The sequence below is a fragment of the Rousettus aegyptiacus genome, unplaced genomic scaffold, assembly GCF_014176215.1.
Source record: "Rousettus aegyptiacus isolate mRouAeg1 unplaced genomic scaffold, mRouAeg1.p scaffold_m13_p_10, whole genome shotgun sequence".
In the NCBI taxonomy this organism is placed as follows: Eukaryota; Metazoa; Chordata; class Mammalia; order Chiroptera; family Pteropodidae; genus Rousettus; species Rousettus aegyptiacus.
The window spans coordinates 56,966,691-57,110,869 of NW_023416285.1; the positions used below are offsets into that span (position 1 = coordinate 56,966,691).

Genomic DNA, 144,179 nt, shown 5'->3' on the forward strand with positions numbered 1-144,179 from the left:
GAGAAAAATATGAATCATAAGAAAATTATGAAAAGCATAAAACATTATTTTCCCCAAATTTTAATTACAATAAAAACCTATGCAGGTTTTCAAGGGACTTGCTAGCATAATCCAAAAAGTAATATGAAAGAGAAAAAAGCCAAACACAAGATATGTCTACAGAAGAACCAAGTGGGAGGGTTTGTTCTAGTTTATATAATGACTACTTATAAGGCTATAGTAATAAAAATACTATTGTAATGGTGGAGAAATGGGCAATGCACCAATTCACAGAATCAGATCACTGTTTATTTATATGGAAACTTCACATATACAGAGCTGGTACTGCAGATTAGCAGGGCAATAGTGAACTACTAAATAAATGGTGCTGGGTCTATTTGTTTCCATGTGGGAGAAATACGAGCCCTTCATTATAAGCTAAAATATCAATTTCTAATGAATTGTGGAGATATATTTGGAAAGCAAAATTTGAAAACTTTTAGAAGAAAGTTTATCAGGTCAGCAAATGAAAAATTTTCTTAAAGTTTGCAAAATAGTTGAACAAAGAAAAATAATTGATAGATTACTCTGAAATTAAGAATTTGTGTTAATTAAACACACTATCAAGAGCAAGATATGACAAGTCAAAAGACTTGTGAAAATAATAATACATACATACAATCAATAAAAGATTTAAATACAGACACTGTAAAGAGCCTCCAATAAATTATTTGAAGAAGCAAACAATTCAGTAGAAAATATAAACAAAAATTTGGAGCTGGTTTTAACAAAAAAGAAAAAACGTTTCATCAAAAAAATCTATGAAAATATGCTCAACTTTATGAATAATCTGGGAAATTAAAATTCAAGTAACAGTGAAAAATTATTTTATACAAACTATGTTGGAAAAGAATGAAATATATGAAAATATCAAGTACAGAAAAGGTTGTGTAGCACTGGAAATTTTAGACATACCTGCTGAACGTTTAAATTTATGCAACGACTTTGGAAAACAATTTTAATTTCCTATTAATTGAACACGTCTGCATTTATGACACAGCCATTGTTGTACTTCTGAGGGTTCAACAACAAAATAACTTTCATGTGTGTACCAAGAATCATGTAAACACATTTTTATTGCATGATTGTTTATAAAAGAAATAAAAAAATGAAAACAAAAACCAAAATCCTGACAAATGTTTAATGAAAATATTATGTCCAGTCAGAGTTAAATAAGTTTTACTATACATGAAAAGATGGAATGATATGATCGGACATCAAGTCTAATGATGAGTGACCGTTTTCTTTGACTGGAATTGCTGCCGACAATAGAAAATGTGGGAGAACATGCAAACCACAGAAGAATAAGAACTGTTCATATAAATATCAAAAAGTGGCCCCAAGAATTCCACACAATATATTGTTTAAGGATAAATACTGCAAAATTAAGTAAAGGTTAACTGAGGGAGAAAGCAAGTTACTTTTGTGTAGGACCACAAAGTAAACTTTAAATGATATTTTTTTAGCGTCATGTCGTGATACTTGGGTTTTTGTTTTATTAAAGCTATGTTATTTGCAGTATTTGTATTCACGAAAATAAAAATAATTTAAATCCACATGTACAACCATGTTTAAATATCTATTTTTCTCTTTACATCTACACAATACCCACTATCCCTATAAAAACAAGCACAAACACAAAGATTAGAACCTTTAAGGATTAAATTCTTAACATACATCTTTCATCATATAGGAAAATCTTTGTTTTGCTTATAAACGTTTTTTACTTCTCTGCTTATCTCTTACTAAACAAAGTTTTGAGTGCAAATACTTTTTATCAGGCAGTCAAATTTTTCCTCAGAAAACGGGCTCAGGCCCAAGTGTGCTCTCTTTATAACTTTGTCAAATTGCTTAACTACATTGTTTCAAAATATCTAATTCTATTTAATAAAGAACTTTTTACATATGGTTGTTTTAAAGAGTAACAAACATGATTACTTCTTTGAAATGTATATAAAATGGTATTACAAAAAATGTGATGATTTTATTTGCTGTTTGTTTTCGAAAATAGGGATGACTCAGCAGCATGTATACAAATCTATATGCTTTTCTGATGTACATTTTGAAATTGTATTAACATAATTTGAAGCAAAAACATAGCTATTCTCCTTCCTTCTATGTTAAAAGCAAGCATTATCTCATAGCATCTTTGTCATTTGCTAAACTAACAATGACACAATGAAAACAACCCAAAGTCTGGGAACTTTTCCACACAATGGAGCTTTCAAAGTGCAACATGAGCGGCCACAGACAGTTTAAGGTTATGATTAATGATAGTCCTGGAAAGCTTATTAAAAATGGCAGTTTATTTGTTTCATGTTGACATTGAATCTTTAATCAACACATGTAGTTGCTAAGTAGAAAATAAGAAATAATACATATTTCAGTTTTTCAAAAATATAATCAGTGAAATAGAATGTACAATTAAGTATGATAAACAGTATTTTTGAATGAGCTTAGTGTTTTTCTTAATTAAATTTGAACCAAAAGAACAAGCTATGACTTTAACAGATGTTTCCTGAAATCTCTTCAGACACATGATTTATAAATTTATGAAAAACACTATAAATAGATATTAATTGCTCTAATAATCTAAAGAGCATATCTTAAAATTAATGAGACTTTATAAAGTTAAAATGAAAAGTAGTGTAGAATAAATGGATGATTTTGAGCAGCATGCATGTGTGATAAAGATGTTGTTTTACTGATATAAAACTTTAATACTTCGAGATAACAACATAGGACCATAGGACCAATATAAGTGAGCACATAAGGGAAAGCAATTTTAAAGAGAAAACTGAATTGCAGTCTTTTGAAGCAGCCTTTGTTACTAGTTTTTACTCTGAATATATACAGCTACTCTGAAAATGTAAGCAATTTTTTTTTAGAGCTAAGGGAATAGTTTTGTGCCTCTATGTGTTCCTTATTGTGTCAGGCAATATATTTATTTTCCATTCTTTATGGATTCTAAATTGTTATGTCAATATTCTACCCATTATTATTCTTTATTCAGAGTAACTGGATTAGTAGATTATTTAATTTCACCAATCCAATAAACATCGATATAGAAAATATAAAATATTGCAGAGGCTGATTTTTATGACCAAAAAAATGAATGTTTAAAAATTTGATGAAAATACTGCTATATAATTACTAAGAGGATGAGGGGAAAATAAGAGACTGGGAGATGGTGCATTAAATATATACATAATATAATTAAAATAACTATTTCATAATTACTAAACTTTTTTTAGGAATTGTGATCCATAAGCATTTTTAAAAAATTTAAACTGTTACTTAATGCATTAACAAGTCAGTGTTCGTTTCTATTCTCAGAACCAGGATATCCTATATACGTGGTTTTCTCACTTATTTTTATGGAAAATTCAAGATATCTCTTTAGATTCATAAGCAAGAAACATTTGTTCTTCTTTATCTGTCTTGCATAATATAGTCTGCCTGAGGAACCAAAAATCTAAAAACTTTTTTTAAAAGAGTTAGGTATGAAAGAAATAGCTTTTGGTCTAAAAGGTTTTCTTGATGTAGACAGATGTATTTGTGCCTTGTTTGTCATTTTCGAATCTGATAGCAGCAAAACAACTAAATGTTAAGACTATATCCGGCCACAATGATTTATAGCTCATTTAACTATCTGCTTTGCTTCATATTGAATACATCCAAGACACATTCAATAAATATTTCCCATATACCTACTATATGCCCGGCAATTATTCTTGGTGTTAAAGATATCCTGGTAAACAAAACAGACTCTGTGCAGCTTATACTCTAGTGGAGGTGGGAGGAGAATAAAAACAGAAAAAAATTGTATATTTCAAGTGCCAAATGGTAATATGTGTTCAGAAGAAATAAAGGAGGATAAAGACCCAGACTTATGGCCAATAGAGACAGAGTGGTTACATAATGTCTTCTTCGAAATAGTAATATTTAGTAGAAACCTGAAAAAAACATTTTTAAAAGTATTCTTGCAATTATCTGAGTAACCACACACTCCAAGAAAAGTGAAGACAAATTGCAAACCTGAGGGGAGAGATGGTTGGTGTTTTCTAGAAATAACTAGGCTGGAGCAACGGAGTAGAAAGAGGAAAGAGAATGATGAAGAAAGACAGGAGTTCAGGGCTCCAACGACACAAGACTGTGCCATATGATGTCATTTTGGTGCTTACTTTTTAGAAAAATGATAAGACCATTTTGGTTTATGTGGTGATTGGCTTTTGGGAAACAAAATTAGAAAAGGATAGCAGTTTGGAAGCTATGGCCAATTCAAAATAAATGATGGTGATGTTTTGAGAGAGATGATGTCTTCATAGAGTTTTCTATGGTTATGAAAATGCTCAGACTCTAAATATTTTTAAATAGTAAAACCAATAGCGTTTGAGTATGGACTGGCAATGGGGAGTGAGAAAGAAGAGCGGTAAGTGGTATTTGAATTTTGGCCAGGAAAACAAAAATTGCCATTTACCTAAACATAAATGACTACAGAGAAAATATTTGTTGGAGAAAATCAGGTTTTAAAAGAATGTTTTGTTTTCGACATTTATTTGACATCCCTCTTAGGCTAGTTATTCAAGAAAGATATTACTAGGTAGTTAGGAATGGGAATGTGATGTTCATGCTAACGGTCAGAATTGAAGTTAAAGTTTAAGATTTATTTCCAAGTGTAGTTCGTATTTAAAATTATATGACTTCATGAGAGCCCATTGCTCACTACTTCACTTTCTTCATGCCTTTGGTCAAAAACTACCTAATGTTCAAGGTCTTCTATGTCAACTCTATTTTAATTTGCAAAATTTTTCCTGTCTCCAATTTATTTTTCTCCTTAATATTTACACCTTCTAATACAGTATATAATTTATTACTATGTATTATAGGACCTTCTGTCAAATAGAATGTGCACTGAAGAAGTCCAGATATTTGTTTAGTTTGTTTATTGTTATATCTCTACCACCCAATATAGTGCCTATTATATAATAGGTGCTAAATAAATACTTAATAAGGAAAAGCTGTAAAACAAGATTACATTATTTAGACAGTGACTGTGCTTTATTTAAAAAAAAAAGAAAGAAAGAAAGAAAAAGAAAAAGGAAGAGCTTTTGGACTAACCCAAGGGAAGAGAATAGCAGGATTTATAGTTTTAGGAAGAATTCTAGAAGTAATTCTTTAGAGACAAGGAAAGTGAAAAAAGAGAACTGGGGCAGATGGAATCCCAGAGGCCAGCTTATGAAAATGTTTTGAGAAGTAGGTTAAATATTGCAGACTGTTTTAAAAACTGAGGACTGACACTTGAAAATTTGATTTACAAAAATGGACATCAACGATGATCTTAGGAACTGGGCATGAGCAAGTGACATGTTAAAATGAGGCCAAAAGGGAATAAGAGTAAAGGAAATGGGACAAGGATCCTAGATAAAATTTGCAAGAGTTCTATATAAAAGTAACATAGAAATAAGGAGTAGCTCGCTGAAAAAAAAAAAAATAGGGGGTAAAGAGATTTTTTGAAAAATATAAGTGGTACTTGACATTCATGAGCCGCAATTAGTGATTGAGTAAAAAATTATTTATATCATGATTCACTACAAAAGAGGTTATTTGCTGGACTGACATTCAGGCAAAAAGAAATGGCATTCAGTGTACAGTTGGAGATTTTGGCCTTACGTGGGAGAAAAGTAAGTCTTGTAATATGACTGCAAAGCAGTAGGAATATAGAGGCACAAAGAAGGTTTTTTGACCAATATGGAACTTCATTGCTTATATTTTCTTATTAATATGGGAAGAAACTTCAACTGTTGAAAGAGAGGGGACTGAAGTAAAAGTGTTGGAATAACAAGAAAGTGAGAAAGTCTCAGATACTCAGATATGTTCAGCTAAATATAGATGTGCATGGAGTCAATGGCAAAATTAAGAATTAGCCTTTTCCAAACAAACAAATCTTTCCTATACATATTGGAGAGAAAAGAAACAATTTTATAATAATTTTATAAAGTGAACACAATTTATGTTAACTTTTAATTTTAAGAAATCATTTTTCTATCTAGTTTTATAGTTTGACATATATGAATATTTTTGCATATGTACATATACACATACACATTTTTCTTTTTCATTAATATTTAAACTTTAAAAAGTTTTAATTTAATTTCCGGTGTCTTATTTCAGCTTGAAAGTTTCTAAAGTCAAGAGGTATAATAAGATTTAATAACAAAAGAGTTGATAAACATCATACTTATTTGGTGGATAATTAATAAAATTAAAATCATATTAATGGAAACAAATATTTATAAAATATATTAAATTGTATTATATCAATCAAAAGTTAAAATAATAAGCACATTGATATTCATTACTTAGAAGATGACCTATGTGATATTTAGAACCAAATTTAAGGGAGTTTATAAAATCATTCTGCATATTTACTAATATTTACAGACAAAAGAAAAGAGTCATGAGAAATAAATATAAAATTAGGAAAAAACAATGATTATTTTTATGGAATTTTTTCATAGTCCCTGGTATAAGGTAGTTGGTGCAATGTGAACCTTATAGTAATTTTATAGTAATTATTAACTTCTCTAATTTAATGACTGCCATTTATGTGTAGACTGTACTAAAATATAGAAGATGCAATGTCATAACAGTGAAACTCACTGCTCTGAAGACTAGCCAGGAAGCAAAGCTACTGACATATTTATCAGAATGTTAAAAATTGCAAGACACCTTGGATTTCTGGATGAAAACTTTACAGTTTTACCAGTTTTCCTTGCATCTAATCTCACTACAGAAGAGTAATACATTTTAAAATAAAAGTTTGTATTCTTTTATACTTATCCTTCATCTTGTTTGAGGGTTATATCTCATGCCCTCTTTATTTATAACAAAAATGCTTCCTTTTAAAAAGAGTCATAACGATAAAATAATAATAATAATAATATAAAGAACACATCCAAGATTTACCATTTTTTGACTTGGATGAATATATTTTTGTAAATTATTTCAGAGTTATTTCCAGACATCATAGTCTTTCTCCCTAAATAATTTAACATTCAAACACTCATTTCCTAAGCATACTCTCTTACATGACTACAGTAATATTATCCAATTTAACACATTAGGTATTTATACAAAAATGTTATTTGATATACATTTCATTATTTCTGTAATTATCTAAAATTCATCCTTTATAGAATTGCACAAATTTCTGTCAACTCTATATCCAATTGAGAATTAAATATTTATTATTCTTCCTGTTTCTTTAGTTTTCTTCATCTGAGACAATTATTTAGGCATTTTTTTAACATTGTAACTTTTGAGGAATTTAGTTCGGTTTTATTTTTATCTAATATATCCTTAAGGTTAGAGTGAACAATTATTCTAGAAAATGATACTAAAAAATTAATATGTCCTCAGCTCATCATATCAGAAGATACAATATATCAGTTTATTACAGTTTTGTTGGTTATCATAGATCACTTATGGTGATGGCTTCGAGGTTTCTTCCATGAAATATTATCATTTGCCCTCTATAATAAATGATTGTTTCATGGGAAAACATTGGGAACTATGTGAATATTCTGTTTTGTACTTCATTAAAAATTATTGTCTAAAAAAATTAATATGATGATAGCAAAATGGTGTATTTGTGATTCTATTATTCCTTATTAGTTAGTATTCTGCAAAAAATTTTCATTCTTCACTATTATATGATTGCATAGACCAGTAAGACAGTAGATACAAAAAAGTACCTGAATTTTATATTTTCCTGCTGTATGATTCTTAATTTATCTATTGTCAGTCCATTTTACCAAGACACAGACATGGCAGAGTTTGAGTATGATTATTCTTCACTGGATCTTTCTTTCCTGATATAATTAAAGAAATATTCTGGCCCCATGAATCTTTTAGTCCAATATTGGTATTTGCTGTGCTTACTGACATAAAACTATATTTTATCCATCTTAAACATAATTATTGCCATTTATTCATTTACTTATTAAACTTTACTGAGTGCCTGCCATACTGTGCACTAGGTATTGAGCTATATTACTTCAAAAGACAGATTAAGATAAATCCTGAGATTAAAAAAAAAAAATTTCTTTATAAAAACTGCATAATATACCATTCAATACATGTTTTAAAAAATGACTATTCAGAATAGTACAGTTTAGTTTCTTTATACAGTAAACATAATGATTCCGTGGTGGCCTACTTCAGTCCTTAAGAGAATTGTGTACTTCTAGGTATCTCTATGGAAGGGATGTAGAAATGTCAAGAAAAATCACAAAGCTATAGGGCAAAGTTAGAATTAATGCAAGCCAGAGGAGCATGAGCCTATGTATCAGACAAAGAACATTGTGTTTGCTATTTCATTAAAAGTAAGCTTCCCAAAGAGCAACACCAATTGCTCTGTTATCTCACACACACACACACACACACACACACACACGTATGCACAAATATATTCATGCAGTGAAGATACTGAGTATGACGAATCCTTAGTTTTTGAAAGTTTGTCATTGAAAATGTGTGTCTATCATTTTCGGTCACTATTATATTTTGATAATATATACATATATCTGTACTGAATAATTTTAACTAAATAATAATATATAATAGATCTCTTCACATATGTTTAGCTTTGTATTATATGTGTATGACTATAAAAGGTGATGCTGAGAAGTATTAAGAACTTAGACTGCTTTTTAGCCAGTTATGCCACTTTTTAACGATATCATTTTGATCAAGTTTCTTAAACTTTCTGTGCCACTGTTTCTATATTTACAGTATAAACCACCTTATACAGTTGCTGTGTGGATAAGCACTGAGTACATTGACTAGACTATAATAAGCCTCACATGAGCATTGGCAACTATTCTGTGAATACCAAGTACTTTAATTTAAATATAATCTTAATTGGTTTCTAAATAGATTAAATGGTGTGAACTGTGGCATAAATGTATCAAAATGAAAACAACGCAATGATCCCAATCATAAAACAAGATGATATTTCAAATACTGAAATATTTAATTTCTCTGCCTCCAGGTGAAAATGTACCTCAAACCTCTCAGGTCATATTGTTCAATTTTTTAAAAAAAGTATGCATTAAAAACCTGAATAAAAATAAAATAACTGATTTTTAAATTATGAGGATGAAGAGTTAACACCCTCATTCTGTGATGTCTCAGTTTTATATCTCTGATGTGTTTTAAATTTTCTAGAAGACCTATGAAACCAAAGAAATGTATTGGCTTCAATCCCTCATTCATTAAAAAAAACAACTACATATAATAAAACCCAACAAAGTTCTTCTCAAATTGAATCTTAACTTTCTCTTTGACCATAATTTTTCCACAGCTTGTCAAAGTAGAGCAAAAACTGCATAGAAAGTGTTAATTCTGTTTCTAAATAAATAGGTCACAAATGTTGGGATTTTTTTTTTTTCAGGTTCTTTCTACAAATATAAAGGAACTCTATAGTCCACACCATTCAAGGCAAGAAATTCCTGAAAGGAGAGAAATAGGCCTGGTCTCAGTTCCCAAAATAAAGGGCAGCATGTGCCAACACATATCAGAGAACAACTGTAATCACAAGACAGACCCTGGGGAAGGGCAGGCTTCAACAATTTGGAAACTCTCCAAGGATGATTTAGAGCACACAAGACAGGATATAGATAACTTCCCTAATAAAAATAATAGTGTGCAATTAAGAAAAATGAAGCTGGCAAAACTGAGTTAAAGACTGAGATTGAATAGTCTGTGGTGAGTTTATAATTTTTATAAGTGATTCAAATAAAACATTTTGTAAATATTCAAATAGATTTTTTAAAAAATAGATGATCAAGATAAACAGAAATATGTGGTCTGTTTGAAACTGAATATAAAGAAAGTTCTGTCTCCTTTTTATTTTTTCTCTTCCAGGGGTATTTTAATTTTACAAAAAAACTTGAACATTATACACACACGACATGAGGATGTTTTGCTCAATATTTTTTTTTTTAAAAAAGATTAAATCTCAATCAAATTGATGTGCTTTTCAGGAAACCATTTAATTTCACCAGTCTTGATGAAGTACTGAGACTTTCACTCCAGTCTGTTTTACTAATTAATAATAATATCATAAGGTTTCACAGTACGTTTTCACATACATTACTTTAACTGTACAATAACCTTTTGAGGACTATTATGCAGGTTTCATTTCTATTTATTTTTTATTATGACTGATTTTAAACAGAAAAAAAGCTTTTAAATATTACTTAGAAATCATGAATAGAAGGAGCCTGAGAGATCATGTTGAGAATGTGGTTATTTCATGAATGATTTAATTAGTATTAATTAAGAGGGACTCCCAGTTTACACACTATCACACAGCACACATTGGCAGAGTTAGAAGAAGAATCTACATCTGTGACTTAAATTCCAGAGCCCTTTCCACTATATTTTAGCTATGTTGCCTTTTAACAGAACAACTATCACGTATCTATAATGTGAAATAATTTATCCACCATTTTTTTTTATTGATGATTGTTTTAGATCAATACTAATCTATTGGCCAAAAACAGAAAAGTGAAAATTTGTCCTGGTAAGAACACTTGTTTTTCTCTCCTATGTCTTTCCTGTGATTTATTTCATGTAATCAAAATAATTTTTCAATTATTATGTATAATTTTTCAATCATTATGTATTAGTTGAAATGTTAACATTGGTGATTTAAACCACTTTATAGTTTTAGGACTTTCAGAAGCTTGTGTAACAGGTCAGTATTAAAATAATTTTGAGGAAAGCTCATATACTCTAGACTTGGAAAATAATTTATTTTTGTATTGCTAAGATTCTTTCTATCTGCTTTTAGCCTGCTGATTCAGAGCTCATTTCATAGTTCATTGGTATCACTAAAATTTGGAAAATTGGAGAAAAACAAGACAACATAAACTTTATAGGGGAAGAAGATATATATACTTGTAGATATTTGGGGGAGTCAATTGAACTAGATTAGAACTGTGTCTGCTTGTCAGTTTGTTATTATGGGTTAATTTCACTTTCTGTGAACTAGTATTATAACCATGTAGGTTTAGAAAGGTAGAGAGAAGGGATGCAACCTGAATACTTAAGCAGGGTGATGGGGTGAAAAAAGGCATGATTTCATTTTGGGAAGCATAAATTGGATTTTGGAGGCTAACACTCAGGAAATACATGGTATGTATATATTGAACTCTATTTTTGAGAAACTTCTCTATTTACTTTGTATGTATTATTCTATTAGATTTCATAAAAGTTTTATGAATTTCATAGTGTTATCAAAATGTAAGAGATAATAGAAAGCTTGAGATCACATATCTATTTAATTACAACAAGAAACTTCTTGGACCCATACTATTTCCATTAAACAATGTTATTTCCTAGACATATATTACTTGCTTATATATTTGCCTAGGTCCAAATATAGTGTATCTTGATATTTATTTTGATATTCTGCTCATACTTTAACTCCCTAAACTCTAATTCTTTGTACCTAATATATAAGAATTTCTTATGAGCATTGAGAAAAAATCACCCAAGACAAATGCTTTGTTTTTGGCTTCCTATATTTTTCTCTCTGTCACTCACCTAACCCCAGGTTTAGTGTCTTTTAGGATTTCCTCCAATAACATTTAGCACAGATTAACAGCAGAGTTTTTATCATGAGGTCTTTTCTACAATTAAAGATGTTCTTAAACTCTAGCGATCACCTTATTTTGATGTCATTAATATCTAAACTTTCTGAGGAAAATTCAACCATGTGATGATTTATTCATTCAACAAATGACATTGCACACTTACTATATACCAGGATTTATATTATTCTTGAATGTAGAGTGATGGACAAATTTAGATCCAATCTCTGCCTCATAAACCTTATGGTATGATGAGTGACAAAGTCAGTGGTTACATGTTACAAACATGTATAGAAAATTACGATTGTCATCTCTTGACTAGAATATTGCTAAAACTATAAGTATAATTGAGCTACTATGTAGAGGAAGGGCCAAGAACCATTTATACAATGATAGCCCATAAAATTCTTTACATTTTTATATTTTTGCCAATAATTCAAAAGAAGATGTATCAGTTCTGGAAATTTCCAATATTATAATATTATGATAACATCTTCTGTGAACGTGCAGCTACTCGAATTTGAAATATTATGATTTAGAAAAGCTATCATGAAATTTCAAAAACAAATGGAGTATCAATGATAAAACTGAACTAACTAAGAAGCAAAAGACCCAGAATAATGCTCATGTTATTAAAGAAGAAGAAACTTGGGTGACTAACACTACCCCACACCAATACTTATGTTAGGTAGATAGAGAGACATGAGCGACAGGAGAATGAAAGCCTAACCGAGAGCCCTCCCTTAAGACCTCCCTGAAATATCCATTTTAAAATTAAAAACTACCTTTACATCTTGGAATACAAAGAAGTAAAAACCACAAATATAACTCCTGGTTTAGTCTGGCTACAAGCACTTGTGCAGTTAGTACTGATCTTTCTTAACCTTAGCCTCATTATACCATCATTATAATATTGTACATATGCCCAGAAGTTCATAAATGTAATTATGACTGAATTCTGGGTAACCGCATGTGCAGTAGGCAAAGGGTTTTATAATGGCTAAATGTCAATCAATTGATTAATATCTAAACTTTCAGAGGAAAATTCAACCATGTGATGATTTATTCATTCAACAAATGACATTGCACACTTACTATATACCAGGATTTATATTATTCTTGAATGTAGAGTGATGGACAAATTTAGATCCAATCTCTGCCTCATAAACCTTATGGTATGATGAGTGACAAAGTCAGTGGTTACATGTTACAAACATGTATAGAAAATTACGATTGTCATCTCTTGACTAGAATATTGCTAAAACTATAAGTATAATTGAGCTACTATGTAGAGGAAGGGCCAAGAACCATTTATACAATGATAGCCCATAAAATTCTTTACATTTTTATATTTTTGCCAATAATTCAAAAGAAGATGTATCAGTTCTGGAAATTTCCAATATTATAATATTATGATAACATCTTCTGTGAACGTGCAGCTACTCGAATTTGAAATATTATGATTTAGAAAAGCCATCATGAAATTTCAAAAACAAATGGAGTATCAATGATAAAACTGAACTAACTAAGAAGCAAAAGACCCAGAATAATGCTCATGTTATTAAAGAAGAAGAAACTTGGGTGACTAACACTACCCCACACCAATACTTATGTTAGGTAGATAGAGAGACATGAGCGACAGGAGAATGAAAGCCTAACCGAGAGCCCTCCCTTAAGACCTCCCTGAAATATCCATTTTAAAATTAAAAACTACCTTTACATCTTGGAATACAAAGAAGTAAAAACCACAAATATAACTCCTGGTTTAGTCTGGCTACAAGCACTTGTGCAGTTAGTACTGATCTTTCTTAACCTTAGCCTCATTATACCATCATTATAATATTGTACATATGCCCAGAAGTTCATAAATGTAATTATAACAGACTGAATTCTGGGTAACCGCATGTGCAGTAGGCAAAGGGTTTTATAATGGCTAAATGTCAATCAATTGATTAATATCTAAACTTTCAGAGGAAAATTCAACCATGTGACGATTTATTCAATCATCTAGGCCTACCTCTGTAACTACCCAACAAGGGCCAACATATAGCATACTTCTTGAATTCCGTGGGGCTATAGCATCTCTGGCTTAACGTATTTCTCTCTTGAAATATACTTTAACAAATCTTACTTTTCCTAAATTTCACTGGTCTGTAATTCTTTACTGTGTCAGCAGAAAGAACCGAGCTCTCTCAGTGCCCTCCAGAGGCAACACACATTATAAATCTAGAGTAACAAAGGCAATGTGGTGTTGGCAAAAGAATAGGAAGATCAATGGAACAGAATAAAGTCCAAAATAGACCCGAACTTTATAATCAACCAATTATAGGCAATCCAATAGAGAATGGATAACCTTTTCAACAAACAGTCCTAGAACAACTAGACACTCACATGCAAAAAGAAAACAAATCTATTCTCAGACCTTACATCTTTCACATAAATTAACTTGAAATAGAACATAGATCTAAATATAAAATGTAGAACTATAACAATTTTTAGAAGATAACATAGGCAAATATCTATGTGATCTTGGGTTTGGCAATTAGTTTTTAGATACGATACCAAGATCCATAAATAAAAAAAATAATAAATTAGAGTTTGTTAAAATTAAACTTTTTTGCTCTGTAAAAGAAACTCTTAAAGCATGAAAAGACAAGCCACAGACTGAAAGAAGGTTTTGAAAACACATATCTGATAAAGGACTTATATCAAAAATATGTGAAACTTGAAACAGCAAAAAAAAAAAAAAGATTATAAAATGGACAAAATATTGAACAGACACCTTGCCAAAGAAGATATATAGATATCAAGTAAGCATAATAAAAGATACTAAAAAAAAAAAAAAGCTGTCCCACATCATTTGTTATCAGAGAATTGCATGGTAAAATATTGAGATACCACATCACATCTATTGGAATGGCCAAAATCCAGAACAGTGGCAACACCAAATACTAGTAAGGATGTAGAGCAACAAAACTCTCACTCATTGCTGGCGGGAATGCAAAATGGTGTAGCCACTTTAAAAGGCAGTCCGACAGTTTGTTATAGAGCTAGATTATCATGCTAAGAAAAATAAGTCTACCATTCAATCTAGCAATAACACCCCTCATTATCTTCCCAATTAAAATGAAAATTATATTCACACAAATATCTGAACACAAATGTTTATAGCAGCAACCAAGGTATCCTTCAAAAGATTAATGAATAAATAAAATATGGAACATCCTATAAGGGAGTACCATTCAGCGATTAATTTAAAAAAAAAGAAGAAAAGAGCTCTCAAGCTAAAAAAGCCTGGAAGAAACTTAAATTCATATCGCTAGATGAAAGAAGCCAGTCTAAAAACACAAAATACTGTATGATTCTAACTAATGATATTCTGGAAAAGGCAAAACTATGAAGCCAATCAAAAGATCAGTAATTGCCAAAGGTTCAAGAGGAAAGGGTGGGGAGGGGCAGATAGATGGGTCACAGCACATTTTCAGATCAATGAAACTGTTTTGTGTGTATATCATGGTGGATACATGACTTTACACACTTGTCGAAACTCACAGAATTTTAAAACGCAAAGACTAAACTCTAAAATATAGACTTTTCTTAATAAATATCAGTTTTGGTTCATCTATTATAACAAATACCCCACACTAATTCAAGATACTAACATTTGGAGAAATTGTGTGTTGTGAGTGGCAGAGAAAGGGAATATTTGGGAATTCTGTATTCTTGATTACTCATTTTTTTGGTAAACTTTTCCAGGCAAAAGTTTCTCTAAAAATGTCTATTAATTATTTAAAAACGATCTAAGAAGAAGTAGCTCTTCAAATGCAGCATTATTCACAGTGGCCAAGACATGGAAACTACTAAAGTGTCCTTTGCTAGATGATTGGATAAAGAAAATGTGGTACAGGTAAAAATGGAATATTACTCAGTCATAAGAGATGAAATACTGTTGTTTGTGACAATGTGAATGGATTTCGAGATTATCATGCTAAGAAAAATAAGTCAGATAAAAAAGTTGAGAACCATGTGATTTCACTTATATGTGGGACATAAATCTAAAAGCAACAAATGAACAAGACAGAGACTCATAGACACAGACAACAGTTTAGTGATTACCAGAGGGAAGGGAGATGAGGGGAGGTAGAACAAGGTAAAGGGTGTCAAATATATGGCGATGGAAAGAAATTTAACTTTGGATAGTGTATTTTTGAATTGTACAATTGAAACTTAAGTAATTTACTTAACCAATGTTATCCCAATGCATTTAATAAAATAAAAAATGAATAAAAATAAGATATAGTAAAGCAAAAATGTTCAAATTGAAAATAAGTTGAAATGGAATGTTTTCTCTCAAAAAGTTATGAAACAAATGAGGGCCAAGAGCAATGCTATCTTAACCACCCCCTTCATATTTTACTATTAGTAAATACAATTAGAATAAAGATTCCTACTTGACACTGCATCTTTTTTTATTTTTAATAGTTTTCTATTTTAAATATACTTATATATTGCAATCCAGTTTACAAAATAGTATCCCAGTTTAGTGTTAGACAAATTATATTCAGGGTGTTATTTTCATTATGATCTATTTAGCAATAATCTTATAGAAATAGTATATATAAAATATTTTATTTTTAAAACTTCAAAAGTACATAATAAAATAATAAATAGCATAATATCCAAAATAATTTTTATTCTCCTACAAAATGGTTACCTTAGGTGATTGGTACAGACAAAAATCTGAAATTTTCCCCCTTCAAATAATGCTTTTTACTCGTTTTTTTTTTTTCTACCTTCTTTGTGTGTGTGGGAGGAGTGTTTATTTTATGGATTTTTTTTTTTTAATACAACATTGTAAAGGAAGTGCAGAGGTTTTTGTGTATTTTTAATCCAGTTTCCTTAGTTTTAATATCTCGCATAACTATGGTCATAGTTATCAAACTAATAAATTAACATTGGTATAATACTGTTAATTAAACTATGGATATTCTTGTTTTACCAATTTTCCATTAATTAATTTTTCTGTTTCAGGAAACTATCAGAGCATCGCATTGCATTTTCTCATCATGTTTCCATTTGTCTTTTTTTTTGTCACAGTCTCTCGATTTTTCCTTATATTTTATATTCTTTACAGTTTTGAAGAGTATTAGGTATATTACAGAATGTCTCTCAATTTGTATTTGTCTGATGCTTTCCTGCGGTTAGACTGAAGTAATAAACTCTTGGAAGAATACTACTACAGAGGCAAACTGTCCTCATCTCATGATATCAGTGGGTACATGACATTTCATGGTGATATTAGACTTGATCTCGGTTAAAATGCTGTCTATTTGCCAGTTTTCTCTAACTGTAAAGTTTCTATTTTCCCTTTCCACTCATTATTTCTTGTAAGTGTGTCATTGAGTGAAACCCACACTCAGGGGGAGAGTATCCACATAAGTTATTTGAAATTCTTGTGTAAGAAAATTTTAATTTTCATCCCCATTTATTTATTATTTATTTAAACACCTATTTATAACAGTATGGACCATTGTTCTTTGAGTTTATATTGTTCTTTGAGTTACAGTCTTTTATCATTAGTATTTATTTTCTTACTTGAATTTTAACTTTGGCAATGAGAAATCTTTCAGTTTGGATCCTGTGTCCTTTTGACTATTCCTTTCTTAAAAAAATAGAAACTATCTGTGATGATACATTATATGGATTGCAGTTATGTCTTTTTAATATAATGCAATAGTAGTTTACTTGAGCCATGCTATTAGCATCATATCGTCTGCTTACACCTTCGAGATACATTTATTGATTACATATTTATCAATTTAACATGTTTATTGGGCATCAACTGTGTTTCAGACACTATTCTAGGCACTGTAGGTAGTTTAGGGGATGAAAGTAGACATACAACAAGATGGTGATGAAACAGGCAGGGTCTTGTAGACATTTGCAGAAAACTTTGGCTTTTTGTTATATGAAAAAAGAAGCCCCTGCAGTGTGTTGAGCAGATTGTTGCATTAACTGCTTTAATATAGATGCTGTGCTGAAAAGAGTTTATAGATGGGTCAGTGTTGATGCAGGGAGACCAGTTTACAAAAGCAATGCGAGTGAGATTGATGTTTTGAAGGTAGCTGTGGGGATGATGAGAAAATTGTGTCCTGGATTTCTGATGGATTTTATTAAATCTGAAGTGTGAGAGAAAGGGAAATGGTAAGAATGATTTCATGTCTGAGTTCTGAAAAATTGCACAACGTGTGTATAAATATATGCACACACACATATACATATATCTGTTTTCTATGTTTTTTAAAATATTAAATATTGAGTGTAATGGTGGTAGGAGAATGAAAATGACAACTAAACAATGTGCAAGTAAATCTCCAGTTCTTAATGTGTAGTAAAACTACAAATAAATAATACATTATTTTATTTTATTGTAAAAGTAAAAATTAGGCTCATATAGATACATATATTTCCCGCTGTAATGTTAGCCATTTTCTTTTTAATACTTTTTTTGAAAATAACATCCAAGATATTTTTTGTAATATCCCTGTGAATTAGTGACAATATATTTTGGATTTTTTTTTTTTTTTAGTTGTTTCTTCACCAGATTAAAAAGTCTCATAGTACTTGGTGTCTTTTTCAGGTTGTTTATTATTTTTTATTATTTATTCTGAGATTATTTAAATTTTCCATAACTTAGTATTGTGGTGTCATACTGATTTTGTATATAAGTTTAATGATTTTCCAATGTTATATAATGTGTAGAAATGTTAAAATAGGTTTATTTCATTTTTCCTTAAGTTATAAAATTACTCTCTACATATTCTAGCTTCATATACAACTTCTCATCTTTCTGTTCTCTATGTGGAGTTAATAATCCATCCTTTTTGTATCAGATATATATTAAAAACATGCCATGAGTCTTTATCTTAGGCAACAAAATTCTATTATGTAGTAATATTTGGTGTTTTTAAATTTACCTATGAGATAGCACTAAGCTAATTTTAAATGCATTTGAATATGACGTTTATAATAATATGTGTGTTTGAAGATCAGTGAGTTCAGAATTCAGAGATAATAAAAACTGTCTATTCCTTTCTTGTTTTGGAATTTCAGATTCTAGTGGTCATATTAAGAAGCAGATATAAAAGAAGAAAGCAAGGAATAATTCAAATGCTGGTAAAGTAATCCTCTACATTGCAGCAATTCACAATGGTGTGTTATATATAGAAATAAGATCTGTCATTGTTTTCAACCCTGCTAAATAAATCTGAACTCCTGGAATGGCATGCCACTTGACCTTTTGGGTTTCATCGGTGGTATTTAACTGGTGCAAAGGAAACACACTTGCAAAGTGTCTCCTGTTGACATGACAGATTCCCCTGGTAGTTCACACAATGTTCAATAGGCCCAAGTCCCTTGCTTCAGAATGCAAGAGAGAATTCTTTTCCCAAGGAGGTACCCAGTCCATACTGAAGAATGATATGAGAAATTTTCACTCTTTGTCACCAACTGTGCTTTCGGCAGGCCCTGCGAAATCATCTCCAGCGGCTAAACGTTCAAAAGCCTCTCACTTTGAGATTGAAATACTTGATGCTCAAACAAGAAAGCAGATATGTATTGTGGATAAGGTGAGTTTTATTTATTTATTTAAATTTCTCTATCTGTCTCAAAGATTATTAATCACTCGATTAAATGACAACAACTGTTCTAAAATATATTCCTGGCATTTAGTGTTAATGTTCTGATGAGCAGCATACTTTACACATTGTTTCAGAAGATATTTGCTACATCTTGCATAATCAATTTAAATAGTAGCCAGTAATTATGAGGTTCTAGTTGTTCTGCTAACACTGACCATTGTCCAGAGGCAAAATTTCCAGTGCTCACAGTCTCAGCCTACAGGAAAAATTACTCTCTAGGTTTTCCTTTACATTTACTTTATTGCATATTCATATTATCATAGCATTCTAATAATATTTGTGGAAAATAGCAAACAAGACACTGAAGTTACCAGAAATTACATTTTGCATAATGATGAAATCTAGTTATTTAAAAATTACTTAGAATTTTTTTTAAAAAAATGCTTACAGTACCTGGTATTCTGAAATGGTCTCCCATTCAAGGACTAACTAGGCTCGAACCTGCTTAGAGTGATGAGATCAAGCATGTTCATGGTGGCATGGCTATAGACAAAAAAATTACTTAGAATTGATTTAATTATTTGTCTTCAGAAACAACCAAAAAAAATCTTACTTTTGATGGTTTACTTATTTCAAAACAATAATGTCCATGTTTCTAAAGAGAATGTCTTGCTTGATTTACCTATTTATATTCATATGACAGATGTTTCACCAAGGAAAGATAAAATATATACCTCCTGGCTCACACAAACATATGTGTACATTGTAGGTATATATGTGCATGTGTAATATTTCAAACATTTTTGGTCTTTCAATAGTTTAAAAGATACTAGTAGTTTAATTTATCATGAGAAAGATTGATATTTTTAATAAAATATATCTTCATTTATTTTTCTTTACTGACAAGTTAAATAAGATTTTTTGCTGTTCTAAAAATAAAATTCAACCACTTATACTATTTAACTATGCTCTAGCTATGTTTCTAGATAATAGAGGAAGTATTTATGGTTTTTAATTGCCAAGAAGATATAACGTACTTTTATAATTAGTAATTATAACACTATGACAAGACTATGATTTGGGTAATACTAACTTTTATTTATAAATTAAATTAAAGTGAAAGAAATTTTACAAGTTTATACTGGACATAAGTGGAATGTGCAAGATTCAAAATCATTCTATGCAACTCTAAATTGTATTATTTTTCTATAATACCACTGAGGCCATATAAAATAATAAATATATATTATGTATAAGAAATTTTAACTTACAAATTACATGCTTGGTATAATTTACCTCTAGTTTAGTATCTCCATAAAATTTTTAGATTTTTTGTGTCATATGAAGACAAAAAAATAAAATTCTCATCCAGAAGTTGCTAATATTTATAATATCTCACTATCAAAAATTCAAAAGATTTAAGAAAACTCAGTTAAACCAAGAGAAACAAGGCAATGAATGGAATGGACATTAAATTGGTCAAGGATTTATAAAGACCAAGATTCTTAAATGAGACTGGTTTTGTATCCTCTCTAATGTGTGTGTGTAAGCTTTGACACAAAATATACCTTAAAGTAATGAGAAACTAATGGGCTTCTAATTATTTTCTTCAAATATTTAAAATTGTATTATTGAGATTTTATTTAAAGCTAAGACATGGAGTTATACATTTTTATGTTAACTAAATTACAAAATAATAATAATAATATGCATGCATAAAGCCAGTACTCTGTAGAGATAAAGATTTTACTCCGGAATCTCACATTTGAACTCTAAGAGGACTGTTTTGGCTTTTTTTTTTTTTTTTTTTTTTAATCTCCAGTGGCAAATGTTTAGGGAAACTGAGTAGGCTAGATAGTGATTAATTTTGGATTCCTCATCAGGCTTTATTACACAATCAACGCCATATGATGTGCAACTTACTATATCCAAATCTGTGTCTTGTCAGTAGAATTGGATTTTGTTTTGTCATGCTTTTCTTTTGCAATTTGATAAATCATCTCATAATGACAGTAAGACATTCAAAGAAAAATCTGGATTGATTTCTTTTTTTTTCTTTTTTTTTTTTGTCTTCATGATTCCTAGTAATTTAAGTTTGTAAACATGGGAAAGACTGATTTCGTTTGTTTAAGATGTTGTTCTTTTCTTAGACAAATTAACAGCTATATTAATAGTAAGGTTATGTTAAGTGCCTTTTATTGTACTTGACTCTATTATACAAAGAAGTGTTGCTAATGACTTAGTAGTACCTATCTTTCAGTAAGTATTGTCTTATATAGTCATAAAAATTGAAGGCCATGTACTTTGGAATTAAGCACATATAGACTGAATCCATGCTACAACAATTATATTTATCAAAGCTCAGTATAGTCACCGAATTGCTGATCACCAGGCATTTTATTTGGAATATAGGTTAATAAAATCGATTTTGTAAGTTTATGGTGAAGAGTAAGAATAAGATATGTAACATGCTGAGAATAGTGACTTGAACATAATAGGGACAAATATTTTTTTTTTTAGGTTTAATAATCGCTTCAAGAGATAAATTTCATGTGCATAAAAATCCAAGAAAATATAATCGATGAACCTTCTGATAGTGGCAGAGAATTTAAATTTGATTTCTTGAGAATTATTCATTGACATAATTTGTTATACTACTTAGGTTGGATATGAATTTTCAGTTATCTTGAGTCAGATGTACCTTTGTAATGTATGCTGAGCTCTAATAGAAATTATATTTGCATCTAGATATTATAACTTTAATTTTAGAATGGACAAAACATGTATTCAAGATATTCCTGAGACAAAAACATTGAGAGAATTCCTGAGATTAAAGAAAGTATATTGAAGCATGTTCTTTTACACACACACACACACACACACACACACACACACCCTAAATAAAACACTATGGACTTCAGTTATCTTCTCTAGATTTTGTCCAATTGCTCTCATTACTTTTATTATATTTATTTTATCTGTCCACATTTTTCTCTTCACATTTCATCATAAACTTACTCCATTCAGACATTTGCCTCCATCACGTCTCAGAACATGAACTTGCTGAGGTCACCAGTGAGGCAGTAGTAAATATCTTGCTAATTCAAAGATCAGTTCTCATATTTTATCTTATTCTGTATATTAGCAACACTCACCACTATTAAGCACATCCTCCTTAAAACACCTTTGCTATTTGAGTTGTGAATAATACTAAACACATTTTTTTTTTTTTTTTCAAAGCTACTTTAGTGGCTTCTCCCTTTCCTCTTGCTGCTTCTTCATTATCTGACTTACTGGGTGTGGAATGTCACCAACTCAGTCATCAGAACTTCTCCCCATCTTTACTCATTTACCTTACTGAGTTCCATAGCTTTAAATATAGTCCGCCTACTGATGACTCATCAACATGTAACTGTAGTTTATCTTCTTCCCCTGAAGGGGCAATTCCATTTACCTAAGTACCTATGTATGTATCCATCTATGTATCTATGTACCTATTTGCCTATTTGGATATTTATTAGGTACCTTAAACTTAGTATATTTAAAACCGAATACTTAGTCTTCCTCTAAAAATTCCCCATAGGGTTTTCCAGGTCAATAAGCAGAACTACATCCTTCAAATAGTTCAAGACAAACACTTAGAAGCATCACAATTTATCTTCTAATCTCAGAACCCACGGACAATCCATCTTCATGATGATACCTACACATAGATACAGACCCTGATAAACTTTAACCATGTCTACCGCCGGGACTCCTAAATCTTTCCTGTTTTTGTGCTTAGAGCCTTCAACATATTCCCGACATAGCAACAGATCGAGCCTGTTAAATTGTATCATAATATCTTTCACTACTCAAAACTAGTCAATGTCCTTCTTTAGGTCTTAATTGTCACTTCTTTCTTTAGGACTTCCTTACTAACTAGTAAAAATGACAAAATCTGGCAATATTTTCTATTACCCTTCATTGTTCTGTTTCTTTACTAATACTTATTTCCTTTTTTGTTTTTTTTTTATTTGGTCTACCCTTGGTATGCCAGTTTCACAAAACCAGGGATTTGATTTTTTTTTTTCACTCCCATATCTCCAACATTTAGAACAGTGCTTTGCACAAGAAAACATTTAACCAATATGTATTTAATATCTTGATGCCTCTTTAAGATATATGTGGATTTTACAATGCACTCATGTTCATCACTGGTAGCTTTGGGGTAGAGGAGTATGTTATTTGAAAATACTTTTTGGTGTTTTCTAAATCAAATTATTGCTGGAATAAATGTCAATATAGCCAGTGGAAAAGTATGTTTAATTAATCCATTCTACTGAATGCCCAATTTCTTCTGGGCTTGTTCCCAAAAATGATTTCTAGAATTTAACTTTGTATTAGTGTATAATTTCCTAACAATCATGTTCTGATTACAAAATCTAACAAGCTTTTCATAAAAAAGACAATACAGATGGGGATATTTAACTAATTTAGCTATTTCCTATAAATGATTAAACTAATATCACTAATCAAGAATTATATGGGCCTTTTGAGCCACATTTCTCTTGTTCAGGCCCGCTTCCATGTCTGGAATTACACTTTTTCTTCTAATAAAATTTTTCTTTTCTATTGTAAAAGAAAAGAAGAATATGATAAAGAGCAGATTTAAAATGTATTCTTTAATATTCTTAAGTATTTTTTGGAAATTGAAATACATATTGGAAATATAAATTTTAAAAATTTAACAATGAATTATTTATAGTTGCTAACTATCCCTGTTTCATTTCTATTTTGTAAAATGTCAGAAACTTATCTTGTAATAAGTTTATGATTCAAGACCACAGCAAGAACTCTGAAAGCTAGAGGTGATAAACATTTCCAATATCATCCCATTCTTTTTCATTTAATCTTTTCTCTAAGGAACTTGACCTCAAGAACCATCTTTCTCTTATGGTTTAATTTGCTCTATGTCAAAACTCTCAAAAGCTTTTTAAAGATTTCTTACAAATAAAATAAAGTATTAAATATTTCTCCAATGTTTCTAATGGTAAAAATACCAGTTTACCAGAAAACAGTTGAGAGAATTATGGGGTAGTAAGGCTGCATAAAATTGCATTTTTAATACTTTAGTTAGAAATTTGGAGAATTCTCAATTTTTAACATTGACATTGCTACTTTTCATATTTTATCTTAGGAAAGCAACTGAGCATATTTAAGCTTCAATTTGTTCATCTGTAAAACGAGAATGGCACCTGCTTTAAAATGGCCTCTTGATAGTTTTCAGAATTCCATGTATATGTAAATGACATTATTTTCTTTTTCTTCAATTACTCTTTTTCTTGTATGTAAAATGTAGCACAATGTCTATACATAATTAGTTATCTGTAAATGAATGCAATATTTTATATAGTGCTAATATATTGGAAATATTATTATTCCACTGAAGTGAGAAAGTAATTGAATTAATACTTCTCTATTATGACTATAAGAATTAAAACATTTTTTTTTCTTTTCTGTCTTTTTTTAATTAAAATTATTGTGGGGTGACATTGGTTAATAAAATTGCATATATCTCAAATGTACAGTTCAATAATATATCATATATGTATTGTATTGTGTGTTTTCTACCTAAAATTAAATTTCCTTCTGTCATCATATGTTTGATGGCCAGGTAAACCCCTATCTACCTCCCCTTTCCCCATTTCCTCTGGTAACCACTAATCCTCTGTTCGTGTCCATGAGTCTCTGTTTATCTGTCATGTTTGTTTGTTGTTTTCAGCTTTATAGCCCACATATAAGTAAAATCATATGAATTGTATAAGCACATCTGCTTATTGACTTAGATATGTAGGTCCATTCCTAGTTCTCTCCCAGGATGGAAGTTAGCACAGCGTCTAGAGTAGATGGGACCGTCTCAGGATGCCTGCTGCCTAGGTCAGGTGGGTGCTCCCCCACAATTGGTCCCCCCACCCTCTCTCAGTGGTCCTTTCATGGTCTTGGCCGGGCAAGGGCCGGTGCTCAGGACTTTTATTTGTTCCTCTGTGTCCACCTCTCTCCTGTTTCCCTCTGTCTCTGTCTGTCTCTCGGATGGACTTAGTCCACGCTCCCACCTCTCAGACGATTTTTACCCTGTGTATCCTGAAAGGCCGGAAGCTTTAATAAAAACCCAAAGATGCTAATTGTTAGAGGTGAAACTTACATGTTTTCTCAAATGGCAGTATTTCATCTTTTCTTGTGGCTGAGTAATATTCTGTTGTGTTTATGTACACCGCTTCTTTATCCAATCATCTATCAAAAACTACTCGATTGTTTCCATGTTTCAGCTACCATGAATAATGCTGCAATGAAATTGGGGTGCATATATATTTATAAATAATGTTTTCAAGTTTTTTGGGTAAATCTTTAGAAGAGGGATTGCTGGGTGTATGGTAATTATATTCTTAGTTTTTTGAGTAAACTCCATCCTGGTTTCCATTGTGGCTGTACAAATTTTAAATTCCTACCAGTATTGGACAAGTGTTCCTTTTTTCTCACAACCTCTTCAGCACTTGTTATTACTTATTCTGTTGATGATAGTCATTCTAACAGGTGTGAGATGATATCTCATTGTGGTTTTGATTTGCATTTCTCTAATAGCTAGTGATGTTGAGCATCTTTTCATATTGTCTGTTGGCCATTTGTATGTCTTCTTGAGAGAAGTGTCTGTCCAGGTCTTTTGCTCAATTTTAATTGGATTGTTTGCTTTATTATTGTTGAGTTGTAAGAGTTCTTCACATATTTTGGATATTAGGCCCTTATCAAAGGCGTTGTTTACAAATATCTTTTCCCATTCTGACAGTTGCCTCTGTCTTGTTGATGGTTTCTTTTGCTGTACAGAGCTTTTTAATTTAATATAGTCCCATTTATTTACTTCTGTTTTTACTTCCCTTGTTATTTAGGTCAAGTTCATAAAATCCTCTTTAAATCCAAAGTCTATGAGTTTAGCACCTACATTTTCTTCAATGTTATTTACTGTTTCAGGTTTTATATATAGTTATCTGATACATTTCAAGTTAATTTTGGTGTATGGTGACTGAGAGCAGTCTAGTCTCATTCTTTTGCATGTGGCTTTCCAATTTTCCCAGCAGCATTTATTAAAGAGGTTTTCTTTTTTTCACTATGTTTTTGGCTTCTTTGTCAAAAATTATTTGCCCACATATGCGGGGGTTTAATTCTGGATTCTCATTTCTGTTGGTCTACGTGTGTGTTTTTCTGACAATATCATGCCGTTTGATTATTGTTGTTTTGTGGTATGATCTGAAGTCAGGGAGAGTGATACCTCCAGCCTTGTTCTTTTAGGAATTCTTGGCTATTTGGGATCTTTTGTGCTTCCGTACAAATCTGATGAGTTTTGTTCTATTTCTTTAAGGAACGTCATTGAGATTTTGATGGGGATTGCATTAAGTCTGTATAATACTTTGGGTAATAAGGTGATTTTAAGTATGTTAACTCTTTTAATCTATAAATAAGAAATATCTTTTCATTTCTTTACATCTTCTTCAATTTCTGTTAATAATGTCCTACAGTTTTCAGTGTATAGATCCTTCATATGCTTGTTTATGTTTTGCCTAGATATTTTATTCTTCATGTTGCAATTGCAAAAGCAATTGTTTCTTTCATTTCTTTTTCTAAAAATTTGTTGTTAGTATGTAGGAATGTTATGGATTTTTGCACGTTGATTTTGTATCCTGAGACTTTACTGTATTTGTTTATTGTTACTAACAGTTTTTTAGGGTTTTATATACAGAGAATGCTAACATCTGCGAAAAGTGACAATTTGACTTCTTCATTTCCAGTTGGGTGCCTTTAATTTCTTACTCATGCCTAATTGCTCTAGCTAGCACTTCCAACACTGCATTGAATAACAAGTGGTGATAGGGAATAGCCTTATCTTGTTCCTGATCTTAGAGGGAAAAATTTTAGTTTTTCACCATTAAGTATGATGTTAGCTGAGGGTTTGTCATATATGGCTTTATTGTATTGAAATACTTTTCTTCTATACTAATTTTATTAAATGTTTTAATTATAAATGGATGCTGTATCTTTTCAAATGTTTTTCTTCATCTATTGATATGATCATATAATTTTTCCCTTATTTGTTTATGTGGTGCATCACAGTAATTGATTTGAATATGTTAAACCATCCCTGTGACCTTAGAATGAAGCCCACTTGATCATGATGCATAATTTTTTTAATGTATTGTTTTATTCAATTTTCTAGTATTTTTAAAGTATTTTTGCATCTATAGTCATCAGAGATATTGGTCTATAGTTTTTTGTTTGTTTGTTTTTTCTGTGTGCATGTGTGTTATCGTCATCAAATTTTGGTATCAGGGTAACATTGATTGCATAAATGAGTTAGGAAGTATCGACTCTTCTTCAATGTTTTTGGAAATGTTTGAGAAGAACAAGTATTAAATCTTTGAATGTTTGGTAGCATTCACTAGTGAAGCCATCTGGTCCTGGACTTTTACTTTTGGGAAGTTTTTGTTGATTGTTTCAATTTCCTTACTGTTGATCAGTCTATTTAGATTTTCCATTTCTTCATGATTCAGTCTAGGAAGGTTGTATATTTCTAGGAACCTGTCCATTTCTTCTAAGTTATTGAATTTGGTGGCATGTAACCTTTCATAGTATTCTTGTATGATACTTTGTATTTCAGTGGTATCTGTTCTAAGTTCTCCTCTTTCATTTCTGATTTTATTTATTTATGTCTTTTCCCTTTTTCTTAGTCAATTCTATTAATCTTTGTCAATTTTATTACTCTTAAAGAATCAGGTGTTTGTTGCATTAATGTTTTCTATTGTCTCTTTGTTTTCAATTTCATTTAATTCTTCTCTATTTTATATTATTTCCTTCTTTCTGCTGACTTTAGTCTTAATTTGTCCTTTTCCCAGTTTTTGAAGATGTAATGTTAGGTTCTTTATTTGCATTTTTCTTGTTTCTTGAGATAGGCCTGTAATGGTATGATCTTTCCTCTTATTATCACCTTTGCTGCATCCCAAAAGTTTTGATATGTGGTTTTTTCATTCTTATTTGTTTCTATGTATCTCTTGATCTCTCCTTTTATTTCTCCTATGATCCAGTCATTGTCCAGTAACATCTTGTTTAATCGCCACATATTTCTGATTCTTCTTGTTTTTTTTGTTTTTTTGTTTTTTTGTTTTTTTTTTTGCAGTTGGTTTTTACTTCAAACCATTATGTTCAGAGAATATACTTAGTATTATTTAAATTTTCTTATTTTTTGGGTTAATTTTGTTTCCCAATATGTGGTCTATCATTGAGAATGTTCCATGTGCACTAGAGAAAAATGTGTAATCTGGTGTTTTGGGATGAAAGTCTCTATAAATATCAATTATGTTCAATTGATCTAATGTGTCATTTAAGGTTGATATTTCCACACTGATTTTCTATTTGGATGATCTATACGTAGCTGACAGTTGGGTATTTAGGTCCCCTATTATCATTATATTTTTGTTAGTTTCTCTCATTAGTTTTGTTAGTAGTTGCTTTGTATTTTTTGGTGCTCCGTGATTGGGAGCATATATAGTTAGTAAATGTTAGATCTTCTTGATGTATTGTTCATTTTATCATTATGAAATGTCCATCTTTTTCTCCTGTTACCTTTTTTTAATCTTGAAATATATTTAATCAGATATTAGTACACCACACTAACTTGTCTCTGAATGCCATTTGCTAGGAGTATCATTTTGCACCATTTCACATTGAGTCTATATTCGTCTTTTGAACTGAGATGTGTCTCCTGAGTGTAGTATATGGTTGGGTTTTGTATTTTGACCCAATCTGTTACTCTGTGCTTTTTGATTGGTGAGTTCAGGCCATTTATATTTAGGGTGATTATTGATATATGAGTATTTCCTATAGCCATTTTATCTTTTTTTCATTCATAGCTCGTCGTCTCCATTGTTTCTTTGTTCTTGTGCTTCTATTATTTGAATTTGGTGGTGTTTTATGGTTTTCCCCTCTGTTCCTTCTTATTTTATGTTATGTGTTTCAATTCTGGATTTATTTATTTATTTACTTTTTGGTGTATGTGTGGTTACCATTATGTTTATGTAAAGGAAAATTTTGTATATACAGTAGACCTTATTCTTCTGCTTGTGTCTTATTTTCATTCCCCTTTACAGATTTTGATCTTTATTCCCTCCTCTTTTCTGTTTTTTTTTTTTTTTGTCCTAAATTATCCTTATTTATGCTATGAGTTCATTTCTAGGTTATAATAGCTATTGTCTTTTCAAAATGTTTTTTGGCCTTTAACTATTATGTAATATTTAAGTTTATAACATCCTCTTCTTTATCGGGTTGCACTTTTCTGTTTTGTCTGTCTGTTAGTCTTCTTACCCAGTTTTGTATATACATATATATTTTTTGTCCTTTTGTTTCAGGTAGAATGACCTCCTTCAGTATTTCTTATAATGCAGGCCTGTGGTGTAAAATTCCCTTAGCTTTTTCATGTCTGAAAAGGTCTTTATTTCTCCTTCATATTTATAAGAGAACTTTACTGGATATATTATTCTTGGCTGGTAATTTCTCTCTTTCAATAGTTTCAATATTTGGTTTTACTACCTTGCAGCTTGTAAAGTTTGTGTTGAAAAGTCCAATGATAATCTAAAGAGTTTTCTTTTATACATTATCATCTTTTTTTCTGACTACCCTGAGAATTCTTTCTTTGTCACCTATTTTGAGATTTTAATATAATGTTTCTTGGAGAAGGAAGGCTTCTTTAGGTTAAGATAATTAGGTGTTCTGTTTGCTTCTTGATTTTGAAGATCCAGTTCTTTTCATAGGTTTGGGAAATTCTTAAAAACTAATTGTTCGAATATGTTCTCTGTTCCCTTCTGGTATATCTATTTTTCTTATGTTGTCTTTTCTGATGGTTTCAGATAGTTCTTGTAGAGTTCTTTCATTTTACTTTTCACTCTGAAGTCTTTTCTGTGTCATTTCCAGATTTTTATCTTTGATATCACTAATTCTTTTCTCCGTCTGGTGAGCTTTATTTCCTAAGCTTGCTATTTCATTCTTCATCTCTTTTAATGAGTTCATTTCCAAAAATTTTATTTGTTTTTTTTGGAGTTTCAATATCTTTGGTAAAGTATTCCTGTTGTGCATTAATTTTGTGCCTAAGTTCATTGAAGAGATTTTTGTGGCTAAGTTCATTGAACAGAATTTTCTTGCATCTTGTTGAGTTTTTTTTTTTTTTTCTCCAGAAGTGCAATCTTGAGTTCTCTGTCATTTAAATCACATATTTCTATACCTTTAAGTTTATTTTCTGGAGAATTTTCATTTCCTTTCTGAGCTGCCTTATCACCTTGGCTGTTCATGGTGTTTGGTAGATTATTTCTTCCCCTAGGCATTGATGGACATGTATTCTGCTTTAAAAAAATGTTTTATTATTATTTAGATTGAATTCTCTTTAGCAGTTTGATTAGAAGCTATTACCCTTAAAAAGCTTTCAATTGATTAAGATTAAGTACTACCTACAAGAATATTTTACAGAAGAGAGGAAAAGGAGAAGAGTGGGACAAAGGAGCCTGTTCTAGAATTCTGTCCCTGTATCTTATTCAGATTAACATTGCACTGGTGTTTTTTGGTACATATTACTGGTGGCCTAACAAATAACCATCAAAATAATTACCTAACTTGTTGCTGTATTCTTAGGTATACTTAAATATAACACACTTTTTTAATGTTTCTTTCATCTTAGTGCTCAAAGTTTTCTAGTGACAACCTTCTTGGAACTATTCCTCATAAAATTAGAATTTAGCAAATGAGTAACAATATAAGACAACATTAAGAAATAAAAATTTTATTGCTCTATATTTTTAATTATCTAAAGACTTTAGGGAGAGGCCTGAAGGGGCAATATTGTAGCAAGTGGATACTAATATTTGTATTACATTAAAATTGTTAATAGCCTCAAACCTCTTTTCTGGTCACAAATCTATGGTCCCTGAGACCTTAAGTTTGCATTATTAAAAGCATAAGAATAATGATATTTATATTTTTGCTAGACTTTGTTTAATGGCAACATCTAATCTCAACACAGCCCTAAATTAAACATAAATAATAGTGATCTTAGATTAATGTATATTAAATTGCATCTTACTTTTTGCTGTGAAAATTATGCTGTTTGCATGGCTACATGATAAGAGCTTAAAGGTTTATTGGAAACCATTGCTTGAAGCTATCACCCTTAAAAAGCTTTCAGCTAATTAAGATTAAGTACTACCTACAAGAATATCTTACAGGGACAGAATTCTAGAACAGCCTCCTTTATCACTTCTCTTTTTCTTCTCTTCTGTTTTTTTATTTGTTTGTTTGTTTGTTTGTTTTATTCATTAAAGATTACCAATCTTCTAGTTGGTAGGCACTGTAATAGACCCTGGGAACAGTAACAAGGCAACCAAACCAAACCAAACCAAACCAAAACTAAAACCAAAACCAAACCAAACCAAACCAAACCAAACCAAATCAAATCAAATCAAATCAAATCAAATCAAATCAAATCAAATCAAATGCACTCCTTTCTCTTTAGATATTCATGATATTATGATAGAGAATGACATGGGAATAGTCCAGCACAAGATATTATAACAAAAGCTAAAGTAGAAGTATGAATAAAGTGCTGCTACTCCAGATGAATCATTTTCTTTTCTACTGAAGCAACTGAAAGTGGCTTTAGAAATCTCTTCCAATTATAAATAGTCCCAGAACAGAGGATCATCATAAGAATAACTCGAACAATAAAGGGTAATCTCTTAAAGCAGAAGTTATCTCCTCTAAATGCCTTGCATCCTTGGCCTTCCAGGCTTTAACTGAAGGCACACTGCTATAGAGACACCTCTGCAGAATTTAAGAAGGAAGGAGAAGATGGATTCTTTACCCATTTAAGAGTTTCATTGTGAAAACTTGTCAGGCTCCATATCATTAGTATATTATATTTAACTAGTAGATTTTTAAACTGACAGTCATCAAATAATTTTCAATCCCTGTTGATCTACTGAGATTGAACTGAGTAACCTGAGCCCACCAGTCTGTCTCCACATAAAGCCTATGAATGTCAGAGTTATTTCTTTTCTTATGAGAAGTTCATTCTCTTTTAGACAAGTTTATTTTGAACTTCCAAGTACATCTATATAAAGAATATTTTATTTGAGAATTGATCTTTCTCTTCATTCAAGGAATGCTGTACCTCTGCTTTCTTATAAACTCATCATTCTAACATCATTTTGTAAAGGGTGCATTATTACCTGTCCTTTTTCATTATTGTAGTTTGTTTTTTCAGTCCACACTTTTAACTGCCTCCAAAATAAATATTTTATATTACTTCATGTTTAGATATTTCTAACTTTGTAATTATTGGTTATTTGATTTTTTAAAATCAAAGTGTAATATTATTAGTAATTTCTTTTAGCACATTTGATGAATTACTGGCTGTCTAATGGAGTCCTTTATTTATCTATACTGGTCTGTGTGTCATTGAATATAGATTTATTATCCGCCTCTCATAAACTTCATTTATAATAGTTATAATCCAAAATTAATTTAATCAGGACTTTAAAACAGAATCCAGAGGCAGTCATTCAAATGATGCACTCCTTTTTTTTTTTTTTTTTTATAGATAGGAAAATCTCAAAAAGCTATCACTCAAAAATTCCTGAGAAACCATTTTTATCATAAAGCTATTTTTATGTAGATTTTTTAACTTTAGACATAAGAACATAAACAGCAAGAATAACCATAACTCCTGAGCTGTTGATTTTTAAAATAATATCTAGTTCATTTCAAAATGGGAAGAAAAAAATCAGGTTTTTATAACTATAATAAATAGATTTATGAATTACTAATTTGTTTTTACTTTTTCATCAGCATTCTGGCATTGTATAGACATATTGTCTTCTTAGGCCTTTATTGCTAAATAGAATCTCTTTTACTTAAAGGTCCATGTATATCATAATTTAAGTAAGTAAGTACAATTTGGTTAATGTACTGCCGGAGCCAGCCGGCTAAAGTCGAACAGCACCTAAAAGAGGAGGGTGAAGCCTAAGGAAAAAAAAAGAAGACAGAAAAGTTCTCTGGCAGGGCATACAGTCTCACTGCTGCAGCCCCCAGTTTATTTTGCAACTCATATTTATACCTTACTGAGTGGATAAGAAGCAAAACACCTCTAAATAACAACCAATCACGGAAACTCAGTAGCTATTCAAAAAACATTCTGTTCCCCGCCCCCACACAAGGTGCACTTCCTCCTGAGTCAGCAGACTACACAGCTGACTGACTGCAAAAACATCCTTAACAAACAATTTTGTTTTCCTCAAAATGGCTCCTGACAATGTACCTAGTTTTCCAGCTAACTTTTTTGGGAGTTATATTATGCTATAACTAAAAAAAAATCTGGACTCAACGTTTAGCTTTGCTTCTGCACACAGACACTCATTTCCACTGTACCTGATTATGTCACTTTTAATTACTCACACCGCTCATCATCTAATCAATTCTAAAAGGATATGCCAATGTGTAGAATTCCAGAATACATAATGCATATATAATGGAATGAACAATTTTTTTTCAGAGCTGCCCATGCTGCTGCCCCATGGTTATTCATTTCAGAAGTTGAAGAGGGCAGCACTCAGCAAGCAATTGCAAAATGATCAAAGTGTCCTCTTCAATCAAGAATTCACACAAGGAGCTATTTCTTCAATGAGCTTGTAAAAGAGTCTCACCTTAGTTTATCAAACTGCTGACTCTTTAGAATCTCACCCTGTTTGTACCACATCCAATCAATCAGTAAATCATTTTATTCTATACTAAACTGTTATTCTATTCTGAACTGTTAGCATCCTACTTTAAATAAACATCACCTCTAACATATGGACTGATCTACATGAGTCTTCACTGATCACCCACAGTGTATACAGCAAAACAGAATACATATACTATTGTTTCTAGCAGGTGCAGTTACAGACCACATAGGTTCCACAATATCACCAAGTAAAACAGAATTTGGAATTTGTTATTACAGCTGAAATGGTTTTGTTATTGCACTATCATTTTATTGTCACCTAGAATCGGTTTAATTCTGAGATCAATTCTTTTAAAATCTGTTATGTCATTCCTCTGATGAAAATCTCTAATAGCTACGTATTTCACTTAGAAGAAAATCCAGTCTGCTCTCTCATACTCTTAAAGGTTATGCATTGTCTCTGCACCTTCATCTCATTGATAATATCTTTAATCACAATGTCCCTATCTCCTCTGCACCAAACACACCAGCCTGTTTGCCATTCCTCACTCTTGATATGATCCTTCACGGTCTCTGCCCTTGATGATTTCTCTGTCTGAAAGAATTCACTTCAGGATATCTGCATAATGTTCTTTTTAGAACTTATCACTGTCAGATATATTACATATATATTAGTTAGTTGTCTGTCTCATTCTTCTAGAATATTAGTTCATTGTGTGCCTTTGTGCCAGAATATTTTAGAAAGTGGATTTAGGTACAAGATTACCTGTGTTTAACCCAGCTTTGCTGCTTATTGACTGTGTGACAGGGTCAAGTCCTCATAACATTTAAGCACATCAGTTTCTGCACTACTGACTGTGATAATAATAGTACCTAACTCTTTGGGTTGTTAGAAGTTTTAAATGAGTTAACTACTTAAAAGAGTACCTGGTACTGGTACATAGAAGACACTATCCATGTGCTGGTTATTATATGTTGAAACAGAGTAAGACTCTGCGCGCGCGCACGCGTGTGTGTGTGTTTCCTCACTCTTGTGAGCCTGACACATAGTGAAATTACTGCTCCATGGTATTTTTTAACAAAACAAAAAATTCTCATACATATTTATCATATCATATTAATTTAGCTTGGATATTTTAGGTAATGATTGATTTGTATTTTATTAACAACAATCAAGTTTATGTTAAGATTTACAATATACCATCATATATATATATATATATATATATATATATATATATTATAAGCAGCAAGGCACAGTTAGAACTACTAGCATTATTCTTAATTATCTCAACAACTTAAAATAAAACCGGGACAAATAATTTAATTTTAACACAAAACTAGCTAGCAAATTCATTTCAGTGATAAAAAAATAATTTATATCAAAGTAATAGAAAATAATATATAGCATCAAAACTCCCTTAACTTACAGGGTTCAATAACATTCAGTTTCTTTATCAGTCTTTGTAGTTATATTGGTACACTTGATGTTCAGACAGAAGAGATAGAACTCCTTATAAGTATCATATTTTTACTGCTGTTTCTTGGTATATTTATTAATAATATTCTTTTACACTTACAATTGTCTAAATTGAAACTATAATTTTTATCGTTACCTTTTTACATTTAAGTCTGTGAGATGAGTGCACTCTAGAAGCCTGTGTCTTATACAAGTACTGAAGATCAATATTTCTACTTTTGAAAAAGACAGATAAAAGTTATTTTTAAAAATACTAGCTGCACAACAATGAGTACAATGATGCTGATACAATGCCTGATTGTTTACCATTTCAGGACCATGAGGAGCAGAGGCTAAGCTGCCTGTCATATCCAATAGGGAAGGAATTTTTATTATTGTTTGCAATTATGATTTTATGTACACTATACATAGTAGGTCATGTTGGTGATGGAGGTGACTTTATAATTTATGTAACAAAACAGTTTATCTTATTTTTATTTAATATTTGATGAGCTATTTTTATTTCTGTCATGTACCCAGGAAACTAATGTTTTGGTCAAGGATGCAAAGCATATACCTTGTGTAAAGGACAGAAAATGAATTAAATTTTATGTCCTATCCTACCATACTGAAGGAAACTGAATTTTCTGGATACAGTACACACACACACACACACACATTCTATATATGTAATATATATAGGATGCATATATGTAACATGTATACATACACACGTGTGTAGCACATACACACATATAATATATACATATGTAATGTTTGAAATGTACATTATATGTAAAATTTTATCTATATATTTATACCTACCAAGAGAGTAAAATAACATGCACAACATATTCTTAAGATGCAGAAAATAGATGGGAATAATACCTGGTTTTACAGTTTTCTAGAATATTATCAATAATAAAAAATTTTGAACATTTTTGGAGACTCTGACTTTATGATCCTTAAAATCATTATTGGTTCTCCAAACACCAATAGGTAGGAAGTGGGCTCTAGGAAGCAGACCTTGTCTTTTAGTTCATAGGTCTCTAGGTTAGATAGGTATATAATACCTCATATCATTCAGACACCTTGCACTTTGAGATTGATATAGTGACTAAAAGAAAATTTGTACTGCTTCCATGAAGATATGGTATGTGTATTCTGAAAAAGTAAAGGATAGACGACCAAATGTTTGATGATCAGAAGCGTAGATTCTGGTAAATATTAGTGTTATTTACCCAGATTGTTTTTGCTGGTTCTCGCACAGAAACAACGCAGTTCCTACTGTCTGAGGTAACTTGTTTTGTGCTTTGAAATATGGGTGAAAGGAACATATTTATTTTCTGAGAGAAGCTTTAAGAACCTAATCTAATCTCATCACCTTTATTAAAAAAAAAAATAAAAAGAACAAAAAACAAACAAACAAAAAAAACCTGCCTTGAAAACAAGCAATATTCCATATGATGACAGTCTTTTTATTATATATAGATCCTTAAGGGAGGAAAATGCGAGTAGATCTACCAGCCAATCTGAGATACATAAAAAAGTCAGCATATGTTGTTTAAACCCTTGAAATTTGTGACCTAAACTAGATTGTTCTGACACATACATTCCTTGAAACTTGAATTAGGTAACATTCATGATTTTGTTAGTTCATTATTAAAGATAGTTCTAGCATTAGAAAAAGATAACAAAGAGAAAGCAGAAATAGCAGTTTCCTATATTATTGTCAAATTTTTTCTATTAAACTTTATACATATCAATGTTATTAATCTTTCATTTAAAACTGTAAGGCAGGACTGTATCTAACTAAAATGCTTCTTCATTGCAAAGTAAAGCATGAACAAAATGAAAAAGGTAACCTATGAAATAGATGAAAATATTGGTAAATTACATATCTGAAAAGAGGTGACTATCCAATTATATATAGGGGACTCATACAAATAACTCAATAGCAAAAAACAAACAAACAAAAACAAAAACCCAAATAACCCAATTAAAAAATGCTCAAAGAACCTAAACAGACATTTTTTTCTAAAGAAGACATACAAATTAACTTCAGGTACATAAGAAATTGCTCAGCGCCATTAATCATCAGGGAAATGCAACTCCAAACTGCAATGAGATATCGACTTACACCTATTAGGATGACTATTATCAAAAAGAGAAGGGATAACAAATGCTGGCAGAGATATAAAGAAAAGAAAACTCTTGAAATCTGTTGCTGAGAATGGAAAACAGCATGGTGGTTCCTCAAGACATTAAAAATGGAAGTCCATATAATCCAGCTATCCCATTTGTGAGCATATATACAAAGAAAGTAAAATCATTATTTCAAAGAAATATCTATACTCCCACATTCATAGTAGCATTATTCATAACATACAAGATATGGAAACAACCTAAATGTCCATCAACAGATGACTAGATAAAGTGCGGTGTACATATATGATGGAACATTATTCATCCATAAAAAAGAAGGAAAATTTGCAACAATATGCATGACATGGAGGACATTATGCTAAGTGAAATAAGCTAGACAAAGACAAATACTGTATAGTATTACTAATACATGGAATTAAAAAAAAAAAAGTCAATCCAAAGAAATAGAAAGTAGAAAAGTGGTTGCCAGGGCCTGGGGGGTAGGGAAAATAAGGAGAGTTTGGTAAAGGATACACATTTCCAGTGTATGCATAAGTTCAGAAAATGTATAACATGCTGACTACAGGTGATAACACTGTATTGTATAACTGAAATTTGCTGAGTGAAACTTAAATGTTCTCACCAAAAATGAATAAAAAAGGCATATATGAGAAATATTGAGTGTGGATGGAACTCTTTCATAATGTATATGAATATTAAATTATCATGTTGTATACTTTACATATCTTATCATTTTGTTAATTATACTTCCATAAAGCTAATTTTTTAAAAAAAATCAAATTATTTAACAAACAAAAAAATCCTATAAAGCAGATTTATAAAATCTCTTATTTATTTAAGATAATTAAGTTAATTGACTATATTAGGTATTCAATCTATTTATCTCTTCAACAAATGTTTAATGATTGTCTAGCATATACTAGGATTTCTGGTAGGTGATAATGAATAAAATAGACAGCAGAAGTCGGCTAATTCTAAATAAATAAGGTTGAATCAAAAGAACTCTCACATTTCTCAGATAATTAAGTTGGATTATCAAGATTCTGGTTTAAAAAACTGTTTGAATATTGGTGTCATTACGAGTAGAAGCAGTTCTTAGCTTAATATATAGTATTTAGTTCTGGCAGTTTAAATTTGTAATCACTGTGAAACATCCATGCAGATATGTTCAAGATCAGGTTGTATATGTAAGTTTGTAGCTATGAAAATTAGTCGATGCTGGAGACAGACAACAGAGAGTATGAAAATATATGGCATTCAAAATCATGGGAAAGAATGAGATCAGCTTTCTAGATAAATAATGACTTACTTTTCACACAGGATCATAAAGGTAGTGTAATGTAGTTGTCGAAGGTTCATGGCTCATTTAACCATCAAACAATTTTTCAGAATTTCAGACACATTAAATAATAAAATATCATTGTTCTCTAAAATAAAAAAAAATACTCTGAATTTGTTCAATTGTTGAGGATCACTTCTTCCATGAACATGCAATAGACATGGTATAATTTGAAAAGTAATGCAATCATTTTCAGTAGCTGGCACTATGTAGTAGCATTTATGAAACCCATGAGCTAATGGTGCAGAAATAATTGTAGCATCTCCATCTGTCATTTGATATTAAACAATTCATTAATAATATACACTTTCTGAAGTTGTTTTTTTTCCTATTTTTTTTGTTTGAAACTCATTTTATATTCTACACATTAAATTATAAATATATATATAACATAAATCTTGAAGTAGGTAAAAAAATGTATGAGCACCATTTCAAAATTTGAAGCAATCTCTGACATTTTGGAAGTCGCTTTAAATCTATACATATCAAGGGTGTAGAATATGAGAACCCTCACATCAATAAATTTAATCCAGTTATCTAAATATAAATCTTTTCAATTTTTTTTGAATATGGACAATATTCAGTGATGGTTCTGCTCTGAGCTGTCTTTATTATGAAATCAGGTAGATGAAGCAGTTCCTGTCATTGTTATTGTATATTTCCAAGTAGAGTGAACAGAGAGGTGGTAACTTAATCAGTCTGGGCTACTGTAATGAACCATCATAGGCTGGGCAGCTTATACACAGAAGAAATTTATTTCTCAAAGTTCTTGAGGCTGGACGTACAAGATCACAGTGCAATCATGGTGGGATCCTGGAGAGAACCTTATATCGGTTTGTAGACAGCCATTTTCTCCCTGTATCTAGCAGGCTAAATAGTTCTCTGGAGTCTTTTTTATAATGACACTAATTCTATCATAAGGGCTTCATCTTCTTGATTTAATTACTTCCCCAAGACCCCACCTCCTAATACTATCACATTGTGTGGTAAGATTTCAACATATGAATTTCCAAGGATATGAACATTCATTCCATAACAGATGGTTGAACTCTAAACGCTTCTGCTTGGATGTTAAACACGTTGCTTCCTCTCACACCTCACTGATCAATCAAGTCACATGACCAAGCCCAAGTTTAACATGGTGGAAATAGAATAAATTCCCTCTGGGAGACCCACCCAAGGAGGGAAAACATATGTTTTGAACACTATAAATGTACCAGAGTAAGCAAAGACTCTTCACCAAAGATATTTACTTCAAAATGTATGTGCTAAAGTCATTCACTTTAATCATCAATGGAGCCTCGATTTTTTATTCTAATTCTATTAACTTAATTTGTTTAGTTGGAACACTCCTAGCTGCCTAATTCTAAGCCAGAAAGATAAGTCAGACTTGTAGCAAGCAAGAGCAGAGACAAGTTTAAGAAATAAGAAACAGTAGCTTCCAGAACACATACTTATGGTAGAAGTCAGTAGGTCCCAGACAAATATGTGAAAACTCATAAAGCCTTTAGAAGCCTAAGGCTTGAAATGGACACACTGCTTCTTCTGCCCACATTCTACCATCCAAAGTAAGCCAAAGAACTAAGTCCAACATCAGCCAGCACCACTTCCTAGAAAAGTGGAGATGCCAAAATAATCTTTTTTGGCTACAGATCTTTAATTTCCTTGAATTATCAGGGGAATAAACCACACATTTAAAAATTTTACACATAATATTTTTTTGTATGTGTGTATGTTTGATGAAATTCAATTTAATTGCACTATACATTTTACAAAAGCAAATATTAAATATCTTGAATACTAATGTTAAATAGCTAATATTTGTGAATTACAAATAGTTTCAGAGTTATTATAAAACTAAAAACATGACACATTTCATAGTGGTACCATGTTAGTTTCATTACTATATATAAAATCTGAAACTTGAGTTGAATTTTTTAAAGCAAATCAACATATTTCTTAAAACATATCGGTAGAAGAATGGGTAAACAAAGTAATTACATATGAGTTAACCTCTCAAGTGGTTTAAAAACTTGATGTAAATTTTAAAAAATTAACAATCCTCCTCCAAAACTTGTTTTTAATTTGCACAACGAAATGATTGAGCTACACTCAAGTGGTACTTAACAACAGGGATACCTTCTAAGAAATGTGTCATTAGGTGATTTCATCGTTGTGTGAACATCATAGAGCATACTTAAAAAACTAGGTGATATAGCCTACCACACACCTGAGCTATATTGTATAAGTTATTGCCCTTAGGGTAAAAGGCTGTATTAGTACAACACTGAACCAAACAACATGATATTAAATCAAGCACAAGAGGAAATGATTTGATCAAGAGACTAGGTAAACATGAGATGTATGACACTGCTGCTGGCATAACAAGACACACTGTTTTATGGCAATTTTTTTTTTATAAATAGAAAGAATATACTCTAAAATAATGATAAAAGTGTAGTACATGTAGTAGATACATATACCAATAACATTGTTATTATCAAGTATTATATATTATATATAATTATATATACTATATACTATGTTTTATACCATTGGCAGCACAATAGGTTCGTTTATGCCAGCATCACCACAAACACATGAATTTGTTGCACCATGATGTTAGGAAGATACTATCTTACTAGATGATAGAATTTTTTAAAACTCTATTATGTTATGAGTCTACCATCTATGTGGTTTGTCATTGATCGAAACAACACTATAGGGCGCATGACTATGTATTTCTTTCCTTTTTCTCCTATAAATGACTAACATTTTTAATAGTACTTTTCTGTTTGATAGCAAACTACTCAAAAACTTACTAGATTAAAACAAAAACCATTTATTTATCTCATTATTCTGGGCTCACCCAAGTACTTGCAGCCAGCTGGCAAGTTGCTGGGTGACTCTGATTGGGGAGTTAGTAAGAGGAACAGAGCCAACAGATTCATGGGCCTGTTATCAATTGGGACACTATCTCAGGCCCTCTTACACTTATTGATCAAGGATGTTATCAGAAGAGTAGAAATACATAGTCTATCGACTCAGATTTGTAACTTGCACTTTCAAGACATTTTTGATTAAAGCAAATCAAAAGGCTAGCCTAAACTTAAGGTCTAGGGGAAAAAAATTTACCTCTTGATGAGAGAATCTGCAAAATACTGTGGCTAGTTTTGCAATCATCACAGTAGTATAGGATAGGATAAAATGAGGTACATTAATTACTCATAATAGTCTATATACAAACATATACACAAAACAGATTGATAGACAATACTGTCACACCACAATTACTTTACTATTCCTCTCAAATCCTACTAATATTATTATTATTATTTATCATCTATTATTTTCACTATATTTGAGTTTTTATTCAAAATATATTGTGAAAATACTAATTGAAGGTATGTATAAATATTATCCTTTCTTTTTACAGTTGAAGACAAGTAACGTGGCAAATGCCCCTGTCATTGTCACAGTAAACAATAAATAGAAACCAATTATATTTTAATCAACTTTTCAATGGAATTATAAATCTTTACTTATTCTAAAAAAGCTTTTTTTTTTTTCCTGGTAATCACTATGCAATTATATCTCTTAATATAAACCCTGAAAAAGTTACTGATTATAATTAAGGAAATTCAAATAAGTTTAAAATTTATTACACAGATATTTTCTCTTTCCAGTTTCATCTGCATTTAAATTTAAATGAACTATAGTATTAATGCAGAATTTTTGTATTTAAGAAAATATCACTTTTTTTCAACAAAATAATTATAAATTAACTTGGAGTATGCACACATACAGGTAATTTTTTTTCCCTATGATTATGAAGCTAAATGATTAATCAATGGATAATAGTCTTATCCATTTACTTTCTTCACCTAGAAGCATATAATAATATAATAATTTTCATATAATAATACCTGTGACTATTTGGAAAAGAAAGTGACTACCATTTGATTACTAGTGTTTTTCTCAGAGTTAATATTCTTTTATTTGAAATGGTGTAAAAACAGACTATTTCATTTAAATATGGCTTGGGCTTCATAAATTATTTCAGTAATACCACATTATATGTAGACTTTCCTGACTGTGAGGATTCTTTTCTTAGTGTCACAGATTTGCAATAGGAAATTATAATTAAAGATATGTAAAAAGTAATCACAAGTGTTAATTTCACTTGGCTTTATTTTATTCTTAAAAAAATGCTTTAAATTCTATGGTCTTTATGATCTTATCCTGTCTTAATCTGAATTGTAAAAATATTCCAGAAAGAGTATTTACCATTAAAAATTTCTTTCTTAAAATCTGTATTTTCTAATTTATAAAACATTTCTTTTTTTTGTATTTTGTTAGAAATCAAACTTGAATTTCCAATTATAATTTAAAAAATATTTTCAATGTTATAATTCCATATATATCTACATTTATTACAAAATTAATCATATCCTTGCTCTACTCCTAAATGAAACTTACACATAATTTACTGGGAATAAAAGTATTTATATAAAAGCCCATTATTGTACCACATGTTATTCGATCATCTATCAAAAGGCACTTTCATTGTTTTCATGTCTTGGCCATTGTGAATAATGCTGCAGTAAACATCAGGATGCATATATCTTTATAGATAAATATTTTCAAGTTTTGGGGGTAAATATCCAAAAGAGTAATTGCTGGGTCATTTAGTAATTTTATTCTTAATTTTTTGAGGACACTCTATCTTGCTTTCCATATAGTGGCTGTATAAATTTGCATTCCTACCAGCAGTGTATAGGGCTCCTTTTTTTTTTACTATAACCTCACCAACACTTGTTATTACTTATCCTGTTGGTAATAACCATTTTAACTGGTGTGAGGTGGTATCTCTTTGTGATTTCGATTTGCAGTTCCCTAATAGCTACTGAAGTTAAACATCTTTTCACAATAAATTTAATTTTAAAAATAATGAATACATTTTTAAAATTTTCTATGGTGAATATTTTAAAGGAATTAATTTATATATTAATGCTTATTTTATTTTTGAACTGAAAAAATAATAACCAAATGTGCAATTGCTACATATAAACTTTTGTTATGATACAAAATGTCTGAAATATGTGTTTATAGATATATATAATTTTGAACATAACAAAGAACTAATTTTAAATAATTCATTATGGTATATAAAGAAATAAAATCGATATGATACAATTTTGCTATTTCTTAGTGAACAAAATCCAGTTAAATTTAAGATATTTAAACTTTATTAATACTGATTTTTTTCACAACCATAGTGTAGTGTCAATTTTATTCACAGTGAAAATTCTTGATATTCTATAAAATAGCATAAATATTCTGAATTTACAAAAAATAATGTGTATAAATGGCTTATTTATATTTTAGGTACAACTTAAAGATTACTTACTAGTAAATATTATTTCCTTACTCAGGAAACTTTCTTCTATTCTAAGTAAAATATTTGCAACTTTATATTCTATTTTCTAATGTAAAACATTCTAACGAAAATTCTCAGGTGTATTTTTCCCACTTTCTTGGATTAATCAATCTAAGATATGATTCTCTAGGCTGGTTTAGTTCTCTTGTGTCTCCAAAAAAAACAGGAAAAAAAGCTCTTTCCACTTAGAAATTGTGCACTGAATATTTTGTTTGTGTATGTGTCTGTGTGTGTGTGTTTTCACACATGTATAGTTAATTATTTCTGTTCTATTTAGTTTCTATTCTGTTTCTGTGTGTTTATTGGTAGAACATTTCTTTTCTTCACAATCTTTACTGACAATTTTTGGATTGCACCTTGCAATTTCACTATCAAATGAATTTCAAGTGGTTGTTGTTTGTCCTACCATTTAATTTTCATTTCTCTAAGCTGGATAAACTGTTATGGAGACATCTGTTCATTTTTGGGAGTTCTTGAGAAAGTGGCAAAAATATACTTTTTAAAGTAGTAATAATACAAAAAATTTTTTTTTGTGTGTGTGTGAAATATTACAGTACCTTTGCATGGGTCAAATTCAAGCTGATTCCAGACTAATCACTTGAATGTAAAAAGTTTTTTCTAAGTCTATCAATTTAAATGTTCGATAAAATAATACTGACCCAAACCTCAACTATTGTCAGTTAGAATTTAGAAGTAAATTTTTGGTTCAACTAACAAATATCATTTACCTTGTCCACTTAACATCTTAAAATTAATTTTCTCTGGAGAGAAAGAAATATTAATGAAAATTTCAGGATTTCAGATATAGGAGATATTTATTTCTTCCATCTGCACAATTAATTATGATATAGGCAAATGATTAATTTTTGTGATAATAGTTTGTCCTGTTTAAGTGGTTATAAAACTGGATAAAAAGTAAAAACTATTATGAATAAACTTCCTGATAAAGCTACTGAGACATCAATTTAGTAATCAGAAAGTTTTACATGCTGTTAATTATCATCTTTTCCTCTCTTTGTGCTCTGAATACAACTAAGGGCCCAAAAGAGTTGATCACACACAGGCTGTGGCTAATTGAGCAGTGTTATCTAAATCATTTAATGGTTACTTTTATTTTTATTTTTTGCTATATTTGACTAAAATTGCGCCTGAAAAGGCAGTCCTCAATGATTTTTTCAAAATCAGCACTTTTCTAACATGTGAAAGTCAAATGTAATTAAAAAAACAACAATAACAAAAACAAAACAAAAATTAAATTAAATTAAAAATTTGGTTCAAAATCAAATTTGTAAAATACTTTTCATATCAAATCAAGAAACTTCTATTTGTTTTCATATAACTTTGCATTAACAGCTTTATTTTTCACTTTAATAAGTTACTTTAAACTTTATATATGTTATATGGTGTCCAACATATTCAAAGACAAACTACATTAATACTAGGTCATTGTCCTCAAGGACCTCATAGATTGAACAACTAGCAAGTAAACAGAAGATAATATGCCCTCATAAAGTGACAGCTGACACACAGCAAACCTTAATAGAGAAGTTATTGATTTTGAAAATTATTTGGTTTTGAAATTAGATGGTCCTTGAAATGACTGACGGACAAATATGTGTTATTCTGGAGAATTGCGCATGGATTTTAGGTATCCCTGTTAAAGGAAGCAACATATTAGAAGAACGTTTTGTGATTAACAGTGAAATAAAACAATGAATACTCCAATTTTCACAAATAACTTTAAATATTAAAGTAGAATAATCAAAATTAAGATAAAATATGTTTAAATATGAATATATATGTATTTCATCCTTTCTAAAAACTATTTTACAAATATTTCCTTACATATTCAAGAGAAGTGCGATGCTATAAAATATTTGAAAATGTTATATTCAGAATCCTTTATGGTACTTTTTTTAATTTACAGCATAACAGAAATGAAAATTAATATCATTCTTCAATGCTTAAATCTCATACCTTTCTTATTTATTAAGCCATATATATAAAAACATCAAGAAAAAATTTTTTTTCTGAATGACATAGCACATCCTTGGTTATAATTCTATTAAACAGAAAGTGTAAAATGGTAAAATACATGTATTCATTGTTATATTTTTAGTACATAATAAAATATTATATATATAATATAGTTAATAAGAAGTGTCTGGGTATTAGTATTATCCCTTTATGCATATATTTTTCATTTGCCTTCTAAAAGAGCCATGAGCATAACTTAGTGTAACAAAATAAAATAATAAATAAAGTCATGTACAAAGTATTTCTTACATGTTTAGAGAAAGAAAAAAAATCTTTTTCTTGCATGATCAGAGAAAGTTCTTTTGATATGAACAAAGTCAGAAAGTCAAAAAATATTATGATGGCTTGAGGGGTTTGGACAGAACTCTTATCCTCATGAATTTTCCAATTTAGATGAAAAACATTTCTTTTATTCATTTTTCTATTATAAAGAGTTCATTTTAGTAGATCAGGACCAAATGATTGGTCAAACTACTATGCACTTAATAAATTCAAATAATATATTTAACATGAATTTTGATGGACCAATAGTAATTTTGGATGGGAGTTTAAATAACATAACTAATTAGGAGGCTTAGGTTGGATTGTTTTTTCTCATTATATTCCGAATTAATCATGTCCCTCTTTGTCTATATAAATCAATTGCATATCCTCAGGCTTGTCTGTCATACAGTCTTTACCTTCTATCTATCTTGTGCATTGACTCACACTTTTAATTGATGATCTTACTTATTTTAAAACAGATGAATATTATGAAGAGAAAATATTCAAAACTATATTTTAGAGCTATATATCAGAATGAACTCCTATAATAACACCATTATTACTATATACAAATTTTCAGAAAGGTATATTGATGCAGTGTTTCAAGTTATCAAAGCAATAGTAACTAAAAAGCTAAATAAAACAAAGGGGCTATTTTGTAATAATTTCACATTTTAACTATATAAAATTATGTTTTTTTTTAACAAATATTTAGGAAACAGATGAACATTTTCTTTATAATTCTCTCTATTTTATTTTCCTTTTCAGGTGATGCAAACATCTACTATTCATGATGTTAAGCAAAAATTTCACAAAGCATGTAAGTCACATTTATACTTTAAAATTTATGTTAGTCTTATTTTTATCAAATTTATTCAGATTTATCTGTAAGAATAAGTTCAATATTATGATGAAGAGTGTGTGAAAATTATATTTCAATCTGGAAGTCAGAAATAATATTATGTTAAATAATTCTTGACTATGAACCTTCTTATGTCTTACTCTTGAATTGATGCCTTAATCCTCAAAATTCTTTTGTTTTATCACAAAACTGTTTCCTTGTTCATATGTGAACATTCTTGGTTCTAATAGGACCCTTCCTGTATATAAAATGCATTAATTAACACAATGTATTTCTTTAAGGAAATATTAAGCAATGTTTTTACTCCATGTATTTATATATGTGAAATTGTTTCCACATAAGAATTCTTTACATAATACATTAAAATTATGTTTTTTAAATTTTATTAATAGTTAAATATATTGTTATATTATTATACCACATATTATTATATATAATTATTTTATGTATTATTAAGAGATCTATTATTATTTACTTGGTGATATTTATATAAAGTTTGTTTAAATTAGATTTTTATTTTACAACTTTTTAACAAAGTTTACTTATAACTTAAACATACTAAAAATGTTTGGAATTACTAAGGAGTGTTTTTTAAATAGCTTTTTTTTTAGAGCACTTTTAGATTCATAACGAAGTTGGGCAGAAAATACAAAGTCCCCATTTACCCCTACCCACACACATACACAGCCTCCCACACCATTAACATTCCACATCAGAGTGGTACATTCGTTACAATCCATGAGTCTACACTAACACATCATTATTACCCAAAGACCTATCATTAAATTAGAGTTCATTCTTGGTGTTGTACAGTTTATGGATTTTGTTAGGGAGAATTTTTAATCCTTTGGATTTAGTTGAATGATGTTTCTTTTCTGAAAAAAATTTTTTAAAGAAGTAAGCTTTTATTTCCTTGTTTCACAAATTAAGTTGGCTGTGCCGTGAAAATATTCTTAAAGCTCACAAACTAAAACATTAAACCATTTAATAACATTTTAGAATAATACAGATAGAGTTGTTTTATTATTTTCATCATTTTCTTACAGGAAAGAATATAGGATATTTATTGAATACTTTATGTAATATGACTATGCTATACATAATGGCTAATTAAATAAAGGTAGAAGTCATTCCCATTAACCTTCAAAAGATAGTCTCATAAGGAAGACAAAAAAAAATATATATATATATATAATGTAAAAACAAAAGCCAAATAGTCGATATATCTAAAATTTATAAATTTTTGGAGGAAACTGTATTTAGAAATTTTAATAGAAACAGAAAACATATTCGGTTAGAACAGAATTATTTGAAATATATTTCAAATTCTTGCAGAAGAAGAAGTAAATTGGACATTATGTTTAATGTAGTTACCAAATAGTAAAAAAAAAAAAAAAAATGCTGCTAACACTGACAATATATATAATGGCAACAATACATATAATGGTAAAAAAAAAAAGTTATATGTTGACTGTCTTCATATTTTATCTATTTAACATATTCTAAAACCAGGTAGGACCAGGTGCTATAGGCATAAAAATTTTTTTTAAATTTAAAAAAAAAGGGATTGTAAACTGACAAGATCCTTGCAATCTGTAAGGTCAACCAAGGGCTGCCTTGCCTTTAAAAAAAATACATAAATAAATAAAAAATCAAATAAATAAAATGAGGTAAAATTGAATACTTTATTCAAATTTATAAATATATCCACATAATAATATCATATATATATTATACATGTAGCTATATCTATATAACTATACTTGTTAGTTTTTTACAGATTCTTTACTTTCTGACACCAAATTATTTTTTTATTATGAAATTTCTGATGCTGTTTATTCTCAAGCCCTGGAGTCATAATAGGAATTGTTAATCTTATAAGAAAAAAAATATAACTGTTATCAAAGACTGGTTTCCTGAGGGGAGAATGCTCCCTACATGACTTTTATCTCTAGCCTTTGTTCTCTTCCGTGTTCTGACTGATCTTGATTTCTTGTTTGCCTATTTCTAACTTCCATCCGCTTTACATTTTTTATTTTATTTTGGAACTTTTATATTGTGACTTTTCTTGTCCTATAAAATGACTACCTTGTGTTCTTCAAGGTTCATAATTTTTCAGTTCTGCTTTGTTATGTCATATTTTAGATTACCCTCCCCGGTCACCAGCTGTTGGACTAGTGAGGAAATAGAAAGGGGAGGAAACTACAATTACAACATTAGTTGTAAAAAAGAAAGAACAAGGTTTTCATGAAAAAGAGGTGCCTATTGAACTATAAATCATCTCTCTCTATATATATGCATATATACATACACACAAACATATAACTTTCATTTATTCTCTTTTTCTCATTTGATATACTGTAAATAGTGAAATGCCCTCAGCTACAAATCCTCCACTAATCTTTCTTTATCTCCACCCATTTATTCGTTACCACTTATAGTTATTATTCTTGCTTGTATCTTGATGTCTCTCCTTCAGTGATCTTCACACTCCTATCTCTATATATCACCCTCTATTCACTCCCAACTTCTCACAAGGTTTCAGAGAGAAATTAAACCTTGTCAAAACTGAGCAGAAAAATTGAGAATTATATAAATCCAGGTGACACTCTGCCTAAAACTATGTGAATATTTTCTAAGAATAATTCAGGTGAGTTTTGTTTTAATTTTCAAACTCTAGATATGTATAATATTACATATTCTAGCTGAAGAGCATAACCTTATTTTATGTTACTCAAAAGTTATTCCATGTGTTCTCGATTTTAAATGCAATTTGTTCTCTTTTGGGATACAATATAACTTTATTAGAATAATAATTATTAATATCTTTGGAAAATAATAGAACTTACAAAGAGTAACAGGCAAATGTGTGTGTGTGTGTGTGTATGTGTGTGTGTGTATACACTAATTTACATCTGTAATGATATATTCTATTTTGTGGATTTAATTAATTAATAATCAAAATATTTGCCAGAATAACAAGTAAATTTCAGTGAAAATAAATCTTGCCTAAATGCTATTTTGCTATATTTTACCATACTCAAAATTATTTAAATTTTTATGGTCTAGACCTCTAAAGACAGGAATGAATGTGATAATTTCACTGATAATGTAGAAGATATATCAATAAAGATGAATAATTCTCAAAGTAAAGGTGTAGTGAATATACTCTTCAGGAACTGTGTCATTCCTCAAAAACCAAGGAACCTCTAACAGAAATTGGAAAATATTATTGTCATACAAAGTTGTATAAAGGTAGCATTTTATCTAAATATTTTAAAAAGAAGAACTTTCCCAATTTTTTAAAACTTCTACTGGTTTTGTAGTTAAAGATTGTTGGTTACCTATCACAATAAGATAAGGTCATTTTGAAGGGCATTCTGATATCATGTTTACTCTCTAAAAAGAAACTTGCCACCAACTAGTTATTATCAATGATCACTTCTATCATTATTTAGTGGAGATAAATATTATAACTATAACCTCACTATCGTTGGGTGCTATATAAAATCCAGTGAATGCTTCATAAATATTGAATGAGATTTAATCTTTATGCAGTAACAAATCATATAACATTTAGTAAATACTTTTAGTTCTACCAAAAGATATTTTCAAAGCTTATATCAAAACATACATAACTGACAAGACTAATCCTGTGAGATTTTGATTCAGGTTGTCGAAATAAGTAATGTCCAAATCTGTAGAGAATGTTTATAATATAGAGATTATTTGATACAAACCTAGGACATATGCCAGGTAGCAAGATCTCAAATATTCCCCAGAACAGCATTTCGCAGTTTCTTTTTGCATTTAAAATTATGGAGGAAGTTGTAAGGAAGATTATAGGAAGGTAGGAAAGAAAAAACAAGGCAGGATTGGATTAAAGGATACTTAACAAGATTATGTGCTTTCTTGAGGGTAATTAGGGTTTATTTCAAAGGTGTGGTAAACTGGGTGCACAGAAACAATGGACAGGTCTTACTTAAGGCAAAGATAAATGCTTTACTAAAGAAGTTACATGCCTGTGGGTCTCAGGCCTGGCTGTTCTCAGGTGGGGCTTTGATCCAGGCTCCCGCTTGGAATAGGACCCGGGATTTAGAATGCTACATAAGTGTAGTAGGGAGTCTACACCTAAAATATGTTAACATAATTCAGCTTATTGTATCACACATGTGTGACTGAATGTCACTATTGTACTCTGTTATATGTGGACCCTATGTGGTCCCCTAGGGGATACAAGAAAGGGAGCAGCAGAAGAACAAGAGCAGAAGCGTGCTCCCCACAACAGAACTGCATTTCCTGCAATAAAGTTGATGTCTGCTGTTTCATTCTCATGTCAGCCCCTTTTGTGTTCTTCACCACCAAAACCTTCCCTTCTTGATCAGCTCAGCTCTGACAATGGCTGAGGTGAGACTATGCACCATCACCTGCCCAGTTAGGAATTTATGATTAAATCACCTTGTGAGGTTACTGGAAAGTAACTAGAAACACCTTTTATTCATCCACAACATGAGCATATGTACCAAACATATCACAAATAGTTTCCAGATAGTTCATTATAAATATTTTGAATATTTGAGATTGAAGTTTTAAAGTTTTATTACTTTTTTTTTTTTTTAAGAAAAAATTAAGTAGTAAACGCTTTGCTGTTTCTGGCTCATTTTCTTTTAAATTATTAAAATAAATAAGAATGCTCTGATATTGTGTTTAATAATAAAAATATATTTTTGGTTTATGTCCCCTTTTTGGCACAGAGCTCCTAAAACCCTTGGAATTTCTTAAGTGATAAAAACAATAAGGTTCTTTTGTTATGTTAATGAGACGATTTTTGGATAAAACCCAAGGGGCAGGGCTCAGAAAACCTGGTTGCTGAAAGAATTAACTTTGTGATTAGAGAATTGGAACTTTTGGTATCACCCCACACCTCTGTGGAGGAGAAAGGGACTGTAAATTGACTCAACTGCAAATGATTTAATCTATCATTCTTATGTAATGAAGCCTCCATAAAAACCCAAAAGGATTGGTTTTTGAGAACTTTTTGTCGGTGAACTGGGTGGTAATTTGAGGAGAGCACTATGCTCTGAGACGGCATGGAGACTCAGAGACCTTTTCCCATGCCTTGACCTATGCATTGATTTCATCAGGCTGTTCTTGAATTACATTCTTTTATAATAAACCAGTAATTTAATAGGTAACACATTTCTCTGAGTTCTGTGAGCCATTCTAGCGAATAACTGAACCCAAGGAGGGAGTCATGGGAATCTTTGATTTCTAGTCAGTTGGTCAGAAGTGCAGGTGACAGCCTAGACTTGCAGCAGAAATTTGAAGGTATGTATGTGTGTAGGGCTAGTGTGTAGAACTGAACCCTTAATTGTGGAATCTGATTCTACTTCTCCAGAGATAGTGTCAAAATTGAATTAACTTGTAGGACACTGCCATGGCAGTATCCTGAGCATTTCTTATTGGTATCAAGGGAAAACTACTCCCTGACACACATACTTGTTGGAATTGGGTGCAGAACATAAAATAGATCCTTAAATATTAAATGAAGATAACCATTGGAAATAATATCATCATTAAATTACAATGGTAATCTATGAATTTTTTCTACTCACAAATTTCGTATAACTAGTAACATATTTGTCAAAATTGGCAAACATTTGTGTCTAAGTGTTGTAGCCGCCAGCCCCCGATAGACACACGGACTACCAGAAATCAATGAGTTATAGGAGACACACTCTTTATTCAGCTAGCTGGATCTGCCAAGGGTGTCCAGACCCCAAATTAAGCAGCCCCAAAATGTAGAGGTACAAGGTTTTTAAGCCCTAAACCTCATTCTTCATTCTGTCTGAACACAAAAGTCTATTTTTCTTCTTTTTACTCACTGTCAACCCACAGGTCAGTTGTGCAAGCAGGGGGTACAGAAGCAGAAAGTTTATTGTTAGAATGTTATGTTCCTATGGATGATGGCCTATGTTCCCATGGGTGTTAGCCAAGCAGTAATTTTCCAGTCAGCACATAAGAAAATCATGAAGAGGAAGGGAAATGAAAGGAAAGCTCTTCTCTTGTAACATTTGTCTTGCTATAGTTCTTCTTTTTTTACTCAAATCTAGGTGTCTTTCATTATTAGTATTTTTGTGCTCTTCAAATATTATCCCTCAGAAACATAACTCTTAGCTTTCATTAGCATCCCTAGGCTGGAGAACTCTATCTTATTACAGAATCTGTTTCTAAAACCTGCAAGATATATCTCCATATAATTGCCCTTTGATACTTAAAAATCTGTATTCTTCTTTGAAATAAATCTCTCTTTGTTAAATTTCATATTTTCTGTTATTATGGCACCATCATTTACTTTGTTTCTTGGACATTCGAATCACTTAAAGAATGTTGTTTATTAAGTTTAAATTGCCTTAGGTGGAGTATTTCTATTCCTTTCTCCATGCTTACTCACACCTTTTTAAATTACTCGGAATAGTCTTTCTATCTTTAAAAATATTTACTGATTTATCAAGATATAAATGCCTTTTTGTTCTCTATGAGAATTTCTCTGATTCTATCTATACTTGGATTTTTTAATTTAAAAATTATAGCAACATCAAAGGTGAGCAAATACTATGCTTTATAATATCTTTGCATGTTCTACACTAGCTACTTTACATTAAAATTTGTAATAATGAAAATATAGTTAACATTTATCAAATACTTTATGTCATGAATCTCCCATGTAGTAATTCTTTAATATGCATGACTTTATAATCATCTAGTTGTATTATAATTATTATTTTATAGATGAGAGTCTAAAAAAAGATTAGATTACTCGCCCAAGGTCACATAGGTAACAAGTAGAAGAGCTGGAATTTAAATTCACCACTAACCTGTATTGCCTCTATTTTACTGAACCATATTTTTCATTAATTTCTTCTGATAGAAATCCAAATAACATTTGTTTATTTTACTTTGGAAAGGGTATCATTAGTCCCCATTTACAAATAGGGAACAGACTAGAAAGTTTTATAAATTATATAATGAATAATAGTACTATCAATCAAAGCATAGTTCACAATTTGTTACAGTGACCGAAATTCCTGTCATATGGCACCTAAGAACACTATTGAATTAAAAATAACAGTTAATAAAAATAAAAGAAAGAATGCAAATATGGCTGGAAAATGCTAATAGAACTTCTTCTATGAGACCAACCTAAAAATTAATAGTATATGAACTGAAGAAAAAAGTGAATGGCAATCAGCTGAAGTATAATTTGTACACTAACTCTGTGCCAATAAAGAACTTTCTGAAAGAAAAAGTAAAATAATTTGCCCATGACTTGCATGTTATCTATTAGTTAACAATACCATAAGAAGTTTCGGTGATATTTATAATCTACTGTACTACTTGTCTCTGCTGTTCCCAGAAAGAGCCCTATGAAAAAAGCAAGGAAAGAAACAATTAAATTAGCAAACCAGTTGCAGTTTGGGCCACATAAAAGGCTGTACAATATATTGTAACAGGTAAAGAACATATAAATCATACTGGTGTGTGTCCTGTTAGGAACTGGGCCACACAGCAGGTGAGTGGCTGGCAAGTGATTGAAGCTTTATATATATTTGCAGAAGCTCCCCAGCTCTGGCGTCACCACCTCAGCTCTATCTCAGATCATCAGACATTAGATTCTCACGGGAACACCAATTCCTGGTGCCAAGAGGTTGGGGACCACTGATATAGTATAGAATAATGTGTATTCTCTAGGCAATTTTAAAGGAGCCTCCTCACATCAGAAACATGGCACATGAGGGATCTCTCTGGATCTCTCTCCCTGAAATAACAACAAGCTGAATGAACATTTACAATTCAACCAATTATACTCAACATGCACGCAAGCAAAACTGAGAGATCTGCGCATCAGAGCATCAGAAGATGAGCAAATTGCATGAGTCTCAGAGGCAGATTAGGAGAGAGAAATAAAGGAGCTGTGATATGTAGCCAGGGCACCCTGCAGGAGGAAGAGGAGAGGAGATTTAATGGCCAGTTCTTAGTTCTTTGAATCTCCTTACAGGGTTTCCTATGTGATCAGCATATTCTATGCAGCAGAGCCCAGGGAGCAGGGCAGAGAGCAGGGCAGAGACTGAGTGTAGAGGAACAATAGCTGTGTCTTAGCAGCCACCATTGCCAAGCAAGAGGCTGAGTCACAAAGTCCGGCCATATCCCTACCATCAGCTCAGAGTGCACCCTCCTCCAACCATATCCTCTCAGAACTAACACCACCAAGCCCCATGGGAATTTGAGCATTCACTACTGAAACACACTACAGCCATGGTGATATCAAAGCAAGACAGCTGAAATCTGGAGGACAGCACTACTGGAAGGGATACAGATAAACACACTGCAAGCCTTTCCCAGTTAACACCAACTCCACCCAATTAAACAGATTTGGAAGGAAGCAGCAAAACACTGCATCTGACTGTTGGGCAGTAATGGCATTTTCAGAAGCTCAGACTCACATCACCCATCACATCCTTCCACAGGAGTAGAGCCCTAGGACAAAGGGACCTGATTGCAGAGGATGCACAGAAAACCACCAGAGAGAGAGGGGCATTTTTAGCTTCAAAGCAGAGATCCAAGAGGCTTGGATGCCACCTACAAGGAAAAAAAAAAAAAAGCTCATTCTTATTACCTCCTAAAGGAAGATCACTCTAATATATATATATATATATATGTATGTATATGTATGTATATTTAATATATATATGTATATTTAAAGCAAAATATACTCCCATTAATGCCCAGGCAGAGAAACAGTCCATTAAACACCATGAACAACCAAGGTGACAAAGCACCTCAGAAAAAAGTGAAAAATATCCAGAAAAAAAGATGAAAGACAGAGAAATATGCAATTTAAATGACAGAATTCAAGAATGTCCTTAGGAAAAACCTCATTGAGATGCAAGAAAATTCAGACTGACATTTCAAAGAAATTAGAACCAAAAGCAGCGAACAACAGGAATACTTTATGAAGGAGACTGAAACTCTGAAAAAGAACCAAATAAACTTCTGGAGATGAAGAACTCAAAAAAAATAAATGAAGAATAAAATAGCAATATTAGGAAATAGAGCTGACCAGACAGAGGAAAGAACTAGTGATATCGAAGATAGAAATCATTAATGAGATATAGTAAGAAACTATGTTTTAGACAGAAGGAAGAGTGAGACCTGAGAATTAAAAATTTAAAAGAACTCTACAAGAACTATCTGACACCATCAGAAAAAGCAACATAAAAATAATGGGAACATGGAAGGAGAAGAGAGGGAGAAAGGAACAGAGAGCATATTCAAACAAATAGTCAGTGAGAATTTCCCCAACCTATGGAAAGAACTACATCTTCGAGTCCAAGAAGCAAACAGGACACCCAATTATCTCAACCCAAAAAGGCCTTTTCCAAGAGACATTATATTAAAACTGTCAAAAATTAATGACAAAGAAAAACTTCTCAAGGCAGCCAGGGAAAAAAGACAGTGATTTATAAATGCAAGTCCATTAGACTATCATTGGACTTCACAGCATAAATGTTATCAGCAAGGAAGGAGTGGAACTAAATATTCAAATTATTTGAAAAAAAATGATCAGCCAAGAGTAATATATCCACCAAAGCTCTACTTTAGATATGAAGGAGAAATAAAAACCTACCAGACATACAAAAACTGAGGAATTTTCCACCACAAGGCCTATATTACAGGAAATACTGAAGGGGGTCATTCTATCTGAAACAAAAGGATAAACAAAATGCATAATTATGAGTAAGATGACTAACAAGCAGGCAAAAGTAAGACAGTGAAATCCTTATTAAGAACAGGGTATTAGAAGCTTAAATATTATATAATGGTTAAAGACCACCCCCCCCCAAAAAAAACACCTTTAAAAAGATAAGAAGACAATAGCTACTGCAACTAGAAATGAATGTTTAGTATATATAGGGATAATGCGAGACAACAAAAGCAGAAAAGGGGAAGGAGCAAAGGGAAATAGAGATACAGAAGAAAATAGATAACTGTATATAAATAACTATCCTTTACATAAACTAAATGGTAACCACACACCAAAAATCCAGAACAAGTCCAGAACTGAGACATAATATAAAACAGGAGGGAACAGAGGGAAAAACCATAAAACATCGCAAATTAAAATAATAGACAGAAACACAAAGACAAAGAAACAATTGAGACACTAAGCTACAGAAAACAAAAGATAAAATGGCTATAGGAAATTCTCATACATCGATAATCACCCTAACTGTAAAATGACCTGAATTCACTAGTCAAAAGGCAGAGAGAAGCAAATTGTATCAAAATACAAAACCCAACCATATACTGCCTTCAAGAATACCTCTGAGCTGCAAGAACAAATGTAGACTCAAAGTGAAAGGGTGGAAAATGATACTCCAAGCAAATGGCATCCAGATAAGCAGGTGTAACATAATTATATCTGACAAAATAGACTTCAAGATAAAAATGAAAATGAGAGAAAATGAGAGACATTACATAATGATAATGGGAGCCATACATCACGAAGACATAACACTTATCAACATTTATGCTCCCATTCAGGAAGCACCAAAATATATAAAACAATTGTTAATAGAACTAAAGGGAGAAACTGACAAAAACACAATTAGAGTAGTAGACCTAAATACTCCACTGAACATCCATAAGGAAATATCAACTTTAATGACACATTAAACCAATTAGACATATTTGACATTTACAGAGACTTTCATTCCAAAACACCTTTTCTAGTGCACATGGAACATTCATAAGGATAGACCACATATTGGGAAACAAAACTAGACTCAACAAATAAGAAAATTTAAATAATACTAAGCATATTCTCTGACCATAACACTTTGAAATTAGAAATCGACTGCAAAAAAAAAAAAAAAAAAAAAAAAGCAGGAAGAATCAGAAATATGTGGAGATTAAACAACATGCTACTGAAGAATGACTGACTGGGCCATAGGAGAAATAAAAAAAAAAAGAGATCAAGAGATACTAATAAACAAATGAGAATGAAAGAACCACATATCAAAACTTTTGGGACACAGCACAAGTGATAATAAGAGGAAAGTACATGCCATTACAGGCCTATCTCAAGAAACAAGAAAAATTCCAAATAAAGAACCTAGCACTGCATCTTCAAAAACTAGGAAAAGAACAAATGAAGACCAAAATCAGCAAAATTAGAGCAGAATTAAATGAAATTGAGAACAACAACAACAACAACAAACAATAAAAAAAAATCAATGCAACAAATATCTGGTTCTTTAAGATTAATGAAATTGACAACTACGTGGCTAGACTCACTAAAAAAAAAAAAGACAAAGGACACAAATAAAATCAGAAATGAAAAAGAAGAACTTAGGACAGATACCACTAAAATACAAAGTATCATACAAGAATATTCTGAAAGATTTTCTGCCACCAAGTTCAATAACCTAGAAGCAGGTTCCCGGAAATGTACAAACTTCCTAGACTGAATCATGAAAAATTAAAAATCTAAATAGACCAATCAACAGTAAGAAAATTGAACAATCATCAGAAAGCTCCCCAAAGTAAAAGTGCAGAACCAGATGACTTCTCTAGTAAATTCTACCAAACATTCAAAGAAAATTTAAAATACCTGCTTTTCTCAAACTTAAAAAAACAAAAACACAAAACAAAACAAAAAAAAACGGAGGAATTATCTATACTTCCTAATTCATTTTAACATTACCTTGATATCAAAACCTGGTAAAGATAACACACACAGAGATCAAACAAACAAAAGTATAGACCAATATCTCTAATGAACGTAGTTGCAAAATGTCTAAACAATATTCTAGCAAATTGAATAAAACAATACATTAAAAATATTATATCATGATCAAGTAGACTTATTCCAGGGATACAGGGATGGTTTAACATATGCAAATCAATTAATGTGATACATCACATAAATAAAACAAAAGATAAAATTCTTTGACCATATCAGTAGGTGCGGGAAAAGCATTTGACAAGATGCAGCATTCATTTGAGATTGAAACACTTAACAAACTGGGTATGGAAGGAAAGTATCTTGACATTATAAAGTCCACATAAAACAAACCCTCAGCTAACGTGATACTTAATGGTGAAAAACTAAAAACTTTCCAAGATCAGAAACAAGAGAAGGCTGTCCCCTACCACCACTATAAATCAATATAGTGTTGGAAGTCCTAGCTAGAGCAATCAGGCTAGAGAAAGAAATAATGGCATCCAAATTGGGAATGAAAAAGTCCAACTATCACTTTTTGCAGATAACATGATCATCTATATAGAAAACCTTAAAGTCTCCTCCAAAAATGATTAGAAACTATAAACAATAATTGTAAAGTCTCAGGATACAAAATCAAAGTACAAAAATCCATAGCATTTCTACATACTAACAATAAATTTTCAGGAAAAGAAAAAAGAAAAAAATTCTTTTTGCATTGCAGCAAAAAGAATAAAATACCTAGTAATAAACCTAACAAAGCATGTGCAGGACCCATACACTAAAAGCTATAAGACTGTATTAAAAGAAATTGGACAAGACACAAAGAAATGGAAAGATATTCCATATTCATGAACTGGAAGAATCGACATTGTTAAAATGTCTTTATTACCTAAAGCATTATGCAGATTTAATGAAATCCCCATTAAAATCTGACTTTTTAAGGAAATCAAACAAAAAAAAAAAACATTAGATTTGTATGGAAGCACAAAAGACCCCAAATAACCAAAGCTATCCAGAGGGGAAAAACAAACAAACGAACAAACAAACAAGGCTGGAGATATCACTCTGCTTGATTTCAATTTGTACTACAAAGCAACAATAATCAAAACAGCATAGTATTGGCAAAAATCAGACACAAGGACCAATGGAATAGAATTGGGAGTGCAGAATTAAACTCCTGCATATATAGGAAAATAATTTTTGACGAAGAAGCCAAAACATACAGTGGGGAAAAAAAAAGCCTCTTCAATAAATGGTGCTGGGAAAACTGGGATCCCACCTGCAAAAGAATGAAACTAGACTTCTGTCCGTCACCATACACTAAAATTAACTCCAAATGGATCAAAGACCTAAGTGATAGGTCGTATAGAGGAAAACATAGGTACTAACCTGATTGACCTTGGATTTAGAGTGTTTTTTTTTATGAATTTGACCTAAAAGGCAAGGGAAGTAAAAGTAAATGGGACTATATCAAATTAAAAAGCTGCGCAGGAAATCATCAACAAAGTAAAGAGGTAACCATCCAAATGGGAATATATATTTGCAAACGATGCCTCTGATAAAGGTCTAATTATTCGAAATAAATAAAGAACTAATACAACTCAACAATAAAAAAGCAAACCATTTAAAAAATGGGCAGAGGACCTGAACAGACACTTGTCCCAAGACATACAAATGGCCAACAGATAAGAAAAGATACTAAACTTCACGGGGTATTAGGAAAATGCAAATCAAAACCACAAGGAGATACTATCTCATACCTGTTAGAATGGCTATCATCAACAAGATAAGTAATAATAAGTGTTGGAGAGGCTGTGGGAAAAAAAGGAACTCTCATACACTGCTGGAAGGAATATAAAATAGTACAACCACTGTGGAAAACAGTATGGAGTTTCCTCAAAAAAAAAACTAAGAATTGGATTACCATATGACCCAGCAATCCCTCTTCTGTATATTTATTCATAAAACTTGAAAAACATTTGTCCACAAAGATATATGAACCCCAATGTTTATAACAGCATTATTTATGGTGGCCAAGACATGGAAAGAACCAAAGTGTCCTATGATAAATGATTGGATAAAGAAGATGTGATACATATGTACAATGGAATATTACTCAGCCATAGGAAAAGATGAAATACTGCCCTTTGCAACAAAATGGATAGATCTTGAGATAAGTATGCTAAGAAAAATTAGTGAGAAAAAGTTGAAACCCATGTAACTTCACTAGTATGTGGGATATAAAGCTGAAAACAACAAATGAACATGACAAACAAACAGATTCATAGGCATGGACACTGGATTAGTAATCACCAGAGGAAATGGGGGCAGAAGGGTGGTAGATGGGGGAAAAGGGGTCAAATATTTGGTGATGGAAGGAAGCTTAATTTTGAGTGGTGAACAGACAATGCAATATATATACATGACATACTGTTGAATTGTACACTTGGAAATTATTTGATTATATCAATTAATATCACCCCAATAACTTTAAATTTAATTAATTAGTTAATTAAATTATGAATTAAAATAATGAATGAATGAATGAATGAATGAATGGATACACAAACAAACAAATAAATGGAATCCCTTGGACAAGGCTGTGGAGTTCTCTGATCTTTCCACAAAAGAATCTAAAAAAATTACAAATGCAACCAAGGAAAGAAGTGGCAGATTTTTTTTTTAAACGTCCTCTATTGATAACTCAAGAATTAGATATCTATAATAGTTACTTCAGTAAAGAGAATTATGAGCTTTGTCAAAAAATTAATGAAAAAATGGAATAATTTGACAAGTATTTATTTTTTGGTAAAGGTCAAAGTTACATTTGGTGAAAACTATGAGAATTAAGTGGCTATTCACATTCTATGAATTTAATCACCGAAGTCCAGTAAGGCCATTTTAATAGTGGACAGCAATATCACCATTTTTTAATATTACATGTAGAATTCAAGAATGAGGTAAGTTTAAGGACCTGTTAGTGTTGATATTCTGGGTATTGAAAAAATTCTCAGAAATGTGCCAACTAGACACAAAGAAACTGGATTATAAGCACCCTCCTTCCCCCAGCCGAAAATAACAAAAGAGTTCAATCAGGTTGCTGCATCCTCGATAAGCTTCAGAGAAAATATTTGATGAAAAGAGTGATATTTCATGAATTATATTTCAGTCATTTAACAGGATTTTCAAAATCTCTCTTCATTTAGCATACTATATACATAATTTAACCATTTTATGCCCCATATTGCTAACTTTTGTTCAGATTTAGAGAAAGGATCATTATAATTGTGAAGCCCAATAATATTTTGTAATTTATAAAATTTTATTTCACAGAAAATATTTTCTTTCCACATGATTATTTTACAACATAATAGTTTGAATTGTATCAACAATTTCATCTTTAAAAAATATTTTTTTTCTTTGCTTTTTGAGTAGCAAAAGATAATTATTTACTTTAACTTAGTTCAACAAATATTCATTAATCAAGTTAAATGACCAGGTACTATGCTATACTACTAAAAGATGAGTATTCTTAATGTAGCCATCAAGAATTTCTAGTATGCAGAAACACATACATGTATACATACACATACACAGATTAAATGACATTCTAGAATTGATTAATGTTAATGCATTCATTAAGAATTATGAAAATTTTATTTTTAATAAAGTTAATTAATGTTACTGTGTGACCATAGAGCCTGTCTTGATGGTAAAAATAGTTGAGATAATATTTCCAACTCTTTTTATGAAGCATATTTCAACATAGTGCAACAACTTTATATGTTAATGGAGAAAAATATTAAATCTTAAAAAAAGTAATTCTAGAGGAAGATTGCTTCCCTAATCTTAAATTTAAAAAAAATAATCCATTTGCTCTTAAAATGTCCCTGAAATAAAAAAATTTAAATAATCTATGTATCATCCACCATGATTTAAGAGCTGCAAACATACTAAAGTAATACTTTGAGACAATCTATCTCATTTTGCTATATAATATTTACTGTAAATCACAAAGTATAATAATACATTGTCTAAAACATAGTTTCTTACTATATCTCATTAATGTTTTCTATTTTGAAATTTAGCTAAAGATGTACAGAATATTATAATTTTGTTGTCTCTAACTCTTCTTAACTAAAAGGCCTTTGTCATAAATACATTTCTTAAATTTCTTAAGCTAGTTTTTTTTTTTTCTTTTTTCTTTTTTTTTTCTTTTTCTTTTTTTTTTTTTTTTTTTTTTGGTGGTTTCAATCTAAACCACAGTATAGGGTGAAATAAGTCAGATAGAAAAAGTTGAGAATCATGTGATTTGACTTATATGTGTATAAAACTAAAAGCAACAAATGAATCAGACAAACAAATAAAAATTTATAGACACAGACAGCAATCAGTGGTTACCAGAAAAAAAGGCAGAGTAGATAAAGGTGAAGACGGTCAAATATATGATGCTGGAAATTTGACCTGGGGTGGTGAACACACAACACAATATACAGAAGATATATTACTAAACTGTATATTTGAAACCTATAATTTTATTAACCAATGTCAACCCAATAATTTTAATTAAAAATAATATTAAAGGAAAAATAAATAAACCACAATGCAAATCACTGGCACATATTAGTGTCCCAGAATGGAAAATAAACCTCTTTACTGTGACTACCTTAGGATACTGTTCAAATTTACATTGTTGTAGAATTAATGCCATCTGATACAGAAGTGTTAAGAGTTCTGTTTATTTATATGATATATGATTGTTTGCAGTATCTTAGGAGATCAGACTGTTAGAAAGGTTTGGCTATTTGCCAGTCAAGGTTCATGTAATAAAACTTCTATAATCCTCAAGCATCAAAATCATTGGATTAGGAATATTTAAACTTGAACAAATACCTACATAATATTCTAATATCAAATATTAGAACAGTTAGTCTATTTATAGCAAATGATTGATTTTCAATTTACATTTGGACATATGACTGTGAGCAAATATTTAAATTTCAAGATAGATATCTAGAGAGTGAGAAAGACTGGTTAACATACTCTAAAAAAGTATATATATATATATATATATACACATACATACATACATACATACATACATACATACATACATACATACATACATACACATAGAGAGAGAGAGAGAGAGAGAGATAAGATAGATAGCACACAGAGCACTAAAACCACTGGTATAATGTCAAAGATTATCTCTCAAACTTTAATGAACATTCGATTTTCTTTTTCTTTTTCCTTCTCCTTTTTTTTCCTTCCTTCCCTCCTTCCTTCCTTCCTTCCCTCCCTCCCTCCCTCCCTCCCTCCCTCCCTCTCTCCTTTCTTTCTTTCTTTCTTTCTTTCTTTCTTTCTTTCTTTCTTTCTTTCTTTCTTTCTTTCTTTCTTTCTTTCTTTCTTTCTTTCTTTCTTTCTTTCTTTCTTTCTTTCTTTGCATTTTGGCTGCTACTGTTTCTGATTAAATTGCATTTATTACCAGGATTATGGGCATAATGTACGATGAGTAATATAAAAAAACAAGGGGCCTATTAAGATATAGCTTGAAGCAGCATTAGTCCTCTCTCTTCCTTGAGAGTTTTTTCCTTAAGGAAATTTTCAAAAAGTCACGGAATGTATTACAGTGTAATTTTATATAAACAATCTTAAAACAAGCACATGAGATTTTAAATGCTGCATTAATGATACTTCATTATAGTAAGAAAAGTTAAAGTGAGTTATTTATTGTATACATTTTCTTATCTAGCTAGTTGATGAAAAACATATTTCTCACATTTTATAAAACAGTTCATATTCAAAAAGTTACTCAGGTTCTATCATAAATTTCTTGAAAATATAAATAATCTCATTTTTAAATCTAGATGTACTGAATTGTATTTTTTTATATAATCCCAAAATATAATAGTCTGCCAATGTCTCATTTTCAAAGTATGATTATTTTGTTTAATTTGTATATACTTTGTTGGCACAGCATTGAATCAATAAATAAAATTGTTTTTGCAAGATAATAATAGCTTCACTTGTTACAATAATAAAATGATGAATATACAAGATAAATTTCTAAAAATACAAAAACTTACAAAGAATAAAGCATTATCGACCTATTAACATTTTCACAAATGTATAAGGATATCTCTGTGCCTATATACACAATTTCACATATTTTTAACATCGTTCTCTAGTATCTTTCCCTATAAACATATTTTCTTGATATATTTTGTGTAAATATATATTGATCTACATGATCAGTATTAGTGATGATATGCTTGGGTGCGTGATGTGCATTCTCTGGATACACATTGTAATTGCTTTGATAAAAGCAATATATGCATTTTTATTCAACAGTATTTGTTGAATGTTGAAAACTACTTATTGAACATTTATCATGTACCATGCATTGCAGTATTCACCAGAGTAATTCATGTTTGTGAACTTCTTCAGTTGCATTATGAGAATAATAAAAAGAAAGCTGTTATAAAGAAGCTCATTTGAAATCCTAACGTGTATTGCCAAGTTTTCTCTTTTAATTTATAGACCTCAAAGCAGTACTTCATAATGTCTTTTTTTCCCTTTCCTCAATAACACTGGATATTAACAACTTATTAACTTGATAATTGATGAGTGGCAAAAAATTTTTATTTAGTATTAGATTCCATTTATTGGATCATTAGTGAATTTTTTCATACTCTTATTTTCGATTTATATATATTTTTTCTGGAAATTGCCTTTTTATAGTCTTTACACACAACTTTGTTTATCTAAATGTTTTCATTGTGATAACATATAAAAGCTTTATAAATTAGTGTACAGGTCACACACATTTTCCCATTTTTGCTGGAAAATTAAATTTTATAGATCTAAATTAATCAATTATTTTATATTTTGTTTTGTGCAGTATATTTAGAAGTATTTTTCTCTTCTAATCTTTAAAAAATGTTGTTTATGTTTTATTCTCACATTTGTAAGTTATAGTTTTATTTTTATATAAACATTTTTTAGTATCTGGAATTTATGTGAATATAAGGAATGAAGTACAGAATTCTCAACATTTTAGTTTTTCATTTTAATTTTTATAAATTTAAATTCTAGTCATACATTATATTAATGAATTTATATAGCTACTTTCTCTTTTTTAGATATATTTACATTATTTGTTTTTAAAAACCATATCTAAATCTTAGAGAATTATTTCTACTTTAAAAATATTTTCTTGGTCATTTATTTTGTATTATGGTTTCTTCTTTCTTTGATCATTTGATCATGTAACTTCTTGATATCTCTTTATTTTTTAGGGTTCCATAATTTTGAATTACAAACATTTTCAAGGACATGACATTTTATGAATAACATAATCTAAATATATCTATATCTTTATGTATCATTTTTCAATAGTTACCGAATATGACACTGTATAGTGCTCTTATATTTCTACCATTTGTTTTAGTGAGCACTAGTTCTCTCCTGAAATGAATTAGAATAAAATATTCATGAAATAAATCCACATTGACAAAGTTTTTAGTTATAGTATCATCTGAAAGATAAGATAATATAGTAGTATTGTGTTGTAATATATATGTATTATGTGCACTTTAATATACAAACTTTAGAAATGTATGCATGTGTGTGCGCACATGTGTGTGTCTGTGGGATTATACGGTAGGGCATTATCATAAAATACATATATAGTGAAATATTTGATAATTTTCTCCTATGGAGCTGAAAAAGCATAGAAATGCTCTAAAGTCTGTCTTCAGAAAATTATCAAATACTTTTATTTGAATTAAGCAATCATTTCTGGCTAAATTTTTTTAGTACAGAAAAAATTAGAAACTCCAAACAATGATTAATAATGTTCTTTAGAATATTTAATTTCCTATTACAGTACCTTTTGAGTTTAAAAGCCTATGTTGGTTGTTTCCAAACTGTACCTAAATAATGTAAAAAAGTCAAAAGTAAAAGATTTAATCTAGACAGAAAATTTTAGATAGATATTCTCTAATATCACTTTGAAGTTGACTGAATATTTATCAAGTGAAATATGTATATTTTGTAAAAATCCACAGTACATTATTCCTCTGTCTTACTTTTTAAATTTAAGTCATTTTCACACATAAAAACTCCACTACTATAAGTTTCATGTTGTTCTAGTATATTGGCTTTAAATTTTCTTTTTTTTTTTTTCCTACTTACCTACCCAACTTTTCTCTATTTTCTTTGAGAGCTCTTGTATCTGTAGGCTTACAGATATTATTTCCTTCATTCTAATTCCTGGAATTATTTTGAAAATTATATATAAATGATAACCATCCAATATGCTTCTCTGGAATTTTTTCTCCCTCTCTGCTTTAGCTCCTTATCCACTTATTCACACATTGAGATTTGTTATAATTTACTTTTAGTATTTGAAATTCTGAACAAACCACATGACCATCTACCATTCTAAATGTCTCACTCTTCTTTAGAAGCCTCAGTTCTGGAATTTACTGAGATTATTTATAGTCACTAGAATACCATCCTTTTTTTGAGGTGCCATCTAGCTGAAAACTGTATTTGATACTTTATATAAACCATTCCTTTACTGGTTGATCCATATCAAACTCTTAGCTCCATTATGGTATCATCTCTATATACTCTTAGAATATTTATTCCTTGAAGTCTCTTTTTTCTATATCTCCAAATGTTTGTTTCTTTATTCTTTTATCAAAAATTTCCCAATTTATAAACCACTTTTAGCAATGTCATCATTTCTTCACCTGTCCATCACTTACTACTCACTTCAAAACAGATTTCTTCATCAGCTTGCCAAGATCTATCTAAGGTTACTGGCAGTTTTTGTTTGTTTGTTTCTTTATTTGTTTTTCTTTTTACTAAAGCAGTGGATCATTTTTGGTCATTTGTAACTTGAACTGTCAATTGCATTTAACATGTATGCCACATTTCTTTTTGACTCCTTCTGTTTGATTGTAACTCTCTGCCTACTTGATACTAAGATATTATACTTTCAACTTCTCTGATCCCTCTTTCTCATACTTTTTGGAGGACTCATGATTATTTGCTTCTTAAGTATTATTACTTCTAAGGTTCTATCTTCAACATTTTTCCCTTTTGATTCTACATTTTTTTTCTCTATGTGCTCTCAATAATTCCCATGGTTTTGAAAAATATCACTAATGAATGAATGAAATCAAAACTGCCTCCTTCCCAGAACTTTTGTCTGTATATGACTGTATGTTAAACAGCCAATGTGGCTGTTTACAAATGACCAAAAATGATCCACTGCTTTAGCAAAAAGAAAACATTCTAGCTTTGTGTATCAAATTCTAATGAATTCCTGCAGAGGTGTCTGCAAGACATACACGATATTGCAATGCCACATTGGCTGTTTAATTTGAATGTTTTTCATACTGAAAACATTCAAAATTTTTTATAAATTCCAAGAACTGGAATGAAGTAACTCTTGGGACACTAAATAAGTAAAATGTACTTCATACTGAATTATCCCGCAGTATAAAAATGCCATTAAAATGCCCTAGAGTTTATTGATGTGAAATATTTTCAACTTCAGAAGTGTTTATCTGCTTTCCCTGAAAACTGTTTTTTTGGATTTCTCAGTATTTAAAGTAATGTGATAATTAGAAATCATATTCACTGTAGGCATTCTGTTTATATTTGAAGCTATTGAGTTTAGGGAATGGCAAATTAATGTTACTTGCCTAATTGCAAAACAACCAAAATATCTCAATTTTAAGAACAACTATTTGTGTATACATGTGGCTATGTAGTTATGTGTATAGCCATACTATAGTTATTAAAATTCATAGATTTTGTGTTGCAATATGGTTTTTTGAAAGGGGTCACTGACTATTAAGTAAATGACTACTACTAAAAATAATTAACAATTATATGCTATTACATTGGTAGATTTGAAATCTTACAATTACATTTTAAATATTTGGAAATTTAATGTAGATACTTATAACCCTCTCCTGCTGGATATATTTTCTCATATACAGACTTGCTCTAGTATCTTATTCCTATTACCCTACTATCTCCAGCATCAAGTTCAAGCTCCTTATGGCATATAAGGAATTCACAATGCCCTCATACTCTATATTTATGTATGTGGGTTATTATCTTGGTAGAAACAAACAAATAAACAAAAACAGCAATAGCTAACACTATTAAATAGATAATTTAAGGGGTGGAGTGGGGAATGTTTCCTTGTTTTTGTTCCTGTTAAACAACAGTTGTATGTTGATTGCGAGATTATTCATACTTGATTATTTATTGCACTATTTGTTTCTGTAACAATAATTAGTTCACATATGATTAACAAATAGAGAAATGATTTAGCATAATCTGGAATTTATAATTGTTCATACACATTTTTTTCTGAACATGATCATTTTTCACCACCAAGAAATAGTAGCTAAACGTGAAGTATGTTATGCGAACACTTGAAGTTGCAGATGAACAGACACTATATCACAACAACCATTTCTTACCTGGATCAATTTGCCCATGACCTCTGCCTTGGAAATAATTATTTTCTATTTCTCCCAATCTTTGTTCATTTTAGCAGTTGCAAAATCTTCCTTACACACACATTTCCATCAATTTTTTTTCCTTTTTAAACAGAAGATAAAGCCCTATATTTTTAGTATTATTTATTTGTTAAAACAATCTTTTTAACTGTACTGGTATTTCTATTATAATTATTATTGATTTCTCTTAGTGATCACAGTACAGAATTGTACAGACATTAAAATTTTCCCCAACTCTATTTTCTCATAAATCCTGTTGTTTTTAGTGTGATTTTGCAGAAGAGGTATTTCAAGAATGCTTATATCATATGTTAACAGAAATTCTATCTACACAAGTGATATATGGTTTTAAAACTATAGTTAATAACACTTTTTAAATTAGTTCTTGACAGTTTTCGGTAATTTATCTCATTTAAAGCTCATAACATTCCTGATAGTTAGATACCTTTGTTGCCTCTCTGCTTTAAAACATTTTTTTTTTTTTTTTTTTTGCTTAACAGATGAGAAAAATACAATTCTGAGAGGTAACATGCCCAAGATAAATAAAATAACTGGTAGATTATAGTCTCAGGATTTAAACTCTGTCAATGCCCACTGACTCTGTAGTTAACTAGCAACAAAATATTGACTCTTTATATGGGAAAATATTTATTATAAGTCACTAATCTCAAAATATTGACTCTTTATACTGGGAAAATATTTATTATAAGTCACTAATCTCACACGTGATTAAAACCATGTTGTACATAACTACCAAGTCTCCTTTTATAAGAGGCCATGTATATATTCAAATCATGTAAAATCTCACATGCCTCTGTGCTAAGCACTGCATATATAGTTGTCATAAAAATGATCATGGCTACCTGTTCTCATGGTTATTGCATAACAGTAAGAAGAAATGTATATTAAACATCTTATTAGGTACATAAAATAACTTCATATAGAAAGATCAAGAACAAGGTTATGGGAGAAGATAACTGCAAAGTTCATACTGAGATCAGGGAAAGTTTCTCTATATAAGAGCCATTCAAAAACTCATATTCAGACACAGAAAATAGAATAGTTGAATATAATAAGTTTTGGTGTTTTCCAAGTAGCGAAATAGAGGGAAAGTTGGTCAAAGTAGTTAAGATCCTTAATTAGGGTATGATTATAGTTAAGGATCCTAGGATTAAGCCTAGAGAAGAATGACAATACAGGAAAAATAAGAAATTTATCATAATGAAAATCATAAAATAATTATTGAAAAATCCTTAAAGAACCAGAGAATATTTGAGCTAGAAATACTAGCTTAATTAAGTAGGAAGGAAAGGTAGTGGTGATGAGAAAGTAGGATGTTTCAATTTCGGATTTTGGACATGGTGCATCTATTGCTGACCATAAACTCTGAGAAAGAGTGAAATGGTAGATACAGTCATGCATTTGTTATTTAATGGGATATTTTCTGAGAAATGAATCTTTAGGCAATTTTGTCATTGTGCGAACATCATAAAGTACACTCACACAAACCTAGATGGTATAGCCTATTGCTCCTAAGCTACAACCTATACGGCATGGTACTATACTGAATACTGCAACTGTAACACAATAGTATATGTGTATTTAAATATAGAAAAGGTACAGTAAAAAAATGGTATAAAAGATGAAATATGGACACTGGTATAGAGCAGTTACCCTGAATGGACCTTGCAGGACTGAGAGTTGCTCTGGGTGAGTCAGTATGTGCATGGTGAATGAATGTGAAGGCATAGGGTATTACTGTACACTATTGTAGGCTTTATAAATACTTAAGCTATACTAAATTTATGTAGAAATAATTTTCTCCAATAAAAAATAAACTTAGCTTATTGTATTTTACATTATAAACTTTTTAACTTTATAAAGTAAAATTATATTAATATATTATACTATGATTTTATGATGGCTACAATATCATCAAATGATAGGAATTTCTCAGCTCCCTTACAATTTTATGAGATGGTTTTTGTATATGGAGTCCATTACTAATGGAAACATTATTATTCAGCATGTTACTATAGAGAATATTAGATGAGTTGATAGAGGAACTAAAAGACAGGTAATTAGTTATATTAAAATCATCTACAAAGATAAATGAGTAGTCAAGGAGAGAATATTCCAAGTTAAAATTATCAGTGATTTAGGTGGAAAGGCCAGTCCATCATAGATGGCAACAAGAAGAAATAATATTAGATAGTAAGGTCTAGTGATTTGCATTCCATGAGAAGAATGGAAAAAAAGTGTTTTAAATTTAATGCAAGAAGGGTCTCTCATACACATAAGTTCTGCAATTGAATGGGTTTAGTGTGAAAAATGAATACCAGTTAAAGAAGATACAGATAAGTTGTATATCAAAGTAAGAAGATAGAGGAATTTTTGAATAGAAGTTGCTAATTTAGAAGGATTTTCTGATGACAGACTAGGAGTGCCCTAATGTAGTTTGGGGGAGTCTGAGAAGGCATGGAGAGGTGGACAGTCAGGTCCAGTTAGTAGCTGTGCAAAGTAAAAAGGGAGAAGTGCTGTGATGATAGATGCTCTGAGGTACTTGGACAGATAATGGTGTTCAATGTAAATGGAAATGTAGGCATGATGATCAATCCTGGTATGATGGGTAATTAGGTGAAGAAACTGGTTATAAACTTAAACCAGTGAAGATAAATAGTTTGGTTGTATTCTATATGCTCTTCTTTCTGTCCTATATTATTCTTGCTTTGAGTCTTGTATTTTAGTGAATTTATTAGTGAAATTGGCTTGTTGCTTTATGCTACTTACTTTCATACTTTTTTTTAATTTTATAATTTTGAATATCTGTTAATGCAGCTTTTGAATTTTCCATTTTTAGAACCATGTCTGTTTTCCTAAGAAGACTTGCTTTGCAGTTGCTGATTATACAGTGTTATAGCACTCTGTCTTTCTTATTTGAGTACTTTGTAATAGCAAACTTTCTAGCAGATGCATTCTTTTTTCAAGGTCAGCAAAATTATACATGTTGGCTGGTGCTGTTTTGAGTGTTAAAAATTTTTGTTGTTGTTGGATATGAGATAAGAAAGGGTTCTTTTATTTTTCACATGTATAAAACACAATCACACATATTATATCTTACTGGCATCCTTGATTCCATTTTATCTTGATCACTTAATTATCTAGGTGGCATTTATGTGACTGCAAAGAAATGTTTTATAGGAAATAAAATGGTTCATTTAGTTCCAGTGAAGTAATGTAATGAATGAATCATTTCTAACAAATAAAACTGATTCAACAATACTAAATCAGCAGCCAGTGTTTCAATACAAGCCAGACTTTTGTCTAATAATACTTGATGTTAATTTCTTATGAAAAAGGAAACAGAATTCATGTGCCTATCCTTTTGTTCAGATTTTCAGGTTTTTACTGTTTAGAAAGAGCATAACAGTACTGTACTAACGAACAAAGAAATATAACTAAAATGGTAAATGCAATGTGTGCAGGACATTCTGTCATGCCTTCATGTTATCTATTTAGCATTCAATTTCCTGGTTGACACTGCCTGTCTCCTAATTTTGTTTTGTACACCAAGAACTTCCCATTGGAGCAGGCTTTTACCTGACAGAAAAGGAGAAAGTTGTACACATTTTTGAATGACAGGACAAGGAGAATAGGAGGAAGCTATTAAAAAAAGTTTGGCTTCATATAAGTATGAAATTTTACCAATAAAACTGTTTTTTTAAAGTATTTTATCAAAATCGAAGATTTATCACTATTTTACATTCTTCCTTAATACACAAGGTATTCGTAATGCTTTAAGTCTATTTTGTATTTTTTGTTCCCAAGTATTTTATTTATTTTTGTACATAAACTATCATTATTTTATATAATCAAATATAGAGAAATTGTGTTCTTTTACATAGAATTATCCACATATATGTTAGTTTCTTTGCTCAATATCATTTATTTTATCTCATCTATTAGTCCTGGAATCAATTTCTTTTTCTCAAAGTTGAACCTTTAGATGTTCATCTACTCGTAGACAGAACATGTCTATTGAGTGTAAGATTTGTTAGTCTAACTAGTAATGTCCTTATTTTACATTTTCATTAAAAGACATTTTGCTTTGCTTATTTTCTCCTACATGAAGTTCTAGAATCTTGAGGAACTGAACTGAGCCATATATAAACTTACAGAACATTGTTTTACCTTTCTTCTGCTAAACTATTACACAGTGTTTAGAGCCAGCTCTGCATAGCATACTTCTCAGAACTATATTCTGTTTTTATTTACACATCATTCAATCTCACAATACCAGCCACAGACAGTACAGAATAAAAATTGATCACCATTTTTTCTCCCCCAAAGTCTCCATGGTCCACTGTAAATATCCCATCACAAAAATTAAGCAGTACTTTTAGTTTAATTTTTAACTGCTCTCAGAACTTCTTCTTACTGGAATTGCTGATATTAAGAAAAGGGTAGAGGTTAGGGGGCATGTTTCACTTAGAGTCTTAAATGAGGAATTCAAGGTTCTAGGTCAGAAAGGACACTAATTATTTCTGAAAAATTTCTCCACTATTTCTGTGTCTATATCTCTTCTTTCAGTAATAAAATGACACATAAGCTCATAGGCTTCAGTTAAGTATTTAATACCATCTGTAATCAAGAACTATCAATAAAATAATTAATATTTTATAAATGAGACACGACACTAAATACCTTAATCTATGTGTGCTTTATTCTTTATGACTTGACTAATTGGCTCTATATTTTCATATATGCAAAGATAGAATATATGCCATCAGTAAGTCAGAAATAAAATATTTTACCTATCTAACATTTATCATTTCTAAAATTAGATCTCCGAAAACATGAGTGGTGAATTTAAGTTAAAGTTTATAGTGTTTATCAATATCTAATCATAAAAATTATGGCAATTAATATGCTCTTATTCTAAAAGAAAACAAGGGCAGGCATCTGGCATATGAACTTGAGTGAAAATGGCTTATATTTTAGATTATTTATATTTAATGAAATTTATATTATTGCCCTCTTCCTTAATCATTCGGAATTTTTAAAAAATCCTTTTAAAGAAGTCAAATATTCGAACTCTTCAAATCTGTTTTATATTACAGGATTTAATTTAATCATTAGTGTTGATGTTTAGGTAAAAGTTCTATAATACATAGTTTTAGAATATTTAATATACATATATTTAATATACATACATATTTTTACACCCGTGAATTTCAAACTTTTTTGACTAGAATTAGAATTAGAGTAAAAAATGCATATTAGTTTCATAAAAACACAAATGAATTTATATGATTGAAACTATTAAAAGGATAGTTCAAAAAACAATACTTAACCTACTTACGATTTATGTTAATAAGTTGCATCCAGCACCATGACAACCATTTCTCTTTTCTTCTATTTTATTTTATTCTTTTTTCTATGCTATGCTGTGCTGGGCTGGGCTGTGCTATGCTGTGCTGTCCTCTCCTGTCTTGTCTTATCCTATCTTATTCCTTTATAGGATACTGAGAATAACACACTAATTCTATTTTTTAACTTGCTAATGGGTCCCAACCAGCAGTTTGGAAAATATTACCTTATTAAAATAAATATAGTTGGATTACTTGAAGACATGACTTATTTAGAATATTACATAGTGACATAAACACTTCCAATTATTGAGAAAAGAACTCTAAAACATAGTTTGAATATGATGAGAGTTACTGAAATCAAGTTACACATCTTAAATAATTTTAGATACTGGCAGATGCATTATACCTAATACATTATACATAATTCAGCTGTGAATCAGTTGTTTAAGTTCAGTGTACTCATCATTACAAATGACCTTTTAGATTATTCATGCTAAAAATCCTTATGCAACATATGTTTTTTATGATTTATAAACTGTCTTTTATTCTGCCATTCTTCTAGCCTACTCTATCTCACTCCAACAAGTACAAAATGTTTCAGAAAAAGTATGTTTTGTTCATTTAAAAAATAACTGAAACTAATCTAAAGGCTTACATAGGCAGTTAATAACTCTCTTTGACTAAGACACAGTGTTCAAAGATCATAACTTGTAAATGCCAAGTTATTTCATCAGTAAATTTATAGTTTATCCATGTTAAGAGAGGTGGAAGGACATGGATCTTCTCGAAGGTGAAGAGCTTCTAACTTCTCTGATTTGCCATTGTAGATTCTGCTAGTATTCACTCATGTAGTTCTTAGACATATCTATTTGCTTATAATAAAAGAGTTATTTTTGCATTGACATTTTCACCATGAAAGGCATCATGAAGCATTATCGAAAGAGATGTCTTATTTGAATATTATTAGAATGGTCAGAACATAACAGTGGATGTACACTAATCACAGGTGCTCAATGACTATCTGTCAAATATAAATGGATTCTCATAAGGTTTGTATTTTTTCAAATAACAACAGTTGGAAATTTAATTAAAACCGTATATGTCTCTGTTGCATTTATTTGCATCATATCTTCTTTGGCAGCAGATTTTCAGTATGAGTAATAAGGGTGTATATTCTTCTAAATAATTTTCAACAAATATTGTTAGCATTTATTTTGGAGTAGCAAATGACTATATAAATAATAAAAAATTATTTTAGTAAATACAAAACAAAACAAAAATAAAGTGTCTTTATCTGCATATTTTCCAATTTAAAAAATCATATGTCAGTTAAATGTTACTAAATTTGATTTATATGTAATCCTAAGTAGGTTTTTAAAATTATTATTATGATTTTTTGAATAGGCTAAGTAGGTTTTAATTTGTGACTACCGTTTTTGACTTGTGAATTTTTTGTCCATTAGAACTTGCATGGATAAGTGGTCTTTTCGCAATAAATTTAGAGAGAATTGATTGAAATAGTCTAGTTATATCACATTATCACCGCTCTTACTGACACTTTAAAAAGTAATGTTTTGAAAACAAAATAACAATTGTGGAATATTCCTTTACCAAGTATTTACTTGTTAAATACTTTTCTTTCAATTCATTACTTATCAAATTAATTTGCTTAAAATTGGGCTTCAAAGTTAAGAATTAAATTTTCAATAGGGAATTTAAAATAATAACATGTTATTTATTTTAAGAGAAAAGACAGATTTAGGTAGCTGGAAACAAACTTTTTATTATAGCAATGTATAATAAAGATGTTTTGGTTTTCCTATTCAGATAGAACTTTTTAATAATCGATATTCCTAAGGAGAGTATAAGTAGAAGATACTTAAGTGATGTTTTTACTATAATAAATATCCCCTTATATTAAAAGTCAATAATGCATCTCATTCTGATAAAGTGCTTTACTCCTGATAGAAAAAATAACTCACTTTTACCTGACCAGATTAAATACATTTTACATGAGATCAAAGTTCTTCAGTTTTAAATGAAGTTACTTAATCTTTTTACTGAAAAATAACTTGCAAAAAGTGCACAAGTCATAGTTCACATACCTTGGTACATGTCTACAAATTGAATACATTTTACATAATCATTTGCACACAGAACAAAGAGCAGAAAATTGTCAACCCTAAAACTCCCATCATGTTACTTGCAGAACTATTCACTACTGCTTCTCAGTGCCATGCCAAGGATAACCACTCTCTCCATTTCTGACCCTGGACAATCATTTTATTCACATTTTAACATCTAATTTGCCTTCCAATTAAAAATGCATTTAAAAATGTGTTTATACTTGTGCTGACAACTAAATGTTATTATTATTTTTTTATTTAATAGGTCCTAAGTGGTACCCTTCCCGAGTTGGCCTTCAGCTAGAATGTGGTAAGAATCAACTTTCACTGTCAACTTAAATTAGGATCCCTTTTCTGTCATCAATAGCTAATATGTATTTATCACTTACTAAATGACAGGTACTGCAATAAATGCTCTAACTATATTATCTCATGAGATCCTCCCAACAAGCTAATGCTCCACTTTTATGGATAAGGAATTTTAGTCTTAAAGAAATAATTTTTGCTATTCATTGTCAACATTTATTGGAGGCAGGATCTGAACTAACATCTTTCTGTCTCTAAAGCTTTCACTGCTTTATTCCCTTCTTCCACCTTCTAATATATCCTCAGAGATACAGTTTAGCTTTTTTTTTTCTATTCTAAAATATAATCAATGAAGTTAAGAGGAATAGAAACAGATGCATTATAGGAAGAAGTATTATATCCATTATTAAGTCTTAAGTTTTTCAAAATATCAAATCCTATTCTTTATTCAGAAAATTTATAAATAGATACACTTAAAGATGAATCTTGCTAAAGGTCATTATTACAGATATCAAATCAACTTGATCTTGAATTTGCACTTGTTGAAAACAACTGCGGGTAGAATGTAAGTTCTGGAGGAATATTTACCATTTGTACATAATGGTAAATCTATAAGAGGTATCTATTAAGGAATTTTAATCTCTTAATGTTTCCGTACAATGGTAAATTGCATTTTTCTGGTGCTTTTTCTAAAATTAAGTCTTTCATTTTTTAGATATCATATTTATATAAGGAAATGATTTCTACATATCTCTCTAAGATATTGTGCTTGTTTTCATTGTTGTCAAATATTCTATATTTCTCTGAGATCTCTATGTCGATAATATAAAAGTCCATGGCATTTTTAGAAGTAGAACTTTCTTGATGGTCTCAAATTCTTCCAATTTCAAATGTTCAAAACAAATTCCCATCTTGCTAGAGTTTAAAATAGAAGAATCGTTGTCTTGTTCATTTTTTTTCTCTGCGTGGCCTAGTATGTGTCAGGTACATACGCCTTTCAATTCATGGATGCTGAAATAACAAATTAAATAGTGGCACTGTTTTCTCAACTTGACTAATGTAAAGAAGACTGAGAATGCCACAAGTATCAATGTCAAATGTAAGTTCAATTTGAAAGACACTATAATGGACTGAGGAATTACTGTTAATTCAACCTTTCTATTAAATGTGAATTTTTAATTTCCCCTCACATTTATTTAACTGATCGAGTGTACCAGGGTGTGCTTTGAATAAGTATAGTCAAGTGTCCTTGGGTAGGAATGTGATAATGTTTTTGAAAAAAAAAAAGTCAATTAACTGAGTGAGCTAAGCAGGGTATGGTATAAAGAAGAGGTAATTTGGAATAACTCATAATTTTAAACCTGACTCTTCGACTTATTATCTATAGGATCTTCTTTTGTAAAGTAGAGCTTATAAAGATCCTAACTTATTTTTTGTAAGTATTAAATAAGATGGTGTCTATAAAACACTATAATAATTTACATATGGTAGATGTTTTACAATCATAATTACAACTATAAACATAGCTATACTATTTTTTTTTTTAAAAGACAAAACCAAAACAAATCAAGGGTTGAATGTTTACATGTGTTTGCTAAAGTATGATCTAGGAATAGATGGCGTGGCTCTCTTTGGGCATGTTCTCTTGGTCCTACATATTCCTCTCCATTAGGAAAAAGGACGCAGGCATGGAAGGCCAAGGACAGGGGTCCCTGAAACCTGAATCTAAAAGTGGCATGATTAATGCTATAACTGGACTCTGTTGAGTTTTTTTATTCAAATATTCTATTGATGAGACTCCATTTAAAAATGCTCTGTTTCTTTAAGTCAGAAAGTGTGATGGAATAGTAGAAAATAATCTCCTACCAAAAGGTGTCAATAGCTATACGTTGGAAAGATGTTTTCAGCACACTTTCAAGTGGTTCAAAGCTATCGGAATTTCTTGTCTTTATTAACATTTCATGTTGTTAAACATGATTGTCACAATGACATTTACTGTATACTTCTCTTACTGCTAGAAAGCTGTTTGAGATTTCTTTGTTTTCTTTTTATACTAATTTCATAAATAATCTCATTAAGCCTCATGATTTTAAACGTTAATGACTTTCAAATATCTGCAGATACATGTACCCAACTGCCTACTTGACAGCTCCCATCTGAATGTCTGGTAGATATCACATACTTAACACAATGTACCAAATCTTAATTTTCACTTACAAATCCTGCTTTCCTCAATCTTCTTCATGACTATTAATGAGGTTGCAATGTACCTAAGTATTCAGGCCAAAAGTCTAAGATCTATCTTTATCTCACTGAATCCTCTCCTCTCAAGTTGAATCTACTCTATGTTAAAATATATCTGGAATTGATTGATTTTAACATTTCCACCAGTGCCACTTAATCCAAACAAACATCATTTCCTACTTGATGAATTTAGAGTTCCTCTTAAATAATTTCCTCCTTTTCTTTCCATTTTCCATATAATATCCATAGTGATCTTTTAAAAAAGTAAATCATGCCTCTCTTCTCATGCTTTGCAATGAATATTGAAATCATTTTACTCCAGTTAATTTCTACTATAATAAAATTATTTAGAGAACAGTTGAAATGCAAGTCTACTGACACCAAAAACTATACTTTGCCTCATATTTGATTATGATTATCAGCTATTACATTTCCTCAGAATGCAATAGGATATTAGCAGTTACAGTATGCATTTTAGATATATCGGGAAACCACTATGCATTTGAAAATTTGCTAGACATATTTTATAAAATGGATATATTCACAATTTATTTTACTTTAAAGATATGTCGTACATGCAATTTCGATGAAAAATTTATCTTTAGCTTTTACTGGTTTCACATTAAAAATATTTACCATTATGCCTAGAAATTTTATTAAAATAATATTTTCTTATTATTTAAGGTGGGCCTTTTTTGAAGGACTATGTAACTATTCAAAGTATTGCAGCTTCCTCCATTGTCACACTCTATTTTATGGACCTAGGTCAACAGGTCAGTTGGACTACAGTAAGTATCTATGTGAAATGCAATATACATGTCCCAAATTTTGATATGAATAATTTGCTGACAGAGAGGACAAATCTCTCAAATAAACTCATAATGGAACAAAATATTGTACTGAATGTTATGTTACACACAATGCAATATACATATGATATATTATTGAATTGTACACTTGAAACATATGATTTTATTAACCAACGGCACTCCAATAAATGTAATAAAAACTAAATTTAATTTAATTAAACTAAATAAATTTTCCATTCTTACTATAATCAGTGGCCAAAATTTCATTCGAAATTTAGAACAATTAGAAACACACGGTTGAAAGAATGAAGATAAATTCCTTTTTAAATGTCAGTCTATTCTATAACTAATGGCTTCATTTCTGCTTCCTATATGCCTTGTCAGTTAAATGGCATTTTTTCAGCTTTTTCTTCTAGGATCTTTGAATAATGAAGACCCTTTCAACATTGGAATGGGGGGAGATAAAATATTCAATAAAAAATGTTCTAAGTCAGTGAGAGGACAGTTTGGAAACCGTGAGTGAAGTAGTAAGACTTCTTTGACATGTGTGTGGGTGGGGAGTGGTGGTGTTGTTTGTTTCTCCTTGGAGGAGAAGTTTTCAAAGTGGTGGCAACTGAGTCCGATGACATTAGAAGAAAGAAGACTACATTAAAAGACTTGGAGGGCTAAGAAACAGAGAAAATACTTGACAATAGTTCACAAGTATTGAACTGTTCATGAGTAAGGAAAAAGATAGCTGGAATAACTTTAGTAGCAAGAGGAAATGCTGTGATATTTAGTGATAGAAGTAATGAAATTGTTAATCTGATAAATAATTCTGACATTGATATACAAAGAATAGTGCAATCATTCTATATTTCAATTAAACATATTTATATTGCTTAGACTTTAAGATTTTTTTGATTATATTCTATTCCATATTTGTTATGTGATTACACATTTAATATTTTCTATGTAAAATTGCTTTCCTTTTTCCCAGCATTAACAATCGACATTATCATCCTTACTTCTTTGAGCTTTCTCTTTACAATCAACTTTTAAAATTATTATATACACAAGGAAAATCATACCTTATTATTTAATTCTCAAAGAGAAAATTAAGTTTTACATTCATTAGTTAAAATATTGTCACATCCTTTACTTTTCTAACTATCTCCTTTAATATATATTATCTTCCTGCACTTAGATAATTATGTATATTTTAGATTTGTTGGTGAAAGAGTTGCTTTATTTTCTAGCTTGTTGAGCTTTTGAGTACTAATTTGGTGTACTAAAAACTGAATTTAGAATATTATGAATTCTTTTGAAGTGTATTATGTTTATAAAAGAATCTGTTAATTCAGGCTGCAGACATTATGTAAGTAAAGGATTTTATACTTAAATGTGATATCTACAGATTTTTGCTAAACAAGATTTTAGACAAGAAAATTTTGATCTTCAAAGGTTAAAATATTCAGCCTTTGTCACATTTATGATAAAAAGGGGATTCTGTCTACAGAAATTGTGTCAGGGTGAGCAGCATTAACTGCAAGTTCATTAGAAATTCCAGCTGCATCATTTGGATAAGCACTGAGGAGAAAAAGTGCTAAGGTAGGATTCTATGACAATTGTACTAGAAAATTATAACTTATCTGAGAGGAAAGTCATTTAAGTGACAAAGAGAACTCTGAAAATAGGCTGGCTATTTTAAAATCAACCCTATGGTTCACACACCCTTTTGCTCTATATGAGTCAGTCCTATTAAATGCTAAAAATACATTACATTGCAATCCCACCCACATTATATCAACTGAATTATACAATAAAAGCAATATTTTACCACACATAACATTTTTGTACATTTATGAAATGTTAAAATGTTCTCCTAAAATGAAAGCATTATCAGATTGCTTTTTTTTTTCTTTAGAAACAATTTATTTAATTTAGCAAGGTCAAAATTAAGATTTTAATAATATTATTCATCAAGTATGAATGTTAAGAAAATTCTTCTCTCATTGAACTTATTGAAAGACTTAGAAGAAAAGGTTAACATAATAATATAATAATCCTCATCATATAAATCCTATTAACTAGACTAAAGATCATATTCATTTCTCACCATTTTTACATTCATTCATGCACATGAGAGTATATATAGTTCTGTGCAATTTATCTCTTGCATAGATTCATGTATCTATTACCTAAATTGGATACAGAATTGTTCCATCTCCACAAAGGAACTTCCTTCATATTACTCCTCTATATTCATACACTTCCCTATCCTGGGGCAACCACTAGTCTGTTTATCTCTATATTTTTGTTATGTGGTGAATGCTCTATAAACAGAATTATTATTATTTTTTGAGATTGATACTTATTTTTCTCTAAACACAGTGTCTTTAGTATCCATCCTGGTTATTTCATGTATCAATATTCAGCTCCTTTTTATTTGTAAATAGTATTCTGTTGTATGGATGCAACAGAGTTTGTTTAACCATTCACACATTGACAGACATTGGGTGTTTTTTCAGTACTTTGCTATTAAAAATAAAGCTGTTTTTCAGTGTATAGGTATTTGCTTGAACATAAATTTTTATTTATCTGGCACACACTGTAGTTTTAAGAGTATCTTTCATGTTCTAGATAAAAGAATGTTATTTGATACATAGCTTATTAATATTTTCTCTCAGATTTTAATTTGTCTTTTCGTCCTCTTAACAGGATATTTTGTTGTCATGCAAAAATTTTTCATCTTTAATGCTTTATAACTAGTTACTGTTTTTTAATTAAGAATCTTGCCTTTGTTGCCATATATAAGAACTTTTGCCTACCACTGGATCTGGGAGTTTTTTTCCGTGTTTTCATACAAAAGATTAATAGTTTGATATTTTACATTTTAATAATAACCTATTTTTATTGTAAAGAATTATCTAATTTTTAATTGCCCAACTTAATGTTTTCTTTCAATTTGCCCCAGGTGTTCTATAATCTTATTTTATTATTATTTTTCTTTCCTCATTTTATATTGTCATACTTTCTTTTCTATTAGTCTTTCTATTATTTTGGTCATTATCTTTTTTTTTTTTTTTTAGTAACTCTAGTGGTTTCTCAAGAGATTACAATGTGGGTCTTAAAATATTAAACACTAATATAAATTGCTTAATTTGTTTACTAATGTGAAGACATTTCATAGTTGAATGACTTTAACATATTTGAGCTTCTGACTAATCTTTTATTGCTGTGGTATATTTTAATTTTATAAATTTTTAATGTGAATCCACCAGTATAATTTTATATGACTGATATTTATTTAGATTTCTCATTTTAATGGCAATTTAGTTCTTCCTTTTAATACTTAGCTTACATCTGGTAAAATTATCCTTCTTCCTGAAGAACACCTTTAATGCCTTATAATAGCTCTGCCATTAATGAATTCTCTCAATTCTTGTTGATGTTAAAATGTATTTATTTAATTTTTATTCTTTGAGAATATTTTTGCAGAAAAATAAAAAAACAATCCCATGTTGGCAGTAGTTTTTGCCTTCACTTCACAAAACTTTATTATTTTGATTGTTGACTACCATCATTTCTATTGAAAAGTTCATTATACTCCTTTAAAATTAATGTGTCTTTTCTCTGACTTCACAATTTTCTTTTGCTTGATTATCAGCAGTTTGACTATGGTGCACATAGTTATGATTATGTTTATAATAATCCTACTTTGAGTTTATACTGTAATCTGAGTCTATAGTTTGGTATACACATTCAATTTTTTTTTTTTTAAAGGATGATCTCTTCGCCTTTTGACTCTCCATTATTCTCTTTGTATTCTCTTTTGGGGTTCATAATATATTTCCATATTTTTTATTTTAGAGTTTTCAAATATCTGCTGAAATTCTCAATCTTTTCTTTTATTCTTTTGAGCATAAAATACAGGTTTTAAAAGTATGTTTTCTAGTATTTCTGCAAAGTGAACCTTCCGTTCATCTATGTTGAATGTCTTTTGTTTCTTTGGTTTTGGTCACAATGTCTTTACTATTTGTATACCTGTATATTGAATGTCTTTTGTTTCTTTGGTTTTGGTCACAATGTCTTTACTATTTGTATACCTGTATATTTCTGCCTTAGTGCAGGAAAATTTAAAAGATAACATGAGGTTTAAAATAATGTTATGTTCTTTCAAAGATAATTTATCACCCTGCAGATGGGTCCAGGCCATCTTAATCTGATCAATGATTGAAATTATTTCAGCTGAGTTTCATTACCTGTGAAGATCAATTTGTTTTGGCTTCATCTTCACTCCTAGGGTATAACTCTTTTGTGCCCTAACCCAAATTCCATAGGTTATATAGTTTATATCATCTTTGAAAGATACTAAGCAACAATTTTTGCTCTTCCTGTCTCAGGCACCCTCAAAAGATTTGGTGTTCTTATCAAGCTTTGAACAGTCTTCACATCCTAGGTTAAATCACTATTCTAAAGCCCCCATTTAAAAAATCTTAACTTTGTAATTGTTCAATGACTCGGTAGCTTTTTAAAGCCTGGAAAACAGGCTTTATATTTTCTCATTAATTTAATTAAAATGATTTGTTCGAATAACCTGGAATAGAATCCCCCATTATATGTTATTACTATAATGGTTAAATTACACAAAGACAAAAAATTTTCCTCTACTATCATATTAGCTTCAATAGTCCTCATTGAGTACAAAGTGATATTACTATTGAGAAATGCTCTTACGATTTTATTTAGTAACTCTCCTATCTTTAGAAGATTAAAGTTGGCACTACTTCATTCTTGTTGTTAATTTTCAATAACTCTGAAAAGTGCAATTAATTTTGTTTTCAATTGTTAGTTGCAATGTTTGAAAATAAGTAAAGACAACACCACTCTAACAATAGAATTAAAGTTTTTTTTCAAGAGAGGATGAAATTCATTAAGCATAGTCTATATTCAAAGGCCAAAATCAATTCACAATTGTAGTCATGTTTTAATTTTTATTTTCAAAAATAGTTTGTTGCCTTCTTTTTTTTTCAGTTTAGATATATTATCAAGTTGAAAATTACAAAAAAGTTTCAAAAAAATCCCCATTACCTAGCTTGCCTAGTAGAAGTAGTGATTTTTTTTTTCACATTTAAAGCAACATATTACTTTAATACAGATAACTTTCTATAAAGAGGATATTGGAACTAAATTGGAATTTAAAAGTAGTATATATCTTCAAAGTAAAAATAAAGTTTATTTTTAGTATAGAATTGCTACTAAATTTTTTGAATAAAATTAAGTTGCTAGTCTTTGAAAATTTGTTTGATTTCCTTGGGCTTTTACCTGATATATTTGCTTGTTATTTTGGTTTTGGTTTCAGTTTTATTCTTTCTTTTTTAGTAGAAAAAGAGCTATTCCTTTTCAGAAGGCTATCTTATTAATATTTATCTTTTTATTTATCCAAAACTATTTTATTATTGTTTTAAATTTATTAAAACATCTTTCTTCCTTTTTCTATTTATACTCAAATAGACTTTTTTTATTTTTTGAAAGATGCATTGTCTAAGTTGTTTCTTATTATTTTCTAGTGCTTTCAGGTCAGGATCTATTCTTTCTATTCTTCATACTTAGGTAAAGTTCTAACCCCCCATGTTTCAACATGAATGATATCTTTGATAAAATATTGGACCTCCTAGAACATATTATTATAAGCTAGCTGGGTTTCTCTATTTATTTTTAGGAGATGATGGAGTTAAGATCATAGTTTAATTTCCTGCTATCCAAAGAAACTTTCCACTTGTGATAGCATTATTATTAATATGATAAAGAGTGACATTTGGTCCATGTCAACTATGTTCACAACATCGTTTCTGATATATTACTGTAGAATTTACTTGAATTTGACTTGACAAGATCAGACAGCATTGAAATAAATATTTTAAACTTTTTTTTTGTAATAAAACACTCTCATTATTCTAGATTATTAACTACACTCTATTAGCTGACATTTAAAAGTAGTAAACTTTTTTTTTATATCTGATTAATCAGGCATGTTGTAAGCTATAAATAATGTAGTTTCTTAGTAAAAAGGAAGCTTTTATATTGAATTTATCATATGTTGCATTGTTTTTACCCTCACACGCAAGTCTTTCTTGGTTCATGAATGATTAATATTGCTAAAAGGAAGACTTATAACTAAACATACCTACATGTAAATATCTATTTATGTGTGTATGTTATATGTACACATAGATATGATTACATATATATGCATATGTGTGAAATCATACATATCTCATATATTCTGACCATATAACTATATAAAATTTTCACCACAGATAACATAATATCTAATCAAAATGCACACCTGCATATTTGAGAAAAATGCAGCTCAAAGTTTATTTCCTTAGAAAATAATAAAAGTTGGCAGACAAAGCAAAACAGAAATAGCAGTTGAATTTATCATTGTCGTGTCTGTATCCCTTCTCCTCTTGAATGCTCTGAGGTAAATTACTTTCCCTTCTCTGTCCGAAAATTCCAGAGAGTAACTTTAACCTGATTTTAGCATAAAACAAAACCAAATGATGGACAGTTACTAGATTCAAAAACTATCAGAAACCTGATAGCTGAATATTCTCTTTTCAATCACATAATATTGTTTCCAATGATGTTTCCAGATCTCACGATTGTCTCTCTATAGATCAGATATTTCTCTCTACAGATATGGTTTCCCCTCAGCTCCAAAATTCAGAGGGCAATTCTTTTAATTACTCATTCAGACGTTACAATTAAAGACTAAAATTTCTAAAAGAGAGAACTAAATTATTTTGATTTGAATCAGGGTCAAATCAATTGAGTTTGAGATGGCATTGCTATAAAAAGATTTAAAAAAAAAAACAACTAAAGACAGGCACTATAGCCCATGCCATTCAGGGACAGGGACAGTTCCCACAGAAGATGGAGTATGTAGGTGGCTGGGGAGACCCAAAGAAATGTAAATATATTTATAATACTTTGGTTAAGTAAAAATTCCATGTACCATTTATAAAGAAATCATTAATTAGACTTAATATTTATTTTTATTTTAAATTAAGTATTTATAATTATCCTCTTGATCTCTTGGCTAGTTCTTCCAAGGATGGCCTCTTGTTATTTACATTGGCACCTAGCTATTTTTTTTTTTTTTAGGGAAGCACTCACCTGTCTATTTAACCAATTCATGTAATAAGCTAAGTCTGTAGATCATAAGTCAACCTTAATAACATGTATAAAAATTTATTGTTTAATTTAAATCACTTTCTTGTTTTCAGGTGTTTTTGGCTGAATACACAGGACCTCTGTTGATATATCTACTCTTTTACTTGCGAATCCCATATATATATGACATAAAAGAGAGCTCTAAAAGATTATGTCACCCAGTGGTACAGTAAGTAATACATATAGTACTGATAAATTAAGGAGGAGATGAACTAGTATATGCAGATATTATATTAATAAAGATTGTTTGTAAAATGAATTAAAGCAAATTCAATTTAATGAAATATATTTTAGATATCCATAAATAATATTTACATACTAACTTTCAAATTTATAAACAAGGGACTATTAAATATACCTTAAAGTCGAGGTAATTTAAGTTAATAATTTAATTAGCAAAAGAAATCTGGAAATTTAGAAATAGAAAAAGAAGCTTAAAATGATAAAGTTGAGAGGCCATGTATAGAGCTCAAACATAAACACTTTTCTAAAACCTCAGGCAACATTGCTTAGGAAAGAAATAATGACCTAAATAACAAACAAGAAAAAAAAAAGTTTTACAAGTTTCCTTTTGTAGGTCAAAATCAAAAATAAGATTTTATTTTGAAATAAGACAGAGAAAAGACTAGGACAGATATAAAAGGAGAATATATGCATATGGTAGTTAGCATATTGTCAAAATAATCAATCCTTCATCTCTCTGTCTCTCTGTCTCTGTCTGTCTCTCTGTCTCTCTCTGTCTCTCTGTCTCTCTCTGTCTCTCTCTCTCTGTCTCTCTCTCTGTCTCTCTGTCTCTCTCTCTCTCTCTCTCCCCCCCCCATCTTTTTCTCTCCATATCAAATTAAAAAGAAAGAATAATTATTTAAGATGCTACACTGAGATGTAGAATTAGCAATGTGAAAAAAAGAACATTATTAAATGACAAAATTGAGAAGCAACATTTAAGTCTTAAGTATACTAAAAGACAGAATGATTGGTATCCTGACTTTGTCATCTCAGATCAAGCTGTCCTTTACCTTAATGTCTGTACTCCAGCGACACTAATGTCCTTTTTCACCCTTGTACCTACCACGTTCTTTCATACAAGGGCATTTCTACAGGTCATTCTTCTTCTTTTATCCTCATTACCTCTCCCTTCTCTCTTATTCACATGTCAAATAAAAGCTAAAATTTCCTACTCAGGGTAGCTATTCCTTCCACAACAAATACGCTACTAAGATGTCTTTCCTTTATACAATTTTTTTACTTTAAATTATATATTTATATAATCATTTATTTACGCCTTTTCCTTCATAGAGTTAAAATTTTATAATGAATATACTTTGAAATTCAGTCTATCTTCTGCTTAACACATTACCTGATTTAAAGGAACACTCAAAAATGTTTTGTATGATAAAATAGATGAATGAATCACATACACATTTAGTTTACATTGGGTACTTTTAGAGTATAAAAGAGAAGAATCTGACCTTGATTGAAGTTCTGAGATGTTTTTTCTAAGAAAGTTGCATTTGAATGTCTTTCATTGTTTTTTTGGGGGGGGATGAGTCAGATTTTAACTAACAAATTTGAAGAATATTCATATGGAAGTCATTTACAGTACAGAGCAGTTGGTGCTTTGTAGGACCATAAAGAAAGCTAGTCAAGCAGAGGCAGAGAGGCAAAGGGAGATGGGCTCTTAGGGATGACAGGTCAGTATAGTGCAGGGTGTTCAGGGCCCTTTGGACATTCACATCTGTCTTTCTTTTTCTTAAATGAAGAGAATGCTCAATTCATTTAGGAAGAATATGGGGTGGAAAGTTCATAAGGAGAATGTAATTGCACTCAGTCTTTAGACCACATATATAACATATACCAGATATATAGCACAGCATGAAAAAACAACACTTTTTTCCTCCCTGTGGTATTCTCAAAGGAATTGACTGACAGTTAGTTACTATTCAGAAACACAAACACAGCATATTTTGTAACATCTCAGTAATAAATACACTTGTGCAACATAGTTTCAAAATAGGAACTATGTTAAGTTTATATGAAATCATTCCAGAGCAGATGCACACAAACACAAAAACTACTTCTGATACTGTCTAGTACAGATTTATAAAACAATCACAAGGCTTCTACCACAATCCAATTTCAGAACAAGTGATGTCATTTCTCAAGGTTAAAAAGATCAAATTTCAAATGCTATATGCGCTTGCCACATACTCCAAAGGTAATTCTCCAAAAGAGCTTTGCGTCAATCAGTCAAAAGTATTTTTCTGCTAGGTTCAGATCTATATGTGACTCAATTGTCACAAAACTATTTGGATTTCTTAGACACCTTTATACACTAGGGCTAGAGTCAAATCTACAATATCTTTATCCCTAAGTACAGTGAAAGGTGGTCCATAACCTGGTGTAATACAGATATGTTCTTTATTTAACCAACAGTATTTAAGAGGGAGGATACACAGTCAAAATTATCATGGCCCCTCCCACCAGAGGGACTGAGTGAACTAGCAACACCTGGCTCAGGTAGAGACCCTTTCCTACACTTGGCATACACAGTTTGGTTATCTGCCTCAATTACAAGAGGATACTTTAGACGGTTAGATACTTTATCCCTCTTTAGTTCACTTACCTCATTAAACCCTCACTTTCAGTTTATCCCTCATTTCTTACACTCTATCTCAATAAACTCTACTGTCTTCTATTTGTTACCTTCCCTGAATCCCTTCCAACTCCTGGAATCCTTACATCATGCTCTCTGCAATTCAAAGTTCGTCATTAGCAAAATCTCTTATATCTTCAACCTTTTATCTATATTGTCTTCATGTACTTCCTCAACAGAGGAACACTGCCTCCCTAGTGGTTCTGTGAAGTTGAGACTGTGTCTTCTTTCTCCGCCTTCATATATTGAAACTTGCTTAATAAAGATAATACATTTTCAAATATTATAATTGGAAAAATAACTGAACCCAAGCCTATTTGTGGATGTCCAGTTAGTTAAGTACAGAACAGAGAAAGAGTTGTCTGGAGGAAAGTCAATCAAAATTAAATAAATTTAAAAATATTTTGAAATGAAATCAAACTTAGCAAACTACTAATAATGTTCAAAGTATTGTATAGCCAAATACAAAGCCTTAGCAGTATATGCTATTTTGGTCTCTGTGTTCTCATAGTATAGTAAAAAGTAAATAAGTGAACTAATTTAGAGTTATCATAGTCTGAACCAAATTTCTCATTTAAGCCTCTTCTCACATTGCTGGGCATAACCTAATTTTTCTATTTTCATACAAAATGGATAATTTTATTACTCAGGTATATTTAGAAATACTTCTACAAAAGAATCAACCAGTTTAAAAAAATACCAAATCCCTCATGAGTCTTTTGAACCCATAAGGCATCTTCCTATATCAGGACCTTTGCTTTTCCCTTTCAATTTCCTGTCTAGGAAATTGCCCACAGATATCCACATTGTTCTCTTGCATATTTCTATAGTTTGGGGGAAGGTTGTCTATTGTTCATAGATACACACATCACATAGAACATGTCTCTTCTATAATAGGTACACAATTATATATTTATGAATTAACAAATAATGATAAATTCACTGATGACTTAGCCAGACTGGTTTATATTTGTCTATTGTTTTCCTTAAAGTCATTATTATTTATAGCAGAAAGAATTAATTCATTTATGTTAAAATAAACTCCCAATGGAGACTGAATGTTTTACTTTACACAGAGTAAATGGCTGATTTTTATGCTCAATGTGTATTGGTTGGAGTATGCAATCTTTGATTCAGGTTGATTTTCTTGAATAGAGCTAATGTTTTTGAAATTTTACATTTTTATTTATAACAAAATAGGTACATATGCTGATGGAAAATATTTTTAACTATAAAAATATACTTTTGTAAATCACATTTGACATTGACTTTTATAATAGTAATTAAATAAATGACAAGAAGAGGTGGCAACTTAAAACAACAGCAACAAAAACAAACACAAAGCATCAAAGAAAATACTGGAATATGTTAAATTGGTTAAAAAAATAAAACTAATGAAACAAAACACAAGTTGCACTGGCTTCACAGAAAATGAAATTCAAACTTTTAATTTATAGTACTTGCTAAAGGACAACCAGACAATGAAAAAGTTACTCTGAATATTATAAAATGTCAAATGTATTCTAAGTAGGTTTTGAAAATTTTTAAAACTTGTAAATTATCTACTTTAATTTAGAGGCATTTTGATATGAGCACATTTGCAATTATTATATTCAGATATATTCCTGGAGCAGGTGTGAGCATATAGTTTATGACTGACATTATAATATATTTCTAGTGTCATCAGAATTAAATTTATAGAGAGACTGTTGTGACAATACTTTCATTATTAAATAAATTTAGAAAATTTATAGAATAAAAATATTAAAAGTAACATTTGTGTTTTGGTTACTGGAAATAATATTTCCTAATATAGGGAATCTTAATAAACTAAAAAAGAAATGAAAATATCTTATGCATAAGGCAAGACAGATTTTTGGAAGGAAACTTAATGTTTATGTTTTATTTTCTTCCTAGCTTGGCTTGCTTCTGTCACTGTATACATTATATCCGATATCTTCTGGAAACCTTATTTGTTCACAAAGTTTCTGCAGGACATACACCTTTGAAAAATTTGATAAAGGTGGGTTTGATACATTTAGTAATTTTAATTATTATTAAGAAATCTTGTATTTGGAATCATCTGCAAAATAATTCAATTATATTTATTTCCCTCAAGTCTAGTTTTTTTTTGTTGTTGTTGTTGTTCAACTATCAGCATATCTTAAACATTCTGTTGTGACATACCATTTCCTAGGTGACCTATTTCTTTGGAGTTACCTTCAACCCATAACTCTACATAGAAATATTTACCAAGATCTAATGTTACAAGGTACATATACTCATGCACCTTTTGTTTGGAAATATTTAGCACTGAATTCAGATTCTTTAAGTACCTTTTGAAGAGAAAAAATCTCATCTATCAACCCTCCTATAAATATACATCTGTGTGATTAAAATAATGATACCACACCCATTTAATGATAGTTGTCAGTGTATGACAGTGTTTTTGCTCTTTGAAATGGCAAATGCAACAGTTATTAACCATGAAGAAAATAGGAAATTTTCTGAATTTAAATAACAGGTCACTATTTAATTTTCCAATTCAAAGCAAAATTTATTTAAATTGTTTTCCAATTTAAAATTTATTTTCAATATCATGTCCTTACTAAAATCTTATTTTTTGCAAATATCTATCTTTTAAAAACATGAACACAAAAGCCATTATATTGTTGTTATTTTAATAAAACAGTGAACTCTAGAACTCTTAGAAACCTCAGAAATCATTTAGACTAGCTTCTCTTTTGACAGAAGGTGTTAAAATTTATCATATAGTACAAGATCAGTATTATACCCTAGGACTTTTAAAACTGGTCCATTAACCTTTATAATAAATCAACATGAATCACTAATGGTTAAATAATTCATTCTTTTATTCATTTATTTTTGGGGAATGATTATTAATATATCTTAGTTAATAAATAGTTTATTATTTTATTACTTTATTCTCATTTTTGAAAGACAAACCATTCTTAAAAATATTTCTAAAATATACTGTTATACATACCATATATTTTTAATATTTATTTATATTAATAAGGGTTGAGCAAAGGAATGCATTTCTTGAATAATATTAAACAGGAACTTTGAAAATGCTAATTTATTGAGTGAAGAAGCATTCAATTTATCTAGTTTAGAAAATTTATACTACATTTTTCATGTCAAACTATGTATGGGTGGTTTACAACTATGTAGTATTTGTTACCTAACTTTTATTTTGTGCTATTTGTAGGGCTGTGCCTTTTATTGGGGATTCACTTCTTGGATTGCCTACTACATTAATCACCCACGCTATACACCACCATGTATGTAGAATTTCTTCTTAACTAATCCCATACTAAGTTGCATGTATACCTACTAACATTAACTAGAAAAAAAGAAATGATTAATACAGATGATGAGCTTATCAAATAATTCTATATTTTAGTATTTTTGTATATTCCAACTTTTCTACTATGAGCAAGGTAACATTAGGACACTGTATTAAATTCCCTTTTACCCGTGACTCTTTATATGATTTGAAAATTTATGTAACCTATATTTTGAGGTGAGAAGAATAATACTTGCTTCATATGTTTGTTTTTATATAAATATAAATATAAAATACTTAAAATATTGCTTATTACAAACCAATACAAAGATAAAATATTATTATTTTCTTTTTAATATTAAACATTAAAAATCAAGAGATATTATTGGATGTCATTATATGTTAAGCCATACTACATAGGTGCTTTGAAAGTGCAAACAAGATTAAATCTGTCTTCAAAGAGTTTAATAATACAAATTAAAAATAGATTCTATTTGTATTCTAAATATCATTAGGTTTTTAAAAGTAAAGTATATGTGGAAAGTGAAAATATTAACATCTTTTTAGATTGCAAAAGTATCATCCAAAAAGTCCAATTAAATATGACATATTACTTTTGATTAGAAGATAATGATATCCAATAAACTTTGCCTGAATTATGTGTATAGTGTGACAATCTAAAATATGAGTATTCACATAACATCTTTCCCTCTTTCTAGCATTTGGAAACAGGCAAGTCATAATATCTGCTATAAATTTTCTGGTATGTATTGTTTATAATGTTTACTATTCATGCTCTAATTGTGGTATTGTTAAAAATGCAAAACAGATTGTATTTGAGGATTTGCCATCTAGATAATATCTGTTTTTACATAGATAATATATATAATGATATTAATTGAAATAACTCAAATAACATCCCATAATCGAGACATAGGTCTCTATATATTTTAACTGAAATTTTCTACTCAACTATGAAGAATGATTAGAATTATTTTAAATATAATAAAATTAAAAAAATAAATTATACTCTGTGGTCTTTCTTATTTGGTCTTTATTTAGATGTTTTTATACTGATATCTGATTGTTTCATTCTTCTCCTCCTTATGATTTCATTCACTACTACTTTTTTGCAATTAGTTTACTGTTATCTATTTCTGTGTAAATATCTACACGGCTGCTATTTTATATAATATTTTTGATTTCTTCCCTTTTGTCAAATGTTGTATTACTATGAACCCATGGCTCTAGAATAAAGATTTTTTTTTAAGTTGTAGCTTTTTAAACATAGTATCATATTTTTTCTTAAAAAGTGAAAAAAAGGCTACAAACAATATCCTAATAGTTTGCAATATACATTTTCCTCCAAAGACTTTTAAAAGTTCTGCCTCCTTAAGATACTAATGCTTCTTTATCACACATGTCTTTATCAATCAATGCTATTTTATACATCTCCCATGGTGAAATTCATAATAACAATAATAAAAAAAATCAGGTAAATAATAAAATTTTATCACAGTTGCTATTTTGTAAAGGCCAAGATGCCAAATTACACAAATACTGATAAATAGCAGCATAGACTATGTCCAGTAGAGATGTATTAAGCAAATGTGACAACTTTAATTCCACATTTCTAAGCACATAATATTGTCTGTTATGATCATAAACTTAAATTAAGACAAAAAAAAAAAACCTGTGCTTTTAATTATAGATTGTATTGAGTATATGGGTATATGGGAAAACCTTATTTAAAAGTAAAAATTTTGAATGTAATTGATTTCCATCACAAGTAGAAATTTAGAAGTAAGATAGATTGACCAATGTGACTTAAAATTTGAAATTGTGATTAATTAAAAACACCTGTTATCACTGGACTTTCTTAATAATGATCAATGTATATAAGATATAATTTTCATAAACAAAATATGATATTAAGGTATGTTTTAGGAATTGATTTTAATTCTAATACAAGATTACCATATCATTGTAGCATATTATTATATAGTTCAAAGTTAATATTTTCATTAATTACTGAATGCATAAGTGTGTACCTCTGAGGTGTATCATAAGTAATATATGTGCAAATAATTAGAAAGAATGTGCAAACTGTTTTTAAATCCAATGTATTTTAAACTAGTTTATATTAAAATTACCAGTATATGGTAGTATTAATTATTATATAGAAGGAACAAAGGGGAAATTCGTAAGTCAATCTTCTATAATGCAAAATTCAACTAGAAATGTCTAATTGCAAGTGCTAGTTTTCTGCTAACAAAATGTTACATTCACAAAATTTCCTGTTCTTCATTTAATGATTTATGTACTCTCAACATAAGAAAAAAAAAATGGCTTCCTTCATTTAAAGTTGATTTTACTCAGCAATTACTAACGGAAAAATAAATAAATAAAACAGAGGCTTAAGAGAATGGTAAAGACAGTGCTATGCCAAGAACTATAAAGGTGTGGGGTTTTCATTCTCATCAGGGTATGGGATGAAGAATGAACCAAAGACAGCTTCCCAGAGAATGTGCATATACAGCAGGCCTCAAACAATGCACTGGTTTGTTCTCTCATAATGAAAATAGCTTTATTTAATCTTTCCATTAGAAAAATAATATATAGAAATGCCAAGAAATATTAAATAATGCAAAATTCCATTCCTAGATTTATGAGGAAACCAAGTTGTGTTGAAAGTCAGAAAGACTTTACACAAAAGAAGAGGTGATAAAATACCTCTCAGAATACAGTGTAAACATGGCAAAACTCAAAAGATTTTCCACAAGGTATTATCACCTAACTTTCTAATACATTAGGCATGCATTGTAAAGTGTGTTTTTTTCACTTACAATATATTTTGTTTAGTATATTAGGAAACTCGGAATAGCAAAAGAAAGAAAACAGAGGGAACAGAAGAATTATAATTGTGTGTGTCTGTATAATTTCATATAAATGTGGACCATAAAATATAAAACCAACTTTAGAAGACCTTGTTAAATGGTAAAATGTAGAGTATTAAATAACACAATTGTCCCTGTGTTTTCTTATCATTCTAAGTGATAGGTACATTCAAAACACTTTGAGGAGACAAATATGTATGGGGTAATTTGGAACAATTCTGTTGTACAAAGGGCATTTAATCTAACCACTAGACTCAATGGGCCCGAGTTTCTCTAATTTGAGTGAAGTGATAACTAAATATTTCAACCTCGAACTTGAGTGTTTTGGTGAAACACATAAAATGCACTCAGCTGAGACTCTAACCAAAGCATTCTGGTCCCCCCCCCCCCCAATTTATGATTAGTACTTTGCTAGGTTTCATTTAACTGAAAAAAAGAAGAAAAAAGAAAGCTACACAAAAACCACCATTTCGTGAAGCACCTTTGCCTTCCATTAAGGAACATAAAGTTGGAAAAAACATCATTCCTATTTTCACAATTTTTTGACTAACCTCAAAAAAAAAAAGTTGGTTAACTTCTGTTGTTATGTAGAGCTACATTATCACCTGGTTGGAAAATGATTTATTAGAACCATGTTAAAGATGGTTATAGTTGATTTTTAATTACTAATGTGTGAATCATCCAATTGACTAATCATTAGCAATTAAAATTCTCCTCTGTTTTCTTTCTATTGATATTCTGAGTTTCCTAATATACTAAACAATATATGTTGTAAGCAAAAATATACACTTTATAATGCATACCTAATGTATTAGAAGTTAGGTAATAGTGTGTTGTGGAAAATCTTTGCATTTTGCCATGTTTATGCTATAATCATTTTGACAAGTATTTTCTCACCTCTTCTTTGTGTAAAGTCTTTCTGGTTTTCAACACAACTTGGTTTCTTCAAATATGTTCTATTGTCACAAAGTTTATGAGGAAAAAATCAATTATAACCAAATATGGGCAAATTGATAAAGATACCAGAATATCTTTCCCTACAACTTTTAGATGTAATTTTGTCTTTCTGCTATAAATATTGTGAAGAACACTATAATTCAGCCTCTTCATATTTCTATGATCCTTCTTCATCCTCTGACCCCAACTTTTCCAAGAAAGCAACAAATAAAAACACCTAAATCATAATTTCACAACAAAATATATTTTGTAATTTTTAATATTTTGTTATTTTGAAAAGATAATTCTGTTTTCCTTATCCACTTTTCCTCTCAACTTTATATTTACTCTCCAGAAGCAATTATGGTTTTTTGCTAAACTATGTATATTGAAAATTTCATGAGAAAAATGATTTTTTTTCTTGTCTTTCTTACTGTCTTCTCAATAATGTAGGAAATGGGAGAAAAAGACAATAACATATGTTTGCAAAGGACTGAAAATAAATCTCCTGCCTGGTTTTAGCTCTGTGTTTTCAGTCTCAACATTAGTTATCCACTCATTTAGGTCAAGTTTTTTATTAAAATGCAAATATTCTTAGAGAAGTAATAAATTATACTCTCATCAAGTAGTCACACCTTCTCTTGTAACATTTAGCTGAGAAGGACCTTGGGCATAGAACAGTAATTTTTGATTAGGAGAGAGGATTGCTGAGAATAATATATCATAGCTTTTAATAAAGATAGAGGAGAGTGGGGCCCTGCTGTGGAAATCACAGAGAGACTAAGAAACTGCTTGTGAATATTGGTATTTGTGAATGAGATGAATGAGAAAAGAAAGTATACTAAGTAAAGTGCTTTCATTCTCAGCAGTCTGCTTAAGTTTGGTTGTGACACTTTTTCTGATCCTTTGCCTATTATTGATAAACACCTATTAAGAAGATATACATTTACTTTTATTAAAGACTCAAAGAAAAGTCTAGGACTCTATTTTCTCATTATTTGCAATTTCAGTTTCCTCTCAAATCCCCTGAGGTATCTGATATAAATAATAAAATATGTAGAAATTAAGTTTTATACCTAAATTTAGTTGAAGTCACTGTTTCATATATAATTTGTTTAGAAAACTCATTTTAAAAATTACTGATAGTTACTGCAGATACTATATTTTATTACAATTGGTTATAAAACAGTTGTTTTTTAAACTAAAACTGAGTTACTCCTAACTATAGTAATTACTTCAATTAAAATCAGTAGCTACTCCAACCACAGAAATTATTGTGGTTAAAATATGTAACATCAAAATTAATGTCAAAACAATTCCTAAAAAATAATTATCATAAATGTGTTTTTAGTAATAATTAACTACAGAGTTAGTATATGTAAAGTATCTCCTCAATTTTTTAAAAAATTTACTGCATGGTACATTTTTTTACTATATTCTTATACTGTATATGTGCATTCTTGTATTGTATGATAGTTCATGAAAGCTCTATAGAGTAAAATTAAACCCAGGTACTCACAGAATTGTGGTAATGAGGTAGACCACAGAAATAAAAAAAAAAAAAAGATAAACTATTTTAAACAAATCAATTCCACAATCAAATACTTTGAGTTACAATTTATGAAGTAAAAATACCATATCCTAAAGCAAAATTTATACAATAAAATGCTAGTTTCATGCAATAAATAAGTTCATAAAATAAAATTTATTTTTCACATTATGTAATAATGTAAATGCAATATCTGATTTTTGCTTAAAATTTTACTATTATTCATTTTCAAAAGCAAAATGTATAGGTTAGAAATACAATTAAATGGAGCTGAGTCATAATAAATGGTGCTGTGACAACTAGTTATACACATTCACAAAAATGATTCTAGCCATATACCTTATACCCTTCACAGAGATTAACTTAAAACTGATTACAGACCTAAATGTAAACCACAAAACTATAAAACTTTTAGAAGATAAGAGAAAACCTAGATGACTTCAGATATGACAATGACTCTTCATATACAACACCAAAGACATGATACCCAATTAGTGATTGGCCACTTTATTAAAATCAATAGCTGCTCTGTAGAAGATAATGTCAAGAGAATGAGAAGGCAAGTGTAGATAGAGAAAACATATTTGCAAATGACACATCTGATATGAGCCTGTTATATAAAATATATAAAGAACTCTTAAAACTGAGCAATAAGACAAACAACTAAATTTAAAAATGGGCCAAAACTTTTTCAGATATTTTACCAAAAAAGATATACAAATGGTAAAAAAAAAAAAAAAAAAAAGCATATGGAAAGATGCTCTGCATCATATGCCATCAGGTAAATGAAATTAAAATAATGATGGGATACCAATATATATCTATTAGAATGTCAAATCCAGAGCACTGACAACACCAAATGCTAGAGTGAACGTGGAGTAGTAGGACTCTGGTTTATTGCTGGTGGAAATGCATAATGGAATGGCCAGTTTAAAAGAAGTTTGCCAATTTCTTGCAAAACTAAATACACTCTAATTGTATGATGCAGTAATCACACTCCTTGGTTTTTACCCAAAGGAGTTAAAAACATGTCTACACAAAACCCCGCATATGATTATTTATAGCAACCTTATTCATAACTGTTAAATCTTGGAAACAACCAAGATGCCCTTGTAGGTGAATAAGTAAATAATCTACAGTACAACCTGACAGTTGAATAATATTAAATGCTAAAGAGAAATGAGCTATCAGGCCATGGAAACACATGGAGGAACCTTAAATGTATATTAATAAGTAAAATGAACTATGTGAAAAAGGCTACATCCTGTATAATTCCAAATATATCACATTCTGGAAAAGGCAGAACTGTAGAGACAGTAAAAAATATCAGTGATTGCCAGGAATTGGAGGGAGAGGGATGAACAGAAAGCACTCTGGTAGGGAATACTGATAATGGGAGAGGCTGTGCAGGTATGGTGGCAGGGAGTATGTTGGAAATCTCTCTACCTTTCCATCGATTTTGCTGTAAACTTTAAACTGATCTAAAAAATTAAATCTTAATGAAAAAATGTATTTTTAAACCTTTAGTTAACATACTAAACATGTTTCTTCTGAAACACAATGCATGTTATCATTATTTTAATAGAAATGCATATAAATGAGTTCTATAATAAATTAATAGAGATAAAAATTAGAATAAAGTTCTATAATTTTAGGAGCATAGTCATGAATTATAAGTTATAAGATTACTGAATGCTGAGATAGTATAATATTGGCTTAAATGATCAACTAGTGTACCATTCCTTGTGAATATGTCTCATCCCTTAAAATAGAACATAACTTCCCAAGATCCAGAAAGGCCGCTACAGCTGAAACCTTCTGTAAATCTGTCTTTAGCCAGGATGTTCCTTATTCTTGAAATATTGATTCAGGTAAAATAAATGAAACAAAAGTTATAATAACTATTATTATCATTATAAATAAAAAAATAAAAATAACTGAAACTCAAAACAAACGAGATGACAAATTTTAGAAATATTTTAGCTGATTATATAGTATTGTAAATAAATTAATAAAATGATTCTCATATTGCTCAAATGATAAGATTATAAAATATTAGCTCTGCCAATAATTAATAATAATACATATAAAACTGTGAGGGGAACAGATATATAGAGGAATATAATAGATCTTTTGCTTTCCTATTAATATGTTACGAGATCATAGAATAAAGATTACTTGTTTTAGCTGTGAAAATCAAAAAGATTTTACTAAGACAAAATGGCAGAGCCTGACTACTTGATGGCTACAAATTGTATATAAGGGTGTTTGGATTTTGTTCTATGAAAACATCATTTTCACTTATTTAAAGTACAGTAAGCTTAATTTGATGAGGCTTGGAAAAAAGAAAATTATATAAATTATATAAAAGTGGATATCTGCAATAGCCCTTCCTCTAACTCCTTATTTTGGTTATTGGTCATTGGCATCTTTGACACAATAGCAACATGCTATAGGCACAGTACCTAATAGTAAACAATAAACATCTTTAATGCTGAAATTCCATGTATTCTGATCCAATCATACCTTTTAAGCTGTGTATGCTAGGATTTAATGGAGGATATTTTCAGAAAAAAAAAAGTTGTAGAACACAAGGTGATGTATGATACATCACCTCTAACATATTAACTGAAGTCTTTTGTGGACTATTAATTTGACACCCCCACACTCTATATTGTTAAATATTTAGTAGTACTGAAAAAATAAATGTAAATGTCAGAGACAGAGCATAGAGAGTGCTGAAAAAAGCAAAAGTATTTTTATTAACTTTCTAAATCAAAACATTCAAGAAACAGTGATATTCACGTATAAACATTGTGATCTGATTATATTATTTGACAATTTCATATTTCATATTTATTCATATAATGATTACCCTGAAGAATACAGAATGGATTACTGAATCATTAGCACCCTGTTATTATTATTCATATAAATGTTAATGTGAATCAACAGGTAGTCAAATTACTCAACAGATTATTTGAAATAAGCACGTGACCATTATTTAATTTACTTTAAGCCATACCTATGTATCAAAATGTAAAGTCTATTTGAATTTTTATCATTTATCATTCTAAAGTTTATTCTCATTTAAACACACACCTAGCAATTAAAAATTTTCTAATTGTGATAAAAAACAAATGACATGAAATGTACCATCTTAGCAATTTTTATTCTACAATCGGTAGTATTAAGGACATTCAAATCCAGTGGCTTTTTAAATCTAAACCATATTGTTCTTTATAAATAAAGCAGTTTGGTAATTAAGTGGTTTGTAGTGTTCACAATGTGTGAGATAGAAATTTAGAGAAGTGAGATTTATATAGAGTAGTTTTCTGGAGATTTTATTGATTACACTGGTAACAAAATTATAATAATATAATTGAGAAATTAATGACAGTACTTGATTTTATTTATCATTATAAAATACATATGAGACAGGAATTAATATTTACATTTAGGTGAAAAAATGGAATTTCAAATATCTAAATTACTTAAGTTCTAACAAAAAGAAGTGTGAGATTCAGGAATGGAACACGAGTCCATCCAACCAAAAGAGGGCACTTTAACCACATCCATATATAAATAATTTATTCTAGAATTATAGAAATATTGCTATATGTGAAAAAGTGCATACAAAAATTGCTGAAATAAAAAGAACAAAATCAGATGTATTTTAAGAGATTGATAACATTAAAGGCACTGAGTTAAAAGGGCACTGAATTTATGGGATATATTATGGTTAAAAATTGAACAACTCTAAACAAAGATTTTGGGTAACATAACTTGTTATTAATAACACTGTCTTTATACATTGACTGTATACTCTGTGGTAATTAGGATAATGTGTATGTGACAGACAAAGAAAAGGGTCTTATCTTCCAAAGTTATATATTCCAAATAGGGAGCATGTATATTCAGATTAGTTAGGTTTTACTTAGGTTAGCCTCAGGAGGTGTTGGTAAGGCTTGAGCTTCTTAGAGGGTCATAGCGGCCTATTAATAGGGACAACCAGTAAGAGTATATATTAACAAGGAGTCGGGTGACAGACAACAGCAAGTGTCTTTGTGGGACAGTAATATTTAAAATGGATTTTCTAAATCGAGCTGAAACCAGCTAGGAATCAAACTATCAACCTTACAGTAGAGAGGTGCTTCTGTGTCAATACATTTACAACACGTAAATCTATGTAAACCGATGCCAAGTTAATTTTTAGCATCACGACTTATCTTTTTATGACATGAAAATTTACCCACTATAACAAGTACAAAGCAGATAATCAGCACAACCTGTCTAATCAGTCAGTTTGAACCCAGTTATTAAATGGGGTCAAGATTATCTTCAGAATTTCTAACGCAATGTGACTCATTATTTTGATTCTATATATGCCCACGAACAGCTTCTTTTATTGTTATAATATCAAATTTCCTCTCTTTACAATTAGAATGATAATATTTCTATTGAATCTTAGGGATTAATATATTACAGGCATACTTATATATCTACAGAATACATTTTTAAAGAGATACAGGTACATCGTACTAAAAAAAATATAAAATGTTTTTCAGATCTGTGAAGCTGGAAATCATTTCATCAATGTAGTGTTGGCTCATCCCAATCACACAGGTAAGTCCCTTTTACTTTTGATCTTATTTAATGTAGATTATGTTATTATTTATAAAAGTCTTAAAATCAACAATTTTAAAAAAGGGAAATAGCAATAGTTGGAAACATTTAAGATAGTATGCCCCAATTTCTATCTTTTAATACCTAAATTTTCCAAATATTTGAACTAAATTGTATTTCCTAATAGTGGTTTTTCTAAAATGAAGTTTGTACATGCATACCCACACTCCTCCCACACACATCTCCAAACAACAATCTCACTTAAAAATGTAAAAAATCAAACATATGATTGAGACATAAAGCAGTATGATATCCACTGATGTATATTCACATTACTTAGGTTTTACTGAGGTTAGGTCTCAAACTTGATCTAATTTGCACGATGGTTGATACAAGCAATACTGGGAGAGCATGGAAATTTGATAGCTAAAAATAGTTAAAAACATTTAGAGTTTATATCATTTAAAGGTATTTTGGTAATTAATTCATTCCATTCATGTTCAATTATAGGTAAAAATGTATAACTGTTTATTGTACACGATACATAATTTAATTGTACATTCCAAAAGGTAATAGTCAACATTTGAACTTCATGTTGTTATTAACCTAGCTGAAAATATAAAGACATATGTGTCTTTTAAAGTGTGTTCTAATGTTTACTTAAATTTCTTAACATTATATTTTTGCCTTGCAAATTTCTGGCAGGCTGGTGAGGTATATGAAACACTTTTCAGAAATATTTTTCTACATAATGAAATATATAGAATTACAAATAAAATTTATTACATTAGAATGTTTGCAAACATGAAAAATGCTTAATATAATAATGTTTCTTATTATAACATTAAATAATATTCTGATAACTACTTAACTTTTTGAGTATCAATGACCATAAATTATATATTTATATATATGGATATTTAAAACTATAATAATGGTAGGTAGCCTGTCAGACATGAGTGACAGGAGAACAAAGGAATAGGGGCCCAGCTTGGATACCATACAAAGAACACCCCGATGGTAGCAGAATTCTGGGTATGCACATGCACACTAGGCGAAGAGTTATATAGCAGCCAGGTATCAATCAAAATGCCAATCATCTAGAAACGCCTTTGAAACCACCCATCACGGCCCAAATATAAGGCAGACATTACCACTTCTGGGTCATTTTTTGCCCTTCTGGGCCCTTTTTGTGTCCCCTTTGTAGTTGATTACTACACTGGGACCATATACCTCCTTGGGGCATTGTCATTCTAAAATATACTTTTAAAATCTCAATGACCTGTAATTCTTCACTGTTTCACTTGAGGAAGAACAGAAGGAAAACGCTAACTACATACCTGCACCTTCGTTATCTCTCATCCTTCCTATATTAGTATTCCCTCTTTTATAAGCAATGCCTTTGGAGACAAAAAACTCTGGCCTCATTACTTTCAAATTATTTCATTTCAGTTCTCCATATTCAGTGCCCTGATGTATTGACTCTCAGACATTTTCACGGGGTAGATGTTCATGCTTTGATCATGAACTCTAGATATCTACACACTCAAAACATTCTTTTTCTTTACATAAAATCATTATCTAACTATGAGTTCCTGTGTCAGCTCCAAATGACTCTCTGTTGACCTTGGATTTTTATTTCTCCATTTACATATTAACCGAAACTTTTATTAATATCTATCTCTTAGGTTTGCTTTAGGCATGAATTATGTATAGGTGGATCATTTAATATCAATTGTTAAATAAGATGTCACAAAATGTGTTCCCCAGAAGACATGGTTTGATATAGAATAAGTTTAAAAGAACCTTATTACAAAGTATGAAAAAAAAGGGATGGAAGGAGAATTGTACCTAATAGGAGACTGAGTTTTGATGCTGTCTTAATGATGGTCTCAGTCAATTCTATAGACAGACTTGAGGCTAAGATAACCCTGTAGAATTTTCCAAAGTTGATTTAATTATAGAAAAGTTAAACCATATTTGTGTCTTGCTGGGAAAGGTTAATGACCTAGAATAAGGCAGCTCTCTTTAATCAAGGCCATCCTTTCAGAGGATCTGACCATTGAAAGCTTCCAGTTACCAGCACCTCCATCAGTTATGGAAGAAATTCAGCATTCCTGATGGGGATCTTGGCAACATATCACAGCATCCATCACAGTCCCCGCTTTTACTTCACAGATCTACTTCTTCGTATACTTCCTAAGAGCAACCTGACCAGGATGCTAGTGGGTCTTTCTTTCCAGAAGAAATTTAAGAGACATGTTAGTGGGAAATTACACAGCCTTCACCATTGTACATGGTCTTGGTATAACAACTAATTTTCATGATTTTCCTCCTCCAGAAACTCCTAGGTTCCTTTTACCTTCAACTGGCACATTTAACATCTCAGAGATTATCTGTTAGCATAATATAAATCCTCATCTTGAAGGTCTGAGATTATGTCTCTACGTTCTTATCAGGACATAGATGTCCATGGGTCATCAGAATACCGAGAGGTGTGCAAGTAAAACAGGCAAAACATGCTCTCCTAACCCTACTGTATAACAGCAGGTGTATCTCCTCTCTATGATTGAGGTTGATTACACTGCCAACAGTAGTGCTTCTGTCTTCATAATACCAAGGTCTCTACACTTTAAGATCCTTCTTACAAATGAGGAATGTTCTTGTCATGGGTCACAGGAAGATCCCCATTTGACTGTAAGATAAGGTTTATATTTAATTTAAAGATATACCTTGTCTCTAAGTCAGCTTCTCAGCTGTGCCTTCATCAGACCAGCCTCTCAACCCACCAGATTGGCAATTTCTTCTCATATTTCATATGAGAAGTTCCTATGGTTATGAACTCATTCCTGTACTTTCTCTTTGAAAGTGGATCCCTTGAACTAATAGGATGTTATGGAAGATATGTGTTAATTCATCAAATATTGTATTCACCTTCATATAATAAGACTGACTCAGGACCTAAAGGAAAGAAAGGAAAACCATTCCCAAAGTGTGTGTCATTTCCTACACATATAAATTGCTACCCCCTTTCAGAATAGATGGGGTCCAATAAATTACCGAGTCCATCTCTCTGAGGAACAGTGTCTTATTATGGTCTCGTTGTTGGATACTTGGCAGCAGTTGTTGCTAGATCTGCCCTGGGAAGTGGGAGCCCAAGGTATGGAGCCCAAGCATAGCTTCCCCTCCCACCACCAGGCTGCACTCATGCATTCATTTACCAGCAACAGAGTATTTCATTACAGATGTCGGCTGACATTAACTGGCTGAGTTATCTTTTCTACCTGTTGTTTATTGTCTCTTTCATCATAGGTGCTCCCTGTTGGTCATTAACATGTGACATAAAGATCTTCACACTTCATGTCCACACTTATATTCATGGACATTCTTGACTTGTTTGTTCATTTGACAATGCATGCAATTCAGTGTATATTGTAGCCTTGAATACTCTTTCAACTCTAGAAATTCTGTTCATTGGAGGAATCTTAACCTCTTCACTTTTTAAGATGACCCCTGAATGTGACTATAATGCAGCTGCTATGCATTTTTAGCTTACACTAATACATGGACAACTCATCCCTGAACCAAGGAAGCTCAGACTTATCCTCTTTTTTTCAGCTGGTCTTACAGTGTGAGTTGAAGGGAATACATTGGTTTGACAATGGTGGATAAGATAGTGTCCTGAATATCTGCTGATGCAGTTTGCTTGTACTCTATTGTTCTAATGTTCCACTCTGGATATACCACTTTTGTCTTGTAATGAATTATTGCTGATCTCACTCAACCTATGACTCAGCTTATGATGTATTGTTAGGACCATATGGGCCGACGGTGTCCCTTGTGTGGCATCTTAATCTTTACCAGGATTCAATAGCATTCCAGGACTATTTTTTCAAATAACTATAATTCTCTACTACAAATGTCACGACCTTGCTCCAGAATACCAGGGTTCATCATTGTGATTATCTCATTGCTATCAGTCCCACACATTATCTTTTCCACTCATTAATAGATTTTATATAGAGAGTCTACCTGATTATAAGGTCCAAGTACAGGATTACTTACACTAACACTTGAGCCTGCTGCAATTTCTGCCTTGAGCCCTACTAAACTGCTGTTGCTTTTTGTGCTACATGGTGTATGGTTCAAAGCAGATTTCTCTGGTGAGTAATATAGAACCTTTCTAATAGAAGAGACCTACAGGGATTTTGTTTCCTTCTTAATGGTGGGAGGTGCAAATTGTAATATATTTTCTCTGCTTTTGAAGGGGATGCCTCGCAATCATTTAACTCCTAAACATCCTACTGATGATGGGCTTCTAAAACTTTGTGGTATTAATTTGTCTTCCCCTGCCTACCTCCTGGGAACCACACATGTCTTAATAAGGTCTCTAACATTCTAGTCACTTCTTACTCATTCAGCAAGAGCAGATTCTCAGTGAGATGTCCAACTCGTGTGGGTCACCTTAAGCTACTTTATGACAGAAGGTAGGAGTATTAATATCATTTTAGAAAAAAATGAAAATGTATAGTATTGTCCATTTTTTAAAAAGTAAACTATTCCAATCCCCTTTTCTAAAAGAGATGGGGGGGAAAAAAAAACAAGCAACCAACCATACAAAAAAAAACAACAACAAAAAACATTTGTCAACTCAGTGGCATATCCATAAACACAAGACTGGATTAATCTGCTTCAGCAAATACACCTTATCTGGTATTCAATTGCAAACGTGGATAATGTTTGATTAATTTTGCAGTAACCCACTGTCATCCTTTAAAATACATATTGCTTTTACAGGCCTAGAAAAGGTAATTAAATGGTTATATAATGGAGAATATTGCCCAAGCATACTTTATATCTTAAATATGGCACACTAATCTCCCACAGGCATACAACATTTTTTTTATATTTACATAAAAAATAGGAGCAATTTCAGAGCTTCACTTGGTTTTACTCACTGTAATAGCTCATGCCCCAAAGGCCAAGAAATCAGTGTGAGGGCTGTGCAAATGACAAAGGATGTGTGCTCCAAATATTCATTTGGTGTCTAGGGAAATGATCACTTTGATGTTGTGGACCCACTGTGTCTAACATCCCTGGAAATGGAGGGATATTCTACTTTCACTAGTGTACAGTTACCCAAACAAATGAACATAGATCATTTAGTGAAGTTATTTTAGTGATGTAATGTGAGCATATTATTATGTATACTTGTTCTGATGTCGCAGGGTCTTTCTTCCTGAGGTCCTAGACTGTTTGTCTATCAAAGCATTAAGAGTCTTACAACTGGTTCAAGACCAAGAATTGAGAAAAGAATAGTGATTTTTATATTGAACTAGCTATCTCAAGTCTTTTGGACTAGTCATTTCAGTTCTAAAATGACATCACTTTCGGTCAGCCTGGAACTGTAGCAAGCCAATGCTAATCTTAGTTTTGGTGGTGCCTTTTCATTAACACATTTCTTATAACTTTGGAAAATGGTGTATCATCAAGGTCCTTCCACAGAACATGGGACAGATTATGGGAATATGGAGCATGGGAAAAATTTTTTCTCCCATGAAAAGGGACCTTTCCTTTTCAGCCTTATTGAGACTATCTACTCTAATAAAATAGAGTAGAATCCCCACTATCCTAAGTCAAATACCTTCTTTCTCTGCCTGCCATGGGAATTATAACATTTCTTCCTCACTTACTGTGGGTTATTGCTTTGTTTATGCTTCCAGGTGCATGCTATTGTGTTTGTACCATCTTAGCAGGGCATTAAATCCTATACCCCAGGATAATGCTCCAATAGCATAAACCTACCCTTATTCGATTTTATTTTTTTGCCCCTCTTATCAAATACCCTCAGAATCCAGTCACATGTGTATTCTCATAATTTGCTGGTTCATGCTCCCTGAGTCTTAAAATTCCATTGAGACACAATTCTTTTTTTGTTTTTATCAGGCTCAGAATAACCTCAGGTAAGTTATAGTGTAACACAATCCTAGCTATAGCATAAGATTTAAAAGGGGAAATGAGGAAGACCTAGGGAGATTTTCTTTCAATATAGTAGCCTCCGTATTACCTTTAAGCAAGGGGGTATGTGAACTTTTAATAGTGAGGAGTAATCCCCTTCTGTAGGCACAGAGAGTTAACAAAAATCTATATATTCCAAGATTTTGTGGACAATGACCTTGGCTTAGAGGATCTACTTTGGATTAGCCTGGTATATTCTTTGGCGCTTGACTACTCTTGCAAATACGTCCTGGGCCTGGTTGTCAGCGTTTTCTGTCTATTTCTCTCATTACAAAAGAGTACAACCTCTTTGATTGCTATCAGAGATTCTCTAGTTTTCACAGTTGCCTTAAATGTCAATTATCAGTTTCAGTTTTAGATACTTTTGTCAAGAATGTTGATAGTAATCATCACTTAATTCTATTGGACCAAATAAAGAATTTCCTCCACCACTATAACATACCAGTTCACCACTGGTAAACAGTTTTACACTTACACAGCTACCATGTACCGGCAGCTATCTGTTCTGCACTTATCGTCAACAATGGGGTACTCATTGCAAGCTCTTCTGTAGGTCATTCATTTCTAAAATGTTATTCCAGTGTCTGCTTTTGGGGCCACTCCTGGTGCTGATCACTGTAGGTTTAGTATTCTAGGATGAAGATGATGAGATGGAGATTATCATTCCAAAGGTTTGTAAGGAAGTGATTTTATTTTATAAGTGGGAAGAAATAAATGTTTGGGCAGGAAATTGAAAGCAATATAGTACCGATGAGAGTCTCAGATGAATGTATGGAGCATTATAAAGCTGGTATGAACTATCAATATTTTCTGAATTGAAACATCAATTTGCCAAATTGATCAAATATTGGATTAAGACTAAACCAAAAAGTGAGCGTGACCTTGGGCGAGTATGCTCCTTTCAGCCAGGCAAGAGTCATAGGTGGTGCCAAGAGTTGAAGATTCTCTGTCAGCAAAATTCTCTGCAGTCATGGAATAAACTCTTTATGCCTGAAGAATTTAGGTGATGCAGCACTGCAATGTAAAATGTCTTCAGACTTTTATTTAATAGAAGCTCTATTATAAATAGTAAGTATAGGTTGAAAAAACATATCATGGGAATGTAAATATTAAATTAATACCTAAATTTACCTATTACTACAATTAACAGCAACTATGTAAACTTGAGACAATATCTATCTATATACATATGTTTTTGTCTGTGTCACAAGACACATTGGTTTTTTAATCTATACATTACCTCTGGAAGAAATCTGTATTTGTGGACCCCTGATCATCCACTATGTTCAGTGGCAGGACAGCCATAAAGTAGAGGCTTTAGTCTAGATTATCTGTATGCATCTTCCAACCCTGAAATTCTGTTACTATAACGTTGATAGTTTCCTCAATTTTCTTTCTTTTATAGGCTATATAGGTATTACATAAAGGTGTTTATGTAAATATTATCAAGAAAATCTATAATATTAAATAGCAAACATATTTTTCCTTATCTTGAAATAAGCAGTACATGAAATCTGGCCAGAACCTAACATATTTTTTACTTTGATATTTCAACAATAGTTACAATTTTGAAAACAGCGACATTTCCTTATGACTTTAGAATTATAACTAGAAGAGATTAGTTTATATGTTATCTAATTAAATCTTGCTATGGAGAATAAACAGTAATTTTATATTTTACATTTACTTTTGCAAATGTCACAGCTCAAAGTTCAACTTGAAATCATTATAAATTTGTTATCTAAAATGTTTCTTGGAAAAATTTGAAAGGCAAAAACTAACAAAAATCAAGTGACAATATGCTAAGTATGATGAAAGCTGTAAATAGGAATCTCGATTGCTGAATAGAAATAATTTATGTGGTATTTCTAAATATTAACTATACTGATAGTCACTGAAATCTTCTCATGAGAAATTTTCATACTTTTCACAAGTAAGTGATATCCTTATAAAATTCCCTTCAAATTTTCACTAATTTAATAGAAAAGGAGTTTTGAGGTATTTAATAATCTCAACCTAAATTATTTTCTTTGACACTAAAGGAGAATAGGAAGAGGCATGCAATTGTTAAAATATTTGTATTAATCTCAGCATGAAAAACTGCTGCAACTATTATGATATGCAAAGTAACATTTACATATTTTTTCATTTAAATTCTTAAAGAATTGATTATCATGGTGTATTCTGTAATTTTACAACAACATAGCTATAGCCATGGTTAGAAAATGACAGGCATTCTATTTGAGTCAAAGGTCAACTATTTAAAAATGATTCTCTTCTGAATAACTTGTGAAATAGGTTTCTAAAAATATATGATGACATTTGCTGTGGTATATAGTTGATCTAGGAAGTTTAAAATTTTATAATAAATATATGGTTAAATTTGCAATATGTAGCATCACAGACATTTTACTCTCTTTTCTAAAAGGAACAAATGCCTGTTTCCCAAGTCCAAATTACAATCCCTTCACATGGATGTTTTTCCTGGTTTCCTGTCCTAACTACACCTATGAGGTATGCTATCTATATAGGTAAATAATGTAGCTCTATTTGATAATATACTAAATACATGCATTTATGTATTTATATGTATTACAGATCAATAGATTATATATAGATTTTAGCCAGAGATAAAGCATAAACAGAGATATAAATTATGATATAGATTTCAGCTCAAGTTATAGGCATAGGAAATTGGAACATTTCAAACACAATTTTCCTTGGAAAAAAGAATATTTATGTATATATTTATATTTAAATAAAAATTTATGATTTTCATATAAAATGTCTTGAGATGTTTTAGGATTTTATAGTTTACCATCAGTTTGGGAGCAATGTCTTCCATGTTCTCATGATACTGTTTTATAGAATTGTTTATAATTTTATCATTTTTAACAATGAAATTATTATTTTAGGGAAATTTGTTTCTAGCTATAATTTGTCTATTGTGTTTTAAGCTTTCATTTACCCTTTTAATGGCACAAATGAACAAATTACAAGATTACCCAAAGATATTTGTTAATTTATGTTTTAATCTAACAGATTGGATCATGGATTAGTTTTACAGTCATGACACAAACACTGCCAGGTAAGACCCAGGTTTGTGGACAATTGAAGTAAGTGTATCATTAGAAGTGATTCCTGAGAACGAATTACTATAGTACTAAAGCATGGTTGGCAAATGCAAAAGGAGTTTACACTTTTATTTTTCTATTTTTTGGATTTTCAAACAATTTTAAAATATAATGGAACATTATTTACCACATATCTCCATGTAATCATAGCCAAATCCAAGCTAGGAAATGTAGTTAAAAAGTAATGGTGGTGATAATGCATTTCACTTGGAACTCTCTCTTGTGCATGTGCACAGACATGTGAATGTACTGTGTCTTCGAGTGTCCATGAATGTCTGTGAAGGGAAGTTTGGGAGCATGAGTGTATCATGTTGAATGGGGGGTATTTTAACACATGCAAAGAAATTAAATTACAATAAACTCCATGTGTTAAAAAGGATATTGTGTCCATTACATCCATTCTTTCTTCCACTGTACAAAAAATTCGAATCATAATTAATGTGTTTTGTCATATGCATTTGTGTGCATGAGTATAGAGATATTTTAAATGCATATGAAAACTATTCCTGAAAATGCAAAGAGATAAAAAAAAAAAAATCCTTGGGAGTATTTTGTGGCAACAGGATATAAAATATGTGGATTTATTTTGATCTCTGCTATATACTTTCCATGTTTATTCAACCAACAAATATTGATTAAACATATATTATTCTAGGCAGTGAATATGAGTAAAGAAAATTTACAGAAAACTACATAACATTTGAGAAATATTTTAAGAGTTAAGTATGATAGTTTTATTTGTCTAATGTAACCTGCTATATCCATCACAGAAAGAAGAAAAAAAAGGATAATTATTTCTTTTTTCTTCTAGTTGGAATTTTTACCCTTCTGATGAGTATCCAGATGTCTTTGTGGGCACAAAAGAAACATAAGATTTATCTGAAGAAATTTAATTCTTATATGCGTAGGAAATCAGCAATGATTCCATTCATATTGTAAGAAAAAAATAAATGATCTTATCCATTTACATATAGATATATAGATATAGGTATATATCTATATCTATGTAGATAGATAGATAGATAGATACATACATACATACATACATACATACATACATAAACTCAATAATTCAGACTTGGTTAAAGATGGTTGACTATTATGAAATGCACATTTAAATTCATAAACTATATTTTTACCGAGTAAAAATAAAAAATAGTAGAATCTAGCTAAATTTGGAATAATAAACTGGAGGCAAATGAAAAGTAGAAAAAGTAGATATACTTAATGGAAAATAGCATCAGTATATTTGCAACAAATTAATCCTTAAATAAGACTTTCTTACTTTATTAAATATTATATATTATTCACTTAAAACAATTAAAATGTATGAATTCTAAAGTAAATAGAGTAATTCAATTTCTTGTGAAAATTCTACCTATATTAAAAGTGAAATATTTGTAATTAGTCATGTAATCTATTCCTTTTTAAAATAGGTATTGGATGATATCAATCTGAAAGTATAACAATTAAAGTATTTTCCAGGCATTAGTTATTAAATCACTTGAAAATATATATAATATGTATTTACATTTATATATATCCTATTTATATATAACATATATTGGAATATATACATTTTAAATGGATTATATGTGAGGATGAAGAGAGAGTGCGTTGAAAATTTTTGAGATTTAGAGTGAAAAGCTTTTTTGCTTTAGTTTTACATTAAATTCCTACATCCTCTCAAAGCCTGTGTGTGCAAGAAAGTGTGTATGTGAATATGTATGTATATTTTGATGGAAATGACTAATATTACAAATTTCAAGTACAAAATAAACTCTCACTTTCATCATTTTTAAATTGGGATTCTTTAGACTGGTTAATTTCTAAAGACTTTCCAATTCTCAAATATGTATATATAGATATAGATAGATAAAGATATATGCATAACAAAATATTTTCATTAAAGCTCTTAGAACTTGACAAAATATCCTTGGTAAAGGTAGGTCTAGATGCATTCTGTGGGTGTTTATTATTAATTTACGTGGGTAATTATTCAAGAAATAACAAAAACAGCCCTTTAAAAGCATCATTATCATTCCCCTCAAAATAGTTTTATAATATCTCAGGGGAAGACTTTTGCATGATTCTATGCTATTTTGCTGAATGGGTATTCAGCAAAATAGCATAGAATCATGTAAAAGTCTAAAGAAAGTACTAATACATTAAACCACATATAACTAACAACCTGCGATAAATATCCCTTTGTTGAAAAACAAAGAGTAGTTTCTGTTTTCTTAACTAGATTCTGACTGATGCCAATCCAGGAAGTTTACATATCTATGTAGAACTAGTTGTTTCATGTATCAAGGACAGATGGGATATAAATACTATTCCAAACAAAGGCTAGAAATAATCTGCAGCAGGGTGCAAAGATATAATCACACATCTCAGCTTCTATCTCCAAATCCTTTAATGTAATAATTATTATGATACCTACCAAACCATAGCTTTGCACTTTCCATTAAGTTTGCTAAGAAAGATAGTTAATAATTTAGATATTTAAATTTTATAAACATAATTAAGCAAATTAGAGTCAATAAATTAACATCAGAATTTGTATTACTAGATTTGTGATTACATTTAATATTAAAAAGAAACCTTATAATTTAATGGATTCTAATCATTATCCTAACAGCTATTTTTTAAAAAAAATAATTATCTGGAATAATACTTATTCTATCCAAAAATAAAAATTTACAAAGTGTTTGTAAAAATACATCATTATCTCTCGCACATTTCATATTAAAAGTAGCTGGAGAAGGAGGAAAAATATCAAAAGAAAAACAAAAATTGAATCAGCTGCCATGCCACCTTATATTATCACAGCATACTGCCTCTCTCTTTTCCACCCCTTCATCATTTCTACCTCAAGCTACTACTTTTAAAGGTGTTTTTGGTTTGTTTGCAAGTGTTTTCTAAAAATTGTTTGGCTAAGTTCAAGTAAAAATAGACCTGTAGTGCATTTTATCTTTCAGTAAAAGTTTTGTGAAAACAAAATTTATTCTCTGACTCATATGCAGACACACACATAGCAATTTCAAGTAATACCATTTCTTAAGAGAATAAAAATGATAGCATCAAATAATTTTTAAATAAATAAAACATTCTCGCTTTTAAAATGTGTATGTCTTATCTTACTTTTCTATGAAAGCATTATGTCCAATGTCTAAGCCTAACGAAATTATAAAATTCGACATTATAGTTTGAATAATTTGTATCTTGACATTTAATCTTCTGGTAATGAAACACATTTTCAAGATATTTTAAGTTCAATTTTAAGTAACTAGTATTCAATACATGTTAAATTTTCCCCATTGATATATTTCAATTATAATATCTGTGCTTGTAAAATAAAATAAAATGACCTGTGAATCAATAATGAGAGTTCCTTCTATTTTTATTTTAATAAGAAAAAAAAGAAAACCCTGTGGTTGCTCCTGGATATTAGAGGTGATTATAGCAAATGTTACTTTATAAGTACAATTAAAGGCATTTATGTAGTTTTTGCATAATGATAATAATTAAAAACCATTTATTTTAAAGGCTGCTTAAAAGTTAATTTTCACCCAGGTGCATATTGAAGCCTATAATTAGCCTTCCTTCAGAGAAGGTTTAATTGTGGAAATGTACAAAAGCATTTCCAGATACAGAAGTTCCCTGCTAGAAAGGGACTTTATTTTTTAACTGTAGTTTGATAATGCTGATTAAAATATGAAAGGAAAAATTGCTCAGAAATCTTTTAAAAAATGAAACCCAGGGTATTATGTCTAATGAGATAAGTAAAACAGAGAAATACAAAAAAATAGTGTATGATTTCACTTATATGTGGAATCTAAAAAAAGCAAAACAAATTAACAAACAATACAGAAACAGACTCATAAATACAGAGAACAATCTGATTGTTGCCAGAGGGGAGGTGAGTGGAATTTGGGAAAAAGGTGAAGGGGAATAAAAAAAAGCAAAGTTCCAGTTATAAAATAAATAAGCTATGGAATGTAATGTAGAGCACATGGAATATAGTCATTAATACTGTAATAACTTTTTACAATGACGAATTGTTACTAGACTTATTATGTTGATCATAATGTAAAATATATGTGTCGAATCACTGTTATATACCTAAAACTAATATAATATTGTATATCAATTATACTTAAATAAAAAATTTTAAAAAAATTATAATGATCCCAGATTTATTTTCTTGAGAATACAAAAGACATATTTTCATACTATTTGACTGTTTGAGAAATGGAATTACGTAATATTTGTACCTGGAAAATTTTATTATTTATATCAAATATAAGAAATGTTCACAATAATCACAAAACAATTTCCTGTCTATCCCATTGTTTTACTGGCCTGGAAATCAGTGTTATTTCTTTGATTAACTCTTATTTACAATTCATTTTTTTCCGTTAGTAATATCCTACCTCTTATCCATTTAACAAATAGTTTATTTTCTAAAAGCTCTTTCATAATTTCTGGCAGAATTTCCAAGTAGAGGAAATTGTTCAACAGAGAATATAATAGAATATATAATCCCAATAAGAATTTTTTTAATCTAAGTGCTTTTACTTTAGAAAGTTTATAGAATTTAAAAATAAGTAACTTAGAAATTATTAGTTTAAAATATCTGACACTGGCTAAATTTATCTGTTTAGATATGAATTTTCTAACCTATAAAATAAGGTGTTTGTGGTAACCTTTAATATTTGATCTACAGTAATTCTTAGAAAAAATTACTGTACATCAAAATAATTGCCAGTTCTCATTGCTTCTAAAATAACATATTTTAAAATGTATGTTTGAATTATATAACTAGTATTTAGTTTTATGTAACATCATTTCCTCTAATTTATTAAAATATTTATCAATGTTTGGTATCTTAAATTTAGTGTTTGGGTCTAACTCTCCTGAACAATGTAAACAGGGTTTCTTCTTTCTTGGAACTTTTTATTTGAGGTTGGAAATGAGAATGCAACAATTAAATAAGTGAGTGGCAGAGTAATTTTAGAGTGTGACCAATTCAATAAGAAAATGAACTGTGTGCTGTGACAGGTAAACAGCAATGTGAGGGGTAAAATAAGGCACATGGTATAATCATGGATTTTCTCTCTAAGGGGCTGACCTTTCAGCTGACATTTGTAGAGTTTTTAGCCAGGTGAAGAGTTGCAGTTAGAACACTGTAGACATATGTTAATTGATGTATATAAGACTCTGAGACAGAAAACTTGTATTTTCCATTTTGTATTGTTTGTATATATACTGATATATCACTGAGTATTTAATTTACATTTTCCTGATGGCTAATGAAGTGGCTTAATAGTCATGTGGGTATTCTCTTTTTGTGAATTGCTGTTTGTCTTTTATCCAAAAAGATGTTGAGTTTTCTTCCTTATTGATATGTAAGAAATCTTTATGTATTCAAGTTGTGAATTCCTTGTTTTATATCCATTTATCTCCTCTCTAACTTTATCATCTACTTCATCTATTTCTCTATGGATCTATTAAAATAGAAAATTATTCTGTTCTATGAATTGGTCTTCGTGTCCCTTAAGGCATATTTTGATTAATAGTGATTCTTAATATTAATATTGTCTAATAGTTTCTTTTTCATAATTACTGCTTTTTGTGTCAAAATCATTTTTGCCTCTTCTGTCACAAACATGTTCACCTATGTTTTCTGCTAAGAACTTTAATATTTACCTTATATATTTAGATCTCCAATCTATCTGCAATTGATGTTTATACGTTCAGAGGAATATAGAGGCCAAGATATGTTTGTTATTTTATAGACAACCAACGTCCTAGATTATTTATAAAGAAAAATATTGTCCATTGCACTAAATAGCATCATAAATCAGATGACTGTATATGTGGGATTCTATTTTAGGGGTTCACAGTTCTCTTCTATTGGTCAGACTTTTGTTGGTATTTTTTGTTTGTTTTGGTTTGGATTTAACCTTGCATCGAGTCTCCTTTGTCTTAGTTTAGTCATGCTTCTTGGTAGAACTCATACTTCTACTTTATTTTCGTTCACCTTCAAGATTGCTTTAATTACATTTGGGCCATTATATTTTTATTGAAATTTTAGATTTTGTAAATTAAAAAACAAATATCTTCGGGTTTAAATGGGAATTATAGTGAATCTTTAGATTAATTAAAGAAGAATTGATCTTTGCAATATCCGGACTTATAATGAACAATCTTTCCATTTATTTAGACTTTTTCTTTTATTAATACAGTTGTTTAGATTTCCATATTTAAGGTCTTTGCATATTTTATTAGATTTATGTTAACATATTTTATTTTTATCGTATTTTAAATTATACCATTTAGTTTCTTTTCAGTCTTTTGCTTATCAGAAATTTTTTAAAAAATTTTATTAACTTAAATAACTCTATTTTTCTTATAGTTTTTTGAAGGTTATTTTGGATTTTCTAGGAATATTATTGTGTAATGTGCAAATATTCAAAATTTTTCATTTTCAGTGATTACATGTATGTACATATGTATATATGTGGATATATAGATATACATTATTACATAAAATATATTATATAAAATAATGAGAGAACATTTTTTCTCATCTTATTTCAGAGAAATGTTTTCAGCAATTATGTTTCCCTTAAATTTTTATAAATATCCTTGTCAGATTATGGAATAATTCTTCTATACTAGTTTCCTAGATTTTTATGAAAAGGAATATTGAATTTTCTTGAAAGATTTCTCCATTTCTGTAATGGTCTTTTTTTTTTCTCTTCTTTTTTCTTTAGATTTTACTTGCTGTTCTTATTTCTAGCTTCCTCTGAATAGAGTTCAAATAATTGATTTTCGACATGTTTAGTTTTATAAGAAATGTTCCACTAAACCAAGCTTTCGATGTATCCCAAAAGATTTGATGTCAAGCATTTATTATTTTACATTTAATAAAAAATATTTTATAATTTTTTTTTTATTTCTTGTTTGACTCATGGATTATTTAAAAGTAAGTTTATACTTCCCAAGAATCTGGACTTGTTTTATAAATACGTTTTGTTTAGTCTAGCTTAATTCCATGTGTTCAGAAAACATATTCTAAATTTAAATTCCTTTTTCCTTTTTTTTCTTTGTATTTTATGTTTGCAATTTGTTGAGACGTGAAATAGCATGTGATCTAATTTGGTAAATTCTCTATGTGCTTTTTAAAAATGTGAATTTTATAATGTGTGGAAATTTTATACAAATTTACTATACTTTCATGAATTTTAGTTCTATGTATATTTTAAAGTGCATAATACATTATTGATATGTATCATTATAAAATTAACATTGTCTTATTTGCATTATTACTGAAAAAAGTTCAGATTTTAGTAGGAAATGCTATTGCTCTTATCGTGCACCCAAATATCTCTAAAACCATCTCTTATGAGGTCTGCATTTAGCTTCTTCGACACATGGATTTACTTTGGCAATATCTATGAGGCTCATTTTCTTTACCTATACAAGAGCACAGTAATTTATGCTTTAAACAATTATGGAGATCAAATAAGATAACATTTTAAATTTTTGTTGTATAGTTAAAATTATAATGCTAATCTTTGATGGTTTTATCAATAGAAATGAAAGGGTACACAAAGGTCATTTGAAATATGACCCTTCTTTTGGATATGAAGAAAAGTTACACAGTAAGGCAGGACAATTTGGTTAGGACAATATAATGGATGAAAAAGAATTTTTGAAGTAACACTAAATAAGAAATGATTTAGATAGGGAAATTTATTAAACATTTGTGTTGGCTATTCAAAATATCACAGTGGAATAGAAAACCTTTCCCTAAAACAATATGAACTTCAAAGTACAAAATAAAGTGAACAAAAGTTAAGAGATAAAATTTAACCAAAGAATATTGATGGGATTTTTTTTCTCTTCATTGACAACATAGTAGGTTTTACATTTGGAGTTTGACATTCGAATGTGTAAGTGTTTTATCTTGAGTTTATTACTTTTAATGGGAGAATTGAAAAATTTACAATTCTTACAGGCAAGGGGAATAAAAATCCTAATCTCTCCCTAAAGTCTAAGAGAGACTTGCCATCACAGAACTATGAAAAGACATTAACCTATTTAGATATTAATTCATATGTAAAAATTTGATTATCAAAATTTAAAGAAATATATTCATGTGATTTTAGTTTGTCTTATTCTCTTATTACAATGAGTCTAGGATGGAAGTCACTTACTGTGCTAAATTCTATAACACAATTTATAACTGAAAATTAAATGTTATGGTTTTTTGTTTGTTTGTTTGTTTATTTTTGTCATTTTGGAGCCCTACTGGGATATCAGGAATTCAACGATCTTAAGGCTAAGCAGCATATACACAACGGCCATTACAGCAACATTATCTTTCCTGAGCTGGGAACTTCTTAAAACATTCTCCATATGTTGTAAAGAGTAATCTGTCTTTCATGTGGAGGCTCACAGATTAAAACCAAAAATTAACTATGATTTTGATGTATAAAGATAAAAGTTTCTGCATGTGTGTTGGTGTGTGCTTGTGTGTGTGTTTGTGTATGTATACTAATTTGTGTAATGGGAACATATTCTTTTAGCATTTATAACTGATTTAGAGCTCTATACTCGAGAAATATTATTATTTTAGCATGAAACCTATGGATTTTTTCTTTATCTCTAATTTCTAAATAGAAATACTTTTTTATTTTTTTTAAATTTTGGATTAGCATCTTTGAAAAATATTTACTATACATATATAAAATTTGGAATTTATATAAATAATACAAAATAAGATGTAATCACAAATAAATTTTATTAATAAAAACATGTTACAAGTAAAGTTCTTATAAAATTGAGACTCTAATATCAGGTATATAATACATTTTTATATAAATAGGAAATTTTCAAAACATACCTAATTTTAATAATTTTAATCCAGGTGAATTTTATAGACTATTTGTGTCCCTCCAAAATCCATATGTTGAAATCCTAACTCCCAATGTGATAGTATCAGGAAATGTGACTTTTGGAAGGTGATTAGATCATGGGGGTGGAGCCCTCTTGAATGAAATTAGTGTTCTTATAAAGGACACTCCAGAGAGCTCTCTCATTGTTTTCTACCATATGAGGATACAAAGAGAAGTGGGCAGTCTGCAAGAAGGGCCTCTTTATAACCTGACTATGCTGGCACTCTGATCGTCCACCCTCCAGAACTATGAGAAAGAAATTTGTGTTTTTTTCTAAGGCAACCAGTATATGTTATTTTGTTATGGCAGCCCGAACTAATACACTGAAATTCTACTGGAAGAATCATCTCCCAGCCATCGTATGTTTGGTTATCCTCTCCAATAACAAGTGAGAACAGATATAACAGGAGGATTTTTTAATTTGTTTGTATCTAAAGCAAGTTATTCTTTTAGCTATTTTACTATTTTACATATATTTTGTTTTAAATAGCTGTTTCTTCCTGCCAACTGATTCACCGCACCTGTGATTAATTAGAGATATATAGGTACATATACTCTTAAATGTTAAGTCCCTGATTATAATTACTTGACACTATATATTAAGCACTTACAACTTAGTTAACAGGTGAATTTAAAGTTTATTTAAATGTAAGTGAAAATAATGTTCTGCCTTCTGGCAGTACCCAGCTCTGAGCCAACCGAACAGAACAATAAGGGGCCAAATTTTAATATTCAAAATGTCTCTTCAGGATAGGTATTTAATCCAGCATTCATCTTTTTTTTATCATGTTTATTTCAGCAGCCTTCATCTTCATTATACTGTGAGTGTGTGTGTGTGTCTGTGTGTATGTGCATGCACATACACGTTTATATGAAAATGAGCAACACCATAAAGCTATGAAGTCATCTTTAAAGATAAACTGAACTGATGACTTCTCTATAAAACTTTCTATAACCTGACCTTTTCTTTTTCTCCTCTCTTCTGGCGGGTTTTGGCTGTCATTTCTTTTGGGCTCCCAAATATAATTATTATACTCTATTATACTCAAATATACTCTTATAAAGTAGTTTATATACACTTTATCATATTCAATGTACTTATAATCTTCCTGACTTAGTAGACAGTACATTTTATGCATTTTTGAAGGCAACAATAAAGCCTTAATCATTCTTGTATCTGGAGTAATGAGCAATGATTTAAAGACACTCCAGGAGTTCAATCTACTGATGACACACTTGTAAGAGTTCACAGTTAGGGCTCTTATTTTCTCTTTTTCTCTGTCAATTAGGCATGTTGACTCTAGAGTTGCTAATTTAAAATCGATTTCTGATCTACAATAGTATAATTGAGATAAATTATTTTTTCTGGCAACTACATGGGGAAAAGTCTTGTTTTAAAAGACTGACAACTAGACCATTAATCAGCAAGTATTTAGAAAAAATAATCATTTCCATTTACTTGAACTCAATTCATGAAAGAACACTAAATCTGAACATGTGCAACTAGTTGCTGGGAAATGCTGAGCAAAGTAAGCAGTTTTATGTTGTGAGAACCATAAAAATGTTATGTCATGTGAGAAAAAATCTTAAATTTTGGCATTGCTAAAGAGAATATAGTAGATAATCATATTGTTTCTACACTATTACTCATTAATGGTGCCTTATAAAACATGATAATAAGAATTTTGCCCTTGAGAAGAACTGAAAACATTATTTTTCAGAAATATTTCAAAAATGGAAATACAATTTTATTTCTCAAAGCATTTGAATATCTTGTTGTCATACATAGTCTACAGACAATTTATAATACAGGAAAAATTATAGTATGAAGAGAAAGAAGAAGAGAAGAGAAGAGTCATTTATTGGGTTCTTTATGAATTAAACAAACTAAAAGGCTGGGTGACATACCAGGCAAGTTTCTAAAATTGCCAAAATACTAGTAAATGTTTATGATGTTGAATAAAAGTCTAGGCAGTATTAAATAAAAATTAAACTACAATAAAATTGCCATTTTGACATTTACCTTCAGAAACCAAGAATATAAAATTGCAAATTAAATGAATTTATGAATGTTTCTAGCCTACCCAGATTAAGATAAAACACTCCATTTGGGGAGCTTTAGTTGCATTGTGTATTTTTCTGAGTCCTTTTGACATTTCTATTTCATAAAAATGTTAATTATGATTTCCCCAAAGGATGATGGTGGAAATGTAGAGTTCACATAGAGCTTTATTGGCAAAATAAGTGTATGTTAGAAGCTATATAGTCCCAGACAGATTAGTTCTCATTTCAGTTCACTAAATCACATGGTTTCTGTGAAGTACAAGATTATTCTAAAAATTAAGAGAATATTTATAAGATAAATGAAAATATAATTAGTCTTATGGATTATCAAAAAATGCAATTGAAAAAGCAGTACCATTTAATATAAATTTGATTTAAATATAATGAAAGACCTGAATATAAACACCAAGGAGTTCAATAAAATCCATGTAGGATTATTAGGTAGCTAGTCAGACATGAGCAACAGGGGGAACAAAAGAATAGGGGCCCAATCTAGAGACCACCCAAAGAACACTCTATTGGTAATTAGAGAATCCCTCCTGCATCCCCAGAGACGAAGGATGGGAGGGCCATAATCTATAGCTTGTTTAATCTGGCTATAGACACCTGCACAGAAGGTACCCTAATTTGCCTACAATTTAAGCTTCATTATAATACTATGTTTATGTCTGGAAATTCATGAATCTAGTTATAATATTGCATTCTGCGTATGCACATGCACACTAGGCAAAGAGTTATATAGCAGCCAGGTATCAATCAAAATGACGTGTGAATCACCTAGGAATGCCTTTGGAACCACCCATCATGGCCCAAATATAATACACACATTCCCACTTTTGGACTCTTTTTGCCTTTCGAGGCTCTCTCTTTTGTGGCCTTTTTGTGTGGGTTACAGTGCTGGGCTGATGTGTCTCCTTGGGTCGTACTTTGTCTTTCTCCACATGCTTCCTTGGGGCATTCTTTGTCTTTCTAAAATAAACTTTTAATAAAACTATTAAATCTCAATGACTTGTGATTCTTCACTGTCTCATTTGAGGAAGAACCGAGGGAAAATGCTAACGACATTTCTGCACAGTCATCATTCCTCTCCCTCCTCACTGCAGTTGGGGCGACACTGAACTCTGATTGGCCCAGCAATGACAGCATGACTTCAAAGAAACTCATATCAAGACATATTATACTCACCTGTGGAAAGACAAAGGCAAAGAGAGAATCTTTAAAACAGCAAAAGACAGGTGAATTATCACAGCCAAGGATCCTCAATAATGATATTCTATCAGAAACTTTGGAAACCAGAAGGCAGTGAGCTGATATATTCAAATGCTACAAGAAAAAAAAAAAAAAACTGCCAAAAAAGAATCTTATGTCTATCAAAACTACCCTTTACAAATAGAGGAGAAATTCAGACATTCCTGGATAAATAAAACCTGAGGGAGTTTATTATCCCAAGGCCTGTCCTAAAAGAAGTTCTAAAGATATTTCTGCAAGTTGTAGTGAAAGAATACTAAACAGTAACTCAAAAGCCATATAAAAAAATAAAAATCTCAGTAAAGGTAAATACATGGGAAATTATAGAGCTAGCATTATTATAACAATGGTTTATAACTAATTTTTATTTTCTACATGAGTTAAGAAAGTAACACATTCAAAAACTATTAGCCTAAAAGCTAGTATTTTATAACTTTGGTTTGTTATTCCTCATTTTCTTTTCTAAATAATTTAAGAGACTAATGCATTAAAATTATTCCTTTATGATTCAAGACAGACAATATGCAAATATGTAATTTTTTAACATCATTAACTGAAAACAGTAGGGATGAAGCAGTAAATCAGTAGTTTGTTATTGAAATTAAACTGGTATAAATTCAAATCAGAATGTATGTTGTTAGAACATTAAATGTAATCTCCATTATAATGAGAAAGGGAATAGTTATAAAATATATACAAAAGAATTATATGGGAAAAGAATTAAAACTTTCACTAGAAAAAGTTCAGCTAAACACAAAAGAGACAGTAATGCAGGAAATGAGAGACAAAACAAAAAATGCTATAAGGCTACAGAAAATAACAAATAGCAAATTAACAACAGAAGCCTCTATTCATCAGTAATTAATTTAACTATAACTGGATTATAGTTATAGTTGGTAGAACACACATTAAGAAAAAAAAAAACATGCTCCAACTATATACTTTAGATCTTAAGACACAAATAGTTTGAAAGTAAAAGGATAAAAAATCATATTCTATGCAAATAGTAACCAAAAGAGAATAGGTGTGGCTTTATTAAGACAAAATAAACTAGATCAAAAATTTAATGAGACAAAAAAGACATTATTTATTAATAAAATATTAAATATGTCAAGAAGATATAAAAATTATAAACACTTATGTTACCAAGAAGAAATCATCAAAATATATAAGGTAAACATTGACATAATTGAAGGGAGAAATAGGCATTTCTACAATAATAGTTGGAGACCACAATATCCTATTTTTAATAATGAATAGAACAACCAGACGTGAGATAAGTAAGAAAACAGAGGACTCGAACAACACAATAAACCAACTAGATCTGGCAGACATAAAACTAGAGGAGAAAGATGTAGCTACCATTCTAGGTTAGGATTCCTATTGTGTGGAGGGGTAGCAAAAATCATAACAATGCCAAACACTAGAAGGAGGAACTCACAGACATGGGTTCACATCACTCTCTATGGATTGGGAGTAGCCATGGAAGAGCCAAATCACGAGTAACTGGTAGAACACTGCTTATTCACAGAAAGGAGGAGAGATACAATGATATCAGTGTCTGTAGTCTGTACGAGTCTCTCATACCAGCAGGCACCTACTGATAGCTGACTCAAAGTGATGGACCGAACACACCTCTCTGGATATAGGTGAAGATCCTGTTCTCTCACTGCAGGGGTCAGATATACTAGTAGGGCTAGCCAAATGCCATATAACACATGCTCTTAAGCAATACAAGGAAGTTCACTGTGCACTCAGAACAGGGGATAATTTTTCTCCTATAGAGGAAGAAGAATTTGCAGCCAACTATAGATTGGCACCCAGTTTCTATATATATGTATAATTCACCTGTCACATAATAAGTATTCAATAATACTAGTTACTTTTCCTTTCATCCCACTTAAGCCTGAAAATTGACAAAATCCCAGGGCTTTAGCCCAGTAAGCTTTAATCTTTCCCTTTAACTTCCATATCCTGTCTCTAAATGAACTGATGAACATTATCTTTGTTTATGCTTTATATCATTTTCTTTCGGTCTTGAATCCTGACTGAACATGCAGCTCATTTGGTATTAAGTGTTTATTGGACTCATATTGCTGGGGAACTGAACTTTTCATGTACTAATACCAATAGAATATTAAGTTAACTAAAAAGAATATCTGGAATCTATGCTACAATGTAACACATAATACTTATCTTTATAGCCTAAAATTTCAACTTCTATGTACTACCATTCTTCTAAGAGAATCTAGTATGCCATACATCTATATACACCTGGTTTAAATGAAATAGTTTTCTGTCTCCACAGGAAAGCCTTGAAAACATATCTTTTTATGTCAAGAATAGTTGTGTTTCAGGCTAATTATGACTTATATTAAAGAGTCAAGTTAATTTAGTTAGGATTTGAAGGGGACCATTCTTTAGATATACCTTTCTACTTATCTAATCATCAGATTCTCAATCACAGGTAACTCTGAAATTAGGGGAAAGCACTGAAATGAAAGGCACATAATTATTGCATTTCTGTTTTCTCAAATAAAGTGAGAATTTTGAACTAAATCAGTTATTTTTAAAGACTTTTTTCCAAATAAAATTTTATACTAGTCTTAGTAATTTGAACAAAACTATTTAATCATAGTGACAATTTTCTTGGTTTTCTATTTTAAAAATCTTAAATCAAATATCTAAAGAATATTGTAAAATAATTAAATTTTTCTCTAGGTCCCCTGGAAAGTCACAAAAGAGAGAACTGTATTTCAGAGTGAAAAGCAAAAGTACTCAAATATTTGCTTCATGCATTTACATTTTCAAAGGCTTAATTATAATGGCAGTTCCTGTACAAAAATATCCCTTTCGTCTTCTTTTATCTTTCTTTTCTATATCTGCCAGTGTTCTTCAATAAGCAGATATGTGATTTTTAAATGTAAATTGTTTAGATTTTCAATTTATATATTTATTTATATGAACACTGTTCAAACCTTCTACCTCAAGAAAATAAACCACAAAGCTCAAAGTTTTTTAAAAAATGACTAGTAATACAAATTAGTAGTTACAAAACAGTCATGGGATTTCGAGTACAGCACAGGGAATATAGTCAATATTATTGTAATAGCTGTATGTAGTGCTAGGTGGGTGCTAGAGTAATTGGGGAGATCACTTCATAAATGATATAAATATCTAATCATTATACTGTATACCTGAACCTAATATAAAATAATTTTTAAAATGCAAAAAAAAAAAAAGATAAAGGTTTTAGTATTGCTATTGTAATTATCTTTTGTGAAGCATTTCAAGCATGCCCATGTATTTCATTACTTTATTATGGTTGATAATTATACTATTCCTAAAACAAATATGTTGTCCCTTGAATACTTCTTTTGGTATGCTTTTTATTTCTTGAGAATTTTTAAGAAGAAATCATTTCATTTGTACAGGGAGTAAAAAAGACTAGTATGAAGACAAAAATTTTAGATAGTTATTCCAGTAAAAGTGATCTAAAAGGACTTCCTAACCGACCATAATGATAGCAAAGAGAAGATATGTTTTAGTTATTTCTCTTATTTGACAACCCTCTTACATCTGCAATATTTTCCTCAGAAGGTGCTTTGTATTATATTTGTATTTCTTAACATTAATTGCACATATTTATTTTTAAATATATTTTGATGGAGGCAATTTTCTCACTAGGATCTTTGAACTTATTTCTAAAATCTTGACAGTTATAGCATATCATGTTTCTAAATATAAGTGATTATGTGTGCCATTTCACTGAAAAAGGAGGGGTCGATTCTTTTGGTATGAGTCGTATAAAGAAAAGGAAAATAAAGGTCTATAAATAAAATATATACACATTGCAAATCGAATACATACTCAAGTGCTTTGAAATAATTAAAAACAAGATGTTATATTACTCCTTTTTAGTAGATCATCTCAGTTTGAAAGCACTTACATATTTTTTTTCACTTTAGAAGATTCATGTTTCTGATCCACCTCTACTGGAGTATACTGCTTCTCTTGCTCTGTAGAATTAAGGAGTGGATCATCCTTCCAATTATATTTAACGAGGACTGTTCTTAGGTCAATTAAATAAGCCTGGTGGAAATGATGAGTTGTCTGCCTCATTAGCATTAGACACTGTACCAAAATGTGTTCCTGTACAAGATTATTGAATCAAGTATACAGGTCCAGATTCTGCTCACATAAATTTACCGAGTAACTGAAATGAGAATATCTGAGTAGTTGATGACTGAAATTGACCTTTGGTGTTTAATAGTTTGATTCTTCTGAGATAGAATTACTAATACTCATTACATCCTGTTAAATGCATTATCCTGATCAATGCAGTATTGTTTTAATGGTTCATTTGCTAGACCTTCTTGAAGCTAACATCATAGCATTTTCAAACTAGAAGAGGTTTAATAAATGATGAAACTAAATTTACAAGAAGTTAAGTGTCTTTTATTTTATTCATTCTTTTGAACCAGGACTCTTTTAACATGAATTTGATATATAAGGATAATTATAAATATGCCCTATTAGGTCCCTTCCAGCCTAGTCTAGGCTTATTTGCTATATGAATATGCTCTAAAGGCTGGATTTTGTGGCTTAAAAATACTTTGAAGAAGAAAGCCATCCAAATGACAAAATCAATCAAGCATCTAACAAAAATGTGTTTGGGCTTTTATAAATGGTATATGGTGGGAGTGAGGGGGAGAAAAACGGTGCCCTGGCACAGACCTTTGAAAAGTTTTATTACATGATAAGACTGAAAAGAATTCCTTATAGCTGTCCTATATTATAGGGTCACATGTCATTATTAAAAGCATAATGAAAAATTTTGTCTTACAACATACTCATTTGTCACATAATGTTATTTACTGATTTTAACAAAAGGCATGGTTATGCTGTTATGTTTCTGAAATCATTTTATACCTTTCTGCATGTGATAAGAAAATTATCTGTCTTAAATGATCATTTAAAGGCTTTTAATTCAGAAAGAAAATAATGTTGAATGTCAATTAAAAGGCTTTCAATCCAGAAATAAAATAATTTGGGTGTAAATTATCACAATCAAGATAAAACATGTTTTATTATTATAAAAAGAAAAATGGGGGAAAAGTTATATTGTCAATCCTAACATCATAGCAATCATTTTTCTATTAATGATAACTTGGGCTCATGTGTTCCATTTTTTAATTTACTGATATCTATAGATTTTTTTTATCTACAAGAAAAAAAATCACATGCAGATCGTGCATATAATTTTAGGGGATTTAAGGATGCTAAAATACACACAGGTATATCAGTGAACCACATGTTAAATACCTGCCTGAATAAAATTCAAAGATGAAAATATCATTATTTATTTAGGAAGAGGATGACATTCACTTTAAATGCCTAAAATTGAAGCAGTGTAATTGAATAATCAACAGCTGTAGTAGACTGATACTGCTTTAACATTTTTAATAATGCCATGTCACATGGAGGAAAAAACAAATCCTCTTAACCAGTCACTGTTAAAAGTCATACATAGTGATATAAATATTCAATAGTAGTTTAAATCATTTGTCAAGAACAGATTTTGTAACTTGAAATGTAATTCTGTCAGAAGTAAGGCATATTATTCAAAATTCACATTAGGAGTATTTACAGATAAATATATTTATTGTTTGAGTGGCATAAATAATGTGTGTGGATTTAAGTCAACAAATGATCTACTCTAAGCAGTTCGTTAATGGTATAAGAAAGGAACAACTGGTTGTAAGCAGTGTATACCACAACTTTAACAGACAACAGTAGCTACATAACGTAGTCTTAATGACGTAGAGGCTCTAAAGCTGCCTGTGGATACAATCACAAATGTTTTGGGAATGTCACAGTAATTTCTTTTCTTCTAAGGGTAACCAAATAAATCTGAGATTTCATTGCCTAAAAGAAGTAAAGTCCACAAGGTGCAAATATTAAAAAAAAATCCTGAAGGCTTTTATACTGGTTTCATTTATTCTATTTTTCATTCCTTAAGCACTATATTATGAGCATGGAACACAGGGAATAAATCCTCACATTTGTTTAACAAGCTAACGTGCAGTACTATGAGGCCCCATCAATGTGAATTTCATGTACCACTATTTCCCTTGACATTTTACCATAGGGAGATGCTACACATTTACCAGGTTTACATAATAAATATGGTAGGATATTCACATCATATATAATGAGTGAATACACAAGAGATCATGAGAGCATGTCTATATAATTTGTCAATTGATATGTGGAATTATACTTTGATTGGAAATGTGCTGAGTATTTCAAAAGCAGGAGTGCAGTATCTAAGTTATTTCATGTCAGAAGGAAGATGCATGTGAGATAGAAATTAAAAGGTAATAAATGATTAAGACAGGAAAGTGTAATAAAATGCTTTTGTACATATCAGTTTTATAAATTGAAATCAAATATAATCGAAAGTAGAATAGATTCTCAGGTTCTTTTTCTTTCAGTTATTTCAACATAATTATGTAAACCAGAGTTAAACTATGGTCCATGGACTACTAATTCTGGATAGTGTTTTTGTAAATAAGGTTTTATTGGAATACAGTGGCAATCACTTATCTATGTGTTCTCTATAGGTGATTTAGCACTGCACCTGCAGAGTGGCCACATTTTGGCCACTGTGAATAATGCTGCAATGAATGTCGGGGGTGGGCATATATCCTGATGGATAAATGTTTTAATGTCTTTTGGGTAGATACTCAGAAGAGAGATTGCTGGGTAATATAATAATTCTATTCTTAACATTTTGAGGAACCTCCATACTGTTTTCTTTAGTTTCTAGATCAATTTACATTCCCATCAGCAGTGCACGAGGGTTCCCTTTTCCCCATGACCTCTCCAACACTTGTTATTATTGTCTTGTTGATAATAACTATTCTAATAGATGTGAGGTAGTATCTCATTGAGGTTTTGATTTACATTTTCCTAATAGCTAGTGAAGTTGTGCATTTTTCATATATTTGTTGGCCATTTGTATATCTTCTTGGGAGAAGTGTCTGTCCAGGTTCCCTGCCCTTTCTTTACTGGATTTTTTTGTTATTGTTGAGTTGTATGAGTTCTTTATATATTTTGGATTTTAAACTCTTATTGAAAACATCTTTTCAAGTATATTTTCTAATTAGGTTGGTTAATATTTTGTTTTGTTGATTTCTTTTGCTGTGAAGAAGTTTTTTAGTTTAATATAGCCCCATTCATTTAATTTTGTTTTTACTTCCCTTGCCTTTGAGGTCAAATTCATAAAATCCTCTCTAAGTCTGAGGTCCTCAATAAAAGACTTTAAACAATAAAATACATAGAAAAAATATAGGTACTAAACTGTTTTGTCATTATTTTTGTAACTTCTTAACAAGCAAATTAAAAATACATTTTTAATCTTTCATATTTCTGTTACTAGCAGTTAAGACTACACATTTTCCTCATGAAACAGCTCATATTATTTTAAAATTTGATTATTATTTCTTTTTGGAATTATGATGTTTAGAAATGTAAATATTCAGAACTGTAAAGTTCCCTCATAGCACAGATTACAGTATTTTACAATTTGGTTGCTGTTCTTTCTTTAACTCATTCATTATTTACAATTATGTTTATGAGTTTCCAAATGTACAGTTATGTTATATATTTGTCTTTCTTCATTATTATCTCTATCTAAATTTTTTTATGGTCAGAACATGTGATTTACTGATACCAATTACTTAAATTTATGAACTTTCTTCAGTGATCCAGTTTTATTTCAATTTATATATATATATATGTATGTTTTATGTTCTTATGTGTACTCTTCAATAGTTTATTTTATTTTGTTAACACATAGACCTATCGGTCAATTATGTTAATTATTCTGTTTAAATTTAGTATTAACTAAATATTTAATGATACCTTCTATATCCTGAGCCTTGGTCTTTATGCTTGGAAAACATAAATGAAGAAAATAGATAAAAATCCTACCTCCCAGTGAGTGTGCATTCTATAAAGATAGATAGGAAATAATTAATATAACAACTAAATTAATGGATAAATGTTAGTTAAAGATAATAAATCACATGAGGGAAAAAATGAGGTAATGAGTATCACTAACATTTGCTGGTGTGGAATTGATAAATTATAACACTATTTAATGTGATTAAGGTGGGCCTCATTAAAAGGTAACTTTTGTACACAGATGTCATTAATGTGAAGTGAGCCAAACAGATATTCTTTCCAGACAGAGGAAAAAGCCAAAAGAAATTCTCTCATTTGGGAATATCCCTGGTCATTTTGAGAAATAGAAAGCATGGCCCTGTGGCTGAAATGAAGCAATCAAACCGGAGTGCAATAGCAGATGAAATCAGAAGAGATATGGAGCTAAACTACTTTGTAAGATTTTGGATTTTATTCAAATGAAATGATGAGTTATGACATAATCGCTTTCTGTTTCAATGGATTTATTCTGCTCTACTGAGAATGAACTTCATGGAAGGGGAGGCAATTATGAGACAAGTTTAAGCATCCAGGCAAAAATGATGGTGACTAGAACTAGCATCCTAAAAACAGAGATAGAAATGAGTGGCCAGATTCTGAATATATTTTGAAGATAGAGTTTTAGAATATTCTGTGGATAGAACTAGGTATGAAAGAAAAAGAAAGTAATAAAGTAGAACTCTAATATTTTTTGGCTGGTCAACTGGAAGGGTGATATTATAAAAAAACTAAGTAAGGAAGAATGAAGAACTATAGATATAGAATATTTCAGAAAAAACCAGTGGCTCAGTATTAGATATTACAAGTTTTGGATGATAATTAAACCTTCAAATGGAGGTATTAAGCAGGAGAAGTCTGGTGTTTATAAAGAAGTATGGTCAAAAGATATACAACTCTGAAAACACATGCCTGGTATTTTACAGCAAGAGACTAAGTGAGTTTACCAAGATAATGTTTGTAAATAGAAGAGAGAAGAGGAATTCTTATTTCTGAACAGTCTAATGGTTGTCAAAAACATGAAATAATTCAACAAAGGAAATTAAGAAAGTTTCAGTAAGATAAGGTCAAAAAGGAAGTAAAAAGAACATGTGTTATTACTTGTCTTGTTGATTATAGCTATTCTAACAGGGGTGAGATGATATCTCATTGGGGTTTTGATTTGCATTTCTCTAATAGCTAGTGAAGTTGAGCATCTTTTCATGTATCTGTTGGCCCTTTGTATGTATTCTTGAAAGAAGTGTCTGTCCAGGTTCTCTGCCCTTTTTTTAATTGGATTTTTTTGTTATTGTTGAGTTGTATGAGTTCTTTGTATATTTTGAATATTTGGCAATTATCTGGTCAAATTATAATGTAAACCTGAAAATTTTATAATTATATTAATCAGTTACTTCAATAAACTTAGTATAAAAAATGATTTAAAAAAAGAGCATGTGGGTTTTTTAAAAAACAAGTAAAGTATGCCAACTACAGTTTATGTTAATGTCAATGTTAAATGCTGCTTATAGGTAAAGTAAGAATAAAAATGAGAACCAAATATTTTGTTAATTCTGTGTGGCAACCCCTATGTGACATATAGTATAGAAATATCTATGTCATAGTAAATATATTTATTTTTCTATCAATTTATAAGAATTTCTATTATGGAAATATTCAAGCATTTATTAAATTTGAAAGAATCTGACAGAGAGTATATGTATACTCACCCTCTAGATTTATCATTTATCTATGCTCATTTATATTCTCTCTCTCTATATATATATATCTATTATTAGAATTTCATATAAATGGAAACATACAGTATTTGTTCTGTGTTTAAGGCTTATCTCAGTTAGTATAAGGTTTTGCAAGTCATCCAGTTTGCTGTGTGTTTTCTACTTAAGCATCCTTCCAATCTCCTATTGATGGATTCCAAAATTGTTTTCACTTTTTTGGCTATTAACTTTCTATGAAATTCTTGTACAAATCTACTGTGAAATACATTTTCCATTTTCTGAATAACTGCCTGAGAAATTGCTGGGTATGGGATAAGTTTTATAAGAAATGTTTAAAATGTTTAAATATTTATATTTAGTTTTATATGAAATGGTTAAAATTTTCCTAAAGATGTGTTAATTTTTACACATTCACCAGCAAGCTATGAAATTTACAGTTGCTTCAAATCCTCATCACTTTAGTAATTCTGGTAGTTATAAGACAATATTTCATAGTGGTCTTAATTTACATTGCCCAATGTCTAATCATGTTGGGTAGTTTTTCATGTGCTTACTGGAAAATATCTTAAAATTTTGCTTATTTTTAGGTTTCGTTAATATACATTTGTAGGTGTTCTAACCTTATACTTTACATCATAACTATTTACATCTTTGTCAGATATATGATTTATAGGTAATTTTATTCCAGTATATGGCTTTTAATTTTTTTTGAATGGTTTAGTTTGATGAGAAAAAAAGGTTGTAATTTTGATGAGATCTAATATTTCATTTACAGCAAAATAAAATATTGTTTATTTTCCTATGTAATTTCCCAAGGAAAATTTCATATAGTTCCATATCACTAGGATTCCATCTTATATTTTACTTTAAAAGCTTTGGTTTAATTTATAGTTAAATTAATCTCTAATTTTTGTGTACAGTATAAGGTAGGGTCAATTTTTTGTTTGTTTTCTCTTTTTTGTGGACACCTCATGATGCCACTGCAGCTGTTGAAAAGGTGTTCCTTTTTCCATAGGATTGATTTTGTGCTTTTGTTAAAAATCAGATGATTGTAAAAGTGAGAATCTGTTTATGGGTTCTCTAATCTAGCTTATTGATCTATTTAACAATCTTTTTGCCAATACCACTTTGTCTTGATTAATATAGTTTTATAATACAACTTGAAATTAGTAGTACAAGTCTTCTAAGTTTGTCTTAGTACTATTCTTTTTATTATTATAAGCAATATTCCTCTATCTCAGAAACTACTTTTTAATTTTATCTGATATAAATATAACCACTCCATCCTTCTTCTTTTGATTAGTATGGTATCTAATTTTCCTTCTATTTATTTTTAAAACATCTGTTTCTTTATATTTAAAAACCATTTCTCATTTATAGCATGTAGTTGGAACTTTCCTTTTTGTCCATCCTGACAATTTGAGTTTTATTAACAATGTTGTGTGCTCCATGCTTGCATCAGGGGTCAATTAGACATGAGTAGAGTTTATAAGTAGATTGTGAGTTAAACATCTATGACTTTCCTTTTCAAAACATACTGACTCACTTTCCAGAAGCCATCATTACCTGAATTCCATCTTCTGTCCTTTGGTCAAAGAGACTATGAAAATGAGTTTTATCATACAGTGTGATAGCTGAGTTCTAACTTCAGAGTATAAATCAAAGGAAGATAAAATTCACTCTATGCTGGTCTTGTCTTTGAATATTTTTTAATATATGTATAACAGTTTTATTGAGACATAATTCACAATCCATACTGTTCATCCTTTTAAAGCACATAATTCAGTAGTTTCTAGTATATTCACAGTTTGCAATCAGCACCAGTATCTAAGTTTAAAATATTTTTATCATCCCCAAAAGAAACTTCTATACCTATTTAGCTGTCATTTTTCATCCATCCTTCTTTGAAGTTTTGACAGTCTTCCAGAAATTGCAAGTTTCAGTTCACTCTTCAAAACCTCAAGGTAATTCTAATTATTTTTATATTAAATTCAGTCTGAGTTACCCTCTGAGAGACAGATGATCCATTAGGTACTTATTCACCTATACCAGAAATTGAATTGCTCTCTACATCATTTTTTGCTCTATAAATATTTAAGTCAATCATGTTAAGAACATACAAGTTTATATGGTTCTATCCTCCTGCTAAATTCTTTTGCCTTTACCTAGTGACTGCATTATTAACATTTTGTGTGAAAAAGCAAATATTTATATTTATATAGCCATGTGAGCCTTATTTTTATTAATACTTACCTAGAATATCCTTAAATCTCTTTATTTTCAACTATTCAGGGCTCTTTATGTATGTGCATACATGATAGCCAGACATAGCTGGATATTTTCCAATAAACTATGTCTTTACTTTTATATATTTATTTAGACTTTAGCCCATTTGCAATAAGTGTTTATTAATATATTTGAAATAGTTTCCATCAATTTAAATGTTTTTTATTTTCAACTTTGTGTACTTTCTATTTCACTATTTTCTTAATTTATAGTGAGTTATAGTCTAGTTTGAAGGCTTATTTTGATTTCTTTTTACTCGAAGTTTTCTTCTCTGGTTTGACATTTATATTTTGTATTCTTCTTTAGATAATGTTTAACTTGAAATTTTGCCAAGAATTTTATAACTAACAAAAGTAAAGAGAAATTCTCTTATGTGTCCTCATAACTAAGAACACATAACTTATTATTCTCCCTCAGTTTCATGCTATTTCTTCCAGAATTTAATTTCTTCCAAGTCTCTAAGTTAGACAAACTTAATATTATTATTTTATACAGTGTGCCATTTAAGTAAATATATGCACATTATTTAATTTTTTTCTTCATTCCTTGTTTCTTAGATCTTCCTTCAAGAATTTTCTCTCTTCATTTAAAAATGCACCTTAAAAAGCTGCTTCAGGAAACATCTATTTGTGCTATATGCTCTTGGTATTAACTGATCCTTCTCTCTTTTTTTTCAGCATCATAAGTGAATCTCAGTCTCACATTCTTCTGATTACTAATTAGTTTAAGTATGGTTTCATGTTGTTTTTTACTTGTTTTTTTTTCTTTTGTTGTAAAATTTTCAAGTCCTTTATGTATTTGATTCCATTTTTGTTGTCTTTATGTCACTTGACAACTATTTCATACATTTTAGATATTGCTCTCTTGTCATTTTCATACATTACAATTATCTTTTCAATGTGTCATATGCTCATACCTCTATTGTGTCCTTCAATAAACAGAACTTATTAAATTTGTTGTAATTAAACACTTCATTATTTGCCCTCATGGTTATGCATATAAACCATTATTTATGTAGCACTTCTGCACATCTGTATCACGAAAAATATTCTCCTTCAATTTTATTGATTTTCACATAAGACCTATATTTAATTCATATGCATTTCACTTATGTATGTGTTCTGAAAGGATTTAGTGTTTTTAATTGTTTGATTTTCCTCCTTATTTTTAGCCATTTTCCTGGAATGATATTCTAATAAATCTTTCTTTTTCTCCTATTGGATGATGGCACAAATTATACTATACATTGATTGTCCATGTTATTTTTTATTAGGCTATAGCAAAGATATATCTACATTACTAATATCTTCAAAGACCCTGAATTTGGTTTTATTAAATTTCTGTAGTTTTTTCCTCAGCTATTTCACTTATTCCTTTTTCTTTAACATTGCTTTCTCCTTACTTTGGATTTCTGGAGATATTCTTTTTCAGGTCATGAATTTATAACCTCGTTTTGATTCCTGTTAAATTTATATATAGTTATCTATGTTCCAATTTAGTTTTTTCTCATAAATTTATTTTTAGTAAACTATTGAAGCATAACATATCTACAGAAATCTGCATAAATAATTAGTGTATACATTCAGTGAAGTTTTACAGAGCGAAAATACTCTTGTAACCACCCCACAGATCGATATAAAATTTACCTAATTTTAGAAGCCTGAATTATGCCATATCCTGCCCCCAAACTTTTTTCGTTTCTTACCATTTATAATAATAGATTTGCCTATTTTTGAACTTTTCATAAAGGACAAATCATACTGAATATGATTTTGTGTTTGACTTCATTTGCTCATGTTTCTGAGAGATGTAAACATATTATTGTTACTATAGTTTTGTCACTTTTTCGAGTATAACATTCTCATGTAAAACTATATAAAACTATCTAGTCTACTATTAATGGCCACTTGGTAAATTAAGTAGTGTAAGTTACAAAGTCTGTTCTGTTTTCTTAATCAGGGTGAATCATTTTCCAAAGTAACTGTAGCAACTTATACTCCCATTTCAGGGTACATAAATATAATTATTCTCCATCTTTTCTGAATCCAGACTGACTTTTCATTTGATTGTCATCTCATTCAATTTGTGAAATTTAGATTTCATTTGATTCGTATTTTAGTTATAACTATCAATTTTAATTTATATATACGTATACATCTTTATCTTTCATATCTTATTTTGTAGAATACCTTTTAAAATATTCTGTCCATGATGGACTAGGGGTGAGGGCATTCAATTATATTCTCTTTTGTTTCTGGAAGTTTATTAAATATTCTGGTTTCAAGATCTCTGTGAATACATATTACAATTTTGCAAACAATGGCTTGCATTTTTTTATGCTCTCATAGTATATACGAAAAAATTAAAAATGTTAAGAGGTAAGTTTATCAGTCTTATATGGTTAATGCTTTATATAGTGGACAATAGCTTTTCCTCATTCATGTTAAGATATACTGCTATAGTATCTTTTAAATCTTTCACTGTTCCTTGTCACAGAGCTGTAATCATCTGTAGATGTTAAATAGTAGTTATGGTCATTGATTTACTTATAAGTATATTTAATGGACCTGGAACTATTTAATAAAAATAGCATCATGTTTCTACTACCCTCAAGTGGAAACTTCCTAGTGAAGCAAAATGATCAAATACATGTGTGTGCTGCATGTGTGTCCACATGCTCCTGTTTCTGGACTCACTGTTCGGTCACATTGGTCTATTACTTTGTCCTTGTACCAATATGAGATCACGATTTAAGGGAATGGCCAAGTAATAAGTCATATTTGCTAATTTGTGCATATATATATATATTCTTTCTGATTGGATTTACAAATGTACTAAATACAGATCTTTTTTGTGTTAGTTTCATTTAAGGTACAGAATTGAGAATCCCAGATCATAATATCCTGGACTAATTAGAAAATATTTTTGACCCAGTTTTGATCATGGGTTAATTTGTAGTCAGACAGCAATAGCTAAGTGGTCAGAACCTCACTCACTGTCTTATATATGTCATATATAAGAAAAGATTACCTAAGAAGAGAGTATAAATAGATTTTCTAAAATTAATGGAAATAGAGAACACGAATTGAACACATGAAATGTTTGACATTTTTAATAGAGACAAATATTCCTATATAGGAATAAATGAGTAAGGTGAAAGATTTTTGTCCTATACGCAGGTCAATAAACTCTTTTATGAAAAAGAAAGACATGTAGATATTATTAATAAAGTTCCTTGGCATAAAAGTTTATAGAACATTTTAAACCCATATTTAATAGTGATGGAATTATTTATATGTGTAACTCAAGGAAACACACTGATAATATGAATAGAAATAGTTTCTTACTTTAGCATGATGTATATAAAATTATGAATTACCTTGAAATAAAAAATATCCAACCATCACAGAAAGTGTAGCAGATAGGTCAAAGAAGAAATATCAAGAGAAATTAAAATTTTTAAAAAACTAAATGAAAATGAAAACACAGCTTATCAAAATTTGTAGGATGCAGGGAAAGTAGTGCTTTGAAGGAAATTTACAGCAGTGAATATATATGTTAGAAAAAAAGAAAGATCTAAAATCAATAACTTAAGTGCTCATTTTAGGAAACAATAAATAGAAGTGTAAATTAATTCCAAAGTAATCAGAAGACAATAATAAGAATTAAAAATAAAAAATCAGTAAAATTGATAACAGTGAATCAATAGAGATAATCAATAAAACCTAAAGCTGAGTCTTTGAAAAGGCCAATAAATCAACAAGCCTCAAACTAAGCTAGGTAAGAAAAAAAAGAGAGGCTACAATTTCAAAAACGAAAGACGCATGCTTACAGATCCCATGGTCATTAAAAGCATAATAAAAGAATACTATTATTAATTCTGTGCTCAGAAATTTAGTAACTTAGATAAAATGGAGCAATTCTTTGAATGACTCCATGTACCAAAACTCACACAAGAAGAAATAAATCTAATAGGTCTATACCTATTAAATAAATTGAATTAATAATTAATAGCTTTCCAAAACAGAAAGCACAAGGCCCAGATGAGTTCACTGGTGAATTCTACCAAACATTTAAAGAAGAATTTATACATACCAATTCTCTATAATCTCTTTCAGAGGATAGATGTAGAATCTGTTTATGGTTAATGTAGTTACTGAAACATTTTGATATAACCTTCTGATTGATCTTTACTAGCCACCTCAGTATCAGAAGAAAGTTTTCCTTTTGGAAACTTTAAGTTCCAGTGTACTAGTAAAATCAATATTTAAAATTTGAATATCTAAAATTATAGTCAGTTATTATGAAAATATGTGTAATTTAGAAATGTATACATATAAATTTAAGTTATATTATTTGCTAATGTATATTTCTCAAGTTTTAGCATGGAAAAAGGCATCTGAGAAGTTTGCTAAAGACACATATAAATGGTTGCCTGATTTGATTCACTTTATCATAATATAATTGTGTGAGGACATGATGTTTTGATTCTTAAGAACTTCAGCTAATGATTCTAGATAATACCAGAAATTGAGTTCCATTACACTAGTAGATTATTATTTTTTCTTTATTAGGAATTTCATAAGAATCTTGGTTATGAATAGTCAAAATTATATTCAGGATTTATAAACCTTTAATTTGCATTGAATACATTTAGTTTCAAAGCCTGTTTGCTTCACCACTAGTGAGTCATATTCTAACCTAGTCATTGTATTTATCTGATTCACCAAGATGACTTTTAATCTTATTATTTTTAAATTTAACAATAGTTTCTGAGAGCATAAAAGCATTGGGCAAATATTGGAACCCTTTAATGATGGTATTATGTGAACTGTATTATTTCCAAAATATGTCTATCTTCTATCATCTATCTATCTATCTACCTACCTACCTACCTATGCTACCTACCTACGAGTCATCATTTACTTATTTATCCTGCTCTTTAAGTATACAAGCTTGGTGAAAAATGGGTTCTAGTAAAAATCCTGTGTATACAGAATAGAAATGTTTAGTTCAACTTTATGATACACCAAACACCTGGTAATTTAGTGAGAACATAGCAGTTGAATATGTAGCAACTACTGAATTAATTGATAAATAAAAGAAAAAAATGTGTATCCTATGATTAATTGACTTACCTAAAACTGTCACATAGTGAAAGAAAATAACTTATAATTAAAGCATTTAAATGTTTTATATTATAACTTTTAAGGAAAAGACAGAAAAAGTTAGATATGTCCTTGTTCAAAATATTAACCAACAAAATGTAGGAAAAAAAAAAAAAGCTGGATGTGAATTTCTGTATTAGTTTCCTAGGGCCACCATGGCAAAGTCACTCAGACTCTGTGGCTTAAGCAGGTTTTTATTATCTTAGTTCGGGATGTCAGATCCAAAATCAGTGTTTGCTGGGTTGATTCTTTCTGAAAATTGAGAGAAGAATCTATTCCAGGCCTTTCTTCTTGTAAATGGCCATCTTCTTCCTATATTTCTTCATACCATGTTCCTTCTATGTATGTCTTCATGGTCCAAATTTACTTTCTTTAAAAGGAAACCAGTAATACTGAATTAGAGCCCACCCTACTGAGCTCATTTTAAGTTTATTAACTCTGTAAAGACATATCTTCACATAGGTCACATTCTGAGGTTATAGAGATTAGGACTTCAATAAATAAATTTGGGGTGACAATTCAACCTGTAACTGTATTCTCTATTACATCTGCATTTGATAATGAGCTTTCACAATCTTGGTCATTTTTGAGTATATTCAATATAGTCAAATATCTTTCTCATCCATTCTACCCTCTTTCATGTGGGCCCTTCGCTGCAGAGTCTGAGAAGCTTTATGTGTCTCTTGCAGATTGGATTCTGAGTGTATATTAAACTCTTCCAACCAGATGCTCTCACAATTTTGTAAGGCTGGAAGTTAGTTCTAGATGACTTCCTTGTGGATTGTTATTTATTTTTGCTTTTTTTTCTTTCCTTTTGGTTAGTCACTAACTTCATAGGTATTAAAGGACAGTTTTAACAGCCATATCTGAAGATTATAAGTTGACACTGAACTTTTTAAAAATTTATATTAAATTTCATGTTACTAGTAATTTTGACCTGTTTTTAAGCATTTTAAACAAAAATATGACATATCTATCTTGGAAATTAATGATTGGAGTTATGTGCTAACTAATTCTCTTAACTCAGTTTTCATTTAAATTTATTTAGTTGTTCTCTATGATTTTAAAGTATTGTAAGATCCACTAAATTATTATTTCTTCCCAAAATATTTGGTTATTAAAATAGTTCCATAAGATCCTGAGGAAAAATGTTTTATGTTTCTTAAATTTTAGAAATATGGAAGAATCACAATGCATATTAAATACTGCTGCTACATCAGGCAGAAATAAACACACTTAAATTTATTTAATCCGGTACTATCCATTTGGTTAAAACCATGTATTTACTTTTATTATGGAAGAAAAGTTGCTATTGCTCTCTCATCAATAATTAGTTTAGGTGATGCAAATAAAAAATAAATATATGCTGTATGTGGATTTAGCTTATCAATATGTGAATATTAATTTCATATATGTTCTCTTAGAAATATACTTCAAAGCCTAATTTGCTATTTACAGATTAAATTGAATAAATATAGTTAAA

At 30.2% G+C, this 144,179-nt stretch overlaps 1 protein-coding gene across 2 annotated transcripts; it reads left to right on the forward strand.

The window, feature by feature from the left end:
- Positions 1-18,988: 18,988 nt before the first annotated feature.
- On the forward strand, positions 18,989-117,114 carry TECRL (trans-2,3-enoyl-CoA reductase like). Of its 2 annotated transcripts, none has more exons than XM_036227893.1 (12): positions 18,989-19,330; positions 47,604-47,655; positions 77,802-77,846; positions 80,771-80,874; positions 88,170-88,285; positions 92,687-92,792; positions 94,002-94,074; positions 94,799-94,842; positions 104,030-104,087; positions 112,534-112,619; positions 113,148-113,193; positions 114,051-117,114. In XM_036227893.1, the coding sequence occupies exons 1-12, from the start codon at positions 19,097-19,099 to the stop codon at positions 114,176-114,178; spliced, it is 1,092 nt and encodes a 363-aa protein (XP_036083786.1). In that variant the 5' UTR covers positions 18,989-19,096; the 3' UTR covers positions 114,179-117,114. The 2 variants fall into 2 exon arrangements, with proteins under 2 accessions (XP_036083786.1, XP_036083787.1); XM_036227894.1 differs by having other exon boundaries at positions 19,033-19,330; positions 80,771-80,859.
- Positions 117,115-144,179: the final 27,065 nt, after the last annotated feature.

Excerpts from the sequence above, each read along its gene's own strand:
- TECRL (XM_036227893.1), top strand. The coding sequence starts at position 19,097 with ATGTTCAATAGGCCCAAGTCCCTTGCTTCAGAATGCAAGAGAGAATTC. Across the intron at positions 92,793-94,001 it reads CTTTGAAAAATTTGATAAAG|GGCTGTGCCTTTTATTGGGG; the intron begins GTGGGTTTGATA and ends TGCTATTTGTAG. Across the intron at positions 94,075-94,798 it reads CCCACGCTATACACCACCAT|CATTTGGAAACAGGCAAGTC; the intron begins GTATGTAGAATT and ends CCCTCTTTCTAG.